Source organism: Chenopodium quinoa, unplaced genomic scaffold (genome assembly GCF_001683475.1).
Source record: "Chenopodium quinoa cultivar QQ74 unplaced genomic scaffold, ASM168347v1, whole genome shotgun sequence".
Classification (NCBI taxonomy): Eukaryota; Viridiplantae; Streptophyta; class Magnoliopsida; order Caryophyllales; family Amaranthaceae; genus Chenopodium; species Chenopodium quinoa.
Window position 1 is genome coordinate 3,366,999 of NW_018743021.1, and position 121,641 is coordinate 3,488,639.

General features: G+C 36.6%; 5 protein-coding genes, 1 long non-coding RNA gene and 5 pseudogenes across 7 annotated transcripts; 4 read left to right on the forward strand and 7 right to left on the reverse strand.

Moving 5' to 3' along the window:
• Window positions 1–4,818: 4,818 nt before the first annotated feature.
• Window positions 4,819–7,080, forward strand: LOC110730066 (annotated as a pseudogene).
• Window positions 7,081–7,300: 220 nt separating this feature from the next.
• On the forward strand, window positions 7,301–10,852 carry LOC110730067 (oligopeptide transporter 1-like). Its single transcript, XM_021909840.1, has 7 exons — window positions 7,301–7,361; window positions 7,893–8,338; window positions 8,629–8,726; window positions 8,814–9,386; window positions 9,517–9,784; window positions 9,901–10,083; window positions 10,229–10,852. The coding sequence occupies exons 1-7, from the start codon at window positions 7,301–7,303 to the stop codon at window positions 10,850–10,852; spliced, it is 2,253 nt and encodes a 750-aa protein (XP_021765532.1).
• Window positions 10,853–13,372: 2,520 nt separating this feature from the next.
• LOC110730341 (palmitoyl-protein thioesterase 1-like) lies at window positions 13,373–19,504 on the forward strand. The gene is made up of 12 exons (XM_021910144.1): window positions 13,373–13,705; window positions 15,612–15,696; window positions 16,507–16,558; window positions 16,648–16,668; window positions 16,750–16,803; window positions 17,044–17,094; window positions 17,287–17,349; window positions 17,494–17,559; window positions 17,673–17,711; window positions 17,876–17,998; window positions 18,099–18,191; window positions 18,955–19,504. The coding sequence occupies exons 1-12, from the start codon at window positions 13,624–13,626 to the stop codon at window positions 19,177–19,179; spliced, it is 954 nt and encodes a 317-aa protein (XP_021765836.1). The 5' UTR covers window positions 13,373–13,623; the 3' UTR covers window positions 19,180–19,504.
• A 2,331-nt stretch (window positions 19,505–21,835) lies between these two features.
• Window positions 21,836–23,872, reverse strand: LOC110730340 (zinc finger MYM-type protein 1-like). 2 transcript variants are annotated; one of them, XM_021910143.1, is made up of 2 exons: window positions 23,568–23,872; window positions 21,836–22,835 (listed from the first exon to the last, which is right to left on the reverse strand). In XM_021910143.1, exon 2 carries the CDS (start codon window positions 22,827–22,829, stop codon window positions 21,870–21,872), a length of 960 nt encoding a protein of 319 aa, XP_021765835.1. In that variant the 5' UTR covers window positions 22,830–22,835; window positions 23,568–23,872; the 3' UTR covers window positions 21,836–21,869. The 2 variants fall into 2 exon arrangements, with proteins under 2 accessions (XP_021765835.1, XP_021765834.1); XM_021910142.1 differs by having other exon boundaries at window positions 23,563–23,872.
• Window positions 23,873–24,477: 605 nt separating this feature from the next.
• Window positions 24,478–30,749, reverse strand: LOC110730342. The gene is made up of 5 exons (XR_002513027.1): window positions 29,843–30,749; window positions 26,078–26,395; window positions 25,910–25,997; window positions 25,378–25,819; window positions 24,478–25,292 (listed from the first exon to the last, which is right to left on the reverse strand). It is a non-coding gene; the product is annotated as an uncharacterized LOC110730342 (long non-coding RNA).
• A 1,872-nt stretch (window positions 30,750–32,621) lies between these two features.
• LOC110730068 lies at window positions 32,622–35,560 on the forward strand (annotated as a pseudogene).
• Window positions 35,561–42,930: 7,370 nt separating this feature from the next.
• Window positions 42,931–47,962, reverse strand: LOC110730343 (putative dual specificity protein phosphatase DSP8). Its single transcript, XM_021910145.1, has 6 exons — window positions 47,393–47,962; window positions 46,198–46,320; window positions 45,350–45,443; window positions 43,921–44,003; window positions 43,746–43,835; window positions 42,931–43,630 (listed from the first exon to the last, which is right to left on the reverse strand). Exons 1-6 carry the CDS (start codon window positions 47,633–47,635, stop codon window positions 43,241–43,243), a joined length of 1,023 nt encoding a protein of 340 aa, XP_021765837.1. The 5' UTR covers window positions 47,636–47,962; the 3' UTR covers window positions 42,931–43,240.
• Window positions 47,963–53,193: 5,231 nt separating this feature from the next.
• Window positions 53,194–55,367, reverse strand: LOC110730010. Its single transcript, XM_021909792.1, has 2 exons — window positions 54,390–55,367; window positions 53,194–53,864 (listed from the first exon to the last, which is right to left on the reverse strand). Exons 1-2 carry the CDS (start codon window positions 55,066–55,068, stop codon window positions 53,470–53,472), a joined length of 1,074 nt encoding a protein of 357 aa, XP_021765484.1. The 5' UTR covers window positions 55,069–55,367; the 3' UTR covers window positions 53,194–53,469.
• Window positions 55,368–72,683: 17,316 nt separating this feature from the next.
• LOC110730345 lies at window positions 72,684–76,644 on the reverse strand (annotated as a pseudogene).
• A 21,593-nt stretch (window positions 76,645–98,237) lies between these two features.
• Window positions 98,238–99,618, reverse strand: LOC110730069 (annotated as a pseudogene).
• Window positions 99,619–102,073: 2,455 nt separating this feature from the next.
• LOC110730346 lies at window positions 102,074–107,671 on the reverse strand (annotated as a pseudogene).
• Window positions 107,672–121,641: the final 13,970 nt, after the last annotated feature.

Sequence of the window (121,641 nt, forward strand, 5' to 3'; positions counted from 1 at the left end):
AAGAAGCAGGCTTTGCACTCTGCCGAGCCTCCCTTTCCCTCTGTTCAGCCTCCAACTCCATTCTCTCAGCTTCCTCTTCGGCTTCCTCAGCCTTAAGAATTTCAGCTTCGACTGGAGTTGCATACTTCATATGAGGGTCTTCGGGATTCTGGACCCATTCAGCACATTTGGACCAGTCCAGCTTCGGCTCAGCATGAAGGCAGACTCTTCGGCATACTCTGAACCCGTTTCTGAAACCCATTTCATATTCTTCCTGGGTATAGACACGGACTTTGAGTAGAGCCTCAGCATCAGCCAGCTTCTTCTGGGTCTCCTCCAAGTCTTCCTTGGATTTCTTCAGCTCATCGGCGAGCTTGGAGGAGGAACCTTTCAGCTCATTCAGCTCCTGCTGAACTTGGGAAGCCTTTGTCTGAGCCTGGGCCACTTCAACTTTTTTGGCCATCAGTTGATCCTCAGCCTCATGGAGTTTAGCTCTCTAAGCTTCAGCAGCAGCAGCAGCCTCTGAGAGTTGGACATCCCTGGCCTGGAGCAGCTCTTCAGCAGCCATTCGGCTGGCTTCAAGAGCTTCTAGTCGTTGCTGCACTTCAGCTTGTGCAGCAGCTCCTTCCTGAATACGGCTCTCAACGGCAGCCTTGAATTTGGAGACGTCCACTCCCATGTGCTCCTGGAGGAATTTTTCCCCTTCCATCAGTGGGGGAAAAACTTCCTTCTCCATAGCGTCGCAGAAAGTTTTGAGGGCTTCAGCAGCTTTTTTCTCGTACTCCTCACCCTTCTGTTGCTTCTCTTCAGCTGCTGCTTGCTTCAGCTTAGCAAGCTTTAATTCATCCTCAGCTACCTTCTTGTCGTGCTCGGCAGCATCTACCCTATCTTGTAGGGTATCTATCAGCTCTACAGTGAGAGTCTGATTGTGCACGAACTGAAAACAGGAGCACGAGTGTTAAAAAATAAAAGTAAATAAAAATAGAGCTGAATTTTAGAGGAAATAAAGGCAAGGAAAATCACCTGCATCATCAGCAGTTGGTTAGACCTGGCTGGGTCAGGAACTGATCTGCTGGATTCGCCCATCCCAGCAGTGGCCTTCAGCGACCAGATTCTTGCCCTATCTACTTCGGACATGCCAGCAAAATCGTCGAAGTAGGCTGCAGCACCTTCACGGTTCTGACCCCATATGAGGTCCCAGATGTGATATGGGATTGGAATTCGGGGGGCCGAGAAACCCATTTCTCCAGATTGCAGAGTCTGGAAAGAAGGAAAGGATGACGATGGAGCTTCTTTAGCTTTGGATGGCTCAGCATCATCCTTCTCAGAAGAGTCAATTACTATGACCTCTTCTTCTTCAGGGGTGAGGACGAAAGCCTCAACCTCTCTTGCAATGTCTGCCGTGAAACCCTCAGCACTGGGCATCACGGCATCCTTATTTTTGTGCTCAACAGCACTCTCCTGAATTTCTTCTTGGACCCCTCCCTTAGATTCGGGAGTTCTCTGATCCACCTCCATCTCAAGAGGTGGCGGAGGGGTCTTTTGAGGTGATTGGGGTGGTGGCCGGGGAACCCTCGGCGATCCATTGCCTTCCTCGGGTTCCCTTATTTCAACGCCGATGGTCATCGGCCTCCGCTGAAAGTCGTGAGGGTCGATGATGGCCATTCTTCGGCGCCTTTTCTGAAGAGGCTGCTCGTCCATGTCTGAGTCTGAAGACTCTTCTTGTATTTGGTCTTCGGGACGAACAGGGGCTTTCCCTTCTCTGTGTCTGTTACTCTCTTCAGACTGTAACAGACAGGGGGAGGAAGAATGTGAGTAAAAAAAAAAAAAAAAAGCAGAAAGACAAAGTTAAGTCTGAAAGCTCACCGAGGTCTTCAGCAAAGCCTCGTCTTCTTCAGCTGCCCTAGCTGCAGCTTCTTCTTCAGCAGCTCTGGAGGACCCTTCTCCTCCTTCGCAAGCTTCGAGAACCCGTGCAACCTCTTCGGCTGTACGGGCAGCTTCAGCTTCTTCGTCCAGCAGCTGAAACCAGGGGTCTCTCTTCTTCCACCAAGGCTACTGCCTCTGATACAGAGCAACAACCTCAATTTGGAAGTGGGAAGAGTCTAGATGAACTTCCCTATGCCTCGGTTCAGTGATAGACGGGGCCCGATCAGTTACAACTCGTTCTCGGTTGACACCAAGACGAGCGTAGTTAATGCCAACGTTGGTCTCGTCCCGCTCTGAAAAAGAAAAGGGGAAAGGTCAGTTCAGATAGGTTGGCACAGCATAAAAAAGCGAAGTGAGAGAAGAAAAAGAGATAATTAAAAAGCCTCGGCCCCAGCCGAAGAAGCTTACCATCCTTAAAATTTCGGCTGAGGCCAACAACTGCTAGCATGTTCTCTTGGAAAACATAATGCGTATCGGGGAGCCAAGTCTCCGGGATATGCTGCATTCGGCCGCTGCCCCCCCGGTTCGGCAGCTTGCCGAAGATATGTTGTTGATCAAGGTTCGGATCCGGCCCGTTATCTGCGGGGGGACCTAGACTTCCCATGTCGGGATCAGGCTCAGCAAGGTACCGGGGAGCGCTGAAGACGCAAGGGTGGCCCGGATCTGTGGGTGCCCTAACCCAAATCCATTGACCTCTCCAGTCCTTGTCTGAAGAGTCGTTCGGCCACATGGTTAGGTACTGGGGCCGGGACTCAATCCGGTACCACCCAGAACCATGGCTTCCGTGCCCACTTTGAATATTTGGCACTAGCCGATGAAGCTTTTTGAAGCAGTGCAGGTTCGGCACATACTTGAAGAACTTGCAGACCCATAAGTATGTCATCACCCTTCGGATGCTGGTGGGAGTTAACTGACATAGGGAGATATTGTAATGGATCAGCAAGTCTCGGACGAATACGTCCAAAGGGAACCTCAGCCCGTACTGAAGCTGTCTTGTGTACACCCCCACATACCCCGGGGGTGGACGATGGATTCTATCGGATGCCGCGGGCATTCGGCACCAATACCCATCAGCTTCAAAAATGCCGTAATGCAACTCAATTTGCTCGGAAAACCGATATTGTTCGGCATTCTCCACCCACCATGAGTAGGGGCGGTTCTTTATCATGGCCGAAGCTACTTCGGCATTCTCCCACTCTGAAAACCCGGGGAGGATATCCCAAAGGACAGCGGGAACTTCATCGTCCCGTCCAGAAGCGCTCGGCCCCTCCGTTCTCTGAGGAGGAGCCGAGGAAATTGGAGTCGCCCTAATCCCTTCAGCAGGGTCAGACTCTGGCCTTTGTCCATTCCAGGTCCCAATCCTGTTCCTAGGATCGGGAATTGGCCTTGCTCTTCTTGGAGCACGGGCTCTACCTCTAACTCCTCTTGCCATTGATTATTTCGAAGAAAAAAGCTGAAAAAAAAGGGAAGGAGTTCGAATTCGAAGAAAAATAAACTGAAATCAAAGGAATTTACCTTAATCTGAAGCGAAAGTTGCCGATTTACGAGTTCGTAGTGGCAAGTCTCAGTTTCTAAGCTTAATGCTCGGGGAATTTGCGAAGTTTTGATGCGGGTTCTTGGTTTCTCTCGAGAATTCTGGGTTTGTGTTGGTGAATAAGTGAGGAGAGATGACGCGCCTCTGTTTATATCTCCAGGAATGGGATACGGGGAGTCCGCGTTTCAATTTCTCTTAAATACCCCACTAAGTAACCGTTAAACACACGATCTTGCGATTAAACTGCCCATTATCTGTCCAACTTCCACAATCATCCGCCTTCACCGTTGTTATCTCATTAATTACGGTTTAAATTCAAATTTTTGGATTAATTTAATCATTTACTTCCCTCCTTTTCTGAATTAAATCAAACCCGACCCGTCATCCTTCCAAATCGGGTCTGGGGGGCAAGTTGTTTGGGTCCAATTTAGTCCAATTGGGCCTAGGCATTAAATGATCCAATTAAAAGCCCAAGGTCAAGGTTCAACTCTCCAATTGTGCTAAAGTCAAAGGTCAGCCCTCAAAGCAAGCCAATTGGGCTAAAGCCCAACCTCTCCATGTATGAAGAGGTATAAAAGCCACCAATATTCATACATTCAGGTATTGATTCATTAATTCACAGATTCACATATTATTCATACATTCTCATATATTCTCATATATTCAAGCAAAGCCTCAAGCATCTAATTCTCTTGCATAGTGTTCTCTTTCTACACATTGTACTGACTTTAGCATCGGAGGGGCCTTCCTCGGCAACACCCCCGAGGCTAGTTTACGTGTGTTTACTGTGCAGGAAACCTTCGGCCCAACATAACTTGGACCGAATCCAGTCTTCTCCGTTTCAGCGGACCTTCGGCAAGGTCCCATTGTTTTCACCCGAAACACTAACTACTCAGGTACATAACTTTTTTGTTTACCTCTTTGGTGTTTGTGTATTTAGATGAATTTGTGTATATGTTGATTAATGGAATGAATTGTAATTTTAGCTACTTGGCTACGGATGGGCTGGTCTATTTCGAAAGTACCTAGTGGACTCACCGTACATGTGGTGGCCGGGGAATCTTGTTCAAGTCTCCCTCTTCAGGTTCTTTACTTTTCGTATATATATATGCTTTCTCCTTTTCTTTATAGTTGTAACACACACTTTATCACGGTATTTAAGAAAAGTGGACGTCACATAATATAATATACTAGGTTGTAAGTATAATAAAGTAGACCATGAACATTAAATAAAGATATTAGTGCAATTTTTATCATAAAAACCTTCCTGTATTGCAACTATTGTGACATTTTCATTTTATTGAAATGTTACACCTATAAAGAAACAAAGAAAGTATGTAGTAGCTAATGAATGAACTTATGTTGGTGGTTTTATTTACATGGAGTTTTTCGGGTTTTACAGGGCATTGCACGAGAAGGAAAAGAGAAAAAAGGGTGGACTTACAAGACAACAATTCTTTCTCATAACAATCATATCTAGTTATGCATATTACATAGTTCCAGGCTACCTTTTTCCTTCAATAAGTTGTCTTTCAGTGTTATGTTGGATATTTAAAAAGAACATGACAATGCAACAAGTTGGATCTGGTCTCCATGGCTTTGGCATAGGCGCCTTTTCGTTCGATTGGAGTGCCGTGGTTAGCTTTCTTGGCAATCCTCTTGCTGTTCCTCCTTCAGGCATAATAAACGTATTGGTCGGATATGTCTTGTTGGTTTATATAATTCTTCCTATTTCGTACTATGGAAATCTTTACGAGGCCAGGAGGTTTCCCTTGATCTCCTCGAGATCGTACGACATTTCTGGTCAGGTTTATAATATTTCTCGCATCATGGATCGTAAGACCTTCACCTTCAACAATTTAGCCTACGCTTCCTATAGCAAGCTCTATATGAGTGTTTTATTTGCTTTGAACTACGGGTTGTCCTTTGCCACTGTAACGGCTACCATCACACATGTCGCTCTCTTCCATGGAAAGTAAGTCCATCCCACCATCACTATTTATATATCTTAGCTGTCAGTCTTGACAGCAGTGAATATTGCCTTTGAAAATTCCAATTCATTGTTTGTTGTTATGTATATATAGGTCGATAATGGAGTTGTGGAGTAAAACTCGGGCTAAGGTAAAGGATGCGGATGTGCATCTCAGAATAATGAAAAAGAATTATGAGCAAGTTCCGCAGTGGTGGTTTCATGTACTGTTAGTCGTTACATTTGGTCTCTCGTTGCTCGCTTGTGAGGGCTTTGGTGGGCAGATTCAACTTCCCTGGTGGGGATTAATCTTAGCTTGTGCAATTGCATTTGTTTTCACATTACCCATTGGCATTATAACTGCTACAACAAACATGGTATGTATTGAAATTTGATTCATACAACTATACTAGCTAGTTTGTCTCACTCATAATAAGCTAGTTAAGTAAGCTTTTTGTAAGTTTGGGAGTGATTTATGTGCTTATTCCTCTGTTTTCTCTGCTTCTTCGACAGCAACCTGGACTAAATGTGATAACCGAGCTTATTATCGGGTATCTTTTTCCGGGAAGGCCTCTTGCTAATGTGTCTTTCAAAACATATGGTTATATAAGCATGACTCAAGCACTCACTCTTATCCAAGATTTTAAGTTGGGACATTACTTGAAAATTCCTCCCAAGTCCATGTTTCTTGTACAGGTATCAATCATATCTAACACCAATTTACTTATACATCCTCCGTTTTTATTTAGTTGCAATGTGTTTGTTAATTCATAACTCAAATAATCCTGTTTTATGGCATGTTTAGCTAGTGGGAACCATAGTGTCATCACAAGTATACTTAGGCACAACATGGTGGCTCCTTTCCGGAGTTAATTACATATGTGACGTTGAAAATCTTCCTGAGGGTAGCCCTTGGACATGTCCAAATGACGCCGTATTCTTCAATGCATCAATCATATGGGGAGTTATTGGTCCGGCCAAAATGTTTGGATCAAACTCAGTGTATTCAGGGCTAAACTGGCTTTTCCTGGTTGGGTTGCTGGCCCCTGTCCCTGTATGGGTTCTGTCTCGAAAGTATCCTGAAAAGAAATGGATAAGGTATATAAACATGCCTGTTATATTCCTTGGAGCAGTAGGAATACCGCCTGCTCGGTCTATAAACTACGTGACATGGGGACTAGTCGGACTATTCTTCAACTGTTGTGTACTCTAGGTACAAGGGATGGTGGGCGAAGTGCAACTATGTCTTAGCAGCTGGTTTGGATACTGGTGTTGCTTTCATGGGGATGCTCCTCTACATTCTCCAAGGAAATAACATCTATGGGCCGAATTGGTGGGGAATGCCACAAGACGACTACTGTCCGTTGGCTACTTGTCCTTCTGCCCCCGGAATTATGGCTGATGGTTGCCCTGTTATCTCATGATATGCGCGATTTCAGCTTATGTAAATTAGGATTTCAAGCTAGAATTGCTTAGTTCATTATGTGTGTGTGTGTGTGTTTTAATTGTAATTATTAAATACTTTATCTAGCCATATAAAATAGCCAGGATTATTAGAGTGCCAACATGTGACAAATTATATAAATAAGTTACCTGAAACTACTAGCCAGTAAAAATACTACAAGGAGGTTCTAAAATTATGTTGTCCATTATTTTTTTTAAATGTGTGTTTGTATTCATTTGTAGACTCAAAAGAACTATTTGTGAATATACTAGTATATACATTTTACAATGAGCAATTTTAGCCAAGACAATCTTACAAACATTATATATTTTGACTTTTGAGATGTTTATTGTGATCCTTAAAAATGTGATTATAGTCCTACAAATTATTGTATTCTGTATAGTTTTATGCTTTACTTTTATCATATAGCTTATGTATATTATTACAAATGTCCACGGAATTGAAGGAGAGAAATAGAAGAAAGAAGAGAAAAGAAAAGAAAAGACAGCGTAAGTTACATTGTAGCATCATGTAGGCTAGTAGTTTAAGGATCGAGATTCAAATAACTAACAACAGTTGTTGAAGCCAAGAGATTCGCTCCAATTGCCAAAAATAGAATGTACATCTTCACTTGTCTGAGAAACAGTTTTAGTTAACAAACTACATTTAAAAGGGATTATATAGAAACCTTGGAGAATTTTATTTTTTTGGAGCAATTTGGAGAGGAGAAAATATGGTTTATGAGGTTGGTAGTACCTCCTATTCCAATGCTCCGTTAAAAAATCACTCGTCTTTTCACATAGATACCGGTATAAACATCTCGTTCTTAATATTATAAGTTCTTGAATTATATGTGTATGTACGTTTTTTCATGGTTTTATTTTATATCAACCCTGTCAAAGGACCAACTCAACCAAAAGTTTAAACTGATGGTTGAAACTCAGGAATATGTTTTATTATACGCCCCTGTTTCTGAATAAATGCATAGCTTTAGCTTTTACATTATTAGCTTGAAGCTTGACTATATATTTTATTTTCAGAGAAAGAAGATATTAACGACAATCCAATAGAAGAAGTGAGGCTAACAGTTTCCACAACAGACGATCCAACACTTCCTGCACTAACATTTCGAACATGGGTATTAGGCCTAGTGTCCTGCATCCTGCTGGCCTTTGTAAACAAATTTTTCGGGTTTCGACAAAACCCGTTGTCTGTATCATCAGTAGCAGCCCAAATTGCTGTTACACCAATAGGAAGGCTAATGGCTGCCACATTACCTACAACACCTATCTTTATACCCTTGACAAAATGGTCCTTTTCTTTGAATCCTGGACCTTTTAATTTGAAGGAGCATGTTTTGATCACCATTTTTGCTAGTTGTGGTGCTGGTGGTGTTTACACTACTCGTATTATCGCCATTGTCAAGGCTTTTTATCATAGAGAGATGAGTCCTTTTGCTGCCATTTTGCTCGCTCTTACCACTCAGGTATATATGTACATACATATTCCAGTTTGTGCTTGATTTGGGTCTTTTCGCGTAAATTATTTACATGTTTAGGCTTATGTTCATATTAAGAGTAATATGATCTTAGAATATGTACTAATGTACACTCCTCCTTAGGTAGCCAATCAACAGATCAGTCTAATGGTCATAAAATCGCGTTAATGTTGATTATTGAACATGATTTATGACTTTTTCTATGGAGTTTGATGTATATAAATAATGTAATTGAGTTTATCTAACATTGTTGGTTTATAATGGTTGATATTATGTAGTTGCTTGGGTATGGATGGGCTGGTCTATTCAGAAAATACCTAGTCGACTCCCCGTATATGTGGTGGCCATCAAATCTAGTCCAAGTCTCTCTGTTCAGGTTCATATGCTAATTCTATACCATAACATAAACACCTTAATTGCTAGCTAATTGTGTATGTATGTAATGATCTTATTTAATTAACAGGACCTTACACGAAAACGACACAAGGACAAAGGGAGGACTAACTAGACTACAATTCTTTCTCATGGTTATAGCAACAAGCTTTGCCTATTATGTTGTCCCTGGCTACCTCTTCCCTTCGATTGGATGTCTTTCGATCCTCTGTTGGTTATGGAAGAGGAACATATTTATGCAACAAATGGGTTCAGGACTTCATGGACTTGGGATAGGAGCTTTTTCTTTTGATTGGAATGCTGTCATAAGCTTCTTAGGAAGTCCCTTATCGACCCCAAGTCATGCCATCATAAATACTATGGCCGGGTTTTTCTTAGTCGCGTATCTGGTTGTTCCTGCTGCTTATTATTCGAATGCATATGAGGCTAAGAGGTTTCCATTCATCTCCTCGAGTACTTTTGATCATACTGGCCATATGTACAATGTTTCTCGAGTCATGGATAAAAATACATTCAGCTTGGATATTAAGTCTTACAATAGTTATGGCAAGCTCTACCTTAGTCTCTTTTTCGCCCTTACCTATGGACTCAGCTTTGCTACACTTTCTGCTACGATCTCACATGTCGCTCTTTTCCATGGAAAGTGAGTCATTTTTGCTGATTTTTGTGATTTTCTAGTGTTCTTTTCATGTATGCAATTAGTGATTTTTGCATATAACAACGGATGATTAATGTTTAAACTGACTTTATGTTGTTGAAAAAAACGCGTGCAGGTCAATATGGCGCTTGTGGAGCCAAACAGCCTCAGGGAAAAGTGGTGAATTTTCTGATGTACATTCCAGAATAATGAAAAGAAACTATGCACAAGTACCTCAGTGGTGGTTTCACATACTATTAGCCGTTACATTCGCCTTGTCGTTGCTTGCTTGTGAAGGCTTCTCTAAACAGCTCCAACTCCCGTGGTGGGGGTTGATAATGGCTTGTGGAATTGCTGCATTTTTCACCTTACCAATTGGCATCATAACTGCTACAACAAACATAGTATAAATCTGTCCGCGCCCTGCTTTTACAAATATTTTTTTTTAGTTAATTTTCAGTGAAGTGTGTGTTTATTAAAGCTTGTCTAATTGTTGTTATTTTGCTTCTTGTTTGTTTAGACACCTGGTCTTAATGTGATAACTGAGCTGATCATCGGATACATATATCCGGGGCGGCCCCTTGCTAATGTAGCATTCAAGACATATGGTTATATTAGCATGACACAAGCACTTTGGCTCCTTCAAGACTTTAAATTAGGACACTACATGAAGATCCCTCCTAGATCTATGTTCATTGTCCAGGTATGCATTAGACCGAATTCAATTACGGATTTGCAATGTATGTTGTTCTGATACTGTGAAGTTCAGATCATATCCTGTTTTCCTGGTTTAACACTTAAAAATTTTAGGCCTAATTTTGACAAATTTTTGCATAAAAATGAATCAGCTAGTTGGAACTGTGGTAGCATCTTTAGTCTACTTTGGGACAACATGGTGGCTCCTTTCAACAGTCGAGAACATTTGTAATGTAACATTGCTTCCTGACGGGAGTCCTTGGACATGTCCAGACGAAGAGGTTTTCTACAATGCATCGATCATATGGGGAGTCATTGGACCAGCCAAAATGTTCACAAATCGCGGTAACTACCCACAGTTGAACTGGTTCTTCCTCATTGGATTTCTTTTGCCTGTTCCAGGATGGTTTCTATCGCGCAAGTACCCTCACTTTAAATTCTTTAAGCTCATCAACATACCTGTCATCGTATCAGCAACGATGATGATGCCTCCTGCTCGGTCTATCAATTACTTGACATGGGGAGTTGTAGGAATCTTCTTCAACTACTATGTTTACAAAGCATACAAAGGATGGTGGGCGAGGTACAACTATATATTGTCTGCTGGTTTAGAAGCAGGCATTGCTTTCATGGGAATACTGCTTTACTTCTGTTTGCAAACCAAGGATATATTTGGTGTTCAATGGTGGGGTTTAGAACAAGACGATTACTGCCCGCTTGCTAAGTGTCCTACAGCCCCTGGTGTTCGAGTTGAGGGATGTCCTGTTCTAGGATAGAATGATTTTAGGTGACAGTGACAGTGAAAGTAGAAGTACTAATCTGAAGAAAATGTCAAGTGTACATCTATGTTAGATGATTAAGATTCTCTCTAGAGTATCTAGACGGACTAGTTAATACAATACTTAATACGTTTTTGAAATTCTCTGTCACTCATTCGAGTAATTGAATGGTTGCTTCTTGTGTATATAATGGACTAGACAAGTGAAACTATTTTTGTAGCGCTAATTCGCAAACAATTATCAATTTGATTGATTTATCAAGAAGAATGCCTTGCAAATTTTGCAATAGTTGAGTGCTTAACTGTGATAGCAACAAGGGTAAGAAAATAAACATGTTTTCTGCCGTAACCCAAAGGGAAGTAGAAAGTTGTTGGCCATGGATTGTTGTAATTCAAGGAAATAATTTGTGCAAATAAACTAGTAGTATGTCAGAAAGATTTATAGCTTATCTTAGAGTTTAGATAAACCATTAATGTTGGAAACCTCATTGTGCTATAGCATTCTTTCTGTAACTGTTGCTAATTATTCCCAAATGCAATATTATACCAGTAACAGTTAGTTGAAGTTTGCAGGAACAAATAACTAGATACCCCAGTACTCCTTTCAGTCTTAAATTTATTGTTGAATAACATACAAAATTACGTATAAACTCGAAATGATCAATAGCTTGGATTATATGACCTTTAATTCCGTTGCAAGGTGTGGTATACATTTAATACAAAGCAAGTCATGAGATGTTGCTTGCCAACTGAATGCGGTCATGGCATAAATAGGCATATCAACAGAAGATCTTGTGATTATGTTGGAGAAGATTCAGAGTTGACAGCCTTTCTGCTTTAGTACTTCAAATGGATTAAAGCAAAACCAACTACTTGCCAAGTCCATAGAAATGAATTTACTATCTTGATTCTTTATTCATATTACTGTTTTATGTACTGAAATATTTCTTTGATGGGTTAGCCAATAAATTAAAAATGAAGTAAGAGTTTTGAACATTCTTAAGTTTTTGTTAAAACTGATTGAGGCAACCTCTCTAAAAGTTGAGCCAAAAATTGATTGCAAAAATATTTGCTATGACCTACATATACATAACAAAACACCTAACGTGGATGTACATGGTAAATTGACAAGTCACACCAATTAAATTGCTCTTTATACGAAGTATGAGTTAAGTATTGGGGGTCATAGTTCTCCCCAGCTCGGCAGGCCCTTTAATGTTACAAGTCCAATGTGAACTATTATGAAGAATGTGAAAAAGATAGATAGTTTAGTGGATTAATAAGAGACCGTACTCCAATTATTGGCTTGATTACCAAATTCAATAGGACAACGGAGTTCTGTCTTCATTAAATAGGACAAATGGACAATAGAGGCATACCAAACGGAGGGTTGAGAGACATGTAGAAGTGTCTCACAAGGGCATGTTGGTCAATTTATGTGGGATTTAAATTTTGCCTTTGTAGATTTAGTGGTACAAAATACATTATCAGTGGTACAAAATAAAATTTCAATGGTATATCAAAAATGGTTCAAATGTCTCATTAGACTGTTAAATAATATCATTAGAGATTCACTGGTACAAAATACACACTCAGTGATACACAATACAATTTTAGTGATACCTACAAAAATTCTCAGTGGTACAAAATATTATCTCAATAGTTGTGATCCCAATTATTTTTTATCTTTTTTTGCATGTGAAACCTTTCTGATAAAAAGGTGGGTCTCCTTCCACCCCTTTTTTCACTCTCTCTATCTCTCTCTTTCTTTCTCACTCTTACTAGTATATTTGTTATAATTTTTTATGTTGTGAGACAATTTATTTTGTCTCACAACACTACATTTATACTTCCACGGCAAGCCTTTCCCTCTATTCAATTATTCCGTACTATGACTTATTGACTTGGACATAAATACAATGTAACTTGATAATATAAAAATAGAAATTAAAAAAAGTTATAATTAAGGTGCTAATCTTCATATTTATGTCCTATGATTATCTACAAAATTAGCACGGCTAGATCCAACGGTAGGCTTTACTGCATTAGGAATACATTGTCCCTAGTCTAATAGACTAATACTCCATAGTGATAACTATTGTTATCTCACAAAATGATACTACCTAAGTCACAATTTTAACGTTAGAGCTTTCCTCCCGGTTTTAAGAAATTTTGGGATCGATTCTAACCCCCCTCCCGGCCCTGATGGTTCTTTAAACACCAAAAAAAAAAAACAATTTTGACGCTGTAGAATCAATGCTCATTAGAGGCAATTCGAAGTGAAAATTTCCTTATTCTCTCCTTCCACTTTCAAGAAGTCTTGCTCGTGTACGCGGATTAGGTTGACTTTTGAGAACCTTAAATTCGATACCTATGAAAAAAAATCAAAATAAATACGAGTAAAATAGAACATCACCTTAATGACACACCAATACGGAGTAATATTGGTTTAACCTTTGTGTATACGGATTAAAAAGGGAGAAGAGTGTAGAATACATATTGGGGCCCTCTCTAATTCATTCATTTCATGTTTAATCCATTTGTTTGAAAATTCGTCCATCTTGTTCTTGTCCCCAAAAAAAACTTGTTTTTCCCTTCTCTATCACAATTACAGCATCTGGTCATCTGGAAACATCATACACTGTTTGTTTAAAGCTGATAACTTGTGGGTTTCTTCTTCATTTCATCATTTTATCCATTTCCCAACTGTTTGAACAACCTCTAATATGAAACAAAAACTGTAACAATTTCAACGTCGACCAAGAAATCATGAAATCTTCAGCAGTCATTCTCTGCATAATCTTGGTCTTTGTTCCTTTGTCTCAATCTCTTCCCTTTATTGTACTCCATGGTACGCCTCTATCTTTTTCTCTCTCTCTAAGTTTATATAATGTTATGATTTTACTGATTTTCATAGGTATATGCAATTTTCTAAACATTGTTGGTTAGAATTGTTAATTTTGACTTTAATTATCAATTGTTTGATTACCCTTTTGCTTGAATATTGTTTTTTTGATGTGATTATGCAAGCTGAGGTGAGGAATTGAGTTTTTAATGTCTTGTTTTAGGTTTTGGCTGTACTGTTGATTAGAGAGAATATGCAAGATTAGTTCAGGGTTTGATGTCAAAATTTAGGTTTTTGGTTGCAACATACTGTATATTATTAAGGGTATGAGTGAATTGTGATTAGGGAGAGGGAGGGGGCAAATTTATGTGACATGTGTCTAGTTGAATGATAATACTGGGTGATTGGTTAGGTTTTGGAGGATTGTTAGTTCCGCCCTGTCGTGGCGGAGCAATCGGCTTGGTGGACTATTATGCAAATTGAGAACTGAAGTCAATGACCAGATTAATCAACTGATGGTGTATGGGACTTACCGAAACACGGAGTAGAAAATTCATATGGGATGAATGCCTATGGAATATATTGTTTTGATTAATAATTAGATGGTACGGAGTATTCCGTTGTGAAGGTTTTTAATTGGAATATTGACTTTGTTGTCGGTAAGTAGCCAATGTAGGGGATGATACTTTTGGGTTTTATTGCTTTGATAGATGTGTGATCGAAAGTTTATCTGCGTATGAGTTGCTTCTTGGTAAAGAACTTGTAGAAGAAGGGAAAAGAGGTCTGTAAGATACATTCTGTCCTATTTGGTCAATGTATAATGTGTGAAGGTTACAATGCAGAGTATCCCGGTGGATGGGGGTTGGGGGAGCAGAGATTTATGTTTTAGGTGAAATGTAATATTTCTCTCGTCCAATACTCCAATAGACCAATATTATGGAGCCTTTCATACTTGGGGCACCCATTTCAGTTTCTTCAGAAATTTGGTGTTAATTTTGAAAGTACATGGGGACCTTACATAGTAACTGAAGTTTGGGATTTTACATTGTCCTTTAATATGTGTTAAGAGTCATGTAATTCTTGTAGTTTATGCTGTTTCATACTTTCATTCTCTTGCCCTCTTTGGTTGCAAAACATGAATTTACCAACAACTGAAGCTTGAAAGTATCTGGAAAGGATAATTTTTGAGGATATATGGTTATCTTCAGCTCTCATACTTTCTATAATTACATCAGAATGTTTAGTAACGAGACATACATGATTATCACTTCAATTAATAAACCATCATTTATATATTGGATCGGAAGTCTAAACTATTTGTCTCCCTTAACTTAATACAAAATTAATATACTTTCGCAATAACAAATTTTTAGTTTAAAAAACACAGTGACTTCTCTGTTGATGTTGGACATGCAAATTACAAGCATTATAAAATTATAATTTTATTTGGGTTATGGATAACTGTTTTGAAAGGAATTTTTATTTAAGGTTTCCACATTTTACTGCATGCAATGTTGCAAGATTGATTTTACCTTTGGAGGTTTGTCTATAAAGCAATTGCAACTATGTGTGTACTATGAAACGCACATGTTTTGATCCATAAGCTTTCACTCTGTAGTTTACCCTAGTTTACCAATTGGGAAGAATGTCCAATAAAAAATGATTTTTAAAGAATCCAACAACTCAAGATTTCTACTATTGTGTTATACCAACAAAAAACCATACAGATCCCTGTGCACCTTAATACGAAGTAATGACTAATATATTAATGTCTCAGAAAAGCTGACTTTATCATTACAGCTTACAGTATCTTTTTTTTTTTTTTTTTTTTTTTTTTTAAGATTCATTTGTGGATTGTGGTACAAATTTCATGTTCCAGTTACTTGCTCAGTTTAGATGATGTATCTTGTAGGAATTGGAGATCAATGCAAAAATCGTGGAATGAAGCAGTTTACTAAGCTCTTGAGTGAGTGGTCAGAATCAGAAGGATATTGTATGTATGTCCTCTCCCTTTCTCTGCTTATTTTGTGTTCTGAACTTTGGCCTGTTTGACTACTTGCCATCTTACTTATGTTTGTTTTCTGGCATGTTAAATTATGCATGTTACCCTATCTGGTACCAAATTGCGATGAATTTTTTGACGTTAAGGATTTTGGAAGTTTTGCAACAGATAAGATTTTTTTTTTTTTGGGAAACTTGAACCATTTTTTGATTTCAAACAATGTTATTTTTTGTTAATTAGTTGATATGTGCTGTACACCTGTCAAATTTACTTGGAAATTCTGAATTTGATCCCTGGATAATAAGGTTTGGGAAAGAGGATAAAATCAGGAGATAGCGGTATTTCCCAACTCTGATTGTATATAGGCAAAAGCCTGAGAACACTTGTAAGATATTATTCTAGTAAATGGGCTCAATTGGTAAGCTCTGTGTGTGCAGTGTGGACATACCTCTTACAATGAATCATGCATTTAGTGATTCATTAGCTCAGAGTATGGATCTGAGGGAGTCAAAGGAATATTGTGACTGTGTCTTCCTTTAATCTATGCTTAGATTCTCTTCAAGTCCTTAAATTTTTACCTGAAATTGGTGTCATTGTCATATTTTGGTCTCGATCTCAATCGCACTTGTAAGATAGTAAAGGTCCAACCAGTACATATGGTTTTTTCATGGCTATTTCCTCTGTTGACCTCTCTTGTGTTAGTCAGTCATTCTATTTGAAATGATGACACACGCACTGCAAAACTCATTTTTTACAACTAGTTGATGTGTGTACTGATCCATCCCTATTGTTGTCTTTTGCTCAGAGAAATTGGTAATGGATCCTGGTTTTCCTGGTTTAATCCTCTTGAAGATCAGGTACAGTGAAATTGAGGCTGAGAAGCTTTTAAACAATATTTTTCTTTGACTCAACCTTAATCTAATTTAGATTTGTTTTTGCCTTGCAGACACAAATTGTTTGTGACAAGGTGAGAAAGCTGTTGGTACTTGGCAGTAACATGTGCAGGTTTGAAATTTGACTCTCTGACTAACTTGTTATTGATCAATAGGTGAAGAAAATGAAAGAGTTGAGTAATGGTTACAACATAGTTGGTCTGTCCCAGGTAATTTTATGTACACTGCTGCCACTCTTGTACTGATTTGCTTAAGTTGCTGAATTATTGAATTATGTGTTATGTCTTGTTGTTCCCAAGAAGAATTTTAGATACTGTATTCTGTTCTAGTTTGATCTAAAAGGGAATACTACGCAAATTTGATCTATCTATGATATTTTTCTAGTGTAACAGTGTTGAACATCAGTTTTCAGTTATTTCTTTCTGAGACACTTGTACTTTTTGTTGTAGGGCAACTTGATTGGGCGAGGTGTTGTGGAATTTTGTGAAGGAGGGCCTCCGGTAAGAATTAGGATTAGAAAAGAATATATGAAGATATTTTATTTTGGTTTATTACTTACCTAGCACATCTTGCATCAGAAGTTTCTGTTCATCTTCATGCAACCATGGTGCCTATGCTTGTCATGTACTTCCTCATTTATGATTCTGCCCCTGAATATAATACTAAATATTCTAAGTTGATGCTTGAAACAGGTTAGGAACTTTGTCTCATTGGGGGGGCCTCATGCTGGCATTGCTTCTGTTCCTCTTTGTGGTGTAAGTTTATTTGTCTCTTCTTTTATCCTAGTCATGATCACCTCAAATTGGATTGCATCGGTGAAGACTGCTTGCTTGTTTATTACTGTATGAGTTGTGTAATCTGTATTATGCCCTTACTAAAGTAAATGCATTTGTTTGCAGGCTGGTTTTTTCTGCGAGCTTGCAGATGTGCTTATCAAATCTGAGATTTACTCAGATTACGTTCAGGTCACAACTGTTATTTAATTGCATTAACATGTTATTTCTGTTCAGAGTTATGTATTTTCTTTGGTGCTTCTAATTACAGTCTTCTTAAACTGGAAAATCTTGTGGATTTTCAGGCTCATTTGGCTCCCAGTGGTTATCTTAAAATCCCAAATGTAAGTGTAGTTCTACTATTTATCTCTTCAGTTGTAACTTACTTCTTTCGGTTGATTTGACCCAGTGGAATTTCTTGTGGAACCTTGTGAATCATGCCCATAATGTTCCCTTCTTGCTGCCAATTTATGCATCATCTAATCTGTGTTTTCTTCTGTTTTTTCAGAATATGGATGGCTACTTAGAAAAGTGTAGGTTTCTCCCAAAACTTAACAATGAAATTCCAGAGGAGAGAAACTCAACTTACAAGGAACGTTTCAGCAGCTTAAAAAATTTGGTGCTGATTATGGTACATTAGAATACTTTGAAATTTCTTAATATTTTGCTGATTTTTATTTTGGTTGAAGTGTTTTACGTGCAGCAATTTACTTACATTTTTGCCATTACAGTTTGAGCATGACACGGTTTTGGTACCTAAAGAAACCTCTTGGTTTGGATACTATCCAGATGGCGCTTTTAGCCCTTTGCTAGCACCTCAGGAGGTATGTTTCTCTTTGACACAGTTAGTCATCTAGCTCAAATAAGCAAAGCATAGAAGCATCAAGATTTGCCTTTTATATATTGGAAATCTGACCCTCAATTGGCTTCATTGATAGTGGAATCTTTGTTTCTTTATTCTAATGTTTCATCCCTTAAAAATAGTTTTATTGGACTCCTAAGGTCTTGTAGGTCTTGACTATTTTTTGTCATGTAACATGAAATTTATTTAATTACAAATCTGTGAAAGTGTCTTGCCAAGAAAATGTAGTGATATTACTTCCACTTAATAAATCTTTATTTTAGAAATTAATGGTCAATGAAAATTTTTTCTGGCTAGGTTCCTTACAGTGGTGGAAGATATATGTTGTATATATTGGCATGTATGTAAACCTTGTGCTTGCCTGGCATAGACTTGATAACAATTAAAGAGAGCTTGAAATGGCATCACTGAGCTAACTACAATAATGACCATTGACTGCCGCCAATACTAAGTGTCATCTTTGTGAGAAAGCTGCATGCCCTTTACCTATTCATGAATTGATGTATGATGGTTTATTACCAGATCACCTATGTTACGTGTTCAACTATTTATATGCCCTGCAGTCTCTTTCAATAAATTTTGTGATGGAGATTGTCTAACAACTCCTGGACTGGAGTTTCCACCAGCTGTTCTTCAGCCTATGTGATCTTATATATCATATTGTTGCATGTAATTGTACATTAGTTAGTTTGACGTTCCTCTACCTTTTTGTGTGTGTGTTGCAGACAAAGCTGTACACTGAAGATTGGATTGGTTTAAAAACCCTTGATGTTGCTGGTAGAGTTAAGTTTGTTAGTGTGGCTGGGAATCATCTTGGAATCTCACATGAAGATATGAAAAAACACATTGTTCCCTACTTGAAGAGTCAAGATGAGAAGTACAGTTATAAGTTCAAGATTGCGCGTGGATTGCTTACAAGAAGGCTGAAAACTCAAATTCATGAGAGTTGATGATGGAAGTATTTATCCATATACAGCTGTGGCCATTGTTAATCACTGATTTCTGTAATTAGCTAGTGGGGATTTTGCAGGATCAGTGAATTCATGTGATTATTATAGACCACGGTCCTTTACAATTGGATTGCAATATTCTGTGTATAAACTATTGAAATTATACATATCATCAAACTCCTTTAGGCCAGAAATTTCCTAATCAGTTGTTAGCAAAGTCTCTTAATACAAGAGAAAATGAATGCTGTCTTCTTTCAATTGACAAGATATATACTGAAGTACATTAATTATGTATACAAAGTATTCCATACTCTGTTTTAGCTAACTCTGTTCACTACACTGCTTCGAATTGGCTATGAATCTAGCCAAGTGTTGTACCTTGTGCATACTAAGCAAAGTTACTTTGCCATGTGCTTGAACCTTGTAAGCTCATGAGCCAACAAATGATCTTAATTTATAGTGTAAGCCTGTAAGGTACAACTACATATACTCTACTTTTCCACAACCATCTATGTATACTGTTTTTTTATTGCTATTTGCATTTTTAAAGACATGAGACAACTCTTGTTCTTGTGAACAATGATGATTGCTGGGTTAAAGTACCAAAACCAACATGTTCAAATCTGTTGATGTATGGCAGGATGTTTCATATTTTTAGGGGGGTTGTTTTCTTATTTTGTCCAGGGAAGATATATAAGATATTGATGATCATCTTTATAGAACCATTGAGAGATTTTTAGACTACCCAAGGTCATCCCATTCTTGAGTTGTGGCCGAGTATTAAATATTGGTAATTAAGTATTGCTGCACTACAAGATTTCAGATATTCAAGTTGAAAACCATAATGGGTAGGTAAGGAATTTCAAAGCTTGAGCAACAGAACAATTTCCAGTTCAAGCTTCTATGGAGGTGAAGGTATCTCTTGTCCGTTGTTTCGCGAACTGTATATGATAAATAGATGGTTCTAATATAAGTGAAGCGAAAGCTTGGATCTCCTGCTGTGATTCATTCATTTCAGAAACCCACATGCATGTATAGAAAATATATTCAACTTTTGATCTGAACAAATTGACTAATGTTGTTGTGCTTAAATCAGTAAATGCAAGGGACTCAGAAACAACTGAAATTAACTGCAATTTTTTTATACAGAATGTTACTGCAGAACCAGGGATTATAGAAATGTACAGCAGTTTGCATCATGATCTATAGAGCACAAGCATGAAAGAATTTTAGACACGAAAAACCTGCACTTGTTTCAGCTGTCACACAGTTGGAGCATAACAAAGTTATTTACACGAATTAGATACTGAATTCAGGGGCGCACCGTGCAATTAGATCCCCATATTTGTCAAGACCTTGTCATATTACTATCCCTGGCACCTCCAAAAAAGCAAATATAGGAAGAATAAAAAAACAGCTGAAACAGAAGTAATATGAATAAGATAATAGCTTGAAATTTGTACTTCTGTCATGCAAACTTTAAGTTAAAGCTAATGTCTTAAGCAAAATGAATTACAAATAAGGAAATGAAAGTCGCTACTAATCCTGACTAGCCTTAATATCTTTGAAGCAACTTATGATATCATCATCGAGAACTTCAGAAAAGACATCCCTCTCAACATAAGTGGTCAAGGAATCACACAACTGCTGGCTACCTACACTATTCAGCAGCTTAAACTTTACATGGTTCATACCAGAAATTGTTCTCTCGATGCTTGGAGTTGCCACAGGGAGAATCAACATTAACTTCACAAGCAAATAGACAGCCCAGTACACATCGTGCTTCCTTGTTTCTACAAGCTTCACTGAAAGCTCCCCAATGTCCTTCAAATTCCTGAATCTATTATCACTCCTCATGTCAGTGATAAAGTTTTGAAGTTGATACTCAAGGCCCATCAAATCAACAGAGGAAAATTCACTGGGGTAAAACTTGGCGAGTTTGATCAATTTTTGCTTGTCAAAAGAAGCAAAGCAATCAGCTGGGTTCAAGCAAGCCATACAAGAAAGCAATTCCATACTTGTCTCATCGAACAAATTGTTAAGCTCTTGAATGCTTTTGTCAATAACAAAAAAATAAATATTTCCTCGAAAATAATCAAGATTTGTGTCCGGTTCCGGTTTGACAAAACGCTTTAATCTTCCAGATGGATCATAATCAGCAGTCATATCAGGAACTTCAATGTCATTTTTTAAACAAAATGAGGAGACTTCATTCAAGAGTTTTTCCCATCCAATATCTGATCTCATCTTTTGAAATTGCTCCTTAACCACAGAAACAAGGATAATGATATTGGCAATACCACGATCCCTACTTTGCAAAGCACGATGTAGCACATCCGTGTACCCTAATATGTTCATCATCAAGTGCGCCACAAAAACAAATTCAAATGATAAAAATGAGTTCAAAAGCCTTTCAGCTTTCACTCGGTATTCTACTTTTGAGACCTCAGCAATCAGGTCAAGGACATCCAGGATTGTAGGAAACATGGTAACAACATGCAATAGGGTTTTAAAGTGATCATATTCCCAGCTGTCATAAGGTCTCTGTAAGCCAAACTCTTGAATCACATCTTTTCTATTCTCAAGCTCACAAGATCTCAGCGCCTCTAGAACTTTTTGAGCCTGAGCTTCTTGAAGCATTTCTACTCATGTACAAGATTCTCTAATCAGGGTCATCAAATCAGCAAGTCTCATGAATACTGCAAATCGGCACAGTTTCCAGCAGCATTTACAAGTGTCAAATGAATATGGTGAGAAAAACAATGAAAATGGTATGCAGATTGAGAATCTTTCATTATCAAAGTCTTAAGGCCATTAATATCACTATTCAAGTTACCAGCCAAATTATTAGCCCCGTTGTAGCTCTGCCCACGAATCTTACATGGACTCAGTGAATGCTCCTTGAGCAAAGAATCAATGGCAGCCTTACATGACTCAGGAGCAAAACCATCAACCCACACAACTCCAAGAAACCGTTCTATTACCATACCCTTTTTATCAACATAGTGCAAATAGAGAGACAAATGATACTCATGGAATTTATCATGAGACCCATCTGCTAATATTCCAAAGTAGTCATCACCGAGGTCTTGAACAATAAGCTTAGTTGTTGCTTTGGCACAAGCAGTGATGAGATTTTTCTGAACTTCATGGTTTGTAATCTGATAATGTTCCAAAGCATTTTCTGAAACAGCCTTTTGATAATCTTCATTGAACGAACCTAACAACTTGATAAGTTCAATAAAATTCCCTACGTTATTAAAATCCCACTCCAAGCGCTCCTCCTGACCACAACAATCCAACCCTTGGCGCAGAAGAAACCTCAAACTTTTAAGAGACATGGCCAAGCAAGCATCATACTCAGTTTTAACATGTTGATCCCTTTCAACAACAAGCTGATCCCTTTCAACAAGTTGGCCATTCTCGGCTAATGGTAATTTATCAGCATTCGAATTGCCTGATTCCATTCCGGTTCCTTGACTATTTTGCGAAGAAGAAGACGAATCTTCATCTCCATCTCCATCTCTGTCACTGTCTTGGGTTGCATTTGGTAAAGCAGGAGTCATTTCCATGGCTTTAAATTTCTTCTGAAACATAGACACTAAGGTAATTTCTGGCTTTGTTTTTCTTGATTCTGGAGTGTCATCCATCACATCCTAATAAAAAATTAAATTAAATTTAACATAAATTCAATAAGAACTACTGTCACAAACCCTGTCATTCTCCAACATAGTGATTAATGCCAACCAATTCCATAATTCCTTCACAAACCCTCTACTAACCACAATTTTCAACTAATTGGACTAAATTACATACTTTATCCTATTTTATTTCAATTGCAACATATTTGAAGTTTCGGGTTTGCCAATGCACAACTTTGATTATTAATATCTTTAATTTTTTAGGTTAAAGTTAAAAACTTTGACATTTTGAAAATATAAACGTATATATAAACACATCCGGCAAGATCCCATGCAACCATATACGAAGTATTTCACACCCAAAAATCACAAATGAATAAATGATGAAGTAATTTAAAATTAGTGAATAAGTCCAAAGGGCACAAAGAAAAAAAAAAAAAAAAACAACAACAATGGAGAAAGTCTAAATTATGCAATCTTTATTCAAAAAATGTAAAAAATATCAAAGTAATTTACTTTAGAAAATAACATCAGTAATTAACAAGATATAAAGCATAAAACTTTAATTAGAAAATATAACAAACCAAAGTTGAGCAGGGTATTAGGGTTTAAAGATTATGATTCATCCACATTTTACTAGTTTAATTATATAAAAATTGCAGATAATGCCAGTGCAATAGAAAACAAAGGAAAATGACAGAATACGAAAGAATTGAAAATTAATGGAAATTGTGGGAATCACCTGACCTAATGGCTCGGGCGGCAGAAATGAAAGGGCAGGAGCTGCGAGCAAATGTGACTGTGAGTCTGTGAGTGTAGTTTAAATTTTTGTATGAAGCTTTGGAACTCTTATGTAGGGGCAGGACTCTCGGTAATGAAACTTTATTTTGTACTCCGTGTAATGTATTAATGTACAATGTTAATTTTGAGGGGTCAAAAGTTGATCGGACCGACTCGAACAAAATGCAAGTTACTCGTATATTTTAACATGTATGGACACAATAATTTAGTATTTCCTCTGTTTTTAAATACTTGCTCCATTTTTATTTTTTCACTATTCATTTATCCTATTTTGACTACACAAACTTTCAAAAAAACCCGGTGTACATAAAACTAGTGAATGGCGGTAAGTCGGTAACAAATCGGAAAGTAATTTGTTACCAAATTCTTTCACGTGCTTGGTACTTCTAGTTGGCAAATGTTAAGACAAACATTTTTTCTCTCTCTTCCTCATACTCTACTGAGCCCTTTCCCTAAATAATGTTGGGAAAACACACAATTCCCAAATTACCGCTAATTTTTTTTTAATTCCCACCGTACCGTCCACGTAAGCTAATGAGAACAAACTGGTTTTTTTTTTCTCGGTCCAGCAACAAACCGCTACTTGAAGTAGCGGTGTTGTGAGGAAAACCGCCACTTCAAGTAGCGGTTTTAATTTCATAAACCGCTACTTAAAGTGGCGGTTTTCCTTACAACACCGCTACTTCAAGTAGCGGTTTACATATTGAACACCGCTACTTGAAGTAGCGGTTTATATAATAGACACCGCAACTTCAAGTAGCGGTTTTTGCTGTAATTTTTTTAAAAAAAAAAAATATTAGTAAATCAGCCAAAAAAAAAACCTGCAAGTGTACCTGTAAAACCTTAAAACCTACTATTTTCAGCCTGCAAAGTCCATATACCATATCTTCTACACAACCACCACAAATAACAACTTACTTAAACATTCTAATCCATGGAAGTCAAAATTGTATTAAGGTAATCTAAGAGCAATGTCAAATACTTATCAAATATTAATTATAAACAAAGTCTAAAATACTAATCATTTGCAAAATAGCATATGTCAATGGTACCAAAATATACACCTAGCTCGTACGTTGCTTCTTCCCATGAAGTGATGATGAAGGTGATGTAGTTGTCTCGTCCTCTGGAATATCATGTAGGCCAACTCCAACTCCAAGCTGAGACCTACTATTTCCACGCCATCGAACTCTTTGATACTGGTGTTGCACTAGTGGAGGAGATGTGACGATGGTATGTTGAGGAGAAACAAGTAGAGTTTGAGGAGGAGGAGAGGGTGGGGGAGGTGGAAAGAGTGGAGCAGAAGTGACAACTGGATGTCAAACTGTAGGAGAGGGAGAAGGACCGTGTAAGGGAGAGGGGGAAGGAGCATGCAAGGGAGAGCGAATGGGAGTCGGTGGACGAAAGGCACGTGATGAATGACCACCACGATGGGATGGTGGTCTAATCGGCCGAGTGTGCACAATAGAAGCAGAAGAAGATAGCGAGGTGGACACTCGAGGCTGCTCAATAAGGTGTGAATGCCCCCACCCTAGACAAGGTCTGCCCACAAAATGATGTAAGACTTTGTATCATTTGAATGGCAAATGGTAGAGCCTTGTCTGGTGGCAAATCAGAGATGGTCTAAGTAGCTCCCGATAGCTTCGCGTGCAAATCAGCAACTGCATGTGCCTGCATTGAAGTTAGTTTTAATGTTAGTACAATGAATTCAAAAAGAAATAACTACTTTGTAATTGAAATGAAATGAAGTTCATACAAGTACTAGGTCAGAGCTAGATGGCTGGTAATGACTTGGGGGGCGTGGCTGCGAAGGTGGAGTAATGATCGACCTCGTGATGCGACGGTACCAAGCCATGTACTCTGTCATGACTAGTGAAGAAGTCCCAGTGAACGTGTTACCCTGGACTACTAATGCCTCTCGTCGACCCCAGTCATGTACATGGTCCGAATGTTGAATCTCCCAGTTACGCTGTCCCCTTCGATCCTTCTTGTGTAGAGCAACGTCCGTGTCTACTGCCTTTGGGATCGGCTGCTCTAACCCGAACTAACGCATGACTCGATCTGGGAGGTGGAACTCAACGACGTCAAAGCAAATAAGAGGGGCGCGTGTACGCCAAATGTGAATGTCAGAGCGACAAAGAGCGACAAACCTCTGGAAGTCGCTCCATAACCACCTCGGTATATGGCTGCCAAATCATCTAATTCCCAAAATAGGTATGTTATTTGTATAAGTTAATATAACTACTACAATGAACAAATGCCAATGCATAACAAAACAACGATTATACCTGGTCCTCTTGTTGATGGTCAAACGCATCTCGATAGTATGAGAGTCCAGAAGCAGTATGCGCACACGAAAGATGTACACGTAGCCAACTGTAAAAATAGTTAAAAATAATTCTTAGTTCTCATCAGGGACAACAATGTAAGAACTATAACTGTAAGCAATACACTACCTGCACGCCAAGGAGTCAACACAAGATGGAAAGTATGTGTCTCTTGCCTCCACCTCTCAACCAACGCAGTGAGAAGAGAACGGTCAAGCAAAAACCCTCCACCTGCTACTCTATGCACACCGTAAAACCCAATGCGCTTCACATAGTCTAGTACTCCACCCTCTACCCTCAACTCACGTCCCAAACTGACCACATGCTCCCTAACTGACAAAACTCTATCAGCCACACCACTCCAAACATCATGACTCCTATGGGAAGTTTGCAACCGTAGAACAGATGAATCAATTGGGCCTGGTCGAATCACCGGATCCATGGGACCTGCATGATAAGAGGAAATTTAATTAATTTCAAGCATGTATAAGGAAAAAAAATAATAATAATAAATAAGATTTCAATTTTTTAGAACACAATTTAAGCATTTTAGCAATATCTAATGGTCATTACCCAGATGATCCAACACCACCACTAATTATAGGACACGTCTTCTTGTTATGCCCAGGTCATCGACAAATACTGCATGCCTTCTTGACACGATATGGACGCTCATCCATTTCATTTCTGATTCTAGTAGATCGTCGGCCTGTGCCTCTTTTCAGATCTGGGTTGGCTACAACATTAGGCCCATTGTAAGTGGACCAATGGCAAGGATCGAGAACTGGTGTGAAACACTTCGAGTAAGAATGTCCGTATTCGGCGGTCCTAAAAAAAGAATCCACAAAATCTGAGTGTGATAGGCTTCAATGCCGACAAACTGCTAGGACATGAGAGCATGGTAACTTGTATATTTTCAACTTCTCACAAGTACATGTCTTTCTCATCAAATTCACAGTGTGGGAGTTACCACCTTTACCAGCTTTTCTCCTTCCACGACCTGTCCTAACTTGATACAACCCTATGGCATCATAGTCAAAAGCAACAACCTCATGGTGCATGGCTTTCTCCATGTTGGCCTCTATTGTCTTTGTAGCCTTTTCTGATAACTCATGGCCCTCTTCAAGTCTTCTTTTACTCCAACTTCGTGTAGTTGCAAAATAGGAGTTAACTCGAAAAAAGGTTATTTGCACTAAGGCAGTTATTGAGAGACAACGAGCCCCTTTTAAGACTCCATGCATTGAAAACTTCTGACATATTTGTAGTCTCCACACCAAACCTTAAACCACCATCATGGTGGATGGACCACTTATAGTATGGAATCTCCATCAAGTACCGACGAGCCTCTACATTCAAGTGACCAATTTTGTTCATGTAGTGATCAAACTTCTTCTTTTGCCTTGCATCAGCTGCTTTTTCAAAAAGGTTCTTTATGACGACTCTTTTAAATTTTGAATTCACATTAGAAGCCAAGTGACGTGTGCAATACTTGTGATAGGCATTGGGCTGATCCCAACCACTTCCAACCTCATCCATTGCTGCTAAAATGCCAGCATGTCTATCAGATATCACACGTAGACCTTTTCTATCTGTTACCCGAGCTCTAATACAAGCCATGAACCAAGATCAACTATCATTGTTTTCTCCTTCAACAACCGCAAACGCAAGGGGGAATAATTGAAAATTAGCATCGGTTCCCATAGCAATAAGTAGAGTCCCTTTGTATTTTCCATATAAATGAGTTCCATCAATAGTGATAAGGGGCCTACAATGACGGAATCCATCAATACATGGCTTGAATGCCCAAAAAACTCGTTGGAAAACATAAGTTCCAGGTACTGTACTCTGTAACAACCTCCACTCAACAACAGTTCCAACATTTGATTCCTTCAACGCTTGCATGTACTTAGGCAACTCTTGAAATGAACCCTCCCAATCCCCATAAATGAGTTTTATTGCCTTTTGTTTCGCTAACCATGCTCTCTTGTAGGTTATTGAGAACTCAAACTTCTCTTTCACAAGTTGCACTATTGTCTTGATTTTCAATGAAGGGTCAACACGAAGGACATCTAAAAGAGCATTGCAAACAAACTCAGAAGTTAGTAGCTTATGATCCACGGAGTCGATGTCACTAACACAATTACTTGCATGAGGGTCGTTGTACCGAACAATTTTAAAAGTAGATAGTGTTGGATCTTTCACTCCTCTAAGCCTCCACGAACAACTACATTGATCTTTCCTCTTGCACTCAACAACATATTTCTCTGGCTCTGACTCCACAACTCGAATGGTTTGATTTCTAACTATGGAGTAAGACTTCACAGCATCTTTCAGTTGTTGCAATGAATCAAACTGTTGTCCAACCTCAAATTCCCCACCCGTGTTATATGTCTCATTTCCTAACCAAGTCATCCATGAGTTATTTAAACGTGGATCACCTTGCGGCACTTCATTGAAGTCTGTAGTAGGAGCGCTATCTTTAATTGCCTTATCACGAGCTTCAATTACATCTTCATCATCATCTTCATCAGTATCATTCATCTCGACATCCCCAAAAACATCAACATTGTTTGGGTCAAGAGAATCGAGAATGGCTTGTGGTTGTGTGCTTGTTGAGGTTCCAACATTAGGCAATGAGGTCGGAGACCTAATCTCTGAAAGATGTTCATTGACATATTCGGGATCAACAAGCATTCTTGTGAATGAGCCTATCCCCACACTTTGATTAGTAAGGGAAATTGGTTGCTCCATACTACAAAAATAATCCGTTTCCAGAAAGGAACCAGTTACAGTTTGCACAACTGGCTCCTTTGGAACCTGTTCAATGTACAATTGCATTGCGATAGAAGAAGTCTGAGTCACAGCAATTCACATAGCCCTAAGAGCATTGTCGTCATTCAATGGAATTGCGACATATGCCCCATTCATAGGATACCGCATAACCACCTTCAACTCCACAAATCTAGGATCAATACTCAATTCTTCATATAGCTTGTTGAGAACGTGTGAATATGTCATCCCATGATTTACAAAAACAAATTTTTGATTTCCACCCCTATACGTTAAATCACCATCTTTGTGATTAATTTCCCCACCCCAATAACAATATAGATGGTAGTTTGGTACCTCCATGTTTCATTCTAAAAACACCATGATTAATTTAAGAAATTAGTTTTGCAAAATTTTAATAAGACGGGCACGAATATAAATTTATTTAGAAACCCCCTTGCACACATGTAATGGTGGTTAATCATCAGCAAACTTAATAACAAGACTAATAATTAAACTAGTTAAATTATAATAATCCTAAATTAACACTATGCATTCATTGGCATTCCATATTTTATACTATATGAAGCATGCAAACACCTCTATATAATTAAAACAAATAAGCTGTTAATGGGTCCTAGTAAAAAAATATGATACAATCAAAGCCAATGGTCCCAGCAAAATGATAAGATACTAAGAAAGAGACAACTAACAATTTAATATTTCATGTATGCATATGGTCCCATGTAATTGCTTAATGTTGATGGTAAAGAGACAACTAACAACTGTTTTTCATTTTTTTTTTATGAAACCAAGAGATTGAACTCTACAAGTCTACAGCAAGCATACTACAATAATATTCAATTAGTCCTAACATCAACACTAAAACTACACACTTAATTTGAATTAATTTAGCATAGAATTAATTTAATTTTTTTTTAATGAAGATGCTTACGGGATCAACAAAGAAAAAGCAACAAACTATAAATACAGCAAACAAAAAGCAACGAAAGCTAAATACAAACAAGAACAAACTAAGAAAGCTATTAATTCATAAAAAGTAAATCAATTAATTTGATAATTGAATTAAAAAAATAATTAGGGCACAAACAACGAGCAACTTACCAGTAATTCAGCAAACCCAACAACAATTCCACTAATTCTCTGCCATAGTGTCCGCAAACAACCGTGAGCAAGTCGGTGACGGCGGCGATTACAACTTCCGGCGCGAGGATTGATGATGGTGAGGAGTGTCGACTTTTTTTTTTTTTTTTTTTTTTTTGGAGATGATTCAGTTGATTTATTTTACAAGGGAAAAGAGACGTGATTTTGTTAAAAAAATACTTAGTAAATACAAACCGCTACTTGAAGTAGCGGTTTCTCTAAATAAACCGCTATTTCAAGTAGCGGTTTTTAATCGTATACCGCTACTTTAAGTAACGGTTTTTTAATAAACCGGTTTTTAAAAAAATTCCAACTGAACCGCTGACGTGGACGGTACAGTGGGAATTAAAAAAAGATTAGCGGTAATTTGGGAATTGTGTGTTTTCCCAACATTATTTAGGGAAAGGGCTCTACTCTACTTTCTCTTTCTTTCTCTTCCATTTTCATCTTGTTTTCCCTTAATTTTTGAGATTTAATTTGATTTTCAACTCAGATTCCTTCTCTTCTATACAATTATAGATGTTTTCTACTGAATTTTTTGAGCAAGGAGTGGAGAGAGAAGATTTGAAGTCAGAAGAAGGTGAAGTGAGCTCTAATTCGAAGAAAGAATCATCGTCATCGTCGCTTTGCTCAGTGAGATGGTTGAAAATGGTGGAATCGGCGATGGTTTCAGCGCTATCGGCGTTGTTAGCGGAGAGAGAATTTGAAGGTTTGTTAATGGTGGAAATGTTTAGTTTTGAGGAGAGATAAAGATACGGGATGAAAGTAGTAGAGCCATTGGGTTAACTTTTGCATTTTGTGTTTTTTTTTTTTTATTATTTTGATACTGTTTTTGTGGGAAAAAAAAGGTCACTTTTGTGAAAAATAGGGTCACTTTTGTTAAAAAAAAATAAAAAAAAAATAAAAAAAAAAAAAAAAAAAAAGTCACTTTTGTAAAAATATGGGTCACTTTTGTAATAAAAAGGGTCACTTTTGTAAAGAAAAAGGGTCACTTTTCACAAAAATGTTCGATGTACAATAAAATTATTGTAAACCGGGGGCATGCAAAAGGAGTTGCTTTGACTAATGTTTGTAATTTATACATAAGAAAAAAAATATAGTCGTGTAGGTACTCGTTGGAATCATCTCAATGAATAGATTATTAATTTTCAATTGTTAGAAGTTATACCTATTGATAATTAAAGATATTAATGATCAAAGAATAGCATCGGCATGCATGTCCAAAAGAAATGGAGCAAATATTTAAAACGGAGGGAGTATGACTTTGATTTAAAATAAAATTGACCCAACTCGATCAACCTCACAGAATGGTCTGAATCCTACCCAGCTACTCAAATTGATACCTTATATACCGAGTACTAACTAGTTTGTTCGAGTGTCAAACGTGATGAGGAGAGGGGAAGCCGATTGGTATTTCGAGTATAATATAATGGTTACACTTAAAATTTTGACATTCCTTCCTACCTTTCCTACCTTTTAAAAAGTTTGAAATAACTTTTATGAATAATGTTTGAATACTTATAGCTTCTAAAATGTTTATTTACTTACTTGTCCTCATTAAATATTAATTGCCTTTTTACAACTCTTAAGAATCGTATGGATATTTATACCCTTAAAAATATTCTGTATGTGTTTACATATTTTTCCTCATTAATGTTTCTTGTTAGGAAATAAGGGTGTAATTGTGTTTGATTAATGCGGAACAAATCAATGAAAAATAAGAACGAGAAAAGCAATAAAGAAGATAAACAAAGAACACAAGGATTTACATGGTTCGGTCAAATAAAATAGACCTACATCCACGGGTGGGGGATTTATAATGGAGAAATAAATAAGAGAATAAAAATACAAGGAGTCCTAAATCTAATGGCTCAAAAAAAGGTATAATATAATTGATTGACTAAAATGTCCTTTTATAATACAAGGAAACCCTAATAAAACCCTAAGATTTTTCCTCAAATAGCCGCCATAGAAAAGATATTATTTTAGGAAATATTCCATCAATTATCCTAGAATAATTAACTACCGAGTTATAGTTCGACAGCTAGCTCATACCTGCCTCAAGTCCTCATAGGGCCGAGCTATAACTCACTCGCATAGAGCTATAGCTCGCAGCCTCGTTGCAAATTTCCAGCTTCGTCGGGTTTTCGTAAAACAGTCATAACTTTCTCGTTTCTTATCGGAATTAGGCATATGACCTATCGTTGGAAAGCTCTTGAACCAAGCTATCACCTCCAACTTGAATCACCTCAAAATCCCTTGTAGTTTGAGAAATATCAGCGTTCAAAGTCAACCCTACTAGATTTCGAGTCACAATTTAACATTTCTAACATAAGGTCAAATAATTGAAAAAGTTTTCTAAACAAGACTGATTTAAGAATGGCACGCGTGTTAGACACTCCAATTATTTTTAAAGTTTCCTTTAATAACCATCTGTAATACATTAAAAAATATAGTTATCGTGTGGAGCCTTTTACATTTTTCTCACAAATTATCAACCAAATATCACATTCAACCCCTAACATTGACCACCACAACAAGTTTTAGCCGGTTTCCAGTAAATTGTCCTATTAATGGAAGATGGGGATAAAAGGTCATAATATTCGAAAATAAATCAAAGGTTAACTTATTTATGGAAGATGTTTGAAAGGTCATAATATTCGAAAATAAATCAAAGGTGAACTTATTTATTTTAAAGAAGATAACAATGACAATTTTGCTAACAAGTGAGGAAAAGGATGCAAGTAGAGTAGAACAAACTATGCGTACTCCGTAAATTGTTATTTGTTTTTATGTACTGATGTATAACACACTATACTCATGAATTTGGACAACTTGATAGATATAAATAAATAAAGAGGTAAATAAAAAAAAAGTGCATGCAACTTGAATTCCATACCAAAAGTAAAGAAAATGGTGCTTCGTTTACTATCTTTTTTCATCTTGATCGTCACTTTGGTCGCTTACATCCCCACCTCAATCTCTCTTCCATTCATAGTCATCCATGGTACTATAACAGTTGTTTAAATTGTGCATCAACTTGAAAGTCAAAATCGAGAAATAAAAAAAAAAAATGGAGGGACTGATGTAGTGTTACTTAACTTTATCATCTGGTTTTATATCCTTTACAATTTGTTTGTTATCTTAATAATTGGTTAGTTTAACTGCAGCAATCCTAGAAGAATTTTTACTGACATTTTGGATTCTTAAATGCCTGTTTCATATAGTTATTGAGTGTTTCATAATGTTTTTTTAAGTATGATGTAGGCATTGGACAAAAGTGTACTAATCAAAAAATTGCTGAGTTCACTAAGCAGTTAAGTGAATGGTCAGCTGCTCAAGGATACTGCATGTATGCCTGTTCGCTTTCCATCTTCATTTCATATGTATACACTTTTTCATCATACATAGCTTTGCTATTAAAGCACATTCAATCATGTTTGTATTGTTTTCTTTCATGCTTTTGTAAAAAAAAATACCCATCAAGTTATCCGGGATCCCTTAGACTTCTGGATTATAATCACAAGCTCCCAACTCATTGCGTACATCAGTACATATATCAAGATGCTAGTATTTGGTTTTCCCTCTTTGGTAAAGCAAGCAAGATGTGTAACCAAAAAGGGTTGCTCTGGAGTGGAAATCAGTGTCTCGAAAGATGATAAACTGATACCCTCCGGTTATGCACTTAACTTCTGTCAATAGCTTACTAGCCTCAGTAACTTCATACATGTGGTTTGTGATTATTCTCTTCTTTGTCATGCTCTTCAGAGAAGGCAATGGAGGATTAAGGTCTTGGCTTTTACCCTTACAGGATCAGGTGACAGTTGCTTGCAGCAAGGTGATCGACACAGCTTCAGAGTTACAATCAGTCATTCTGTCTGCTTAATTAGGGAATCAACATTTTTTGATAAAGTGTTTGATAACTGCATGTTTGCTGTTGAAACAACAGGTGAAGCAGATGAAAGAGCTTAATAAGGGTTTTCACATTGTCGGTCTTTCTCAGGTCATTACTCACCTTTGATGCTCATCCTTTTCTCATTTGTACAAGGAACTGTTACCTTTGCATAAAGTTTCTAATGTCCCCAATCAGCTGTTCTTTACTAAGCTGCTGCATTGCAAACTTGCAGGGTAACTTAATTGCAAGAGGCATAATAGAATTTTGTGACGGAATTCCACCTGTAAGAAGAATTTCATTCCCTACTAATAGAACTTGTTGAAGGAATTATATTCTTAGCATACAACCGCCTCTCTTGGGTGATGATCATGTAATGCTGGTGTTTTGATGGAATCAAACAGGTAAGGAACTTCATTTCATTAGCAGGACCGCATGCAGGAATTGCTTCAGCTCCTTCATATCCTGTAAGCATCTTGCTTTTTTCAATTAGTTCTTACAGGTAAAAATCATTTTCACAAAGCATTCGAGGATTTTCTGATTGACGTTGCAATCCAGTTTTTATCCTTCTTTCTTTTGTGAGCAACTTTGGAACAGAAAAGGTCAATAATGTACATGCTTCAGGGTTTTAGCAAAATGCAGTTCAAACAGATGATGACATGCTTGGTTCGATTCATCAGCAGTTTAGAGTCATGAACTCTGCAGCAGCAAAACTGATCAAATTTGGCATCTACAGAAATTTTATCCAAGCAAGCATCTGTCTTACCTCCTTAAAGATTATTACGATTTCATCCATGGATAACAACTTTATTCGTCGTTTACAGTTAAATGTTATGCCAGTACCTATTCATTCAGCTTCTGACCAAGAAAATGCTTCCTGTCTTTAAGAAAAATAATCCTGTTGTTTCTTTGAAATGCAGAATCATTTGGCTGCCAGTGGTTATTTCAAAATTCCAAATGTAAGAAAATTTTCAACCAACACATGTTGTCTACTTTGATGCCAGAGTATGCAACGCATCTAAAATTCAGTTTTCTTATCCTGCAGAATATTGCAGTATATCTGGATAAATCTAAATTTCTTCCAAAGCTTAACAACGAAATACCAAATGAAAAATTTGACCTACAAGAAAAGATTTACAAGTTTAGAGAACTTGGTTCTTATTAAGGTGAGATTAAGCTAAAATTCTAATGAGCAGTAAACTTAAACGATGTGTTATGATAAAAGGTGACACCCCTTTGTATGATCAAATAGTTTGACCGCGATAAAGCTCTAAATCCTAAGGAAACCTCGTGGTTCGGGTATTATCCTGATGGTTCCTTCTGCTCTGTGTTTCCTCCTCAACAGGTGAATTTGCTTCTGTCAGCCTTACTTTCTTTATTAATGTATTCTCCTTGTCTGATACATACATGTGTTCTTTTTCTGAAATGAACTTTCTGTTTCAACAATTTGTAAGTTTAGGTAACACTAGATTGCTGATTGTGCAATCATTGATTTGCTTGTTGTTTCGGGAATGCAGACAAAGCTTTATGTCGATGATTGGATTGGTTTAAAGGCACTTGACGATGCAGGAAAGGTCAAGTATGTAAGTCTACCAGGAACTCATCTAGTAATGTCACAAGACGATATGAAGAAATACATTGTGCCCTACTTGAAAGATTCGAAGATTGTACAACAAAATTACAGAAGTGGTACCTTATTAGAAACCCAAACAGATGATAATAGGTATTGTTCTAATGAACTGAATGCAGTAATGCTTAAAAGAAAACAAACCCATGACATTTCTTAGAGTCGACTGCTTTGAACTTCTTCAAAAGATGGCATGGCATAATGGTACTGTGGAAAAAAGCTTTAATAGATGTTTCCTGTTTAGAGTTCATCTAATATTCATCCAATCAATAAACCAGCTTGTAAATTTTGGTGACAATTTGCATTAGTATGGTTTTTCATGAACTGTTCTCAGCCTCTTAACATACCATTGCTAGCAATCTAGCATAATAACTCACATCATGTTATTGTACATTGAATCAAGATGAAAGTAACATCTCATACTTCTCTTTGAAGCATAAGTACACGAGAAACCAGCCAAGGGCAACCTAACCAGCCTTCTCAAAGTAACTAGGACAGAAAATGAAATTTAAGGTATCAAACAAATTTAATGCAATTACCAGACGGTTATCTTAATACATACATGAATCTCTACAGTAGCTTAATAAGACAATGAGCCTTGAAGGCGCAGCTACCCTGCCTATGAATTTACTCTAGCTATTGCACCTTTTGCTGGGTGGAAACTAGAGCTGTCAATTCGGGTAAACGGGTTGGGTAAGAGTGGGTCGGGTCAATTCAGATTAATTTCATAACCTATGCGGGTCGGGTTTGGGTTGGGTCATGCTTGAGTCAGGTCACGTCGGGTCATACTTCTTGTCGGGTTTAGGTCGGGTTACATTCGGGTCGGATGAACAATAGGTCGGGTTTAATTCGGGTTTTCACGAGTTAAAACGGGTTAGGGTAATTCTCGGGCTCGAGTCGGGTTCGGTTCAAGTCAATAATTTGCGGGTTAGAATCAGGTCGGGTCATTCTCGGATTTAAGTCGGGTTCGGTTCAAGTTAATAATCTGCAAATTATAATTAGGTCAGGTCATTTTCAACTCTGGTAATTCTCGGGTTCAAGTCGGGTTCGGTTCAAGTCAATAATTTGCGAGTTATAATCAGGTTGGGTCATTTCCAAGTCGGACCATTCTCGGAGTCAAGTCGGGTTATGTTCAAGTCAAAAATTTGCAGGTTATAATCAGGTCGGGTCACTTTCAAGTCAGGTCATATTCGGGTTTAACTAACTATAAATAGATAATTATCATTTTTATCAAGCTAATTATTTCCTTTGAGTACAATATATATGGCAATATACTAGGGCATTATAGCCTATAATTTAGGAAGACAATTATCTCCTTTGACCATACAACAAATATAAACTATATTTAACTCTTAAATTTGAGGATGATGCTCCTTTCTTTTGCTGGCCTGGACTGACTTGAACTCCCAAGACAAAATGCTTTAATCAACAATAATAAGGTGGTCTAAATTGCATTTAAGGTGATTTTAAATCGGGTCAGGAACATTTTGGGTTGAATTTAGGTGGGTCAATAACAAGTCGTGTTAATTTCGAGTCGAGTTAGTAACAGATCGGGTTGAATTTTTGGGTTGGGTAAGTAATAGGTTTGGTAAAGTTCAGGTCGGGTCAATAACAAGTCGGGTTGATTTCGGGTCAAGTTTGTAATAGGTTGGGTTCAATTCGGATCGGGTTAGGAACGGGGACGGGTTGAATTCAGGTCAAGTTAGTATCAAGTCTGGTTAAATTCGGGTTTTGACGAGTTAAAATGGATTCGGTCAATTTCGGTTCAAGTCGGGTTCGGTGCAAGTTAATTAAATTGGTCGTTGTAAACCGGTAAATTGTTCGTTTAAAAGCAAATTGAATGGTTCCACACACCCAATTGGACTTTCGAAGGGTATTAGGGACCATGGTAAATATTTCGGTAATTTTTATTTTCGGGCGAAAAAAGTCCGAAAATTCCAAAAATGAAGAATAATATCCACGCTTTTTAAGAAGTTTTGGAGGTTTCGGGACCCGGTATCGAAAAGTCTTGAAATTTTATGGGATACATCTCGGGGTCATATAATGTTGTTTGGAACAATATATAATCATTATTTGTTGTCATAAATGTTCATGGTAGGCTTGAATTAATGAAATCGGTGCAAGTTGTAAACCGGTAAATTGGTCGTTTAAAGGAAAATTGGATGGTTCCACCACCCAATTGGACTCCCGGAGGATATTAGGGACCATAGTAAATATTTCAGCAATTTTTATTTCCGGGCGAAAAAAAAAAATCTAAAAATTTCAAAATTAAAGGCTAATATCCACACTTTTTGAGAAATTTTAAAGGTTTCGGGGACCGGTGTCGAAAAATCATGAAATTCTATGGGATACATCTCGGGGTCATATAATGTCGTTTGGAACCATATATGATCATTATTTTTTGTTATAAATGTTCGTGGTAGGCTTGAGTTAATGAAATCGGTGCAAGTTGTAAACCGGTAAATTGGTCGTTTAAAGGAAAATTGGATGGTTCCACCCATCCAATTGGACTATCGGAGGATATTAGGGACAATGGTAAACATTTCGACAATTTTTTTTTCGGGCGAAAAAAATTCTAAAAATTTTAAAATTAAGGCTAATATCCACACTTTTTGAGAAATTTTAAAGGTTTCCGGGCCCGATGTCGAAAAGTCTTGAAATTCTATGGGATACATCTCGGGGTCATATAATTTCGTTTGGAACCATATATGATCATTATTTGTTGTTATAAATGTTCGTTGTAGGCTTGATGAAATCTGTGCAAGTTGTAAGCCGGTAAATTGGTCGTTTAAAGGCAAATTGGATGGTTCCACCAACCCAATAGGACTCCCGGACGGTATTAGGGACCATAGTAAAAATTTCGGAAACTATTATTTTCGAGCGAAAAAAAGTCAAAAAATTCCAGAATTAAAGACTAATGTCCATACTTTTTGAGAAATTTTGGGGCCGGGTGTCGAAAAGTCTTGAAATTCTAGGAGATACATCTCGATGTCATTTAATATTTTTTGGAACCATATATGATCATTATTTGTTGTCATAAGTGTTCGTGGTAGGCTTGAGTTAATGAAATTGGCTCAAGTTATAAACCGGTCAATAGGTCGTTTAAAGGCAAATTGGATGATTCCACGCACCCAATTAGACTCTCGAAGGATATTAGGGACCATGGTAAAAATTTCGGCAATTATTATTTTCGGGCGAAATAAAATCTAAAAATTCTAAAATTAAAGGCTAATATCCACGCTTTTTGAGAAATTTTGGAGGTTTCGGGGCCCGGTGTCGAAAAGTCATGAAATTCTAGGGGATACATCTGGAGGACATTTAATGTCGTTTGGAACCATATATGATCATTATTTGCTGTCATAAATGTTCGTGGTAGGCTAGAGTTAATGAAATCGGTGCAAGCTGTAAACCGGTAATTAAATTGGTCGTTTAAAGGTAAATTGGATGGTTCCACCAACCCAATTGGACTCCCGAAGGATATTAGGGACCATGGTAAACATTTCGACAATTTTTATTCCCGGGCGAAAAAAAAGTCAAAAAATTCCAAAATAGAAGACTAATATCCACGCATTTTGAGAAATTTCGGAGGTTTTAAGGCCCGGTGTCAAAAAGTCTTGAAATTTTAGGGGATACATCTCAGGGTCATATATTGTTGTTAGAAACCATATATGATCATTATTTGTTGTCATAATTGTTCGTGGTAGGCTTGAGTTAATGAAAATCGGTGCAATTTGTAAACCGGTAAATTGGTCGTTTAAAGGCAAATTAGTTGGTTCTACCAACCCAATTGGACTCCCGGAGGGTATTAGGAATCATGGTAAACATTTCAGCAATTTTTATTTTCGGGCGAAAAAATGTCAAAAAATTCCAAAATTGAAATCCACGCTTTTTGGGAAATTTAGGATGTTTCGAGGCTCGTTGTCAAAAAGTTTTGAGATCTTAATGGATACATAGTGGGGTCATATAATTCCGTTTGGAACCATAAATGATCATAATATGTTGTCATAAATGTTCGTAGTAAGCTTGTGTGGATTTAATCGATGCAAATTGTAAACCGGTAAATTGGTCGTTTAAAGGCAAATAGGATGGTTTCATCCACCCAATCGGACTCCTTGAGGGTAATAGGGACCATGGTAAACATTTTGGCTATTTTTATTTTCGGACGAAAAAAGTAAAAAAAAAATCCAAAATTGAAGGCTAATATCCACGCTTTTTAAGAAATTTTAGAGGTTTCGGGGCCCGGTGTCGAAAAACCTTTAGATTTTAGGGAATGCATCTCGGGGTAATATAATTCCATTTGGAACCATATATAATCATTATATGTTTGTGGATTTTAGGGAATGCATCTCGGGGTAATATTATGGTTGTCATAAATGTTTGTGGTAGACTTGAGTTAATGGAATCAGCGCAAGTTGCAAACCGGTAAATTGGCCATTTAAAGGCAAATTGGATGTTTCCACCCACCCAATTGGACTCCCGGAGGGTATTAGATATCATGGTAAACATTTCGACAAATTCTATTTCCGGGCAAAAAAAGTCAAAAAATTCAAAAATTAAAGGCTATATCAACGCTTTTTGAGAATTTTTAGAGTTTTCGGGGCCCGGTGTCGAGAAGTCTTGAAATTCTAGGGAATACATCTCAGAGTCATATAATGTCGTTTGAAACCATATATGATCATTATTTGTTGTAATAAATGTTAGTGGTAGGCTTGAATTAATGAAATCGATGTGAGTTGTAAACCGATAAATTGGTCGTTTAAAGGCAAATTGAATGGCTCTACCCACCCACTTTTACTCTCGGAGGGTATTTGGTTCTATGGTAAACATTTCGGAAATTTTTATATCCTGGCGAAAAAAGTCAAAAAAAATCCAAAATTGAAGGCCAATATCCACGCTTTTTGAGAAATTTCGAACATATTGGGGTCCGGTGTCGAAAAACATTGAGATTTTAGGGGATACATCTCGGGGTCATATAATTCCGTTTGGGTCCATAAATGATCATTATATGTTATTATCAATGTTCGTGGTATATTTGAGTTAATGAAATCGGTGCAAGTTATAAACTGGTAAATTGATCATTTAAAGACAAATTGGATGGTTCCACCTTGCCAATTGGACTCTCGGAGGGTATTAGGGACCTAGGTAAACATTTCGGCAATTTTTATTTTCAGTTGAAAAAAGGTAAAAAAAAATTCCAAAATTGAATGCTAATATGCACTCTTTTGAGAAATTTTGGAGGTTTCGGATAGAGCTGTCAATTCGGGTAAATGGGTCGGGTTTGGGTCGGTAAGAGCGGGTCGGGTCAATTCGGATTAATTTCAAAACTTATGCGGGCCGTGTTTGGGTTAGGTCATGCTTGAGTCGGGTCACGTTGGGTCATATTTCTTATCGGGTTTGGGTCGGGTTAATAACAGGTCGGGTTAAATTCGGGTTGGGTGAATAATAGATCGAGTATAATCCGGGTTTTCACCGGTTAAAACGGGTTAGGGTAATTTTTGGGTTCGAGTCGGGTTCGGTTCAAGTCAATAATTTGCAAGTTAGAATCAGGTCGGGTGATTCTTGGGTTTGAGTTGGGTTTGGCTTAAGTCAATAATATGCGGGTTATAATCAGGTCGGGTCATTTTCAAGTTGGGTCAGTCTCGGGTTCAAGTTTGGTTCGATTCAAGTCAATAATTTGCGGGTTATAATCAGATTGGGTCATTTCCAAGTCGGGTCATTCTCGGAGTCATGTCGGGTTATGTTTAAGTCAATAATTTGCAGGTTATAATCAAGTCGGGTCATTTCCAAGTCCGGTCATATTCGGGTTTAACTAATTATAAATAGATAATTATCATTTTTATCAATCTAATTTTTTCCCTTGTCTATAATTTATATGGCAATATATTAGGGAACTATAGTTTATAATTTAGGAAGATAATTATCTCCTTTGACCATACAACAAATATATACTAAATTTAACTCTTAAATTTGAGGATGATGCTCCTTTCTTTTGCTGGCCTGGACCGATTTGGTCTCCCTAGACAAAATGCTTTGATCAACAATAATTAGGTGGTCTAAATTGCATTTAAGGTGATTTGAAATCGGGTCAGGAACAATTTGGGTTGAATTTAGGTCGGGTCAATAACAAGTCGTGTCGATTTCAAGTCGGGTTAGTAACAGATCGGGTTGGATTTTTGGGTCGGGTTAGTAATAGGTCTGGTAAAATTCGGATCGGGTCAATAACAAGTCAGGTTGATTTCGGGTCGGGTTTGTAACAGGTTGGCTTAAATTCAGGTCTGGTTTGGAACGAGTCGGGTTGAATTCAGATCAGGTTAGTAACAAGTCGGGATAAATTTGGGTTTTGACGGGTTAAAACGGGTTTGGGTCTATTTCGGTTCAAGTCGGGTTCAGTTCAGGTCAATAATTTACGGGTTACATTCGGGTCATATCATCTCCAAGTCAGTTCATGTTCGGGTCTTATATACTCGGGTCTAGGGTTGGTTGTTGGTTGGTTCAGGTCGGGTTTGGGTCACCATTTTTTCGGGTTCAATTGAATCGGTTAATAATCGAGTTTGAGTCAGTATTTCAGATCAGGTCAACTTTTTAAAGCTCTAGTGGAAACCACGAGGAACGAGAAGAAAAGCTTTTGAGTTATGGCTATGACATTCTTAAACCTCATGGTTCGGGTAACATGATTCGGGTAACATTCTTAATCCGAATAAACCTCATGGTTCGGGTAACATGATGCTTCAGCTTTACCTTACTACGACAGCATATAGGCTTTTTTTGGTATAAATTCATACATCTTTGATTTATTTTTTATTTATTTAATAACTTCTTAATGCAACAATTGACCAACAAAGAATTCTATGTAATTGAGTTAAATTTGTTCAAATATTGAACTGAGTTTCTTCAATGACCAAGTTAACAAAGTCAACAACTTATGTAAATAATGCATAAAGTCAAAACATACTTGAAAAAAATGGAGAAAAATAATGTTATTTAAAATCATATATGTTCGCTAGTTAGTCATATAAAAAGTAGTGACAACCTTGAGTCAATGACACGAGACATATAAATAAGTGGGCAATTCAAACAAATCAAGCAAACTCCCGGGTTTCATGGGGTCCATGACGAGATACCTTCAAAAGGATGAGACGACATGGATAACCATCTTTTTTATATTGTAATAATCTTCGAAACTAGGAAAACCATCCATTTACTTACGTTGGAGATTGGAAGATAAAGCCATACAAGAAGACAAGGTCAAGTATTCAAGTGTACCAGAGCTGAAGAACATCTTGCAACATTGCCTAATGCTGTAAAACTTGAGGTTGTAAAATGACTAGTTCACAATTGACATGTGATGAGCGACAACTGACCGAAAAACAAACATATCGAAGGCTAATTGGCAATAACAGTATAAAAGATCAGGTGGTTCGGATGTCCAAGACCCAATAACAGTTCCAGAAGCAGGCTTCTTTGCATCACCAGGCACAGGAAATTCTTCCATCACCATACAAGGATTTTTTAAGTAAATTACTCTCAAACTCGAACAATTCATATTGATGCTTTTAGATTATAAATTTATAAGCACATACTTCGTATTTACTTCAATTACTAGCACTATCGCCGCTATGTAATTTACTAATGGAGCAAGAGGAGAGCTCCTCCTAAAGAGTCCTAACTAAACATTTGACATTTCTATAAAAAAAAAAAAAGACAATATTTACAAGGGAAAGCAAGGCCAGGCCAAGCTAAACCCACAATTTTTATTAGCCTTCTCATATTTACCAGGGCAGGAATTAGAAAACAGGGTATCAAACATCTTTGATTTTGACGCAAATACATTAACATCATCTTAATACACACGGATGTCTACAGTAAGGCTACCGCTTATCTGGTCTGCCGTGATGGTGCAGCTACCCTGCCTTAGAAGCTGCTCCTCAGCAATCTTCTGCTGGGTATGGCAACGCAGCCACAAGCAGGAAAGCCTGGCTAGAGCTGCCTGGCCAGCAACACGTGCCTTGTAAATTACACTCAGATCTGCGAATATCTGACTATCTTCAACACTCTGCTTACTCGGATCATAACCGTCAAGATCGGATTTCGTCACCACCACTACGGAGCAATCATCAAATTCAAACAAGTTGCCCACTGGTGGAAGCCCTGAGCTTCTAATTATCATCAAATCGTTGCACGATTTTGAGCTACAGCTCTTCACCTTATAATTGTAATAATCCTTAACAGCCTACAGTCAACAATACAAGTGCAACACAAATATAAAATTTTAATCCAAAGCAATAAAGTAAAAAGTCAACTAGTGTAGAAGGCAATTGAACAAAGGCAAGTCAACGATAAAGTACCTGCCACTGAATTGAAGCAAGCTGAACCCTTGGTCTGATGGATCTCACGTAGCTATAAGCATCCTCAGGAGTCATTTTCTTGTGTTGCACCTGCACACGTAACATAAAATATGAAGCAAAGGCACAGTAGCAGTCATTCAATCAACTCAGGTACTTAGTGAAGTAAAGCCCAGACCAGGTAACATAGGACAATTGTGGTGCTGCGACCTCGACCAGCTTTACAGTGTACATAAGTCATCCACCCGCGAGACGCATTTCCTTTGAAAATGATAAATAAAGGAGTAAGCACAATATAAATCAATAGAGAGAGAAAGAACTATATTAATCAGATCTCGCAGTGTCAACCACCAACTACAAGTCTACAACTAATATTAACTTCTCCCTGGCACAGTATCACAGTATGTCAATATGATAACAAACATGACTTAATAGCAAGCACTCTCTAAAATGTCCAAACTATCCAATCCATCTACCTCAAAAAAAGATTAAACAGATATAGAAGAAAAAGGAGATAGCAAATTTAAGTTAGCCTCTACACCAGCTAAGAGCATAAACTAGGGCTGTCAAAAGCTGACACGACACGACAACTCGACACGAACCCGACACGAAATAAGCGGGTTTGGGTCAAGAATTCTCGACCCGTTTAAATAATTGGGTCGACACGAACACGACACGTAATTAAACAGGTTAGGTTTGGGTTGAAATTTTCAACCCGAAACCGACACGCATAACCCGATTATGTAAATGGGTTGAACGACAACCCGTTAACACGAACCCGACACGCTAACCCGATTATTAAGTAGAAAAAGAAACCTGAATTTTTTATTCTAAAAATTTTTTTTTAAACATTATTCTAAACTTGTACTATACTGGTTCTATAAAGCATTGGCACTATACTTAAATTTAGGGGATTGTTTGGCGGTTTAATTTGGCGGACAAATAATTATTATTTTTTTTAACTTTTTTACATTTCACTTTTCCACTTTAGAGGATTCTAGATAGTACTCAGTTACTCTTTATTTAAGACTTAATCATATATGTAATCCGTAAACTTAAGTACTGATGCATGTTTTAGAAGTTGTCATTTTGAAGGTTGGGACTTGGGACAACTTTTATGTATCAGTTGGGTTGCTAAAACCATTATCTTTAGTATCTTTTGCCAAAATAAGTAGCTTTAATCTCTTGTAGTATCGTTAATGATGTATGTCTTTAATTATTAGGTTGAATATTAATTAGTTTACTATATATATTATGTGGGCTAAAAGGTTACTCGGGTAACCCGTTTAATAAATGGGTTAGGTTTGGGTCAAGGGTTTTCAACCCGTTTAATAAATGGGTTAGGTTTGGGTCAAGGGTTTTTCAACCCGTTTAATATTGACACGAACACGACACGACACGTTTGACAGCCCTAGCATAAACTGAGCAGAAGTAGAGCTGCATATATTTGGCACCCAGAATCCCAGACCGCAAAACATCGTATTCAGTGTTGCAGAACATAAGTTCAGCACACAATACAATGCTTCAAATCATGAAGTCCAACTGAACAATTCTAAAAATTAAATATTAATAATACATATGAAAGTCAAGTACATAAAACAGCTTACTATGAATGAAGTCCACAGCTTGGCATATATCATTCATTGAGGGAGCAAAGAGATAGTCTCTAGTAGGAAGCACAAGGTGATAAATGCCATGAGCCTAACATGTTCAACAATAAAACAGAGTTAACAATAATAAAGATTAAGTAGCAAAAAAAGGCAATGATAAACAAAATGCACATTTTTGAAAGAATCACACAAGATAAAGAGCATCCGACTCAATGCAAAATCAGGTATTAACTGATATGTCTGACCAAATATATAGAGCATCCAACTCAATGCAAAATCAGGTAATAACAAATACGTCTGACCAATATTAGCAACTGGAAAAGGTAAAACAATAAGTTCCTGCAATACTCCACATTCTATCTAGATCTTTCTCATCAAAAAAGTAAATGAAGGTAATAATAGCATGCCTTTATTAAGTTTTCAAATTATTATAAAGAGCAAAAGCAACATGCTGAAAAGAGGAAGGTTGAAGAAGTAAAGTGGGAAATGACGTAGAAAGAGAATTGCAAAGCGATAGTGCATATGTGGAACAGGTGAAAAGTTCTTGCATGTAAAAGAGGCAGAAGAAGAAAAATATCTCATTAAGAGCAAGATGTTAATAAAAGGGAAGTATCGAAGTACACATAGATGGAAGATAATTAGAGAAATGAGATAGCATAAATGACTATATAAGGGGAGATCATATATATATAATTTCAAAAAATAAAAAATAAAAAAACTATCATGATAAGAGTATAATTTGAAGCACATTTCCAAAGTTAAAAGACCAGAAGAAAAGTATTTTGAAAACATTTAATATACAAGTTAATGCATGAACACAGCCACAAATAAATCGGCCCACTCACATGATAGAGAGATGTAGGAACCAAAGTCTCATAAGGCTCATTTAAAGTGATCACTCCGTGCACACCAAGTTCCTTCAATCGCAAAACGTCACTAGGGAATGGAACAGCACCTAGCAACACAAACTGAAGGCACTCGAGTTAGAAATAAGAAAAAGACCAGCAGCAAAAGAAACGTTTATATAAGTAAATTTCTTCTTTTATTTCCACATTATGGTTGATAAATGAAGTCATTCAGGCAACTTTGGCACACAGCTGACACTTCTTACAGCACATGACACAACATTAGGCTATTCTGAAAGCAACAAAGGAACATAATAACTATGTTATAATTAGCATTAAACACCCCAATACGACATTGGCAAATTATGTAACAGGGAAGACTAAATATCTTCATTTGCTCCAATCAATACCAATCATGCTCCTAACTAGGATGCATATTGTGTCACTATAAAACAATTTAAGGCTAAATTATTAATACCTAATTTTGTGGTAGTAACTTAAAACCGTGCTATTGAATTAACAATTTATTACATGGAAATGATGGCATTACTGCACGATTATTTACCTTACAAACATTGATTTTTTATTTTTTTTTTATTTTTTTGGGGAGGGGGGGGGGACATTATATCAATCCCAAGTCAATTTGAACAGAAAATGGCAACGTAAATGGTGTTTGGGCATGAATATCACGACAAAAAAGGTAATCGATTGTTTACCGATTGTTAATTGACAATAACATACCACCAACAAAATTAAAAAGCCCAAAAATTAACAGAAAATTCCATTCATCAAATTGAATCCAAAATATACAAAGTCAAAATGGTGCTCATCAGCTTTTTTGGAGCTCAAACAAACCAAAACTTAACAAGATTCAAAACATTTGACCCATGTCTCAAACGATCACAACCTCTCAACCTAGAAGATAAAGTCAAATTTCAATTATTCAATCTCAATTTCCACAAAAATGACATCCACGACTGGGTAAAATCTGCAACAGGGTCAAATTACACAAAAATTAAAATGAACAAATCAAAATAAAAAAATTGAACATCAATCCGAGCAATAAAAACGATCGGAAAATATCAAATCATCCTTGTTTTTCAAGAAATTTAATTAATAAACAAGCAAATTGCACAAAATCAAAGTCTAATCGATAAAAAAAAAAATGTAAATAATTAAGTGGTAAATAAGATACCTTATCAATCCGATCCCACCAACGAAACTCAGATTGAACTTTGTTCCTAACAACGTTGTAAACCAAAGTAGGGTAAAACAAGGCACGAGCACCAGCTCCAATCAACACCCTTTTGGTATCCCAAGCGACGACGTTTGGATCATCTCCAGAAACCCTAACCCTAGAATCATCGAAAAAATCGTTAATCTTCTTCTCCGATTGACATCCCACCACCTCTTCCGGTTCAAAATCCTCAATATGCATATCAACAACAACAATAAACAACCCTAAATTCACAGCTGAAAGATCCAAAACCCAAAAATCAATATGTACAAAACAAAACACCGATCAAAACCCTAATCGTTAGAAATCGACATAATTGCAATCGAATCGTCAGAAATTAAGGTGAAAGCAATAGAATTGTGAAGAAAATCGCAAAAAATAAATAAAAAAAAATGGTTTGATCAGGAGAGAGAACGAGGAAGAAGGTAAAGGAAAGACTCCACCTAAAATGCTCAACCAACACTGAAACCGAAAGGTGAGAGAGAGAGAAAATGAAGGGAGAGTGTGTATGAAGATGACTACATTAAATGGATAATAATACTCCGTAATAAATACTGAGTTACGGAACACGGAGTATATAATTTCATACTCCTTCCGTTTTAAAATACTCATTTTATTTCTACTTTTTGCACTATTTATTCATCCTACTTTAATAATGTTAGTTATTTATATCTATGTAAAAAAATAAATCTTATACTCCGTAATACTTGTTGATATTAAAGATACAACATAAACGCTTAGAAAAAATAGAGTAAGTGTTTGAAAACGAAGGGATTAATGATTACTTTAGAGTTGGATAGGGGAGAATGGGAGATTTATTAGTTAATTATGTTTGGATTGTAATCGTTGATGGATAAAGTGATCCCGTGGGTTTTGTCGTTTTGATTTGGTACCGTTTTATTTAATTTGGAGTTTGGACTACAGTTCATGGATTCAGCCCATGGGTTAAGCATAGTCCACGTGGAACATGCTCATGGATTATCATTTTCTTTTTCTTTTTTTTTGTGTGAAACTATTTAGTGCCATAAAATGGCAAATTACGACGCTATTTACGCGGATCATTTTCACTGACTTGTGTTCATAGTCAACCATTTAACTTGAAATCAAATGCCTACTTACACTAACTCTAATAGATTTGTATCAACTCAAACTCAAATTATACACAATACAAATCCAAAATCAACCGACTTGTTGCTATTTTTCAGCTAGAACTCTTGGTCGCGCTCAAGGCATCAAGCTAACTTATGTTAAATTACTATATTATAAGCTAGATTTATTGTTCAACGAAATTAAAAAAAAAAAAAAAAAAAAAACCAGTACATGATCCTCATCATCAACTGATATGTTTGCTACCTTTACATTAATTACATCACATTAATTTGGAACATATTTTTTGAAACCAAAATAAAATCATACATGATCCATGTATAATTTGGCACGAAAATTCTATAGTAAATGACATGTACCACAATGTACCACTAAAGTAATGTACTGCTATGTACCACTAATTCTATTTATCTAATATACTATTTAATATTTGTATTTTTAAACAAATTTTAAATCTAGCTAAGATGGTCAAGTGTTTCCTAGTTTCACTTGAAGGTACCAGGATCGATTCTTTTTCCAAATTAATTTTAATTTTTTTTTTCAATTATAGTGCTTATTATTTATTACAAAATATTTTTTTTACATATTATTTAATGTGAATACCAACACTTAAATTAGCCTTTTTTTTTAAGATTCTTTTTTGCCATCTCTTATTGTCCAAAATATGATTAAACATTATTTTCGTTTTAATTGTCTTAATTATTGACTTAATTGTGCCATATACCTTACAAAGAGGGATTAAATTTTCACAAAATATGATAAATGAGCATTTAATAATAGGACGGAGAGAATATTTATACAATTTATTTATTCTTTTTAAGGCGACATGATAAACAAAACATGAGATCTATTAGTTTGAGCCATTAAGTACTAGAAAGGATGCGTAAAGCACCATAATATTTCTTTTGCCGCATCCAATTTATATGTAGTGTTATAATTATAGCTTATGTAGGATTTGAACCTACATCTATGTACAAAGGTACATTGCTCTATCATTTGAGTCAATAAGCTTTCAAATTCAAAATAAATAAGCTATTCAATAGAAAATACAACACAATTTTAAGAGTACAAAACTAAATGTCCACACGATATGAAATTATTAAGCACAAACCATGTCACTTACTCGTACATAAGCAATTGAGCAAACACTTGATTTGGCAACACAACACTTACGTTCAAACCCTAAAGCTTTTGAATAATTATTAATTACCTAGCTATGATAATCATATAACACTTGGTGATGAAGTGACCTATTATTATAGATGACAACAATTTTTTCAGATTTTGACCTAAAGAGTTTCTAATCCGTATAAGACAAGTACATAATCAATCCCAAACATATATACTCGGAATTCACACTTGTATCCCACAGTGCCATTAGGTGAGCTAATGTGGTACAAGCTCTTTGAACATGAGAAAAACAACAAACATCAAACAAATACGATCCACAACTTTCTATACCCAAACCATCTCTCTGAAAACAACACCAACATATGCCCAATTCCCAGCTGGAATATGAGCATCAACAGTAGCCTTGATGCAGCCACTAGTCGGGCACTTCCACACTGATCTGATGTCCCTAAGTGCAGCCCCTACAACGCCATGGAGCCCACATTAGATTTCAGTTAATATTTTTATGTTTATATCAATGCTATTATTTATTATTTAATATTCGTTGATACAAAAATAATAAAATGAAATATGATTGTTCAATGTTTGAAATATTAATCACGAACTCAATGAAGGTAAATGTTAATAATTGATTGATTCAATATTGGAAACACAAATTAGGGTTTTAGATATGTGAGGAAGATTTAAAATTCACAAACAATCAAATTAGTTACCTCAATTAAATCTTCAATGAATCAATGATATTGAGTGATTTTATTCCTTCCCATTATAATTTGCTTCAAGCTACATGAAATAATTAAAGTGGAAAGCAAAATTGGGAGGAGAAAGAATCGACTTTTTATTTTTTTTGGCAGGAGGAATCAACTTTTTTCTTCAAAAAAAATTTAAAGTTTTAATTTTAAATCTATATATCTAATTTAGTAGTACATAGCAATACATATCATTTATAATACATAACAACGTATGTCATGTATTGTAGACTCTCCCAATTTGGCAAATGAATATAAATTTATACTTCCTCCGTTCTTTTATTATTGCACCACTTGCCTTTTTAGGAAGTTTCACAAATATTGCACCATTTTCTTTTTAGGAAAAAAATTATTTGTGTTCACACTACAAATACCCAACATACCCTTATTTTTTACACTTACTTTTTAGTTTATCTATATGTCACATGGGCAATTTTGTATTTTTACCTTTTTCTCTCTTACTTTTTTCCACTACCAAAATATTTGCACCCAACCCTTATGGTGCAATAATAAAAAAACGAAGGAAGTATATAAATAACATGATAACAGTTATCATTGTAATAAAAAATAAGGATATAATCATCTGTATTTTATAAGAGGTGGATAATGAAAATTTGGTGTATGAACTACCAACATCAATCTTTCTTTTACTTTGATTAGTTTTTTATTACGAAGTATATAATAATATTCAAATTAGGAAATTTCACATTACATTCTAAATCTTATTTTCACATTTACCAAAATATACAACATTCCAATTTTGCATGGTATGTATATATTGCATTCTATTTCCCTACATAATAAATTGTAGAAAAATAAATAATAAGTTACTTTCTCTGTTCTTTTTTACTTAACCTGTTTCTTTTATCACGCTTGCCAATACAAAACTTTAACGGTTAATAACTTTAATTCTCCATAATTAAAAAATATAAAAGTTATATATTATGATAGTACTTATTGAGACAAATTGAATTCAAAATGATCCAACATAAATATGTTTTTATTACATATTATTCACAAAACACGGTTAAAGGAGGGGTGGTGAATAGTGTAAAAGTCAAAGCGGGTCAAGTAAAAAAGAACGGAGGAAGTATATTCGAATCAAGGAGGATCAACATTGTATTGAATTAGCTTTTGACTGCCTTTTGTATTAAAATTTTCATACTAAATAAATTTGTCAGATCAATATGTAGTACCAATTTTACATAATTTACACTAATACGCAATTAAAAGTATATAGGCCAAACGGGTCCTTCGGATTGGGTTCGAGCCAGGTGAATTTGGGTCAGATCAATTTTGGGTCAACAAATATTCGGCTCGAGTTGGGTCAATTCGGGTTTTGAGTTAGCACTTCGGGTTAAGTTCAGGTCGAATGAATTTTAAGGATCAATTTTTGGGTCGATTTCAGGTCAGGTCAATTCGGGTCGGGTCAGTTCTGGCCAGGTTAAGTTTAGGTTGGTCACCAAAATAAATTCATTTTAAAATGGAGTAGTTGGGAAAATTAAAGTAAAATCGTTAAGAAAAAAAAATGTGAGTACCTATTACTCCGTACTTAGGAAATAAATAAGCTCAAAAATAAGTAATTCAACATTTCACCTTACTCATTTGAAGAATTAGTCCACTCCCAGTCGGGACAGTTCGGAGTCAGGACTTGTTCTCTTCACCTGAAACAAGGAGATCAGGTCTAATTTTCATAAATTTTGACATGGTCTGATCTGAATTTTTATTATTTGATCTGGTATAATTTGATTTAATAATTTGACTAAACTTTGACCACATTTTAATACTAAAATCTATAAAGAAAAACATAATTAAAATGGATCTTGAGTACGATTAAATTAGTTAGTATCATCTCACTAAATAAAAATACGTAGTATTAACATTCAATTCTTAAAAATTTATACTTAATGATGATTAAATTAAAGATATTACTCCGCATTACTCAATGTTTTTACATTACGTGTGTCATTTCAGTATAAAACACATATTCCCTCCATCCCTTATTGATAGTCCTTTATGTCTAATTTTAAGTCTCAAAATGATAGTTCCATTTGTTTTTTTTCAAGTACCACTATTATTAATTTTTTACCAAAATTCTCTCCAATTTGCAATAATATTTGTGTAAATTTAACTTTTCCATGTACTATTATTTATTTCTCTCTCTATTTTTTTTTTTGCATAGTCAATGTAAATTTACCTTTCCAATGTAGTCTCACTACTACTTATTTATGTTTATTAATCCCGTGAAAATTGCTCATAAGGGACTATCAATAAGGGACAGAGGTTTCCTCCGTATTTAAATACTTATTCCACTATTTTTTTTCGGCAGTTGTTATATACTTGCTCCATTTTTGTACTTCGTATTTGGAAAGATTTTACAATATTTTATTCATTTCTCTCACCTAGCAAACCCACCATAAATCATATTTTAATAAATTTATATTGTTTCTCCTCTTATTATTTAAACTACTTTTACTTTTTACAATTTTTTATTCTTCCACCACCCCATTATCTCATATTTTATTATTTTATCCAATTTCTCCACTTATGGAAAAATGGATCAAGTATTTAAAAACGGTTCCTAAACAAGGATAGAGAAAAGAAGGCAGCAAGAGATGGCTCTTACCTGGATCTTATCCAGGGTAATATCATACAAGTACATTAAAATTACAATCATACCCAAAAAAAAATAAAAAAATAATGTAGTTCATTCAAGTACCAGTAATTGAAATTGCAGCTTTTTTCAAACACATTTCAAGTCAATGGCAAAGATAAGATGAAAGACCAATTAACTTTCATTAAAAACAAAAAAATCTATTTTTTTTTAACTACTCTTATCATAATTCCCCTAGCTAAAATTCCACAATTCACATAATTTTTTCATTTTTTGAACCAATTTGACAAGTGTATGTGAATCCACTATATGGTTCTTAATTCAACAAGAGAAGGTTTAGAAGCCAATTTACCTTTTAAAATAATATATTTTCATAAAAGACCAAAATAATTAATTTAGAAATTAATCAATGAAGGGACTTAATTAAAAAATAATTAGGAAGGACCCTGTTGATTTTTGTGGGAATTAGCCCAAGTAAAAATGGAGGTAGCAAGCCTATTGACTGCTTCAGTTAACCCATTAAAACCTTGTCTATTAATCTCTAATTCTGATTCTTCAATCCTTAATCTTGATTCTTGTATGTTCATCATTTCCCTGTGTCTTCTCTCTTCTCTTTCTTCACTTGCCTGAATTGCTTCTGTTATCATTGTTGCACTCCTACTTATTGCCGTGCTTACTTCTTCTAGCGTTGCTGTTGCTGTTGTTGTTGTTGCCTTCATTGCGGTCGCTTCGGCCGCTGTATGAGTAGCAGCAGCCATGGCTTCTTCTTTTCTTCTTCTCTTAGCTGGTGATGATTCTGGATCATGTGAATACTGGCTTGTTTCAAATTCTGGTGATCACCCAACAGTACATATATTGTAACATCACTATCATGTTATGCAACATTTGTAATTGGATAACATTTCCGTAAATAAAATAATTTTGGTAGTGTCATTGTAACATTGATATCACTAATAAATTGGTTTGTTTCATTTTTAGAATTCAGACAAAAAAAATTATTATCTAGGAAGTATATAATTCTAATTAACTTTGAATTTGGAATAGTCCAACATCAAATACGAAAGAGTAATTAACATTTATTTTTGAATAGCTAGGTAAGAAAAATTGTCCTATCGAATTAAAACCCCCCACACACCAATCTGAGTTAACGATTACCAATAGCTTTTTAGGATCTAGTGGGGAAAGACTGGACGAGTAAGGACTGAGTCCCACCTCTAAAGTGTCCCTAGTTAAAATTGAAAAACTAATTTAAGGTACATTTAATTTCCCCACTATTAGGCCAAACTTATATTAGTGTAACATGAAATAATAACCAATTTGAAAAATAAATTAAGGAGATTTTACAATAAATTACCTAGTGTAGGCGATGGATGATGCTGCGGTTGATGAGGAGAGAGAAAAGCCGAGGACGGAGGAGACTGCAATAGCGGCGGCAGGCGAGGAGAAGGAAGCATAGATTGAGGCGGAGACAGCTGCAATGCCGGCACCGATGACGGAGTTTGCTGCATTTCAAGCCCTGGAGAAGGCAGTAAAAATTGGCCGGTTGTAGTAGCAGAACTCGGAGTCGGAGTGGAGCTAGCACTAATACTAGTCTCAACAACGTCATACAAAGCTTGATAAATCTGAGGCAACATATTAGTAGGCAAACCCTTGTCTTTCCTTTCAACCTTATCCATACTCCAATAAGACTTGTTGAGAGTACCACTTCCACCCTCGGTTTCGGTTTCGGGTTCAGGAAGGTTCTTTTGGTAGTCTCGAACTTTCTTGTAATCTCTCATGAGATTATCCCATTTATCATTGCACTGATTTTGGCTCCTAAAACAGCCTTTTCCCCAACAATATTCTTCAACCCATTTCCACCTTAACTCTATCACTGGCTTACTAGTACTTCCACTACTAGTAGGAGTTGAAATTTGAAGTGTTTGTTTTGATCTACTAAACTTCCTTCTTTCATCATCTTTCTTCTTTGCTTCAATTAGAATCATAGTCTCTTCCACTGTCCAATTCCCTTTTCTGTACTCTCTCATTGCCATTGATCAGGAATTTGATTATGCATGCAATGTTGTTTACAAGAAATATTCTCAATTCAAGATAAAATGAACAAGTTAGAGAGAGAGGGAGTAATGGAGGAAAATATGGGTCTTCTGTCACAATATCTCTCTTTTTTTTCTTGGGGTATATTATTATTACTATATCCGTACCTCGTAGACTGTCCCACTAAATACATTAAATTTTTAAAATTTTAATTGTAAAATTTCACTAATATAATCATGTTAAAATTTTAGTGAGAGAGGGAGTAATGGAGGAAAATATCGGCATATTCTCATTGATTGAACTGAAGTTATTAGAGCTGAACTGAAGTGAAGCGAACTGAAATGAATAATGAGAGAACGAAATTAGGAGTTGAAATAAACTGAACTTATTAGAGCTGAACTAAACTGAAGTGAAAATAATCTAATGAGCCTATTTTACTATATAATACGGAATAGTTATAATAATCTATTTTTATAATTTTGTAAGTAATTTAAATGAAATACGTAGTATTAAAGGTGTAAGCGTAACCTTGATGAAATAGAGGGAATATAATTTGATAGTAGGAATAATTATATTAATTTCTTGTGAATTGAGATGATGTCCTTTTTAGAAGTTGATGTGGACATAATGTAGGGACAGTGTAGTTCAAAGTTCAATCAGATGCTAGTCAAAGCTGGTGGTCAAAGGTCTGTAACTACATGAAGTAATAAAAGTGACATTAATAAATGAGAGGAAACAGCCAAAATAAAAATGAGAGGAAGATCAATATGAGTGGTTAACTTCAGATTCATCTTTATGGCAAATGCTTATAAAAGACTGATCTGTTTTTATCTTGTCAGGCATTAGTAAAACAAAAATCTACATTTTCTATAGCTTGCACCAAATCAAATAAATTTTGCCTCTTTAAATTTCTGTGGGTCAAAAATCTATAAACCTTTTACCCCAATCGTCAATAAATACAGTATATTTTTTAAAAAATTATATGGAGTATTATTACTCATATATACGGAGTAGTTTTAATCGGTACTAAATTTAAACACATCTACTGAAGAGGTACTTGCATGTCCTTTGAAATTTTTCCAATAATTTTTTTTTTTAGGCATTTCCAATAGTAATATTATGGGTCAAAATTAGAATCTTTGAACACAAATTCTCATAACTCAGATACTTTGTAATGTATTATACTGTTATCTTTGTATCAATGCTTACATTTTAAATACGAGTATTAGTTTTATGATTACTTGTGTGTGAAATAATACAAAATTTGTAATAATTGTTGCAATATCTAAGGAAATAACTAGAGGAACTTCAATTAAATGAAGATTTGTTTCGATAAGTTTAAACAAAACACACTCATTGTGTTTATAAGGGTTTGTTCTCTTCAGTTTATTTTCAGTTCAATTTACTTCAGTTCAGTTCAATTCTTATCTTAATTTCCTTCTCTCATAAAATATTCAGTTCAATTCAGTCCAGTTCAGCTCTAATAAGTTCAATTCAGCTTAGGGCATGTTCTCTCCAGCTTATTTTTAGTTCGGTTTAGTTGAGTTCGGTTTCAATAAGTTCAGTTCAATTCAGTTCTTATCTTAATTTCCTTCTCTCATAAAATATTCAGTTGAGTCAATCAGAACAAGCCCTAAGGCCCCGTTCTCTTCACCTTAATTTTGCTAAACTGAAATTATTTTTACTGAACTGAAATTAATTTTGCTGAACTTAAATTATTTTGACTGAACTTAAATTAATTTTACTGACTGAAATTATTTTTGCTGAACTGAAATTATTTTTGCTGAACTGAAATTATTTTTACTAATTTTCCTATTATAATCCCTCTTTAAGAAATCTGAATTTTACTGTAATTATTGAACTGAAATTAATTTTACTGAACTGAACTTATTTTTACTGAACTGAAATTATTTTTACTTAATATTATTTTTTTAAGGTGAAGAGAACAGGGCCTAATTGTAACATTTTGTTTGTCACAAAGTTTAAGACAATTTATTTGACTTTAATACATAGTACAACAAAAGGTAAGTGGAGTTAACACTCTTGTTGATCCATAGTTGTTTGCCAAAAACAAAGTATACTAGTAACATGGAGTAGTGTTTTTATTTTTTAACCAAGACTAAGCATATGGAGTTTTAAAAAAAAAACAAGCAAAAAATTTATAACTGCTTTGACAAAAAAAAAGTTTGATATAAAGGTTAGAAGACCATTACACCAATAACTCAATAAGCTTCGAAATGCTGAATTAAAGCAACTTTTGGATGTAAAATATGATTAATTATATGACAAAGTCCAATGTTTCACCTTAAAATCATCAAGAATCTACAAAAGCTAAAAGTTGAAATCTAAATCTACTGATTAAAGCCAGTGCTCCCTAAAAGCACGTATTAGTATTTGAGAGGAGGAGAGAGAGTTTACATTCCTCTGTTTGTAACTAGTGAAAAAGTGTGTAGCTCTGAAGTGGTTGATCATCATCATATTTTTTACAAGTTCAACGTTTTTATTAGTCTTTCTAATGTTTGAAAATCAAACCTTTTTTGTTTTGTTTTTTTTATTTTTTTTTAATTTTTTTTATTAGTTTTTTAATGTGTTTAAACAGGTAAATACAGCTGCCATTGTGTTGGTTTACCAATGAGTAATACATTACAGTAATTACCCAACATAAGCAAGAGTTCATTCTTTGAGATAGGAAAACCACTAACCACTTTTGGTCTCTAGAGAGACCATTAGGATATACGAGTAGTACACAACATGAACAAGCTAATTCCGCCACAATACCTTAATTCATCTTTGCCATTTGTAATGTGTTGATGTCCATATTGATACATATGTTTAACTACAATCTATTATATCTTTAATTATCAATAAATTATCAATAAGTATAAATTATAAAAATTAAATAGGACTTGTTCTCTTCAACTTATTTCAGATACTTATTACTTATTCCTTAATAATTTCAGATCAGATCATAACTTTTAATTATCATTTACTTATTGTAAATACTGTTAATTACGCGTATTACAAAAATTACTTATTTGAAAAGTTTATAATAAGACGAATCTAATAAGATTTATTTTGATGATGTTTTTCTTTATAGATTAGTATTAAAATGCAGTCAAAGTTTAGTTGGTCAAATTATTAAATACTCCGTAATATCATACCATACCAAATAATAAATATTCAGATCATACCTTAATAATATATGTAGTATATATTAGTGAAATATAATATGAAGTATAGACTTATTATAGTTTTCGCTTACTCAATAATAATTGTTTAACATTATCCATCTTTATTAATTTTATAAATTTACGACATATCAGGACATTGCCGATGCTAATAACTAGTTAGATTTATATGTATATTTGTTTATTCATAGTTGAAAGTTGTAGTGAATTCATTTTAATGCGGACTGGAGTAATACATTAATAACCAAAAAAAAAAAAGTGTTACAAGTAAAAATAAGAGTTAAAGGATCGGAACATGCATGTAATGACTATATGAAATGTATGCATAAAATTATAACCATATCTATTTGTATGTGCGATAAGTTCATGAAAAGGGTAATTTACAAGAAAATGTAATAATAGTGGCAAATGTTATAACCAAATCCCATACTAGCTTTATTAACACTAATAATAACTTTATCCGTATGAATTATTACGATACTATCATGGATCCTTTTCTCAAATTAAAAAGTAAACTTTTTTTGTATTCTACGAAGTAAGAAAAGAAATAAAAGGTGTTATACATACATACATACATACATACATACATACATACATACATACGGAGTAACAATTATAGCACTTCTCTAAACTTGATGCCCCCACTAATAATGATTAATAAGGTGAAATTGGTAAATAATGAGAGAAAAGAGGAAATTGCCATGCACAAAGTAAAGTAAAATTGTAATGATATTAAGAGATCTGCATGGAAGTACTCTATAACATAATACTACTAACAACGCCATGCAACGATACTAATCATTTGATTAATTATCTTGGTATTTGTGGGCACTCCCATGCATGCAAAGATACATAACATCTTATACTTTTAATGTGTGTTTCATCATTATTATACACTACTAATACACATGAATTATAACAACGTCGTACATGAACATGCATATCTATCTTTTTGTAATTTTGTTTGTCAAGATTAACGAATACAGTACAATGCTCCCTTTGTTCTTGGTTGACTAATATTTTACTACGTATCTTTCTCTCTAAGGGCTGGTTTTGTGGCGACGTTGCTGATCTTTAATTAGGCCTTGGCATTTTTTTGTGCGATATTATTTAGCAATTTATATTAAAATCTTAATTGTATTATTATTATTATTATTATTATTATTATTATTGGTGATTATTTTTGGTCTCTATGACTGACTATGTATTAGCATATTAGATTCAACCTTTATTTATTATATGATTAGTTGAAATAAAATACCTTACAGTTTAAAATCCTCAATATTAATCTGATGATACATACCCCTTCTTCCCATATGTACTTATTTCTATTTTTTTGTGGGTTTTTAAGATGTAACTTTAACTATTTTCATAGCTATGCTTGAGAAAAATTATGAAACTTGAAACTATAAAACTACATATTAATTGTAAATGATTTATTGTTGGTGTTAATTAATTGGAACAACAAAAACAAACAAACAATGGATCTAGGCGTGTACGAAGAACACTTTTCTAAAAACGTTATTCGCCCCACCGTACTAACAAGCCTATGATGAACACGTTTTTGGGATACAAATATTATACACTCAAGAGCGTTTAGTACTAACGATCATGAGTTCCTAGAGTTTTTTTGAGGAAAAACAGAGAAAAGGGGAGAAGAATAGGATGGACGTTCATTCAACCAGAATTGATCTTTTATACTCCCTCCGTTTCATATTGCTCGCAACAATTACTAAATATGGGTGTTTTACATTACTCGCAACAAGTTTTTTTTTCCTTTTTTAGTAAGTTTTTAAGGGTGATTTTACAAAATTACCCTTACTTTTGTTTTTAAACACCTTAATTAAACTATTATTTTTATCTCATTAACTTAAACTCTACATTTAATCATTTCCACCCCAATCATTCCCCTCCCAACTAAATTCACCACCACTACCATCACCACTACTATCACCATCACCACTACTACCACCATCACCACCACCACCATACCCAGAAATTCTCTCTCTTTCTTCGCCGATCAACCCTCAATTCGACCGAAACACCTCGCCGAAAATCACGCCGCTGTCGGTTGCCCTCGCTTGTGGGTGGTGGGTTTGAAATCTGGGTTTTGGGTTCGAAATCTGGGTATGTGGGGTGGTGGTGGGTTGGTTCGAAATTTAAGTTCATGGGTGGGGTTCGAAATTTGGGTTCGTGGGTGGTGATGGGTTATGGATTCCTTGTTGGTGGCGGATTCGTGGGTGTGATGGGTTGTGGATTCGTGAAGATGATGGGTTGTGGATTCGTGGTGGCGGATTTCGGATTATGAGTTTAGCTAGGGTTCGTCGGTTGTAATGGGTGGAGGTGGGTTGTAGTGGGTTCGATGTTCGATGGATTTGTGGGTGGTGGCAGATTCGTGGGTTGAGTTCAGGGTTGTGGGTGGTGGTGGATTGTAGTGGGTTCGGTGTTTGCTGGTTTTGTAGTGGTGGGTGCAGTGGTTTCGTGGTGCTAAATGGTGGTGTTGGGTGGTTTCGGGTGTGCTCGGTGGTGGACTGGTGGTGGTAGGTGTTGATGGTGGTGCTAGCTGTTGGTGGTGGACTGGTGGTGCTAGCTGTTGGTGGTGGACTGGTGGTGCTAGCTGTTGGTGGTGAACTGGTGGTGGTAGGTGTTGGTTTTGGGTTGGATTAGTACTTAAGTGTATCCCTAATTTTTCAATAATCAAGCTTAAGATGTTTTGCCCAGGAGTCCGCAATGGAAAATTAAACTGATAAAAATAAATAATCATATTAGGCTTTTATTTCCATGTCAAGTGGCTAAGTCTTTGATTATAAATATATATAAGCCACTTAGCCCAATTGTCCAAAACACCACTTAGCCCATTTCATAACTCATATCCAATGTTTATAATATAAGCAATACATAACCTTCTTATTTTTTGCATGTGGGATAACCTCCCACACATAACATAATTATTGGAAATATTATTCCAACATTTAACAATATCTGATATTAAAGTGTCCCAATCTTATGATCTCATTTTATTTAAGGGAAATTTCACATTTACTACCAGGGTAAGGACCCTAATTCACATTTGCTACCCCTTTAATTTTTTATTTTATTTTACTACCACCTAAATTAGAGTTTTTTAAAAATCACTACCACTTAACGGAATCCGTTACGATTTCCGTTAAGTTTATTAAAAAAAATAAAAATAAATTAAAAAATTAAAAAATAAATAAAATAAACCACCCTCCCCCTCCCCTGCCACCCCCTGCCCTCCCCCCCTGCCGGCGGCCAGCGCCCAGAACTTCAGCCGACGCCGGCGCGTGCCCACCCCCTCCCTATCCCCTACCCCTACGCAGCGAACGCGAACCCCCCTCCCCTTTTCCCGTTCTCGCTGCCCCGACCAACCACCCCGAACCGAAACCAAAACCACCCCCAGAATCCGCCCCCAACCCCGTTCCCTCCACCGAATCGACCCACCTCCCCTAACCCTAAACCACCACCCCAAAACCACGAAAAACGAATTAAAGGGGGCTGATTGGTTTTTTCGTGAGGGTTGGTGGTTGATCGGGTGGCTAGGGTTTGCGATTTAATTTGTGGCTGGCTGGAGAACCTCCGCGCTGATGGGTGAATAGGGTTCGAGCTGGAATCGGGCTGGGAATGGGGCCATTTTTGATTCGTGGTTGTGTGAAAGTGTTCGCTGGAACCGGGCTGGGAAAGGGGTTTGTTCTTGGTGGTTGTGTGAAGGTGAGGAGGTGTTAGTGGCGTTTGGGAAAGAGGTGGGCTGCTGGTGGAGTTTCGCGGCTGCCGTGGGATTCTTTGGGCGTCGGCGTTGACGGGAAATGGAGGTTGGATGGTGGCAATGAGGGTGGTTGAAGATGGAGCGGTGGCGGTGAGGTGGTTGGACGGTGGTTGGGCTTCACTAACGGAAATAGTAACGGCATCCGTCAAATGGTAATGATATCTAAAATTTTGGGATTTGGGTGGTAGTAAAATAAAATAAAAAATTAAAGGGGTAGCAAATGTGAATTAGGGTCCTTTCCCTGATAGCAAATGTGAAATTTTCCTTTATTTAACACTTATTTTTGGTATTATTTCATTTCACCACTTGTGAAAATAATATAAATAGAGATATTTGGCTGCCGTATTCTCGCCACACTCCTTCCCATCTCATCTCTATTTATATAATCATCTTCCCATCTCATCTCTATTTATATAATCATATTGAAACACTGTTATCAATAGCCTATTACGAAGTACAATATAAGAGAAATATATGTTTTAAAAGTAATCATTATTTGTGTTGTCTAATGTCATAAGATATGTTTGTATAAACTAGTGAGAATTTCAAACATGCCCCGATTTGTTAACTTCAGTCATTTTTGTGTAATGATCGAAGATGGAGAATTTAATAGAGAGATTTAGAGAGAGGGTATTTGGATTCACATTATGGAATCATCCCAAAAGTAAATTAGAATAAATATGTTTATAACAAAATAAATCTTCTTCTAACCAACTTAACAGAGCTTTTTTGGTGCAGCAGGCCACACCGTGTGACCTGCTGCCAAGTCAGTAAAAATAACGGATTCTGACGCGCGTATAACGGGGTTACTGTTTACGCGCATAACGGGGTTACTGGTTTTGTCAGGGTTATTTGTATTTTTCAGGGGTTACTTGTATTTTTTTTTAAGAGTTACTGGTAATTTTTTTTTTCAAGGGTTACTTGTAATTTTTTTTTCAAGAATTACTTGTATTTTTTTTCAGGGGTTACTTGTATTTTTTTTTCAGGAGTTACTTGTATTATTTTTTTTTTTCAGGAGTTACTTGTATTTTTTTTTTCAGGGGTTACTTGTATATTTTTTTCAGGAGTTACTTGTATTTTTTTTTTCAGGGGTTAATTGTATGGATTAGTTATTCAAGGGTTACTTGTATTTTCAGGGGTTACTTGTATTTTTTTTTTCAGGAGTTACTTAAAGGGTACTTTTTTATTTTTAGGGGTTACTTTTATGAGGTTAATTCAAGGGTTACTTGTATGAGTTACTTATTCAAGGGTTACTTATATGAGTTACTTCAAAGGTTACTTGTATGAATTACTTATTTAATGATTACTTGTTACTTATTCAAGGGTTGCTTGTAGGTTGGTTTCAAAAAAAAAAAAAAAAGGTTGCTTGTAGGCCCCATACCAAACCAGTAACACCCTACAAGTAACCCCCGACCAAAACCAGTAACACCCTACAAGTAACCCCCGACCAAAACCAGTAACACCCTACAAGTAACCCCCAACCAAAACAAGTAACACCCTACAAGTAACCCCCGACCAAACCAGTAACACCCTACAAGTAACCCTTGACCAAAACCAGTAACACCCTACAAGTAACCCCTGACCAAACCAGTAACACCCTACATGTAATCCCTGACCAAACCAGTAACACCCTACAAGTAACCTCTGACCAAACTAGCAACACCCTACAATTTTTGACGTAGAATGTTCGATTTGAGATTCCATGAAGAAAAGGAGCTCAAATTTCTTTGGCTCTCATCGATTTCACTACTTCAAATGTTGTTCATGATCTTAAGGATAATTAATCACAATTTTTCACAACAATTTGACACCCAATTTCTACAATTTCGGGCTTTAATTGTAGCAATTTAGCAAAGAGGAGAGAGAAAATGGGTAGAGTAGAGATATGGTTGTTGGTGATGTATGGTTTGGCTTGAAGAAGAAGCTAAGAAAAAAGGAGAGAGAAAATGGGTGGAGTAGAGATATGGTTGTTGGTGATGTGTGATTTGGCTTGGAGAAGAAGCTAAGAAAAAAAAAGAGAGAGGTGTTGTGGTATTTTTTTTAAAAAATAAAAATAAAAATTGTGGATGTGGCAAGCTACATACAAAAATCTGTGTAAACTTAATACAAAAAATAACATAACTTTAAAACAAATAACAAACAAAATTATAGAAGCAATTATAATCACATTATTTGGATTTGATGAAACAAGAATATAATGTTGTACATTCAAAACATTATCATGTAATGGTTCTTTAACCATTTATTACAACCAATTCTATTGGTTGTTTTTGGCAGAAGTGATTATATCGTCACCCATTCCAATCACATATTCATTTCTCAGATATTAAATAATATTATGAGTTTCCTTAATGTTCTAAGGGCGACAACGCATAGGAGAGTGATGGATAACTGGGTTGGTTATACTTGTCCTCTAAACTTAGTCATTCTCATCAATTCATCATATCCCTAAACACCAATATTTTTATAATAAATTGTCAATTATAAACGTACCTTTATCAAAAAATTATTTTAGTGGTTCAAATAAATGTTATTCTACCATTTAAAATTTCATTTTATATTTATTAACTAATGCTAAAATAGAACATGCTTACATTATTTTTGACACATGTCATCGGTTTTTTTTTTTTTTGGTTTTTGTTATTTTACTTAGCGTATTTTTAAAAAATACATTGTAGAGTTATTTTTGGAAAAAACATGCATCATTAATGCAATATAATGTATACTACTTTTAAATATTTTCAAACAGCTAATCAACAATAATTTTTTTCTCAATTTTTTTTTGTAGGAATTTTTTTTTTCTCAATTAAATTTTAATAATTTGCCTTATTATTTCAATTTTTTTATACACATTGCATTTGTATATTTCATATGAATTGCCTCTTTTTTTATATTATATCAAAATTAATTATGAAAAAAATGTGATAATACACCATATTGTAATTTACACATTAATCGTGGTTTAAAAATTGCTTAGTCGTCCCACATTATCTTTCTTTAATTTGTTGTTTCGGTCAAACCTAATTAAAAATTATGAGGATCAAAAGAAAAAGACTCCATCCACATCTTTGATAGACCAATCAAACTCCAGCAAAATACAATTGAAGTTTAATCACTATAATAATATTTGGTTCCCGCATATTTCTGCTTTTTGACAAAAAAATATATAAAATGCGCTAATAGTACATTTCATCCAAGAAAAGAAAAAAAAAAACACTCTGCTAATGATCCTTATAATTATAATGGTTATACAGTTAACACACTCATTTGATACTCCGGACTAGTAGCAATAACTAACAAGGGATTTTGGTGTATTCGTATCATTATACATTTTTCAAACATCAAATTTTTACGGAGTATGATTTTAAATACATTGATATGGTTGAATAAATACTCAGAACTGATCCCCGAATTCGGATTAGCCCAAAGGGTGAACCGGGTAGAACACCAAAAAAAAAACATGGTTGAATAAGTAAGCGATTACATGAAAACGGAAGGGTATCTATTTATTACAGAGTATCAGAAATTTGAATGGATGGTCCACAAGAGGTAGTGAGGTACTAGTGACTCAGTGAGGCGTTAATATTGTGGTCAGCTACCTCTAATATCAGGAAATTGCTACCATGCACGAGTAAAACAAGCATAAAATTATTATTACGCACTAAAGATAACAGGGATCATACAGACCACACAGGGGAGTTGAAATATGTGTGTGACATCTAGTCTAGCTTAAACTCTTATAGTATAGATTAATATCCAAGACATGATATCTGTTTAATCTTCATATATGCGCCACCACAAGCGTCATTTATTTCAGAGTTGTTACTCCAAATATACTCCGATGATGTAGCATTCGAGTATAGATGATACAATCGAACTAAATACGATCTTAAATCATTATAAAGCACCGCAAACTGGAAAGCTAAAAACAGACAACACTGTGAAGTAGAACTGATCAATCAATTTATTAAAGCAGACAGAACATGAGTTGGGTAAACACAAAGCTGATGAGAACAGATGCATTTCGCTTTCAGAAAGCGCCTGAACCAAGCTCCTTCTTATTAAACACAAGCATTATGAAACATTGTAAATCATAATGTTCTTATTGTAACATCAGTTCAGTGATAAAACCACAACATATAAAGTTATCAAATGTAATGGAAAATAGTAATGATTGCAAACTGGCTAAATGCTAGGTATGCATGTAGTAAAATGACATCTTCATCTTAGTTCTCATCTAACTAACTACAGTATAAAAGCTATACAGTTTCAGGATCGATGATTGAGGATACAAACTTTGCGAGTATTATTAATTAACCTGTATTAGGTGACTAATATTTTAGCCAAATACACATGCAAAAATCATTAATATTTTAACACTTAGCAGGAAACATAGATTGAGAAAATAGAGATATATGCCTATAATAAGCATCATCCCAATATTTGCCAGTGCCAAGAATATTAAAGCAGTTATCACAGCATGAATCTGGTAATGACAAGTTGTTGATGAAAGCAAAGTTTCAGAATTAGGACAAAATCTCTAAATAAACATTAAAAAAACCTTGTGCAGGGAGAAACTAACCCTTCAAAGTTTTATGTAAAATTTTCAGCTTGAAATAATGAGGGCAACAATTGCAAGCAACGCCTATCCTTTCCATCATGAATCAAAATCCTCGATAATGATACCATCAACTTACTTCCATCCTCCCCGAGAATTAAGTGGAAAAGAGCAGGTTGAACAAGTTTGACGAGTTGAGCAACTGAAGAAATGGACCCTTTTGGCAAGTTAACAAACCATCAAAGGGCTGGACCTTTGTTGAACCAAATCCTCTACACATACAAGCTTCCCAGTTCCCACTTCTGTTGCAGGATTGGAACCGTCATCAAGTAGCATACCTCATAAAGAACCATGTGACAAGATCTGTCACACTGTCATACTGTTGCATCGTCGGTAAAGTGCTTTGGGAGATTGACATAAATGATATTGTCAACAAAAGGAGTGCATCAAATCATTCAAGGCGTCACGGGATGGGAATGCCACCATCCAGAATGCTACTCAACACTTTGGAATTGAGGCCCTTCTAAGGGTATGGATCTGGGATTTCAAGGCATAGTTCCTGGAAAATTTTACTCCCTCCGTTAGTCGCAACAAAGGGGTATTATTTGTGAGACATAAATATTCTTTTGTTGTGAGTAATATGTAACGGAGGGAGTATTTTTTACTGATTCATTGAAGACAAATGTTTAGGCATTGTAACCTCATCAGAGATAAACACAATCAGTTTTCTACCACATCATTGATGAGCCTACTAGCTAAGCAAGCTGTTCACCCTACAAATTCAATCAACAACTTATTATGTGAAACTTATGCACAGGTTAGTTAACACAAGCTCCCATACATTCATCTTTTAATCATCCCTCAATCTGAAATATATTTGACTTCAAGGATACCACCAAGATTAGCTTCTTTGAGACCATGTTACCAGATAATGCCAAGGGTCAAAAACAACTATATAACTGAAAGGCAAGGAAGATAATTAAGGAGGAACAAAATGACATTACTCTTTGATCTCCTAATCAACAATTACTAAGATTTCACAATCCAAGAACCATGTGCTGAGATATACCTAACAGAAACAGATGACTTCCAATTCTCTACTTAAACTGTTCAATACCACCAAATACAAAATTTGGACATGCTAACTTTATATCACTACGTATTTGATTCATCTCTTCAGCATCACTTTGTCTATCTTGGTTAATATCTGCAAGCCCTTGGGCTTAGCTATACATGACCAAAGACAGGATTAATACAAATTTAAGTTATTCACATCAAAAGTGTCCTGTTCCATGAGATGCAGAGTTGAAAAGAGCACATTAAAAACGAAGCAAACACAACATTCTGCTTTGCCTCTTAATCTAATAAGCATTGATAAACTCTGAATTTCAATCAGAGGATGTGCGAATAGTTGTACCATTGCCACAAAGGTACAGAAAAATAACATCATGAAGTTGCCAAATCTTTATTAGTGAGACAAGCTAATAGTAGGGATGATGCAACACAATTTCTGAACAAGCTCCCTGGATGAGTTACCATAAAGTTTGCAGAGAAAAGGCATTAGCTGCTAGCTTATATTCAGTCAATAATTGTGCAAGAACACTTCTAGCATGACAATAGTGCAAAGAAAATAAATTAGAAAACTACCGTAGGCAGTTAAGAAAACATCAATAGACTTTCCAAGCTAGTTCAGACTTCAGAAGTCAATATGCTAGACAGGGGAGAATTCAACTACCAAATCGTGGTGGAAATCATCAAGGAAAAGGCATAGTATGAACTATGAAGTACAAAATCCCACTGTCAATTCCATAACAAAATTTTAGGGGAAAAAAGCAAGTGTTTTGGTTTCATGAAAAAACACTCACAACTGACTAGGAGTCAAATTACATTCTAGTGACTAACTCATTTCTTTCCCATCAGCCCACACTTCTTCACATCACTCCAGCACAAATTCGAATGCTTTGAAATCAATGTTTAGACAGAAATACAACAATACTTCCAATAGAACATTAAAAAGTGAAGAAGGATTGATTGAATAAGATGCTTACCATGTATACTGTACAACTAGCAACATGAAAACTCTGCTGGTAGAGATAAATCTCACAAACTACTTGAACCAGGATTGTGCAATCAGCATGCTTTTCAGGCGCTAAGGAAGTTGTCAGATCTTACAACTTACAAAAATCCTCTAGAAATACTAATAACCAAGATAGCATTGAAAAAGAAAGTATAATTTAGTATCATCTTCCCATCTTACACAATTGTGAAAGTGACTCCATCTCAATTGATCATTTTAGGTGCTTGTGAATGTTATCAATGTTAGAAGAATTGATTGTTACCCCTTTCTCAACCATATAATAGGCCAGTTTTTCTACCTCTTCCACACGGTTTTCTAGACAAAGACCAACATGTAGCGCTGAGTATATATCAGAATAAATTGTTACTACAAAACCCTTCTTCACAACATCCTCTGTAATAGACCGGCTTTAGAGGGGGTAATTTGATAATACGGCTCAACCACAACCTATGCGGGTCTATGATAGGAGGACAGTCAACAAGCAACAAGAGCAACAGAAAAGGGCAGCAGCAGCAGGGAGCATTTCAAGGCCTCAAGACTCCAATTAGGTAGAAGACAAAATCAATAAAGAAGAAGAGAAGGAAAAGAAGCTACCTTAGTCCTATGATGTTAATTTATGTTTGTCTAAATTAGCTAAGTTTCACATGTGAAGCCTTAAGGTCATCTTACCAGCTTAGTATAAGTAGTAGGAGTAGTGTTAGTGGAAAGGTAGGCAGAAATTAGTGAGGAAAAATTGGAGAGTTGCAACCTTAAGTTGCTAGGAGATTTGTAGCCTCAAGCTACTGAGAGACTCATAACCTCAAGTTATGGCTATCCTTATGCAATCCAACCATTAATCAATCAAATGTTCAAGCTTTCAGCATTAAATTAATATTAATTGTGCTTAATTAAATCAGTAGAATCTAGTCTATAACAAATTGGTATCAGAGTGGTTATTTCTGGGCCTTTCCCTGCCGGAAACAGCCACCTTCGAATACCTCAAAAAAAAAATGATCTTTGAATCTGTTGAAAAGAGTGTAACGCAACTGATGCAAAAATGTATTTGTGATGAGTATGCACACATTTCCAGCAAGAGAGAACAGGGAATTTCGGATCTCAGTAAATATATATATATATATATATATATATATATATATATATATATATATATATATATATATATATATATATATTTTTTTTTTTAATAACATATTTTCTTACAAAGGTTTTTTCAGTGCGGCAGGTCACATGGTACGACAAGGGTTACTTATAGGATGTTTCCGGTTTTATCAGGGGCTACTTTAGGTGTTACTTGTATTTTAGGTTACTTATAAATGTTACTTGTATTTTGGAGTTACTTGTATGATTTACTTGTAGGTGTTACTTGTATTCTGAGTAACCCCTACAAGTAACCCCAGACCAAACCCCCATTCCAAACAAGTAACACTGACTCTACAAGTAACCCTTGATCAAAACCATTAACACCTTACAAATAACCCCAGAATACAAGTAACACCCTGACAAAAACCAGTAATAGCCTATGAGTAACCTCAAAATATAATTAACACCCTACAAATAACTTCTGCCGCACCATGTGGCCAGCCACATACAAAAAATTGTATATTTTTTATTATATTTTGTCAAGAATATTTAAACCCACTATAATTTTTTTTTTTTAAAAATTTGTTGAGTAATTAGGTTTTGATGATTATAAATTAATGATGATTATCTATCTAACGTGTTTGTTAAGTTGTGCATAGAAAGAACAAGTTATGCTTGGAACATGATTCAAGAAACCTGAGCAATGTCACATATATATAAGGAATCTTAGCAATATATGATAAGCAATAGAGAAACAAGAACAATGATGAGTGTCATGGTTGATAAGAATGATGATGGCTAAAGAACCATGAAAGTAACTATGTAAATAAGTGTTTGCATATGTTAGCTTCATGAGGTAAGTACACTATGCATCAATGAGTTGTATATGTGTAGGAGTATTTACATAAGCTTTAAGTTTAATTAGTTCTCTCACTTGAAGTTTATTTATGACAAACAAACTTCAATCTAATGTTTCTCTTAAGTGTTTATGTGAAGACAGGAACTAACTTAGGTGAAGTCAATGGGTTGGAACATAGAAGACTTCAAGAGGAACAAGAGAGAACGAATGAACCTAAAGCAGGTTCTCTATGAGAACCAAACCACGAAGGAACTTGAAGGTATTCTCTAACAAGATCCAGAAGGAACTTTCGGTAGGCTTTCCCACGAAAGCCGAAACATGTTCCCTAACAGGTACATGAAGAGTTCCATGTTCCCTAACAAGTACATGAAGAGTTCCCTAACAGGAACTTAGTTCTCTAACAAGAACTATCTAAGTTCCCTAACAAGAACGTTCCCTAACATGAACTTGAAGACAGCAAGTTAAGGACTTGACTTGTATTGCGAAGATGACAACAAGTTCCAGAAAGGAACCTGGTCTGCGAGTTCCAATGAGGAATGAAGAAAGTGACAACAAGTTCCAGTTAGGAACTTGGCCCGCGGTTCCAGAAGTGGAACGTTGTCCCGAGATCTAAAATACATCGATACTGCAATTCCAAAACAAGAGTTTCAAAGAAACAACATGAAGACGGAGAAATCGAAGTATATCGCTCTAGGATTCATGTAAGTATGTTGGACATAAAAGTCATTCTGGAACAAGTCTAAAGAACCAAGGTGAACTCATGATAGTCAATGAAATTAGAGTTACTGATTTGTCAGGAACTCAGAGACTGTCAGAGTTCCAGAACCTAATCGGAACTTAAGTCTGCACGTCGTTAAAGGTCGGTTTAATGATATAAATATTTACCTAATACGTGCATATCTTTTAGGGATTTGGTTTTACAGAATAAAGATATTTATTTTCTAATAAATCCCTTTTGGAAAAAGATAAGTTATTTTTGGAAAGTATTTTAAGCAAAAATAAGTTTAGAATAAAATATGATTTTATTAAAAGTATATCTTTGCAAAAGATAAACTAGTATATTTGGAAAATATAAGTTTGAAATAAATTCTGATTTTATGATAAGTATATCTTTTGAAAAAGATAAGTTAATATATTTGGAAAGTATATGTTTTAAATAAAATCTGATTTTATAGCAAATATATCTTATTATTATTGATAGAATATATTCTTAACAAAAGATATATTTTTGGAAAACTTTTTTTTGGAAAATATCTTTTATTTCTATCTTTTAATAAAACTTATCTTTTACGAAAAGAATAATTTGGGTGTACTATAAATATGCTCATATGTATTCATTTAAAGTCGAGGCTGACGAAGCTTAGTGGTCGTGCTTAATGGTTTCATCCTTCACCACAAAGCTAAGTCAAACCTCCAGGTCGAAGTTCCAGTCAGGTATGGTTTCAATTTGTCCAGTAAGTTCCAGACAGATCTTGAGTGTCCAACATATTAGTTTTATCTCTTTATTCACTGATATGTATTTAGAGTTATTCTTTGAGATCTTGTAATTGGGAAAAAGGGTTTTGAGTGTTTTATGTATTGGGGTGTGAGAGTTCGTGAGGATTCTCGTTTTTATAATATTGTATTGTAAGAGTGCAATGTGTGAGCTTCTAGGGTGAAGCCGAATGAGCTTCTAGTGAGAGGCCGAGTGTAGGCACTTTGGGAGTGCTGAGTGAATCTAAGTTTGGGACTTAGATTGGGTAAGATAGGGTTTTATCGTGTAGCAAGTTCAGTCAGGAACTTGTGAGTAAAGGTCTGTCACTTAATAGGTTTGTAACTTGGTGTTTGCCCTATTATAGCGGATTGGTTTGGCTTGAAATCCCTTAGAGGGTCGAGGTTTTACTTCCAGTTGGGCCCTGGATGGTTTCCTCGTAAAATCCGCTTTGCATTGTCTAAGTTCCTAACAACAATCAGTTTTATATTCCGCGAAAAGTGGGCACTAGGAACATACTACAATTCACCCCCCTCTTGTAGTATATCATCCGAAATAACAAAATTAGAATTAAGGAGATAATATTGTGGAGTAAAAACAGAGAATCTAGCTTCATTGATATTTAATATTGCACATGTCTCTTAGCTTGTACATATACTTCGTAATTCGAGTGTCCTTAAACTTTATTAATTGAAATTTCCAGGCCATCACTAGGTAATGGATGTGAAAGATACTTGACCTTTGCACCAGGATTAAGCAATTCCCACCTGCAAAGATTGTCAAATTCAAATTATAGGTATATATGGTGTATTTCTCGTTTATACTATACGAGGTATGAGTACAATATAAATTCCGTTAATTTTTTTTGAATTTATTTCTTTGATTATTATATTATTTTCTAATTTGGTTTAAATTTGATATAATCATGAAAATTAACAATAAGGGTTGTTACAAAATAATAATAATAATAATAATAATAATAATAATAATAATAATAATAAGGGTAACTAAAGGCGCCTTACTTGTATCCAATAGACAAATGATGGAGAAATATGGCTAGTGAAACTCGAACAAGCGCACTTCCCGCACAAGATCTCGAACCTCCCCCAAAGGGATGGTATGTTCCTTGCTTTGGGCGAGTCTGTCAAATGAAGTTTAATTTTGACGAAGTATAGTTTAAGAAAAAGCCAAAAATAAACCACCTTTTAAAACTAGAATTTTGTCAAAACACACCTTTTTTTTTTTGTCCTAAAAAAATCTTAATTTTTTAATTGTTTAATTTTGTAAAAGACCTCCTTAATCTTTTTTTTTTTTTTTTTGAAAAAACCTTATTCTTTTTGTGAAAGAATATACTCCGTAATATTAATTGAGCAAATAAATTATCTGTAGTTCTATTAAGCTAATTAAGTGATAAACAATGCAACAATATATACTTACATCCCATCTATCTGGATTGAAGGACAAAGGATCTTCAAAATTTGTTGGATCATTGTGAAGGTTCCTTAGCCATACAAGCACACTCCAACCTTTTGGTATTAAGTAACCTACAAATAAAATAAGTGCTTATTATATGATGTGTGTTAAAATGAAATAACTAATTTTACCTCAAAAAAAAAAAAAAAAAAGAAATAACTAATTAACTATTTATTAATAATTTCTCATGGGATATAATTGTATAAATAGATTAGGGTATTAATTGTGACCTTTAAATACAATGTCATCAGTGGCTTTCCTGAATACAAAGGCAGAGAGGTTTGCCATTCTAATTGTTTCTTCTGCAACCTGCAATAATAATAATAAGCTAGCCATTTATTTTATAGGGAGCATTAATTTGTTTTCATTGTACTACATTTAGGTTGTCAAAGAAACATAAATTTGATGTACTTCAAAAATAATTACTGCATATTATGGAGTATTGATCTTTGCTGATTAAAATTAAATTATGTTTTGCTTATCAATTTTGACTTATTTACGTACCTTATTTGTGTACTTGAGCTTCAAAATATCTTCATATGTGATGCTCTCGTTGTTGTTCTCCTTAATCATAGCCTTGTTCTCCTCCTATTTTTATTTGAGATTTATTACAATGATTGAGTAATCCAATGAACAACATAAAATAGTCATTCAACAACAGAAAATTTCAAAAAATTCCGGGTTTGGCCAATTTACCTTAAATGTTATTCCCTCCGTCCACTTTTGATAGTCACTTTTGGTAGAAAATCACGGGAATTAATAAACATAAATATGTATGTACTGGTATTCACTCCCTCTCTTTTCTTTTCCTTTTTTATTTCTTCTTAATTCTAAATTTAAAATCATAATTATAAATTTACTGATAAATTAATTCATTAATAAAAAGTCGTATATAAATGTAGGGTATCTGATGGGTGTCAAGTAGGATGGATTTTATGTGATTTGATTCAAGTGAATTCAACTAATCAAAAGAAAATAGTTGTACAAATAGCTCATTTAGATTATTTGGGTTGTAATTATTAGGATTTTGTAAGCCTTAACACTTGACAGGTATGCAAAAGTACATTAAAAAGTAAATTTACATTTGGTATGCAAAAAAAGTAGAGAGAGAAAGTACTTAAAGTACATGGGAAAGTAAAATTTACACGAAAAAGTTAAATTTGCACAAATATTTTTGCAAATGAGAGAGAATTTTGGTACAAAAATAATATTAATGGTAATTGAAAAAAACAAATGTGACTAATATTTTGGGGTCATTAAAAATGGCATAAGTGACTATTAAAAGGGGACGGAGGGAGTATGTCATATGATATAAGCTTATCTTTTGTTTTGTTTTTTTTTGCCTTTGTTACTTGGCCTTATTATCATATGCTACTACAAAAAAAATAAAGATTACTCAACTTTGTTTTTTACTCAGTTACAGATCTATTATGTATGGCTAGATAATGTAAAAAGTTGAGTGAAGAAATGAAGTTAATTACCCGAAGCTTGAGTAGAACATGAGGGTTATTGGCTAAAAAATTGCAGAGACCATGTCATAGCATAAGCAATGGAAATATGACCAACATGAAAAGTGCTCACAACATTATCTAACACCTCTTCGTCGCTTAGATGTCTTTGTTCATCATTCTTCATTTGCATTAAACCATCCATTAGATCGCTTATTATTGTACTCTCTCCCGAAACACTATCTTTATTCTTCTGCCTCCTTTTCTCTAGCTCCTCCTTTAGCTTCTTTGTAATCTTCTTTCGACACTAGAACGAATATATACGTGCATGCTTAATTAGTTAATTGATCACATTATGTCATGCATGTAATTTGTCATAATGTCTAAATGAATATAAAATGAGGGCAACAAGCATGATAAAGTATAAAGCATATGCTAGGGTCTTAACTATCAGTTTAAACTTTAGGTTAATATAATCCACTAACAGTGCATATACATACCTTGAGAGCATGATGATAAGTTGTTCCGGGAAGATTCCATGGTTGTGCTCGAAAGCCATAAACTATGCCATCGAATAGCTTCGCAATAGCATCTATATGAGAGCTGCTAAATATAAGATGAGCGATATATCTCATAGTGTAATCAAGCGTAACCTATTTAATAGTCATACAAATGTATCATATGATTATTATTACTTCGAATTATATATATATATTCACTGTAATTTGCATACAATTAAATTAAATGCGTAAAATGATATAATTTTTACCTTTTTCACTTGATAAAGTGCATTAATTCTAGGCATTTGAGACCATAATTGAAGGGCAGCAACGATGGTAGGCTGAATTTGGAGCACAATCCTCGAAAGAGAATCAGGCTGGTTGATGGATTTGACAATAGCACTCTTAATAATACTATGTTATTGGCCCTCATTAAGCGTGATCACAGAATTAGCTCCTAATACTGGGGTAGTTGGCCATTTTTGTGTAAATTTATCGCTCGATTTGAGTACAAATTTGCACAAAGACGGCGAGCATGCTATGATGCTTGGAGACCCATACAAATGGCTTCTGTATATTCCCTCTGTATATCCATACCTTCAATTAAATTTGCGAAAAAAAAAAATAATTTAGATAAAACGGCTTATCTTTTTTTAGAACAATCGGTGCTCATAAATATAGTAATAGAATAAAATACAAACAACATACACAAGTATTCATGTATTTTTACTATCAAAACATAAGGTACTTAAATTATGTTGAACCTTGTTTAGGGTTGACTTTGACCATTATTGAAAATGCACATGAATAATATATAGAAGCCCTATAATAGAAAGAGGATGTGAATAAGACATACTACATACTTACTTGCGTCTCTTAAAGGTGATAAAATCATCAGGGCGGCTAACAATATTAAAGTACCATAGAAGCGAGGCGGTCTCTCCTAAAAAAGGGAAACCCAAATGACCGAGGGGCATTTTGGCATTGAATGCAGAGCATCTTGCCTTGAGTGGTCTAACATACCATATCTCATTCCACCACCATGATAACCACCCTATCGTTGATAATAATAACACTACATATACAATAAATATTATCATAATATTTTATTTGTTGATTATCTAATTCGTTCAATTATAGACGAACACGAACAGATCGAAAATCAGAAAATAAAGATGACCTAGTATAGTTTAAAATGAGTGTTAAGAAAACATAATATAAATATATCGTACAAGAATGATAGGTGTTGTTCACAATGCAAGTCCGTACAAAGGGATAATTGAGGGTTTGGCACTTTTAAAATGAGTAATTGAGCTGCGCTTCGGTACTATAGATGTGTTATTTGATCCTACACCTTAAGACAAGGGCATAAGGCATTGTCGACTTTGTCGTACAAAGTTGCAAGGTTTGTCACATGCCACCTTTATAATGGTTTTAATTTCTTATGTGTCGGTGTTGTCGTGATATTAATACCATCTCCAAGGGTAAGAATCAAGTTTTAGTATTGATATACAAAATGAGTTGGTTTTTACTTTCAATGGTGAGACCATAACCACTTCTCAATTTAGCAACTTATCTGAAGTCTAATTTCTCAATGGTGAGACTCTAAAAATATACAAATGACACTTTCAATTTGTGGCCCATCAAATCCATTTCTTTTTAATATCAAATATTATAAGATTAAAAAATAAGAAAATTTGATTCTAATAATCTAACCTTTCCTCCATCCTTTTTTATTAATCCAACCTTTTGATTATTCACCAATAATCCAAGCTTTACACCCCATTCTATTCTATTAGGCCAAACCGGTTACCTACTCTAATAGTAAGTAATCTTGCCACGTGTCACACTATAATTCATCCAAATATATAAAAAAAAAATCAAAATAATTTTAAATAATTTTGGAATAATAAAAAAAAATTATTTTAAAATACTTTTTTCCCCTTCCTTCAACCTCCATCCTCCCCTTTCACCTTCATCAATGGCTGCCCTCTTCCCCACCACCTCCATCCTCCACATTCCCTCCCTTTTTCCGACAACATCCTCCTTCGCTTCACTTTCTCGGCAGCCCTCTTAACGAGATACTTACGTTATTTTTTTGCTAATTTCGAGATCAATTCGGGTCCCTAAGAACTAAAATGACCCCTAAAACCTTAACCGAAGATTTTTCAACATGTAAACCGATGAAAAAATTGAATCGGGCTGCAATTTACAATTTATACGAACTTTTGGGCTGCAATTTGCAAATTTTTCATTTTTTAAAAGTTATTTCGTCTCTTATACGTATTTCATTTTTCTTCATTAAGTACAACCTAATACTTAGTACTCCCTCTATTCAAGAACGTGAACTTAATAGAACAAGAAAGGTCTTTGCAAAGCTTATGAATCTCGATAAGGTTAAATTGGAATTGAGGAACACAATTAAAGAACATCTATCAACACAATGTTTTGTTCTAGAGTAACTGTTCCTATTAGGATATAAATACTTTCACTACTAGAAAACAGGTCATTTCCGACGGAACGGTTTCGACGGACACTAAAATCCATAGGAAATTACGAAAATTCTGACGGATTTTATTTCCGTCGAAAATCCGACGAAAATTTCTGACGGAATTGTAATCCGTCGGAAAATAAATTTTTACTTCCGACGGATATGTTATATTTTCTGACGGATTTAAATTCCGTCGGAAATTTCCGACGGATTTAATTTCGTCGAAAGTTAACGACGGAATTTAACCCCTTTCCGACGAAATTTAAGTTAAAAAAAAAATCCCCCCCCCCAAAACCCTAATTAAAACGGCGCCCTCCCCCTTTTTTTCTGACTTCTCTACATACCTCTCCTCTCACCGCCTCTCTTCTGCTTCTTTCCCCTCTCCTCTCTTTCTCTCATCTTCTCTTTTCTTTCCTCATCCTCAAGGATCTCCTCACTTCTCTTTCCTCACGCCTCTCTATCTTCTCCTCTTCTCTATTTTCTGAAGATCTGCCGCAAGGAAGCTCGCTGATCTCCTCACTTCTCTCTCCTCACGAAGCTCCTCTATCTTCTCTAATATTCTCTATTTTATTCATATTAATGGTTTAATTTATACGGTCAAATTCGACCATGAAATCTCAAGATCTAGATGTTTCATGGTCGAATTTACCCTTATTAAACCAAATTCGAGGGAAGTTAACATCCAACTTCGTGATAAGGTATGTATTGCTATTTTTTTTTAGCTTTTTGGTTTTTTTTTTTTTAAAAAAATTTTGGTTGTATTGGTGGTTTTCGGCAGTAGTGGTTGTGGTTGTGATTTTTTTTTTGTTAATTTTTGGGTGGTTGTTTGGTTAGAACTGTAAGTCTGGGTTGGTTAGGGTTAAGTGGGGTGGGTTCAGGTGGTGGGTTTGGTTCGGTTAGGTTAGGTTTGGTTGCAATCTTGACGGAATTTTTTTTATTTCTGGGACTTCGGGCAGTCGTGGTAAGAGTAATGGGTTGTGGTGGTTGGAGGCGGTGATACGCCGTGCCGGTGGTGGCGCGGCGTTTTTTTTATAAATTTCGTAAAATAATTTTCTGTCAAAAATTTACGACGGATTTTTTCGGGACCGGAAAACCCATTTTCGAGGGAAAATTTTGTCGGAAATCCGTCGGAAACACTTTTCCGACGGAAAAGATGGTTTTTTCCTACCAAGTCGTTTCCGACAACCACTTTCGACGGAAATTCCGTCGGAAAACCCTTTTCCGATGGATTTTATGGTGTTTTCGACGGAAACTTTCCGTCGGAAATGGGCCTATTTTTAGTAGTGTTTTCTACGATATGGTATAGTTATTGTATCCTCTTTTGAATTCATCATTCTATAGGTACAAACATAGTTAAATCACTGCATATGTGATCTGTTGCTCCATTATCAATCACCCATCCAGTACTAAAAGTAGAAAGAACACAGAGTTTACATGCAAAATATGCAGCTCTGGAAGTAGCTGGAACATTCTAATCAATTTTCTGTTCCTGTGCATTTATAGACATTGCTCCTTCCTTAGGATTACCCAAATAGTTCATAAACTTGGTATACTGATCTCTAGAAAATGTTGTTGTAATGATGTCATCTCCATTATCATCAAAACTATCAAAACTTTCATTCTGAGCCATATTAGCAAACTTCTTCTAGCCATTATTAGTGTTCTGCTCATTTTGAAAACCATGAAGCTTGTAACACCTACCAATCAAGTGCTTTGTCATCTTACAACTAATGCTCACAAATCAACACAGTCTGTTTCACTTGTAACTATTTGACATGCTTATTCCTTGGAAGCCTCCTCTATTACTGTTGTTATTGTAGGACTGATAACCTGTAATACCCGAATATTTTATGATTTTATATATTATATTTTATAAAAAAAATAGTTATTTTATTAATTAACTTTCCTAATCTTATATAGTTTTATTTTAGAGTTTGGAAAGTTATAAACCCTATTTGTTTACGAAACTATCACTAGGTGAAAAAAGGCATTTGGCAGCGGTTCAAACCCGGTCTAAGGCACCGGTTTGAACCGCTGCCTAAGTGAGGGGTGCCAAAAACCAACGTTTTGGCACCGGTTCAAAACCGGTGCCATAGGGTAACATAGGCACCGGTTAACCAGTGCTATATGCCCACTTAGGCACCGGTTAACCGGTGCCTAAAACTGCTCTCCCGCCAATTTTTTTTTTTGGTGGTAGATATTTTAGGCACCGGTTGCTGCCTAACCGGTGTCTATTCACCAATTTTTTTTTTGTTTTTTTTTTTCCAATTTTCGTGCAATAATATTTATATAAAAAAAAAAACCTATTTCCAACAATAATAATAACCTGTAATTCCAGCAATTATATTAAATATAATAATTAATAATATTATTATTATAATAGCTAATAATAATAATATTATTAATTATTACAATAAGATACAAAAATAATATTAAAAACAAGAATTCAATTATATATATAGATATAAATATTCCCAAACGCAATACCAAAAAAAAAAAAGTTGCTTACATATACAAATAATAGTAAGTACATATATAATGAATAATAAGTTATATAGTTCAAAAGTTAACATAAATAATTTACAATTACAATGCCATTTACATGTTGAAGGTGATAAAAGACGCCAACATGTCACGAACTTCATTAAGCTCCTTGATTGTCAACGGACCATCCTTTTGGACCTCGCAAAACTTGAAATACAAAAACATTATTTTAAAAATAATTAATTAGGCAAAACAATATGTATTTTATCAAATATTACCTATATGACTTCTATATAGCCCATTTCCTACATTACTTATCAAATGAACTATTTATTTCTCATAACATGTCAATATTGGATAGTTGTATGTGTGTAAGCCCTAAAATTGTATAGGAGAGCATTTTATTAAGGTTTATGACGCTTTTTACTCAAAATGGCCCGAATATGGTCTATATGACTTTAATTTGCCCATTTCCTACATTTCTTATTAAATGAACTTTATTTATCTCATAACATGTCAACATTATCTAGTTATAGGTGTATAAGGAAAGAAATCACATCAAAAGAGCATATTAACACAAAATGGCCCTAATATGGCCCATATGACTTCTATTCAGCCCATTTTCTACCTTTCTTGTGAAATAGCCTTTTTGTTTCTCATAACATGTCATTGTTGGGTAATATTAGGTGTCTAAGGCTAGAAATCACATCAATATAGCATTTCAATAAGTTTTAGGACTTACCTCATCAAGCTGTTGAGTGTCCGTACAATGAGTCACAATGTCAAGCATGAATCTCATCACATACAAAGCACAATCAAGTCCATTCTCTTGTTGTGCGCACTAGCATATGACAAACAAATCACATCAGTGAAACATGAAAAGGAAATGAGAAAATATTTACTAACATAGATTTTCAAGATAATCACAATATCATGTAAATTACCAACGGTGTCTTCCATGTTGGACCCTTTGGAGCATGACAATGTAGTTTCTTCATAACACTGTAGTAAAAAAAAAGTACATTCAAATTTGATTAGTCGTATGATTACTAAATTAGTTATTATTAGCAATAATCATCACTAGGTTGCTATGTATATTTACTTTTGCAATATAGACTTCACGAGCCACTTCTCCGATGATCGAGCTGAATCAAGGTGATAAATTGTGTTAGTGGAATTACAAATCACCATGAGGGTCCAATGCTCCCTACATAAGTTCACAATAGACAAGGTAATTAATATTTAGGAGTCAACATATAATGAGGCCAAATTGATTGAATTTGACATGGTTAGACTTACTCTCTATAACATGGGGCGAATATGAACTTGTCTCCCGCACGCGCTGATTCCCTTATAATCTGTTCAACATAGTACAACACATCATGGGGGTTGCCTATGATTCTAGTAGTGGATAACTGCTCGGGGCATAACCACCCAACTTTACAAGGAGAATCAGTGTCAGTTAAGTGCTCCTGTAGTGCTCTGCGTGCATGAACATTGAATAATTTATCATATGTAGGATAATCACCATCAATTTGAATAACTTGAAAAAAGTATAGATTATGTGGGCATTGAAGTACCTCATGAATGTTTGAATGAGGGAAATGTTAAGCTTTGCACACGTAGAAATTCCTTCACATCTTTGCTGATCCATGCAATTGCATCCTCATCATAGTGGAACATTGCCTTAGGAAGTGCAACTTCCATGGGATCGACCAAATAACAAGCACGGTTGTGAAGAAAGGTCATGTCAGCAGAGAGCGATTGAAGAACAATGTCTTCAACAAGTGGAGTAGGTGGCATGTGTGAACCTTTTGAAGAGTGCAAATTCGACGCTTGTTCACTCTTGGACCGTTGTTCACTTAGCTTCTTCTTAGGTTGATCAATTCTTTTAGGCTTCTCCACCCTCTTTCTCTTTAAAGTTTTGCTTCCATTCGAAATCTGAAATAGTTTGATAAATAATAAGTTTCAACTCACAATCACTTATACATATGTAATTATGATATGGTTTGAGAATGTATAAGTTTACTAGTTGAGAAATGAAGAAAATAGGCAAGTGAGTAGCCATTTCGGCTCAAATGACCTTGATTTTGATGAATTGGACCCAAAACCTTAAAACTTAACGATTTTTATGTAATTTCAAATGAAAAACACTTATAAATATGTGATTATAAGTTGTTTTGAGATGCAAGGAGTTTATAAGTTGAGAGATGAAGAAAATAGGCAAGTAAGTAGCCATTTCGGCTCGAATTGGCTTTATTTTGATGAAATGTGCCAAAAAAATTAGAAATTTGCTTCTTTTATGCAATTTCAACTCACAATCACTTATACATATGTAATTATGATATTTTTAGAGAATGTATAAGTTTATTAGTTGAGAAATGAAGAAAATAGTCAAGTGAGTAGCCATTTCGGCTCAAAATGGCTTTATTATGATGAATTGGACCCAAAAACTTAGAACTTAGCTATTTTTATGTAATTTCAAATGAAAAACACTAATAAATATGTGATTATGAGTTGTTTTGAGATGCAAGGAGTTTATAAGTTGAGAAATGAAGAAAATAGGCAAGTAAGTAGACATTTCGGCTCGAATTGGCTTTATTTTGATGAAATGGGCCAAAAAAATTAGAACTTTGCTTCTTTTATGCAATTTCAACTCACAATCACTTATACATATGTAATTATGATATGGTTTGAGAATGTATAAGTTTATTAGTTGAGAAATGAATAAAATAGGCAAGTGAGTAGCCATTTCGGCTCGAATAACCTTGATTTTGATGAAATGATGAAAATTGCTTAATTTTTTTTTTTTAAAATATGCAACTTCCGCCGCACCGGGACACCCAAGGGAGCCGCCCCCGCTGCCGAAACAGCAAAGGCAGCCCGCGCCGAGGCCACAGCAGCCCCGACAGGTGGCTGCCAAGGCTGTAGCAGCCACGGCAGGTGGCTGCCAGTTTGCTGCAGCCTTGGCAAAACCTGCCTGGGCTGCTGCTGCCTCGACAGGTGGCTGCCATGGCTGTAGCAGCACATGCAGGTGCTGCCGAGGCTGCAGCAACCATGGCAGCCGCCTGTCGAGGCTGCAACAGCCCAGTCAGGGTGCTGCCGAGGCTGCAGCAATCTGGCAGCCACCTGCCATGGCTGCTACAGCCTTGGCAGCCACCTGTCGGGGCTGCTGTGGCCTCGGCGCGGGCTGCCTTCGCTGTTCCGGCAGCGGGGGCGGCTCCTTCGGGTGTCCCGGGGCGGCGGAACTTTCATATTTTTTTTTAAAAAAAATTTTGAGCCATTTGAAATCAACTTGGCGGACCTTGCATATTGTAAAAAAAAAAAAAAAAAAAAAAAAATTTGGCGGTTTTATTTTAAGAGTGTCTAATGGTTTAACACTGACAAAAATTGAGAACTAAATAATTTACTTCCTTATTAATCAACTTCACCCATGCACGTGGCCAATCAACGAAGCTACCTACAGCTTGCCAAAGCGTTGTTATCTCAACCTCCTCTATCGGTACGGGTAGTGGGACATCTTCGAACCCCGCAACCACTGAATCGATCCCAACCGAGTAATGATGTGGCCCCGCCGTAGCACCCGTCGTCGGTTGGGCAATACCATACGCCACCAAACTCAACGCGGTACTATTTGCATGCCCCAGGGCTAGAAGTGCACACCGGGTGTCTTCCTACACAAGTATATATATAAAAAAGATAGTTAAATAGGACTTTTACAACAGCATAGATAATATAACAAAATTCATTAAGGTAGAGGGTTACAAATCACCTGTAACTCTGCAAATTCATGCGGTGTTGGATTTTCAAGCTCCCTCGAGTCCGCATGTGTAGGAGTAGGAACCTGCAACAGTACATCAATCATTGCACCTCAAATCTCAATTAACTGAGTATTTTAAAACTTTTAATAACCCAATTGATTTTACCTCAGGTGGCACATCTTCACCACGTATCTCATCTCCTCCATGTCTATCACCTTCTCCTTGTCCTTTTGGTTCAGAACATGAGTCGACCAGGGTACTCGTGAGGAACGGCAAAGTCGGTAAGTTCATCAGCTTCGCCCAAGCATTCAATTCACCAACTAACTCGTTGCGTACTTGTTCCTTAATTGATGCCACCTTGGCATCCAACTCCCCCGGTGAGTTAACACTGGCTTGAGATCTACCCGATTTTGTGTATTCGGGACCCATCACCTTATTCCATCCAAGCAATGACCCTCCCGAACCTACTACTCGTCCTGGATGGTATGGCCTTCCCAAAGCCATGGTTAAAGGGTCATTCTCCACACTTGGTTCAAATTTTCCCTCCACCATCTCTTGAGTGTGCTCAAGCTATAGCATAAGGAAAAATGAGGTTAGTAAAACAGTTAATGGTTTGTACAGTGATTTAGATGCAAAAGTGACTTAATTTCAACAATTCATAGGTAACTTACAAGCTTATCCGCCAGTTTTTTGGCTTCCGGACCCTTGATGACCCATTTTCCGGTTTTCTTATCAAACGAATGGAGAGAACAAAAGAAATCACCGGCACGACTCACCAATGTAGTGATCGTGTAACTAGAGGGTTCCTTCGATGTCACTAGAAGCGCTTTAGGGTATAAACCCGAACCGACCCACTCAGGTCTCTTTTCACCAAAAGTCTTAGGACCCATACGGTGGACGTATTCCTTCTTTTCTGCATTCGCTTGATTTTGCTCTCGAAGTTCCTACAAAATAAAAAATGTTACTCATTACTACAAAAAGAGTCAAGCTATTATTCAATTGAGATTAGATTTACACAAACTTACAATGGCTTTCTTTTGACTCTTCATTCTAACGAACTCTTCCCAATCATCTTTTGACACGGTCGACCATATTTTCCACGGGAGACGGTCATCCTCTTTGGCATTGTTCTTCTTTGTTTGCACCTTCTTCTTGTAGATCCACCGATTAGTCAACTTGGTCTTAAAGCCTCTGAATCTTTCCGCTAATAAAGATTCAAACACCCTTCTCTTCTCGGGATCATTAGGAATAGAAAACAGCCTCTGCAAGCACAAATTAAAACCGATTATTAGTTTTTATTTAGTAACAACCATAAGGTTAAGGTATCTTAAATTGTCTAAATGTGCCAAAAACACACTTACCCTTGTATCATCCCAAAATGCTTGAATCAAACCCGGAGGTACTTGCCGCATTACAAGTGTAATGGGGATTTTCCGTGAACATATGCCAACTTGATTAGCATATTGTCGACGCCATTTGGGCCCGAGTTGGCCTTTGTTGTCATACTCCAAGACCATGGGACCGTCCGGTTTCTTAAAGCTTCTCGTCGGACCCCTTCTTTTTCTTTCAGTCGGTGCCTTTTCCCCCCCTCCACCACCTGTGTTGTTTTCATCTTGTCCTTGGCCTTGACTTTCAGGAGTCGGGTTCTCACCAACAATCTCACGTGCTGTATTTACAATGGTCGGTGCACGTTCAGCTAAAATTTCAAAATCGTCAAGCCTACGCTCGAACTCATCTTGAGCTTGATCCTCTGGCTCACCCAAGTCATCCTCCTTATTCACATCATAAGGCATATCACTATCATCGGAGTCGTCATCCTCGTACTCGTCCTCATACTCATCATCGTCAATGTCCTCTACCAAAGGAGGATCATGATCGTCCTCCATGAGATATAAGCACTTGTCAAAGCAATCATAAAACAATATTAGTGTATAGTAAAGTATATGCATGATAGTTATTATGGTTATGTGGAAGCTATTTAAGCCATTTTCACCTACTTATTATGGTCCTATAACCTTGTATATGCATGATAATGAGTACAAAATGCCAATTTCAATCTACATATGGAAAATAGGTTGTTAGAGTGAATAAATGTTAGTTCATACACAAAACAAAGGAGTTGGGTTAAGTAGAAGCTATTTATGCCAGTTTCACCTACTTATGGTCCTATAACCTTGTATATGCATGATAATGAGTACACTTAGGCAATTTCAAACAACAAACATATCATTTTCGCCTACTTATGCTCCTATATACATGATAACTAAACTATATTTGCAATGAAACCATTACTAACTTTTAATCAAACTACCTCATTCTGAAATTCCTTCGTTGTGGTCTGATCGCATATAACCTGCTTCGTTGTCTATGTCATTTAGTACAACAGGTCTAGGAACAGTGAAAGGTGCTGAATCATCAAACGCATCATATTCTTCCTCATCCTCAATATCTCCAATGCCTAGGATTCTTCTTTTGCCAGCTAGCACTATAGACATTTTGAATCCATTGGGTCAGTTACGTAGAACACTTGCTTAGCTTGAGATGCAAGGATAAATGGTTCCGCACTATCATTCAACTGGCCAAGATCTACAAGAGTAAAGTCCTCATGTTTGACGTTACGCCTGATATTATCAACCCACTTACACTTGAAAAGAGCAACCGTGAAGTCACAATAATCAAGCTCCCATATTTCTTGAATTCGACCATAGTATGAAAACTCTGCATCGACAGGTGATTTATCCTTAGAACTTGGAAACTCCCTTGACGATGCCACTAGAGTTACACCACTGTTTTGGGTGGAGGAAGATTTCAAATCAAGAGCCTCGGTCCAAAAAGTGTACCCATTGATGTCATATCCCTCAAATGAACGGACATCATCCCTAGGACCGTACGCAAGCCACCGTACTGTATCGGTCACATTAGTATCATTCAATCCACTCATTACTCGATCACGAAACCAATCAACAAATTTCTTATTATGCAACTGCATAAGTGCCCTTTCACCTTTGGATGGAAATTCGGCACGCAAATTAGCCATGTGCTCATCTAAATATGGGTGCACATCTGAAACATTGTGCAACACATAAAGGTGTGCTTGTAAGAACTGATCTCGGTCTGGTGACATTTGTTTCGACCCAATTGTGCCATGATCATCAAGTCTACCTTCATGTCGAGAAGTAGGAAGACCAATAGGTTGAGCAAGGGCTATGTAGTCCGCCACAAAGTTACCTATCTCCTCACCCACTGTCCCTTGCATTATACTTCCTTCAGGGTGAGCTGGGTTCCGTACTTTATCTTGTAATGTACCTACGTGTCTTTAAAAAGGGTAGCACCACCTCATGAACACTGTACTGCACAACTTAATCTCACGCACCAAATGAAGAACCAGATTAACCATTATGTCAAAAAATGAGGGTGGGAAATACATCTCAAATTTTCACAAAGTCACAACCACATCTGCTTGCAAAGCATCTAGTGTACAAGGATCAAGAACTTTGCTACAAATTGTATTGAAAAACGAACAAAGGCTTGTAATCGCTTCCCTCACGTGTTTTGGTAGAATACCACGGATTGCAATCGATAGGAATACTTGCATCATAATGTGACAATCATGGGATTTCATACTTGTCAGCTTCAATTCTCCATTTAAGGTTACAAATCTTTTCATGTTAGATGAGTACCCTGATGGAACCTTAATGTCGTACAAACATGCACAAAACATACGTTTCTCTACCCTTGACAATGTATAGCAAGCCGGGGGTAAATAATTCTTTTCATCCTTCCCTTTACCCTTAACTTTCTTCTTTGACGCATCTTTGTCCTTTCCCTTTCCCTTGCTCTTCTCCTTCCCTTTTTTCGAAACATTTTCATCTTCTATTCTCGGCTCCTTCCCCTTTCTAACCTTTTCTTGAGGCCACAATTCTGGACGAATCCCCATCTCTTTCAAATCTAACCGTGCACCCTTTCCGTCCTTTGTTTTGCCTGGGATATTCATAAGCGTCCCTAAAAGAGCATCACACACATTCTTCTCTATATGCATCACATCAAGACAATGCCTAATGTCATGTTCTCTCCAGTACGACAGCTTCCAAAAGATTGATTCTTTCTTAAACAGAGCAGCTGAGACCACAGTTTTTTCTGATTTTCCAAACACCGTTCGTATCCCTTTCACCCAAGCACTAATCTCAGCACCATTCAATGGTCTAGGCGCAGTATCCTCTTCCACGGTTCCATCGAAAGTCTTTTTCTACCTACGGTACGGGTGATCACGCCTAAGGAACCTTCGAGTCCGTAGGTAGACATCTTTGTGAGAATGAGTCAGGTATACGCTTGATGTGTCATCAATACATATGGGGCATGCTTTTTTCCCTTTGACCTTGTACCCACACAAGTTGCCATATGCAGGGAAGTCATTCATGGTCCACATAAGGGCTGCACGCAATGTGAACATCTCGTTCCCATGAGCATCAAAAACGGAAACCCCTTCGTCCCACATCTTTCTCAAGTCGTCAATAAGCGGCGCAAGGTAAACATCTATGTCGTTTCCAGGTTGCTTAGGACCAGTTATTAGCAAGGAAAGCATTACATACTTACGTTTCATGCACAGCCAAGGAGGCAAATTATAAATCACTAAAAGTACCGGCCATGTGTTGTGTTGGGTACTAAGAGTGCCAAATGGATTCATCCCGTCCGTGCACAACCCAAGCCTTAAATTTCTGACTTCATTACCAAATTCCTCAAACTTCAAATCAATGTTCTTCCACTGTGGAGAGTCAGCTGGATGCTTCAGCATTCTGTTTTTCTTTCTTCCCTCTGCATGCCACCTCAAGTTTTTAACATCTTTTGGTATTGAGAACATACGCTTAAACCTTGGAATAATGGGAAGATACCACAACACCTTAGCAGGAGGTCCCCCCGTGCCAGGATTGCAACTCATGCGCTTGTACCGCGACCGCTTGCATCTTGGACACTCCTGCAGTTTTTCATACTCATTTCGATACAAAATACAGTCATTAGGACATGCATGTATCTTCTTATACTCCAAACCAAAGGGACACATGAGCTTCTTTGCGTAATAATAAGACTTAGGAATTTCATTCCCATCAGGCAACATATCACTTAATGCGGTCAACAAAGAAGTAAAGTTGATGTCCGTCCACCCATGCTTCGACTTAATGTTGAAAAGTGTTAGCACGGCCGATAGTTTGGAGTATTTTTTGCACCCGGGATACAAAGGCTTTTTGGAAGCCTCCGATAATAATTCAAACACTTCACCTTCAACACCATGCAACATCTCATCCACTTGTTCATCCTCAACCTCATCCGCCTGATCTTCATCGGCTCCATCCTCACCATTATCAACAATATACTCATCATTCTCGTATTCCTCGTCCACATGAATCTCATTGCTTCTAACATGCACATCATTCCGATCAAGATCCCCACTGTACTCTCCACTTTCTCCGTGCCAAATCCACACATGGCATAATTTCCTAAACCCACGACATAATACATGATCTTTAATGATTTCAACACTATCGACCACATTCACATTATTACAATCAACACAAGGACAATAAAGGCCTTTGCCTCCCAGTTTGCGTTGATAAGCTAAAGCCCTCTCGCAAAAATCTTGAACCCCATTCCAAAATTCCAATGTATCGCGTCTACCATACATCCAACCACGATCCTTCTCCATTTAGTAAATTGTCTCTAAACTATATAGCACCATATAATTATAATGTGTAAGTGCTACATATTTTATGTAAATCAAATTCAAGTACAAAACGTGAATATACCATTCATATAGTGAAAAAATGCATGTTTCCAAAGGGTCCTTATCACTCCAACCTAACCCATCCTTGAATGTCTACTCTCACTAGTGAATGTATGTCAACTTTCCAATTTTAAGGAAAATCCGGCAGCATTTCCCCCTAGTTTTCCAAGTACACGATGTAGATAATTAATTACCCACATATGTACCCAGAGAACATAGTGAGGAAATGGTAAGCCAAGATGTTCCTTAAAATCGAAAAGAAAATATACATTCACCACCTAAGTGAGAGTACACATTCATAAACAGTCCCAACCGGGGACTATTCAAGACTTTCTCCTAATGAGAAAGCCTTGAACGGGTATATAGGCATATGATGATGCAATTCAAGTATTCTATATATTGTTGTATTTATTTGCAATTAAACAATACACAAGTTTCAATTTCATGAATAAACTTTTATTAAATGGATAAATAGAAAGAAATATAGCTAAGTAAAGTTTATAAGTCATACCAATATAGAAACTACCCACTTGAGCTCAATATATATGTAGTCCTCACGCTAATTAAACTCGTGCTTCAATTCACAAATCTGTTAAAAAAAAACAATATACAAAAATTAGGTTAAATATAAGGTATGTACTATTTCTTTCTCATAACATGTCAATTCACTAATTTATTTATAAGCTAAAACACATCATTCATTGAACTAACAATTGCTAAACTAACAAGGTTACTAATCCCTAATTTTTTTCAAAATTACCCATCAAAACAACTTAAAAGTAACCATTCACCCATTCCAAAATTCATCTACTTTAGTAACAAGCAAGGTTACTAATCTCAAATTAATTCAAATATACCCATCAAAACAACTTAATATCAACCATTTAAACATTCCAAAATTCAACTTATTTAATAACAAAGTTAACTAATCTCTAACTTATTCAAAATAATCCATCAAAACAACTTCAAATTAACCATTAAAAGTAAAATACCAAATTTCACCTATTTAATTAAGTACCAAGGTTAATATATTTTCTATAATTATTTCAAAATTATCTACCAAAACACATTAAATTAACAATTAAAACATGATAAAATCCAACTAATTGAGTAACAAGGTTACTAATCTCTAATATTTTCACAATTTCCCAATTATATTCAAACCTAAAATTGAGAAAAATTATATTCAAACCTAAATTTTAATTTACTAACAATGGTTCAAAATGCAAAACAAATTAATATATATAATTATATAATTGGAAAATAATGTCAAAAAAAAAATTAAAAATAAACCTTGAGACAATTAGGGCAGCAGTTAGGAGGAGACTCGGTGGTGACCCTCAGGCCGGTGGCGCGGCTCGGTGGTGGAGGAGCTTCAGGGGGGTGGCGCAGCTAGGTGGTGGAGGAGAAAATTAGGGCAGCAGCTAGCTGGCACTCACGACAAATGGAGGAGGACACTCAGGCTGGTGGCGCGGCTCGGTGGTGGAGGAGCCTTAGGGGGGTGGCGCGACTAGGTGGTGGAGCAACCTCAGGGCTGTGGAAGGAATTTTTCGAACTATGTAGGTGGTTTTCGAAAGAGAAAGAAAGGGAAAACAGAGAGAGGAAGGATTGAAGGCGGCCGGTTTTCGAAACCCCTGGTGGCCGCCGGTGAAGGTGACGGCTGTGGTGGAGGGAGAGTGAGGAAGGATTCAAGGATTGAAGGAGGCCGGTTTTCGAAACCCAGCTCTAATGAAGGAATGAAAGAGAAAGAGAGGAAGGAGAAGAGAAGTAAGCCGCGAATTTTTTTTTTTTAATTGGGTCCGGTTCAATTGGCACCAGTTCAAACCGGTGCCTTTTTTAATTTTAGGCACCGGTTCAGGCCAAATCGGTGCCTTTTCTCTTCTTCTGAAATCCCGCCCATTTCTGGACCGGTTTTTGGCACCGGTTTGGTCTGAACCGGTGCCATATGGGGGTGCCTATTACTATTTTTCTACTAGTGTATAAATATTATTTATACCCTAATATTTATCATCTTTGCCTCTATGTACTCCAGTTTTATTCTATATTGCTAATCCAATTTTCAAAAAAATAAAAATAAAAATAAATAAATAAAAAATAAAATTCGTGAGTTTTCTTGATGTTTTGTGAAGCAAATTATCAATTGGACTTTCTAATACCAAAGTCAACCCTTTATTGTTTCTTAACCCTGTTCCAATGTGATGAATTTTACATTCCATGAGCCAACTTTTGATATAATTCTGTCCGTGGATTTTGTGAGATCGGAGTACTCTTAATCGAGTGCTTGGGTTATTACTCTCGAAAGGTAATCACACTACCTTAATTAATTTTTTTGATTATAAATTGTTAGTATTAATTGTACTCCGTATTGTTATGTGTAAATTTTATAATTTGTGAATTATATATGATCATGATTTATATGTATATGATTAGTGTGTGGTATTATATGATTTAATTGTCGCATTGATTGATTGTGTTATTTCTAGGGTTTTTAATGTTGTTGTTATAACACTAGTAGAATAAACGTAATGGCAAGCGGTTCAAACCCCCTAAAGGCAAGCGGTTTTGAACCGCATGGGCTTAGGGGCTTGCCATTAGCCATTTAAATGGCAAGCGGTTCAGAATCGCTTGCCATTACTAGAGAAAGGGCAGCGGTTTTGGCGCCAAACCGCTGCCCATTATGGGTATAATTTTTTTTTTTTTGGGTTTTTTCCACGTAAATTGATATATAAACCAAACATATGTAAAAACATTAATATTTTTATTAATTATTTGTTGTAATATTACATTTACATTAAAAAAATTAATAAATAAAATTAATACAAATAATATTCTCAAAAAAAAATTAATACAAATAATAAAAAAAAAATTTAAAAAAAAAACTCATGTTACAGATCAGACTTCCAGCCACGACCACCAACACCACCGTCCAGCACCACCACCCACCACGACCCCCACGAGCAGCCACCACCATCAGAACCCCAACTGATGACCCCCACCCACCAAACCCTCACCAAAACCCACCACGACTCCCCACCACCCCTCACCCACCAGAACCACCAACTAACCCCCACCCACCAAAACCCTCACCGAAACCCACCAAAACCCTAACCCAAACCACAACCCCCACCCACACAACCAGATCCCCAACCAAACCACGACCAGACCCCACCCAAACCACGACCCACCACCCACCACGACCGTACCCACGCCAAAAATAAATTTAAAATCGAAATAAAAAAAAAAATCGACCCACCTTAAAAAAAAAACACATCTAGCCCACCACGACCTCCACCCTAAAACCGTGCCCACCGCTCCCTTTATTTCATGTTAATTGGGAACATGTGCCATTATTGAGATATTATTTATTAGTTGTGAATGATTATTTGACCGATGTATGAGATCAAAAGGTTGAGAATTATTATTTTGTTCTTGTTTTGAGGCTCGGCGCTATAGACCTTAGTCCTTGGCATGTTGGTAAGAGGATGATAATCATGAGTTAAGAATGAGGCACAATCTTTATTATTTATTTTTCTATGGCCCCCTACAGTGGGAATTGGCCCGTATGTGGTCTAGTTCAAGGTATTTTTCTGGTTATCGAGAGTATTCAAGTTTTTATACTTGTTGGTTTATTTATTCGAATTACCCATGTCCAAGGCTAGGTATAGAACAATGAGCATGACACACTTATGGGATAGAGAGTTGAGTAAAAGTTCGTATTATTATTCGAGGTTGAGTTGATAAAGGTTATTTTTTAGAGTACAATGTGTAATGTAGTTTCGAGCTACATGTTTAATTGAACTAGTAATGTTAATTATTATATTGTCTTTTGTATTCTGATATGTGGTGATTACTCAGCTTTTGCTGACGTGTGTGTTACTTTGTTGTGCTATTTGTGTTTGCGGTCATGTCTTTTTCTTATGGTGGCCCTGCGACGATCTATTTTGAAATTTGTCCTTAATGGTGAGCAGTCAAGATTTTCTAAGCAGGTTTATCAAGTGACCGTAGCTAAGGAGCTCAAGTGTATAAATAGCTATAACGAGTATATTTTCTGGTTTTGTATGCTATAACGAGTTTGTAAAGTTGTATTAATAGCTCACCTAGTTTATTGAGTTGTAAATATTGGGATTTTGTAAGCCTTAACACTTGACATGCTTTAAAAAGTGTGGCGGTAATAACTCCGATTTAGGTGTATGCTTCCGCAATTTTATTTAAAGGTTGTTTATTTTTCCTTTAGTTCTTATTTATTATTGGTTAGTAAATCGGGGGTGTTACATAACCAGTTCAGTTATCATTAAATCCTCTATTATCATAGAATCTTAACCTGTCTGATCTGCTGCAAAAGCAAACCCTTCTGTAGAGGTATTGTTGTGATCACTAATCTGCTTATGCTTCTAATCTTGTAAAAGAATTCTGTAAGCCAAAATTAGATGAGTAGGTAAAGGTTGCATCATCAAGATGTTAGTTCTAACTTGTTTGTACTCACTCATCTTGCAACTTCATCAAAAATTGTAAAAGTCTTACAGCCATTACAAATACATACTGGAATATGATTAACATTATAAAGGTGATCCCACAAGACTTTGATTTTAGCAAAAACTTCAGCTATCTCTCCATTTCCTTGATGAACAACAGACATTTCATCTTGAATCTCATACAACTCAGTTGAAGATACTTGTCCATATCTCTAGCAATTTTATAAAACAACACACTCTTCTTTGTAATTGGTAAAAGAACTCCAATATAACTACAAATATGTTATATAACTATGTATATAAGTTTACGTATATGTTATTTATAAATTATAAATTTACATAAAATTACGTATATATATTATATATTATATAAAAATACGTATATATTATAAATTAAAAAATTATATTATATTAACAAATTACATAAGTGAGTACACATAATTAACACATACGTAATATAATTATTGATATTGATGGATTAATTATAATTTTAATCAATATCACTTTTATCATATTTAATAACTTGTTATTTCGTAAGTTTAATTGACTCAATTACCTTAAACATAAATTTGTATTGCACAAGTGTTTCTAATTATTCAAATTCTTCAATAAACAACATTATCCTCAAAACAAATGCAAATCGGATTTATTGGAATCATCTTCTATTATTGATTTACGGAGCCAATTATTGTACTATTAATCTATGTTTTGGTAGCAAAGTTTCCGTTGAATCTTTCACCATTCATGGCCTTTGGCCGAACACACTAAGCACCGATTCTCTTATACATACACAATTGTTAGGTTGTAGAGCCTTGAATTTTCAAGTGGGGTATGTTGAAAGATTGATGAATTAACTTCTTATAATGTGGCCAAACTTAAAAATCACATATATTTTGGAGCTATGAATGAGATAAACACGGAAGTTGTAGCGTTTTTAATCAATATGAGTATTTTTGAAGGGCTCTCGCCCTTTATCATATTGTTAATGTTAATTATATATTCAAAAGTAAGTATCCGATCCAATCATTCTTTAATCTTACATATTCATATTTCAAATACTCATGATGTTTCAAGTTTTTTCATGCTATTCCTCCTTTTTGTCGGCTACCATCGTTTTTACCATGTTAAATGCTTATGAATGTCTACGAAGAGTTACAATTTTTAAGATCATATGTGAAATGCAGAATGTTTTACTCTTGCAGTTATACTATTGTACTATGTATATGAGTTATACTTCGATGAATTGCAACGTATACTACCAATCAAGTAGTTTAACCGACTCCTATAAAGAGTAATTCTATTTGTTTTTTTAAAAAAATAAAAAATTATTATTGGTAATTTCACCTATAAGGCCCTGTTCTTTTGAGCTTCTGGGTAGAGCAGAGCAGAGCAGGGGTCAGCAGAGCAGATTAAATTTCAGTAGAACATAGCAGATTTCAGGATAGCCAAGCAGAGCAGATTTCAGGATAGCCGAGCAGAGCAAATTTCAACATTATTATTAATACTATTATTAATGTTATTATTATTAATGTTGTTGTTGTTGTTGTTGTTATTATTATTATTATTATTATTATTATTATTATTATTATTAATTAATACTAATTATTAAAATTATTATTATTAATTATTATTATTAATTAATAATAATAATAATAATAATAATATCTATTATTATTATTATTATCATTAATAATTTTTAAAATTAATAATTATTATTATTATTATTAAAATTATTATTAAAATTATTAATTATTATTATTATTAATTATTAAAATTATTTTTAATATTAATAATTATTATACTTATTCAAAATAATAAATTATTATCATCAATACAATATTAATTATTATTATTGAATATTAATTATTGTTGTTGTTATTATTAATTATTATTTGAAAATTAAGCACAGCAGAGCAGAGCAGAGCCGAGCAGAGCAGAGCAGATTTCTTTTGAACAGAACAGAGGAGGGTAGAGCAAATTTGATTTGAGAAGAGCATAACAACTCTAAAAAACGGGGCCTAAGTATGGTATGTATTTTTTTGAATTAATCCTAGCCAACATCACAATAAGAGGATTGGCTATATTTATTTTCGTTAATTATAGTCAATGTAATTATGATCAAAGAGACCTAACATGACCCAAAAGATCCCATTACTCAAATAACGCCAATAACGGATTTCTTTAACATGGAAGTACGAGATAAAAAAAATAAAATTATCTAGCTCATGCTGCATGTGTGCCATGAATCAAAGATTCACAAAAGGAGAACCAGGGCAACTTCTTTAAAAAAAAAATCAGGACAACTAATAACTAATCTTGTAGAAAATAACCAGTCCTTTATGCATGGAATTTATGCTATATTGCTATGTACTGTCTCAATAGAATAGTAGGTATATTTTGTCCAACTTATAAATTTACCGTGTGGCAATGGTACATAAGTACATAACATATACTCCGTACTACGTATTTGAAGCAAACATAAGTACATAACCACGCTATTTTAGAAGATGTACAAATACTAGTGGTGAGGTGGTGTCATATGTTCTTGTGAATTGTGACATTAACATACGAATTAAGGCCCTGCTTTTTTCGCCTTTAAAAAATAATATTAAGTAAAATAATTGCACTTTAGTAAAAATGAGTTTCAGTTCAGTAAAAATAAGTTTAGTGCAGTAAAAATAGGTTTAGCGCAATAAAATTCAGTTTTCTTAAAAAAGAATTATAATAGAAAATCGGTAAAAATAATTTATGTTCAGCAAAAATAATTTAAGTTCGGTAAAAATAATTTAAGTTCAGCAAAAATAATTTCAGTTCAACAAAATTAAGGTGAAGAGAACGGAGCCTAAGTTGTTGCGTGACCAGCAACCATAGGTCTAGCCAGCTTTGAAGGACGTCCAATAAGTTGTATTATTATTATACTTCCTCCGTTTTCTTTTATACAACACACCCTTTAGTGCGGTAATTAAGAAAGGCGGGGTTTACCGTTTACATGATATAATAAACTTTAAAATAGGATGAGGGGTTGTTAGGAGTGTAATTTAGTAGGTCATGTGCTTTAAATAAGGGAAATAGTATAGTTTTTCCTCAAAGTAACTTTCCTTTTATAGTGTGTTGCAAGTATTGTGACATTTCTTTTTTAGGGAAGTGTTGCAAGTAAAAGAAAACGGAGGAAGTCACTAGTAGAAAAAGGCTCATTTGCATCGCTCATTTATAGTGTATTTGCATCGCTTCTATGAGCGACGCAACTGCTCGCGACGCAAATGACTTTTAAGTCATTTGCGTCGCTCCTAGGCGCGACGCAAATAAGAGTCATTTGCGTCGCTCCTTTATAAAGGAGCGACGCAAATGACTCTTCTGATAAACTTTTTTTTTGTTATTTGCGTCACTCCTTTATAAAGGAGCGACGCAAATGACTCTTATTTGCGTCACTCTTTTATAAAGGAGCGACGCAAATGACTCTTCTGATAAACTTCTTTTTTGTTATTTGTGTCACTCCTCTATAAAAGAGCGATGCAAATGACTCTTCTAATAAACTTCTTATTTGTTATTTGCGTCACTTGTTTATATAGGAGTGACGCAAATGACTGTGTAGACAATACAAAATTGTTGTATTTGCGTCACTTGTTTGTTTAATGAGTGACGCAAATGAGGTGAATTTTTTATTTTTTAATTATAATAATTGCCTTGTATATGTTTGTAGTACCTGTTTTCCTTACTAGTGGTATAAAGTAATATGCTAACGCTAATATAATTGAAATTAAAATGCAATATTATTGAATAATGCAAATATAAATTTCGGCAGAGTCTCCTTTGTAATTTGGCCTACCCATAAAATTACATCTCAATATCATTAAACATTATACTCATCATCCTGCTTCTGTTGCAAAGGAAAATAACTGGGCATAAATTATACATCATTAGTAGTTATTACTTGTGAACTTCACTGTCATGTCTTTTCCTTGTCAGCTGCCATGTAAACGGACTATTAGGATCCACACCAGGCTGTGAAATTTCCAAACCATGTTTCTTAACCAAATCAACGTATCTGAAAATTCAACAAAAATTAAATGACAAAAGTTCTGTACTGAATAGCTCAAGACATTAGAGGATATGATGCAGAAAGAGTGCTAACTTTTCAGAATCAAAATTATCCACTCCCAAATCTTCGTCCCAGATAATATGTAATCATATGGTGCCACAATGTCAGGATGTAGAAATCGTTTTGCATACCACCTTTAACCATACAATGAAAGAACGGATCAGTATGATAAAATTGATAATTAATCTGACCCAATTGCCTTAAAACAAGAGTACTAACCATTTCGTCTGTTTTCGAGCATTGACATGGATAGCATGTTTTGACCACTCAAACTGATCCCACTCAGTCGTCTTACCATCGTAATGGAAGAGCAGAATAGTGAAGTTGTCTGAGAACCGTGCAAGGATAAAAGAGCATATAATTAATACAAAGATGATGTTAGCAGTAATAAAGGACTTGAAATTGCTAGAAAGAAACCTTTTTAACTACTTTGTCAATATTTCCTTTCATATCTAAGCCAACTGTGAAGGTCACTAGATACTTAGGCTTGGTTTTCAGATCCTGCAGAAGCCATTTTGAACCAGTATTATATTCAAACTTCAAAATTCTATTATCAAAATGAATAAAACTCAGTCTTTGTGCTGATAATGCAATTTATCAAGAAACCTTAAAAGTACATAAATAAATGTTTAAAATTACAGTTCCCTTGCTTATTTTTTTTCCTTTACATCATTACTCAGACCCCTATTAACCCGAAAAGTGTAATGTGGGAAACAGAGTAAAGACTTTTTGTCCAACAAGTATCAAGGATAGTGATTAAAAGAGGAGGTTCTACATAACAGAAGACGGTTTAAAAGTAAGGTGTATGTGAGAAGAAATTTCATAGACTTGTTATAGTATGTTCACATACCTCACTAGGAAGACCCCATAGTCTACGGAGATAGAGATCTGATTTAGAAGCAACTATCCTGGCGGTAGTCTCTCTGCACCGCTAGGGTTTGATTGGGCCAGCAATGGCACCTGAGAATCCACAACAATCAAACAACAAATATTATTAAGTGATGAGAACCTTGGAAGACTAGTCCCATGCATAAGACCAGAAAATCCTTAAAAGAAATACATACATGATGCCTGATCTTGCAATGAGTAACAGATGTAAAATATATGTCAGCAATAAGCATGAAGAATTTTTATAAAATGATTAAAGTGGCAACTCGCAAGGGCTACAACTACATATACAAAGTGTGTTGATTGAAAAGTTTCAACAATATAACTGTTTGCTTGTGGTAAAGTTGGGTTCAGAGTTATAGAATCATGCAGGAATACAACAGTTTTATATGAATGAAGTTGCCTAACATATTTTACCAACAGGATAAAATTACATGAAAAGACTGCAGTGTAACAGAAAAAGAAAAAGACTGGTGTGCATGTACAATAGCAAATTATGATTACCGGAGAAACAAAGAAGTTGAAGGAGATGATAAGCCCCCCCTTCCCATCCAATAATCTCAGCAATAAGCCTACTAAATTCGGCAATTCGGCACTCCTCCTATATTTAGACTATCCATCTATCATCATTCTATCATTTGTTCATTCTTCATTATCAACTAAAAATTAATTGAAAATAAATTAAAATTCCTCTCTTTCTTCTAATTTCAAATAATCAACAATAAATAAAAACAAGAAAATCACAATTTCTGACAAACTCGAAATTTTAATTTCAACAGAAATGAACACAAATTAAGAACAAAATTAAAGAACTTCAACACAAATTAAGCACAAAATCAAATTACCTTCTCATTAAGAGAGCATTTGGACTGAACATACGACTGAGGATCAAACCTATCATTCCGAAACGCGTTTGAGTTGATTTTTTGCTCGAAATGGGGGATTTTTGGTCGGAAACAATCAATTTTTCTGGGTTTAAGGGCTCGAATTTCTTGGGGTTTTTGGTCTATATTTTTGCTCGAAATTGCTCGGATTTGCTTCAACTTGACTGCAATTTTAATTTAGATGTTAAATTTTCTGGGGAATCGCAGTTTTTTGGCCTAATTTGTTGGATTTCAGAGACGAATTTGTGGGTGTTTTGCTGTAAATTTCAAACAATCCAACAATAAATAAAAATAAGAAAATCACAATTTCTGACAAACTCGAAATTTTAATTTCAACAGAAATGAACACAAATTAAGAACAAAATTAAAGAACTTAAACACAAATTAAGCACAAAAATCAAATTACCTTCTCATTAAGAGAGCATTTGGACTGAACATACGACTGAGGATCAAACCTATCATTCCGAAACGCGTTTGAGTTGATTTTTTGCTCGAAATGGGGGATTTTTGGTCGGAAACAATCAATTTTTCTGGGTTTAAGGGTTCGAATTTCTTGGGGTTTTTGGTCTAAATTTTTGCTCGAAATTGCTCGGATTTTCTTCAACTTGACTGCACTTTTAATGTAGATGTTAAATTTGCTGGGGAATCGCAGTTTTTTGGCCTAATTTGTTGGGTTTCAGAGACGAATTTGTGGGTGTTTTGCTGTAGAAATTCACTGGAATTGAAGAACTCTTGTTTTTTTCTTTTTGATTAATGAATGTAGGCGAAGGTAAAAAAACGCAGAAAACCTAAAGCCAAAAGAGTTATTTGCGTCACTTTATTATAAAAAAGCGACGTAAATAACCTTGTTTATGATATTGTACACAGCTCATACGCGTCGCTCATGTAGTAAAAGCGTGACGCAATTTACTTAATCACTTATTTGCGTCGCTTGTTAACAAATGAGTGACGCAAATAAGTTTATTAATTGCGTCGCTTTAATAAATAAGAGCGACGCAAATGAGAGAAAGCTGAAATGCAATTGAGTTTTGCGTCGCTTCTTGAATAACATGCGACGCAAATAACTTAAAAGGATGGTAAAAATAAACATTTGATTCGCTCCTTAGAATGAGTGACGCAAATATGGCGACGCAAATGTACATTTTTCTACTAGTGAGTATATTTTTTGAAAGAAAGAAGTTGTATTATTGACATAACAAATGCGTAAGTGAGTTTTCAAAATATCCTGATTTGATTGCACTCTAAAATAATGTTAAACTAATACTTTTTCGTTTTTTTTACTTAACCTGCTTTGACTTTTACACCATTCATTACCCCTCATTTGACTATGTTTTGTAAATAATAATCATGATTTGTAAATAATATCCTGATTATTTTTTTTAATAACAAACCCAATAACTACCCATCCCACGTTTTTTGGTACTTTTTTCAAGAGACTAATAACTACTAACATGTCGCTTTATCATATTTTCTATCGCGAATTATACGACCTGGGTACGCTGTAGTTAGGTTTAAATTTTAAATAATCCTATGTATAAAGTGAAAAGGGGTTTTGGATGATAAATTTCACTTTCCTAAAATATCCCTCTCATGTTTTTTTTTTAATAAAAAAAACTACCATCCTTTAAATATTTAAAAAAAAAAAAAAAAACTACCATCTTTGTTAAAAAAAAATAAATTCTTTTTTAATTTTTTTTGAGGGAACTCAATTTTTTTTTTTAATAACATATTTTCTTATTATATTATGTCAAGAATATTTAAACCCAATAATTTTTTTTAATTAGAATAATTAAGGAGATAATATTGTGGAATAAAAACAGAGAATCTGGCTTCATTGATATTTTATATTGCACATGTCTCTTAGCTTGTACATATAATTTGAATGTCCTTAAACTTTATTAATTGAAATTTCCAGGCCATCACTAGGTAATGGATGTGAAAGATACTTGACCTTCGCACCAGGATTAAGCAATTCCCACCTGCAAAGTATGGTGTATTTCTCATTATTAATACAGTGAGGTATGAGTACAATATAAATTCCGTTAATTTTTTTTTGAATTTATTTCTTTGATTATTATTTTCTAATTTGGTTTAATTTTGATATAATCGTATAAAATTAATAATAAGGGTTGTTACCAAAAAAAAAATAAGGGTAACTAAAGGCGCCTTACTTGTATCCAATAGACAAATGATGGAGAAATATGGCTAGTGAAACTCGAACAAGCGCACTTCCCGCACAAGATCTTGAACCTCCCCCAAAGGATGGTATGTTCCTTGCTTTGGGCGGGTCTGCAAAATGAAGTTTAATTTTGACGAAGTATAGTTTAAGAAAAAGCCAAAAATAAACCACCTTTTAAAACTAGAATAATTTTGTCATAACACACTTTATTTTTGTCCTAAAAAAATCTTAATTTTTTAATTGTTTAATTTTGTAAAAGACCTCCTTAATTATTTTATTAAGAATATAATATTAACTAAGCAAATAAATTATTTGTAGTTCTATTAAGCTAATTAAGTGATTAATAGTGTGATTCAATGCAACAACATATACTTACATCCCATCTATCTGGATTAAAGGACATAGGATCTTCAAAATTTGTTGGATCATTGTGAAGGTTCCTTAGCCATACAAGCACACTCCAACCTTTTGGTATTAAGTAACCTACAAATAAAATAAGTACTTCATATATGATGTGTGTTAAAATGAAATAGCTAATTAACTATTTATTAATAATTTCTCATGAGATATAATTGTATAAATAGATTGGGGAATTAATTGTGACCTTTAAATACAATGTCATCAGTGGCTTTCCTGAACACAAAGGCAGAGAGGTTTGCCATTCTAATTGTTTCTTCTGTAACCTGCAATAATAATAAGCTCGCCATTTATAGGGAGTATTTAATTTGTTTTCATTGTACTACATTTAGGTTGTCAAAGAAACATAAATTTTGATGTATATCAAAAATAATTACTGTATACTCCATCCGTTTTTAAATACTTGATCTATTTCTCCATACGCGGAGTTTTAGGAGAAATTGGAGAAAGTAATAAAATATGGAGGTAGTAGGATAGTTGAAAGAATAAAAAATTGTAAAAAGCCAAAGTAGTGGAAGAATAGGAGGAGAGAAAGTATTATGTTGGGTCCATTAAGTGTGAGAAATGAATTAAATATTGAAAAAGCTTTCCAAAAAAAATGGAGCAAGTATTTAAAAACGGTCAAAAAAAAAAAGTGGAGCAAGTATTTGAAAATGGAGGGAGTATTATGGAGTATTGATCTTTGCTGATTAAAATTAAATTATGTTTTGCTTATCAATGTTGACTTATTTACATACCTTATTTGTGTACTTGAGCTTCAAAATATCTTCATATGTGATGCTCTCGTTGTTGTTCTCCTTAATCATAGCCTTGTTCTCCTCCTATTTTTATTTGTATTTTATTACAATTATTGAGTAATCCAATGAACAACATAAAATAGTTATTCAACAACAGAAAATTTCAAAAAATTCCGGGGTTAGCAAAAGTACATTAAAAAGTAAATTTACATTTGGTATGCAAAAAAGTAGAGAGAGAAAGTAATTAAAGTATGTTAGTAATTAAAGTACATGAAAAAGTAAAATTTACATGGGAAAGTTAAATTTGCACAAATATTTTTGAAAATGAGAGAGAATTTTGATAAAAAAAAAAAAAATAATATTAATGGTACTTGAAAAAAGCATATGTGACTAATATTTTGGAGTCACTAAAAATGGCATAAGTGATTATTAAAGGGGACAGAGGGAGTATGTTAGTATAGCAAAGGTAACAGTTATTTTTTTATTTTTTTATTTTTTTGAAAAAAATGTACATGATTCATATGATATAACCTATCTTTTGTTTTGATTTTTTTTTGCCTTTGTTACTTGGCATTATTATCATATGGTACAACAGCAAAAAAAAAAATTTACTCAACTTTGTTTTTTACTCAGTAACAGATCTATTATGTATGACTAGATAATATAAAAAGTTGAGTGAAGAAATGAAGTTAATTACCCGAAGCTTGAGTAGAACATGAGGGTTATTGGCTAAAAATCGCAGAGACCATGTAATAGCATAAGCAATGGAAATATGACCAACCAGAATAGTGCTCACAACATTATCTAACACCTCTTTTTCGCTTAAATGTCTTTGTTCATTATTCTTCATTTGCATTAAACCATCCATAAGATCGCTTATTACTGTACTCTCTCCCGAAACTCTATCTTTATTCTTCTGCTTCCTTTTCTCTAGCTCCTCCTTCAGCTTCTTTGTAATCTCCTTTCGACACTAGATTATTACATGCTTAATTAATTACTTGATCACAAATATTAAATTATAATAAACCAACTTTTATTACAACTTATCACAACATAATACATATAATTGTTTTGTACGTTTAATTTTGCATTCAATAATAATTCCATATTTCCATGAAGATAAGGTATATGTATATATATTGAGATACATCATATACATGCATGTTTGCTATACCTTGTTAATATCTATAATGACTTTATTTCAAAAGGTTCAAATTTTATATAAATTTTTTTTTACTCAACAACAAATTATTATGTCATATACTTCGTACGTAATTAATACTGTAACTAATTATTACATGGGGCTGATCAGTAATATACATTGTAATTTATAATTCAATTTTCTTCTAATTAAATTTGATATTGTCATTTGTTATATATTAATATTTTGTAGGAAAAATTGATTCTAATAATCTCACCTTTGCCCGGTTTGCTATTAATAATCCCACCTTTTTATTATTATTTAATAATCCCACTTTTATAGTTCATCTTCTTCTATTGGTCCCTTATGACCGGTAACCTGTACATTGGGTAAATTCTTTTGTTTTCCATTTAACTAACATATGTCACTAAGTATTTAATCAACAATTTTTTTTTTATAAAAAAAAAAAGGAAAACCTAAAATAAATTGAAAGCAACTGGAACATCCCCACAGCCCCCAACCCCCCACGACCACCGTAACACCACTCCTCCGGCAGCCCCTCCTCTGCACTCACACTGCCGGAACTCGACCCTTCACCTAGCAAAAACCGACCCCTTTCCCTTAAAACCACCCTGATTTCCACCCCCACCCACGAAAACAGCCCTCTACCCTTTTCCCACCTAGAAAACCATCCATCTTCCCTTCCGCAACGTCGAATAGCTCCAAATGAATGAGAATAGATTGAACATGGATTCGGTTAACTCAATCATTGAACCCGCCATTAATGGAGCTCAAAAAGCTCAATTGAAATTGTAATTTGAGTTGAAATTCAAAGATTTTTCTACTAATTTTCAGAATTTTGGGCTGTATGAAATATATACAATTTTTTTTGAAGCAATGAAATATATATAATAGTACAGTGAAATAATTAAAAATGAGTAGATATAAGAGTTTGGAAATCAGCGTGAAAACAAATGAAGAAGAACAATATAAAACTCAAATTATAACAACTACAATGGAACTTTACATTTTTCGGATTAGATTATAGTATAAATCTATTTTTTTTTTTTTTTTTTAAGGGAAAGGTGGGCTGGGTTTCGCTGGGTGGTGATAGGGATGGGGTTCCGGCGGTGTAGGTGTGGATGAGGGGCTGCCGGAGGATGGGGAGTGGTGGCCGGGGTTGGTGTGTGGACTTGTTTTCTGTTTTTATTTTTGTAGTTTTTTTAATTTTTAAGAAATTCAACCAATCACAAAGTGACACATAGCATTTTAACCTATCAAAACAGGTTACCAACAGGTTTGGGACCAATAAAAGAAGATGTCTTATAAAGGTGGGATTATTAGATAATAATCCAAAGGTGGGATTATTAATAGCGAACCGGTCAAAGGTGGGATTATTAGAATCAATTTTTCCTATTTTGTATTCAAAAGATCAAATAAAAAATCACATAGCTTGGTGGTAAGACAATTGGTTCAAAAATTAGAGGTTGTGAGTTCAGATCTTGTGATAAACTATTGTATGGGTGACGTGGCGTAATGAGGAGAGTTTACATGATACGTGGGCGTTGTTAACAACGCCTTTTAATATAGATTAGCTTATACAATGAAACTATTACAAACTAATTACAAAGTTCACTAAAATATAGCCTGCCTCTAGCTCCCTTAGCTTGTTACAAACTAACCGTGTCCGTGCATATACGTGCCTTGAGGGCATGATGATAAGCTGTGCCGGGAAGGTTCCATGGTTGTGCTCGAAAGCCATAAACTATACCCTGGTATAGCTTCTCAATAGCATCTATTTGAGAGCTACCAATTTCAAGATGAGCGATATATCTCATAGTATAATCAAGCGTTACCTATTTATTAGTCATACAAAGACATGATTAATATTACTTCGAATTGTATTTATATATATATTCACTGTAATTTGCATACAATCAAATTAAATGCGTAAAATGATACAATTTTTACCTTTTTCACTTGATAAAATGCATTGATTTTAGGCATTTGAGACCATAATTGAAGGGCAGCAACAATGGTAGGCTGAATTTGGAGCACAATCCTCGAAAGAGAATCAGGCTGGTTGATGGATTTGACAATAGCACTCTTGATAATACTATGTTGTTGGCCCTCATTAAGCGTGATTACAGAATTAGCTCCTAAAACTTGGGTAGTTGGCCATTCTTGTGCAACGCTCGAAATTGAGTACAAATTTGTACAAAGACGGGGAGCATGCTATGATGCTTGGAGACCCATACAAATGGCTTCTGTATATTCCCTCTGTATATCCATACCTTCAATTAAATTCACGAACAAAAAAATAATTTAGATAAAACGCCTTATCTTTTATTAGAACAATCCGTGCTCATATATATAATAATACAAACAACGATATACACAAGTATTTATATATTTTTACCATCAAAACATAAATTACTTAAAGTATGTCAAACCTTGTTTAGGGTTGACTTTGACCATTATTTAAAATGCACATATACAAAGTATAATATATAGAAGCCCTATATTAGAGAGAGGATGTCAAAAAAAACATACTGCATACTTACTTGTGTCTCTTAAAGGTGATAAAATCATCAGGGCGGCTAACAATATTAAAGTACCATAGAAGCGAGGCGGTCTCTCCTAAAAAAGGGAAACCCAAATGACCGAGGGGCATTTTGGCATTGAATGCAGAGCATCTTGCCTTGAGTGGTCTAACATACCATATCTCATTCCACCACCATGATAACCACCCTATCGTTGATAATAATAACACTACATATACAATAAATATTATCATAAGATTCCATGGTTGTGCTCGAAAGCCATAAACTATGCCATCGAATAGCTTCGCAATAGCATCTGTTTCGGGTGAAAACAATGGGACCTTGCCGAAGGTCCGCTGAAATGGAGAAGACTGGATTCGGTCCAAGTTGTGTTGGGCCGAAGGTTTCCTGCACAGTAAACACACGTAAACTAGCCTCGGGGGTGTTTCCGAGGAAGGCCCCTCCGATGCTAAAGTCAGTACAATGTGTAAAAGGAAGACACTATGCAAGAGAGTTTGTAGCTTGAGGCTTTTGTGTAATATTTCTGAATGCAAGAATGAGCATATGAATTGGAATATGAATATCAACGTGAATCCATGAATGTGTCAATATGATGGCTTTTATACCTCATCATATATGGTGAGGTTGGGCCTTAGCCCAATTGGCATGCTTTGTGGGCTGACCTTTGACTTTTGTGCAATTGGAGAGTTGAACCTTGACCTTGGGCTTTTAATTGGATCATTTAGTGCTTAGGCCCAATTTTGACTAAATTGGACCCAAACAACTTGCCCCCCAGACCCGATTTGGAAGGATGACGGGTCGGGTTTGATTTAATTCAGAAAAGGAGGGAAGTAAATGATTTAATTGATCCAAAAATTTGAATTTAAACCGTAATTAATGAGATAACAACGGTTAATGATTGCGGAAGTTGGACGGATAATGGGCAGTTTAATCACAAGATCATGTGTTTAATGGTTACTTAGTGGGTATTTAAGAGAAATTAAAGCACAGACTCTTCGTATCCCGTACCTGGAGATATAAACAGAGGCGCGTCATTCTCCTCACTTATTCACCAACACAAACCCGGAATTCTTCGAGAGAGAAACCAAGAACCCGCATCAAAACTTCGCAAATTCCCCGAGCATTGAGCTTAGAAACTGAGACTTGCCACTACGAATTCGTAAATCGGCAACTTTCGCTTCAGATTAAGGTAAATTCCTTTGATTTCAGTTTATTTTTCTTCGAATTCGAACTCCTTCCCCTTTTCTTTCGACTTTTCTCTTCGAAATAATCAATGGCAAGAGGAGTTAGAGGTAGAGCCCGTGCTCCAAGAAGAGCAAGGCCGATTCCCGATCCTAGGAACAGGATTGGGACCTGGAATGGTCAAAGGCCGGAGTCTGACCCTGCTGAAGGGATTAGGGCGACTCCCCTTTCCTCGGCTCCTCCTCAAAGAACGGATGAGCCGAGCGCTTCTGGACGGGATGATGAAGTTCCCGCTGTACTTTGGGATATCCTCCCTGGGTTTTCAGAATGGGAGAATGCCGAAGTCGTTTCGGCCATGATAAAGAATCGCCCCTACTCATGGTGGGTAGAGAACGCCGATCAATATCGATTTGCCGAGCAAATTGAGTTGCATTACGGCATTTTTGAAGCTGATGGATATTGGTGCCGAATGCCCTCAGCATCCGATAGAATCCATCGTCCACCCCCGGGGTATGTGGGGGTGTACACGAGACAGCTTCAGTACGGGCTGAGGTTCCCTTTGGACGTTTTCGTCCGAGACTTGCTGATCCATTACAACATCTCCCTATGTCAGCTAACCCCCACGAGCATCCGAAGGGTGATGACATACTTATGGGTCTGCAAGTTCTTCAAGTACGTGCCGAACCTGCACTGCTTCAAAAAGCTCCATCGGCTAGTGCCAAATATTCAAAGTGGGCACGGAAGCCATGGTTCTGGGTGGTACCGGATTGAGTCCCGGCCCCAATACTTGACCATGTGGCCAAACGACTCTTCAGACAAGGACTGGAGAGGTCAATGGATTTGGGTTAGGGCACCCACAGATCCGGGCCACCCTTGCGTCTTCAGCGCTCCCCGGTACTTAGCTGAGCCTGATCCCGAAATGGGAAGACTAGGTCCCCCCGCAGATAACGGGGCGGATCCGAACCTGGATCAGCAACATATCTTCGGCAAGCTGCCGAACCCGGGGGGGAGTGGTCGAATGCAGCATATCCCGGAGACTTGGCTCCCCGATACGCATTACGTTTTCCAAGAGAACATGCTAGCAGCTGTTGGCCTCAGCCAAAAGTTTAAGGATGGTAAGCTTCTTCGGCTGGGGCCGAGGCTTTTTAACTACCTCTTTTCTTCTCTCGCTTTGCTTTTTTTATGTTGTGCCAATCTATCTGAGCTAAACTTTCCCCTTTCCTTTTTTCAGAGCGGGACGAGACCAACGTTGGCATTAACTACTCTCGTCTTGGTGTCAACCGAGAGCGAGTTGTAACTGAACGGGCCCCGCCTATCACTGAGCCGAGGCATAGGGAAGTTCACCTAGACTCTTCCCACTTCCAAATCGAGGCTGTTGCTCTGTATCAGAGGCAGAAGCCTTGGTGGAAGAAGAGAGACCCTTGGTTTCAGCTGCTGCACGAAGAAGCTGAAGCGGCCCGCACAGCCGAAGAGGTTGCACGGGTACTTGAGGCTTGCGAAGGAGGAGAAGGGTCCTCCAGAGCTGCTGAAGCCGAAGCTGCAGCTAGAGCAGCTGAAGAAGACGAGGCTTTGCTGAAGACCTCGGTGAGCTTTCAGACAACTTGCTGAAGAGAGTAACAGACGCAGAGAAGGCTTTGCTGAAGAGAGTAACAGACGCAGAGAAGGCAAAGCTCCTGTTCGTCCCGAAGACCAAATACAAGAGTCTTCAGACTCAGATATGGACGAGCAGCCCCTTCTGAAAAGGCGCCGAAGGATGGCCATCATCGGCCCTCATGACTTTCAGCAGAGGCCGATGACCATCGGCGTCGCAATAAGGGAACCTGAGGAAGGCAATGGATCGCCGAGGGTTCCCCAGCCAACACCCCAATCACCTCAAAAGACCCCTCCGCCACCTCCTGAGATGGAGGTGGATCAGAGAACTCCCGAACCTAAGGGAGGGGTCCAAGAAGAAATCAAGAAGAGTGTTGCTGAGCACGAAAATAAAGATGCCGTGATGTCCAGTGCTGAGGGCTTCACGGCAGATATCGCAAGAGAGGTTGAGGCTTTCGTCCTCACCCCTGAAGAAGAGGAGGTCATAGTAATTGACTCCTCTGAGAAGGACGATGCTGAGACAACCAAAGCTAATCAAGCTCCATCGTCGTCCTTCCCTTCTTTCCAGACTCTGCATTCTGGAGAAATGGGTTTCTCGGCCCCCCGAATTCCAATCCCAGACCACATCTGGGATCTCATATGGGGTCAAAACCGAGAAGGAGCTGCAGCCTACTTCGGCAATTTTGCTGGCATGTCCGAAGTAGACAGGGCAAGGATCTGGTCGCTGAAGGCCACTGCTGGGATGGGCGAATCCAGCAGATCAGTTCCTGACCCAGCCAGGTCTAACCAACTGCTGATGATGCAGGTAATTTTCCTTGTCTTCATTTCCTCCGAAATTCAACTCTTTATATATATATATATTTTTTTTTATTTATTTATTTTTGTCTTCCTGTTTTCAGTTCGTGCACAATCAGACTCTCACTGTAGAGCTGATAGATACCCTACAAGATAGGGTAGACGCTGCTGTGCACGACAAGAAGGTGGCTGATGAGGAAGTAAAGCTTGCTAAGCTGAAGCAAGCAGCAGCTGAAGAGAAGCAGCAGGAGGTTGAAGAGTACGGGAAAAAAAGCTGCTGAAGCCCTGAAAACCTTCTGCGATGCTATGGAGAAGGAAGTTTTTCCCCCACTGATGGAAGGGGAAAAATTCCTCCAGGAGCATATGGGAGTGGACGTCTCCAAATTCAAGGCTGCTGTTGAGAGCCGAATTCAAGAAGGAACTGCTGCACAAGCTGAAGTGCAGCAGCGTCTAGAGGCTCTTGAAGCCAGCCGAATGGCTGCTGAAGAGTTGCTCCTGGCCAAAGACGTCCAACTCTCAGAGGCTGCTGCTGCTGCTGAAGCCCAAAGAGCTAAATTCCAAGAGGCTGAGGATCAACTGCTGATCCAGAAAGTTTAAGTGGCCCAAGCTCAGACAAAGGCTTTCCAAATTCAGCAAGAGCTGAATGAGCTGAAAGGTTCCTCCTCCAAAGTCGCTGATGAGCTGAAGAAATCCAAGGAAGACTTGGAGGAGACCCAGAAGAAGCTGGCTGATGCTGAGGCTTTACTCAAAGTCCGTGTTTATACCCAAGAGGAATATGAGATGGGTTTCAGAAACGGATTCCGAGTATGCCGAAGAGTCTGCCTTCATGCTGAGCCGAAGCTGGACTGGTCTAAATGTGCTGAGTGGGTCCAGAATCCCGAAGACCCTCACATGAAGTATGCAACTCCAGCCGAAGCTGAAATTCTTAAGGCTGAGGAAGCCGAAGAGGAAGCTGAGAGACTGGAGTTGGAAGCTGAGCAGAGGGAAAGGGAGGCTCGGCAAAGTGCAAAGCCCGCTTCTTCTGCTGCTGGGGGGCTCAACGCTGATCAGTCTGATCCTCAGGCTGAAGCATAGGAACTCGGGCAGTCGTCTTCAGAATCTTGCGGTTCATCATGTGCTTAACTTCAGACTTGCCGCTTTCTGAGTTTTTTTGCCTTGTTTTTTGCTTCAGCTTGCCTTGTCGTACAGCAGTTTTATTTTTTTTGCTTATGTACGTATTTCGGCAGCTGTTATTTTCCGCTTGTGGGCGGCTGCCGATATTGAATTATTGAACTTGTAGCTCAATTTTTGAGCATGAAATATTAATCTGATGCTCTTTTCTTCAGTTGCTTTATTTTGATGCTCTTTTCTTCAGTTGCTTTATTTTTGAATGCTTTACTGTTTCTTTTCTTCAATTCTGCCGAACATAGTTGCACTGAGTGCTTCTTGCCCCCCCAGAAATTGAAGTATGACTTCAGTTGAATAAGCAATTTCTGCACCTCTTCAAAATGGGTATCCGAAACACAGGGCCAGCTGAAGGCAATGCTTCTGGGATACAAGTCTTACTGAAGATTGACTTTGTCTGAAAGTTGGATATCGGCCAACTGAATTGTCCATGGACTAACCTCTTTAGAACAAGTCTTACTGAAGTTTGACTTCAGCTGAAAGACCAGTGTTCTTAAAGAAGACGCATATCCGAAACACAGGGCCAACTGAAGGCAATGTTTCGAATAATGGCTTTCTGGGATACAAGGCTCAGTTAAGGCAATATCCCAGAATTGTCCATGGACTAATGTCTTTGGAGAACAGGTCTTACTGAAGTTTGACTTCAGCTGAAAGACCAGTGTTCTTTAAAAAGACGAGTTTTGTAAGCCATCTGAAACCCAGTTACCCGAAGGCGAAGGTTTCAGACGAGGCTGATTTTAAAAATTTTCAACTGTTGCTGTTATCCTTGATTTTCTGTCTATCTTTGAATAATGGATACCCGAAACACAGGGCCAACTGAAGGCAATGTTTCGGATAATGGCTCTCTGGGATACAAGGCTCAGTTAAGGCAATATCCCAGAATTGTCCATGGACTCATGTCTTTGGAGAACAAGTCTTACTGAAGTTTGACTTCAGCTGAAAGACCGGTGTTCTTTAAAAAGACAGGTTTTGTCAGCAATCTGAAACCCAGTTACCCGAAGGCGAAGGCTTCAGACGAGGCTGAATAAAAAACCCTTAAAGAGTAGATAGAACAAAGAAAATTTTGAAAGGATAAAAAGTTGTAAATATTTATATAAATTGCGGCTCCAAGGCCTTTCATTAGTTCAAAATGTACTTACAAAGATTGTTCTGCCCCGAAGGGTTTACACATGATATTTTTTCAGTACATCAGCGTTCCAGTGATTTTTCAACTCAGTTCCATCCAACTGCCGAAGTCGGTATGTCCCTGGCTGAAGCTCATCATAAATTTCATAAGGTCCCTCCCATGTAGCTGAGAGTTTCCCATGGATTCGGCCTTTCTGAACTGCAGCAGCATTCCGAAGGACAAGATCTCCAATTTTGAGAGGCCTTGCATGGACCCTTCGGTTATAAAATTTGCTGACTCTCTGCTTATAGGCGGCCATTTTATCTCGAGCTGAGTCTCTTACTTCGTCGAGGAAATCGAGAGATTCCCTCATCAGTCGCTCATTCTCAGCCGAGAAATGGTGCACTCGAAGGCTCTCAGAGCCAATTTCCACTGGAAGGACGGCTTCGGCACCATACACCAGTTCAAAAGGTGAGTGGCCCGTTGCCTCTTTTTCAGTTGTCCGAAGGGACCAAAGGGTTCCAGGGAGCTCCTCTAGCCATTTGGACTTTTGATCTTCCACCCTCTTCTTGAGGGCATTTAAGATCTGTTTATTTGCTGCTTCGGCTTGTCCGTTACTTTGCGGGTGGCATACTGCTGAATATGCCAGTTTTATGCCGAACTGATCTGTATATCGCTTCAGCGGTAAGTTATCAAATTGCCTCCCATGATCGAAGACAAATACTCTCGGGATGCCAAAGCGAGTGATGATATTCTGCCAGATAAATTTTCTGACAGTTTGCTCTGTAATGTTCGAGGCTGCTTCGGCCTCGATCCATTTACTGAAGTAGTCGACACCAACTATCAACCATTTTTTCTGGTACACAGCCTCTGGAAATGGTCCCAGTATATCCAGTCCCCATTGGGCAAACGGGAGTGGATTAAGGATCGGCTGAAGATCCCTTGCTGGCTGATGGATAACTGGAGCATATTTTTGACATTTTTCGCATTTCCGAACCAGCTCCTTAGCATCTGCGATCATGGTGGGCCAGTAATATCCGGCCCTCAATGCCTTGTGGGCTAAGGTTCTTCCCCCAATGTGGTTCCCACAGATGCCGAGGTGAATCTCCCGTAGGATATAATCTGCATCTGTTGGTCCCACGCATTTCAGCAATGGGGCTGAGAAGGACTTTTTCAGAAGTTCCCCCCTGAAGACAATGAACCTAGAACTGGTTCTCTTCATCTTGGAGGCCAAAGCTTTATCCTCAGGAGTTTCTCCCCGAAGCTTGAAAGCTAAGATGGGTTCCATCCAACTAGGCTCTGGGTCAGCGCAGCACACTTCAGGTGCTTCGTCGACACTTCTCTCTCGACGCACTTCTACATATACAGACCTGTTCAGCTCGGTAAAAGATGAACTAGCAAGTTTGGAGAGTGCATCGGCTTAAGTATTCTGACCCCTTGGGATCAGCTCTGCAATGACTGATTTGATCTTGGCAAGATAAGCTATCATGGAGGGCTCTTTGGCCTCATAGCTGCCACTGATCTGATATGCAACTAGCTGAGAGTCTGTTTTTAAGCAGACATGATCGGCTTCCAAGGAGATGCATAATTGTAGGCCGGCGATTGCTGCCTCATATTCGGCTTCATTGTTTGAGGCCTTAAAAGAAAATTTTAGTGCATACTCAAAGGATTTGCCTTCGGGAGAAGTTATCACTACTCCTGCCCCCGAACCGTTTTCGGTGGAAGACCCATCCGTAAACACGGTCCAGACTTTCTTTTCACTGTCCAGCGCTTCTTGGTATGAGCATTCGGCCAAGAAATCCGCTAGGGCTTGAGCCTTAATGGCAGCCCTCGGACGGTAGCTGATGCTGAATTCGGTGAGCTCAAAAGCCCACTTGGCTAGCCTACCGGATTTTTCAACCTTGCCGAGAACTTTTTCCAACGGCTGATCAGTTAAGACCACTATCTGATGGCAATCAAAATAGGGCCTCAGCTTCCGAGCAGCTACTACTACCGCGAAAGCAACTTTCTCGAGTAGAGGATAGCGGGTCTCGGCATCCGTCAGTGTATGACTGACAAAATAGATCGGTTGTTGACTCTTACTCTCTTCCCTCAGCAATACTGCGCTGATGGTGGCCGGGCTAACGGCCACATATAGGTATAGAGTTTCTCCTTCAGCTGGGCTAGCCAGCGTTGGGAGTTGAGCCAGATGCTCCCGAAGCTGTTGAAAGGCGTCTTTTTGCTCTTCCTCCCAAACAAGCTCTTTTGTTTTCGGGAGTTTCAGGGCTTTGAAGAAGGGTAACCCCTTATCCGAAGCTCTGGAAATGAACCTCGAGAGGGCTGCCATTCTTCCGGTGAGCCGCTGAACATCCCGCTTCGTTTTCGGCTCAGGAAGGTCGAGCGCCGCTTTGACTTTAGAGGGATTGGCATCAATCCCCCTTTTGCTGACCATGAAACCCAGGAATTTCCCTGACTTCACGCCGAAGACACACTTCTTCGGATTCAGCTTCATTTGATGCTTTCTCAAAGTGGCGAAAGTTTCAGCCAGGTCCTTTACATGGTCCTCTAGTTTTTTGCTTTTGACGATTGAATCGTCAACATAGACTTCCATGTTTCGGCCCTTTTGATCGGCGAAAACTTGATCCACCAGCCTTTGATAGGTTGCCCCCGCATTTTTCAATCCGAAGGGCATCATTTTGTAATTATACACCCCAGCGTTCGTGACGAATGCTGTCTTGGCTCGATCGTCGGGGTGCATAAAGATCTGATGATACCCCGAGAATGCGTCCATGAAACTAAGCAAGGCATGGCCACTTGTCGAATCGACTAGCTGATCGATTCTCGGCAAGGGATAGAAATCCTTTGGACAAGCCTTATTTAGGTCCGTGAAGTCAACGCACATCCTCCAGGTACCATTGGGCTTCTGAACCATCACCACATTTGCCAGCCATTCCGGATATTGGCAAGGTTCAATGAACCCTGCCTCCAATAATTTTTTGACTTCGGCTGCGATGTCTCGGTTCTTATTGGCGGAGTAATTCCGCTTCTTTTGCTTAACTGGTCGACACGTTGGGTCAACATTAAGCTTATGGGAGATGAGGTCTGAACTTATCCCGGGCATATCAGCTGCCGAGAAAGCAAACACATCTCTGTTGTCCCGAAGGAGTTGAATAAGTTCACAACGGGTGTTCGGATCAAGGTCCATCCCGATTGTTACACATTTCTCAGCATCTCCTTCGGCCAACTCAACTGTTTCAGTCTGTTGATCCATGTCCATTGCCGATGGACTGGACTCTTCAGAATCTGGTTCTGCTGCCAATGTCAGCAGGTGTCCCAGTCTTTGTGTTCTTCGGATGGCTCTCTGAGTCTTGCGGCTCAGCTGAAGAGTCAACCTTTTCCCTTTCGGGACCTTTTTCTCTGGGCACGGATCCTTGGGCCGAAGCACTTAGGCCTTTCGGCTTTTTTGTGCTTGGCTCTCTTTCTTTTTCTTTCTCCTCCTCATCCTTGTCGTCATCTGGGCGACTACTGGATGGCTTGAGGTAGTTGCACCTTCGGGCGTCCTTTTGGTTGCCCTGTATCCTTTCGGGGAAGCCGGCGTCTGAGACGTAAATCATCAGCTGATGATAAGTTGAGACGACCCCTTGGATCTCGTGAATTATGGGTCTCCCCAAAATCACGTTGTACACTGAAGGAGCGTCGATGACCAAAAACTCAATCATGACGTTCCGGGCTGCCTCATCGCAACCGATGGTGACAGGAAGTGTCACCTTCCCATCTGGATAAGTTGAAGCCCCATTGAACCCGGATACCGGATAGGGTACCGGCGTAAGGTGCTTGGGCTTCAGCTTAATTTGATTGTAGGCCTTTCGGAACAGAATGTTTGCTCCGCTGCCACCGTCAACAAGGACCTTACTGACGTCGTGGTTGGCCACCGTGGCGATGATCACCAACGGATCCTCGTGAGGGAACGTAATCCCCCGGCAGTCGGCGGCTGTGAACGTCATGTTCGGCACCGGCGACTGGGGAGATTGAATGTCAGCGTTGTTCACCTGGTGAGTCAAAGCTCTAAGGTGACGCTTGTGGTCCATCCGAGAGTATATTCCTCCCGAGATAACATTGATCGGAGGGAATTTCCCCTCCGGTTTTTTACTGTTTTTCCGGGGAAATCAAGGTCCTGCCGAGGGTCCTTTGCTGACCTCTCGGATTCTTTTTTCTCGCGGTGATCCGCGATGTATTTTTTCAAATATCCCTTCCGGACCATGTCCTCTATCTGGTCCTTCAGTTGGATACACTCCTCAGTGTTGTGGCCCGAAGACTCGTGGAACTCACACCACTGATTTTTATTTTTTCGCTGATACCACTCTGGGAGTGGTCTCGGCTTTCGGTAACTCTGCTCCTCCTTCGTCACACTGTAAATTTTGGCGCGTGGAAGAGAGAGCGGAGTGTAGGACTCGTATCTGCCTGTGTATGAGGCAAATCTGTCCTTCTTTAGGTCGTTGGCCAAAGATGGCTCCGGAGCCTTTGATTTTCCCTTTGCCTTATGGCCTTGGCCTTCAGACAAGGGTATTTGCCTCTGTTTCCCTCCCCCGGATTGAGGTTGGGTTTTTGCTTTATTCCATTCTTCGGCTCGGATGAACTTATCCGAAGCACTAAGAGCTTCCTCCAAGGTCTGCGGGGTATGCATGACCATGAAGTCTAGGAACTTTCCTGGCTGAAGGCCATTCTGCATTGCAAAAACAGCTAACCCCTGGTCCAGCTGGGAGACGCTTGATGACTCGTTACTGAAACGGGTCAGGTAGTCTCGGAGGCTTTCGGTTTCCCCCTGTTGCAGACTCATGAGCTCTGCGGTAGTCTTCTCTCGGCGGTTTGCCGTGGAAAACTTGCTCCTGAACTTGGAGGACAGATCATCCCAACCTGTTATGGAGCCTTGCCTTACTCCCTTGGAGATCCACGCTTGCGCGACCCCCTTGAGAGTGGTTGGGAAATATTTGCACCAAGTCGCCTCGGATCTGGGGCAAAGATGCATATGAGTCTCATACGAGGCCACATGGTCCTTCGGATCCGTGGTCCCGTCATATTGTGATATGCGACGGTATTTTAACCGTGGGTACACGCTCTTCCAGTATCCATTGCTCGAATGGTGAACTAGCGGGTAGCATAACGGCCTTGCCCTTGTTCCTGGCCGAAGGGACCGCGCTCCGCCCTCTTAGAGAGGTAGGAGTGGTTTTCGTCCCTGGCTGGGAAGTCTGGGCCTCGGCTGCAGGGAACGAGAGGCGACTACGCACGCTCGGTTCCTGGCCGCCGAGTCGGTCAAGGACGCTTCTGCGAACAGTCTCAGGTTCTCGGCGAGTAGATTCTGGCCGAGAAGCTGAGCTGCTGCTCTTATGCGCTTCTGGTCTTGAGGATGAGGATCCTTTAAATAATTGAGAGTTCTTTTTCCTCTGTTTTTCATTTTTCCAAGAATCCTCCTCCCACTCTTCCAGTTTCCCGGAAGGAAGGAAGCTTCCCACCGTCATGGTCTAACTTCCTCCGCTGATGCCGAGTATGCGGAGGAGTTCGATCACGAGGCGGTGGCATATTCTGTGCCCTCATTGCCTCCATGAGTACTGCCAGCGCTCTTGCCACCTCTTCCGAACTGGGCCCCGTCAAAGGGGTCCTCGGCCGAGTGTGGGAATGAGGCCGCGCAGCCGATGGTTGGCTTTGGGACACTGAATATGTCCTATGATCAGACTGACCCCTGCTAGACCGAGACTGGTCCGGCCTATATTGAGAGTCATGCATTACAGGAGATAGGGAATCCTCCTTGTATGATCCTCCCCCCGAGCCGGCACCCTTGGGAGAGTTCCGGTCCGGCGAGGGCGATGGTGTAGGGGTTTTAGGCTTTTCGCCCGCTCCTTGACGGAGGCTTTTGCTCTTGCGGTTCTTAGCCATGGCTGCTAAGATAATTGCAAGATGATCTTGGTTAGGAATTGGCTTAAAGATTTTTTGAAAGTCTTCCCCACAGACGGCGCCAAATTGTTTCGGGTGAAAACAATGGGACCTTGCCGAAGGTCCGCTGAAATGGAGAAGACTGGATTCGGTCCAAGTTGTGTTGGGTCGAAGGTTTCCTGCACAGTAAACACACGTAAACTAGCCTCGGGGGTGTTTTCCGAGGAAGGCCCCTCCGATGCTAAAGTCAGTACAATGTGTAAAAGGAAGACACTATGCAAGAGAGTTTGTAGCTTGAGGCTTTTGTGTAATATTTCTGAATGCAAGAATGAGCATATGAATTGGAATATGAATATCAACGTGAATCCATGAATGTGTCAATATGATGGCTTTTATACCTCATCATATATGGTGAGGTTGGGCCTTAGCCCAATTGGCATGCTTTGTGGGCTGACCTTTGACTTTTGTGCAATTGGAGAGTTGAACCTTGACCTTGGGCTTTTAATTGGATCATTTAGTGCTTAGGCCCAATTTTGACTAAATTGGACCCAAACAGCATCTATATGAGAGCTGCTAAATATAAGATGAGCGATATATCTCATAGTGTAATCAAGCGTAACCTATTTAATAGTCATACAAATGTATCATATGATTATTATTACTTCGAATTATATATATATATTCACTGTAATTTGCATACAATTAAATTAAATGCGTAAAATGATATAATTTTTACCTTTTTCACTTGATAAAGTGCATTAATTCTAGGCATTTGAGACCATAATTGAAGGGCAGCAACGATGGTAGGCTGAATTTGGAGCACAATCCTCGAAAGAGAATCAGGCTGGTTGATGGATTTGACAATAGCACTCTTAATAATAACTATGTTATTGGCCCTCATTAAGCGTGATCACAGAATTAGCTCCTAATACTGGGTAGTTGGCCATTTTTGTGTAAATTTATCGCTCGATTTGAGTACAAATTTGCACAAAGACGGCGAGCATGCTATGATGCTTGGAGACCCATACAAATGGCTTCTGTATATTCCCTCTGTATATCCATACCTTCAATTAAATTTGCGAAAAAAAAAAATAATTTAGATAAAACGGCTTTATCTTTTTTTTAGAACAATCGGTGCTCATAAATATAGTAATAGAATAAAATACAAACAACATACACAAGTATTCATGTATTTTTACTATCAAAACATAAGGTACTTAAATTATGTTGAACCTTGTTTAGGGTTGACTTTGACCATTATTGAAAATGCACATGAATAATATATAGAAGCCCTATAATAGAAAGAGGATGTGAATAAGACATACTACATACTTACTTGCGTCTCTTAAAGGTGATAAAATCATCAGGGCGGCTAACAATATTAAAGTACCATAGAAGCGAGGCGGTCTCTCCTAAAAAAAGGGAAAACCCAAATGACCGAGGGGCATTTTGGCATTGAATGCAGAGCATCTTGCCTTGAGTGGTCTAACATACCATATCTCATTCCACCACCATGATAACCACCCTATCGTTGATAATAATATCACTAATATACAATAAATATTATCATGATATTTTATTTGTTGATTATCTAATTCGTTCAATTATAGACGAGATGACCTAGTATAAGCTTAAAAATGTGTGTTAAGAAAACATAATATAAATATATTGTACAAGAATGATAGGTGTTCACAATGCAAGTTCGTACAAAGGGATAATTGAGGGTTTGGCACTATTATTAAGTGGTGAGTAATTGAGCAGCGCTTCGGTACTAAAGATGTGTTATTTGATCCTACGCCTTAAGATAAGGGCATAAGGCATTGTCGTACATAAAAAGTTGCCACCTTTATAATGTTTTTAATTTCTTATGTGTGGCCCAGTGTGGTGTTGTCGTGATACTAAGGGCATCTTTAAGGATGACCTATTTAATTGTTCACAATGAATAAACAAATAAAGTGGTGGCTTAATGGCAAACCTTTAATGGTTCATGTTGAGTGGTCATGGGTTCGATTGCAGGAGCAAGCATTTCCATGAATTAATTCGCTGTGGGCCCCACCAATATTTTGGACTGGTATTATAGCAAAACGACGTCGTTTTGCTGTTTCATGGTGCAAAACGACGTCGTTTTGCTGTTGAAGCTCAGAAAAAAAAATAGAAATCAGCGGCTGGGAGCGCGCCACTTGGCCCAGCCGCTGCTTGACACGTGTGCACTGTTTTAAATATATCCGTTGTAATTTTTGCAACGGATATATTTTACAAATACAAATAAAAAAAAAAAAAAATTACCAACGACTCTATTTTTTCCCCTCTATAAATAGACACCCATATTGATAAATTTTTTTCAACTTTCAAAATTCATTTTTTTCTACTATATTTTTCTCTTCAAAAATCCCCTCTATAATTACCAATATTATTATTATTATTTATACCAATATTAATATTATTATTGTTATTATTATTTTAATTATTATCATTATATTATTATTAATATTATTATT

Bases quoted from the DNA above. Each gene is read 5' to 3' on its own strand.
- LOC110730010 (XM_021909792.1), bottom strand. From the start codon at position 55,068: ATGGCAATGAGAGAGTACAGAAAAGGGAATTGGACAGTGGAAGAGACT. The intron at 53,865-54,389 runs GTAATTTATTGT...GGTGATCACCAG, and splicing joins TCATCCATCGCCTACACTAG to AATTTGAAACAAGCCAGTAT.
- LOC110730343 (XM_021910145.1), bottom strand. From the start codon at position 47,635: ATGCATATTGAGGATTTTGAACCGGAAGAGGTGGTGGGATGTCAATCG. The intron at 46,321-47,392 runs GTATCTTATTTA...GAGTGCCTTCAG, and splicing joins GGTGGGATCGGATTGATAAG to TTTGTGTTGCTAGGTGCTGT. The intron at 44,004-45,349 runs GTAAGCTGTTTT...TCATTTTCAAAG, and splicing joins AGCTGTGGACTTCATTCATA to GAAATGCGTCTCGCGGGTGG.
- LOC110730341 (XM_021910144.1), top strand. From the start codon at position 13,624: ATGAAATCTTCAGCAGTCATTCTCTGCATAATCTTGGTCTTTGTTCCT. The intron at 16,559-16,647 runs GTACAGTGAAAT...TTTGCCTTGCAG, and splicing joins TTAATCCTCTTGAAGATCAG to ACACAAATTGTTTGTGACAA. The intron at 18,192-18,954 runs GTATGTTTCTCT...TGTGTGTTGCAG, and splicing joins CTTTGCTAGCACCTCAGGAG to ACAAAGCTGTACACTGAAGA.
- LOC110730067 (XM_021909840.1), top strand. From the start codon at position 7,301: ATGTCCACGGAATTGAAGGAGAGAAATAGAAGAAAGAAGAGAAAAGAA. The intron at 8,339-8,628 runs GTATATATGTAC...GATATTATGTAG, and splicing joins TGCTCGCTCTTACCACTCAG to TTGCTTGGGTATGGATGGGC. The intron at 10,084-10,228 runs GTATGCATTAGA...AAAATGAATCAG, and splicing joins GATCTATGTTCATTGTCCAG to CTAGTTGGAACTGTGGTAGC.
- LOC110730340 (XM_021910143.1), bottom strand. From the start codon at position 22,829: ATGGATGACACTCCAGAATCAAGAAAAACAAAGCCAGAAATTACCTTA.